The sequence below is a fragment of the Erinaceus europaeus genome, chromosome 2 (genome assembly GCF_950295315.1).
Source record: "Erinaceus europaeus chromosome 2, mEriEur2.1, whole genome shotgun sequence".
NCBI lineage: Eukaryota > Metazoa > Chordata > Mammalia > Eulipotyphla > Erinaceidae > Erinaceus > Erinaceus europaeus.
The window spans coordinates 411,846-551,177 of record NC_080163.1 but is presented as its reverse complement, the minus strand read 5'-3'; the positions used below and the strand labels follow the sequence as shown (position 1 = coordinate 551,177).

Sequence of the window (139,332 nt, the reverse complement as noted above, 5' to 3'; positions counted from 1 at the left end):
AACCAGAGCACTCCAGGGTAGGGTAATAACTCTGTGAGAATGGGTAGGGGAGGAGTGACCAGAGCACTCCAGGGTAGGATAATAACTCTGTGAGAATGGGAAGGGGAGGAGTAACCAGAGCACTCCAGGGTAGGATAATAACTCTGTTGGGTAGTATGCCACCTCCCCCTGGCTTCTGCTTAACCATATGCCTATATAGGGATTTACTGATCCAAAGCTTTGGTCTATTTACATAAATCACTTTTACATAAAGCACTCCAGGGCATTGGTGGTTCAGTGATAGGATTCTCGCCTGTTCTGCCCCCTCCTTGTCACACTCTGATTTTCACCAGTCACTTTTCTCTCCACCCTCTCTATATCACATCCTGTTTCCACCCTACTTGGAGAGTATAAAAACAGCTGGTCTTCTGATTAAAGACACTTGGAAATTGCTTTCCAGCTCCGAGAATTCCAGAAGTGTATCTCCTGAGGAAGTTGGTGCAGCACGAGTTCCTGACCCCTCTCCCACACAGCAGCCTAGATCAGCTCCAGTTGAGTTCTCTCCAACCCAGAGAGCACTAGCTCGGGAAGAAGTACCCTCAGGCTATCCCGGCATAACTCTGTGAGAATGGGAAGGGGAGGAGTGACCAGAGCACTCCAGGGTAGGATAATAACTCTGTGAGAATGGGAAGGGGAGGAGTGACCAGAGCACTCCGGGGTAGGATGATAACTCTCGTGAGAATGGGAAGGGGAGGAGTGACCAGAGCCCTCCAGGGTAGGATAATAACTCTGTGAGAATGGGAAGGGGAGGAGTGACCAGAGCACTCCAGGGTAGGATAATAACTCTGTGAGAATGGGAAGGGGAGGAGTGACCAGAGCACTCCAGGGTAGGGTAATAACTCTGTGAGAATGGGAAGGGGAGGAGTGACCAGAGCACTCCAGGGTAGGATAATAACTCTGTGAGAATGGGAAGGGGAGGAGTGACCAGAGCACTCCAGGGTAGGATAATAACTCTGTGAGAATGGGAAGGGGAGGAGTGACCAGAGCACTCCAGGGTAGGATAATAACTCTGTGAGAATGGGAAGGGGAGGAGTGACCAGAGCACTCCAGGGTAGGGTAATAACTCTGTGAGAATGGGAAGGGGAGGAGTGACCAGAGCACTCCAGGGTAGGGTAATAACTCTGTGAGAATGGGAAGGGGAGGAGTGACCAGAGCACTCCAGGGTAGGGTAATAACTGTGAGAATGGGAAGGGGAGGAGTGACCATAGCACTCCAGGGTAGGATAATAACTCTGTGAGAATGGGAAGGGGAGGAGTGACCAGAGCAGTCCACGGTAGGATAATAACTCTGTGAGAATGGGAAGGGGAGGAGTGACCAGACCACTCCAGGGCAGGGTAATAACTCTGTGAGAATGGGAAGGGGAGGAGTAACCATAGCACTCCAGGGTAGGATAATAACTCTGTGAGAATGGGAAGGGGAGGAGTGACCAGAGCACTCTACGGTAGGATAATAACTCTTGTGAGAATGGGAAGGGGAGGAGTAACCAGAGCACTCCAGGGTAGGATAATAACTCTTGTGAGAATGGGAAGGGGAGGAGTAACCAGAGCACTCCAGGGTAGGATAATAACTCTGTGAGAATGGGAAGGGGAGGAGTGACCAGAGCACTCCAGGGTAGGATAATAACTCTGTGAGAATGGGAAGGGGAGGAGTGACCAGAGCACTCCAGGGTAGGATAATAACTCTTGTGAGAATGGGAAGGGGAGGAGTAACCAGAGCACTCCAGGGTAGGATAATAACTCTTGTGAGAATGGGAAGGGGAGGAGTAACCAGAGCACTCCAGGGTAGGATAATAACTCTGTGAGAATGGGAAGGGGAGGAGTGACCAGAGCACTCCAGGGTAGGGTAATAACTCTGTGAGAATGGGAAGGGGAGGAGTAACCATAGCACTCCAGGGTAGGATAATAACTCTGTGAGAATGGGAAGGGGCGGAGTGACCAGAGCACTCCAGGGTAGGATAATAACTCTGTGAGAATGGGAAGGGGAGGAGTGACCAGAGCACTCCACGGTAGGATAATAACTCTGTGAGAATGGGAAGGGGAGGAGTGACCAGAGCACTCCACGGTAGGATAATAACTCTTGTGAGAATGGGAAGGGGAGGAGTAACCAGAGCACTCCAGGGTAGGATAATAACTCTTGTGAGAATGGGAAGGGGAGGAGTGACCAGAGCACTCCAGGGTAGGATAATAACTCTGTGAGAATGGGAAGGGGAGGAGTGACCAGAGCACTCCAGGGTAGGATAATAACTCTGTGAGAATGGGAAGGGGAGGAGTGACCAGAGCACTCCAGGGTAGGATAATAACTCTTGTGAGAATGGGAAGGGGAGGAGTAACCAGAGCACTCCAGGGTAGGATAATAACTCTTGTGAGAATGGGAAGGGGAGGAGTAACCAGAGCACTCCAGGGTAGGATAATAACTCTGTGAGAATGGGAAGGGGAGGAGTGACCAGAGCAGTCCACGGTAGGATAATAACTCTGTGAGAATGGGAAGGGGAGGAGTGACCAGAGCACTCCAGGGTAGGGTAATAACTCTGTGAGAATGGGAAGGGGAGGAGTGACCAGAGCACTCCAGGGCAGGGTAATAACTCTGTGAGAATGGGAAGGGGAGGAGTGACCAGAGCACTCCAGGGTAGGGTAATAACTCTGTGAGAATGGGAAGGGGAGGAGTGACCAGAGCACTCCAGGGTAGGATAATAACTCTGTGAGAATGGGAAGGGGAGGAGTGACCATAGCACTCCAGGGTAGGGTAATAACTCTGTGAGAATGGGAAGGGGAGGAGTGACCAGAGCACTCCAGGGTAGGGTAATAACTCTGTGAGAATGGGAAGGGGAGGAGTGACCAGAGCACTCCAGGGTAGGATGATAACTCTGTGAGAATGGGAAGGGGAGGAGTAACCAGAGCACTCCAGGGTAGGGTAATAACTCTGTGAGAATGGGAAGGGGAGGAGTAACCAGAGCACTCCAGGGTAGGATGATAACTCTGTGAGAATGGGAAGGGGAGGAGTGACCAGAGCACTCCAGGGTAGGATAATATCTCTGTGAGAATGGGAAGGGGAGGAGTGACCAGAGCACTCCAGGGTAGGATAATAACTCTGTGATAATGGGAAGGGGAGGAGTGACCAGAGCACTCCAGGGTAGGATAATAACTCTGTGAGAATGGGAAGGGGAGGAGTGACCAGACCACTCCAGGGTAGGGTATTAACTCTGTGAGAATGGGAAGGGGAGGAGTAACCGGAGCACTCCAGGGTAGGATAATAACTCTGTGAGAATGGGAAGGGGAGGAGTGACCAGAGCACTCCAGGGTAGGGTAATAACTCTGTGAGAATGGGAAGGGGAGGAGCGACCAGAGCACTCCAGGGTAGGATAATAACTCTTGTGAGAATGGGAAGGGAGAGGAGTATCCAAAGCACTCCAGCTAAGCACTCCCTGAGGGCACAACTTGGCAGATGTGACTGCATCTGCACAATTTCCCAGCACAGCTCACCTTGGCCAGATACTATTCTTGAGGGCCTACCCCACCAAGCCTGCATCACCTGGGATTGGAAAGAATTGGCTAAAGCCGTCCTGCCTGGGTCCACATTTCTTAAATTTCTGTCCTATTTTAATGAAGAGTTCCGAGCCCAGGGAGAAAGAAACCAAAATACCCAACTTCCCATCCCTATCACTGTTGGCATGCTCTCTGGCACCTCTGACCAATTTGCCATGGGTGCCCAATAGGCGGCTATTCCCCCCCCCCCCATCAAGATCAAATTAGAGCCATTGGCCTCATGGCCTGGTGAAAGCTTGATAAGGGACCCACTGAATCCCCCATAGCAGGCATTAATCAAAAGGCCAGTGAGGACCTCTCCTCCTTTATTGATAGGGTCCAGAAGAGCTTGCAAAGAGAATTACCGGCAGGTGAACTTAGGGACCGCTTTGTCAGATCATTGGTTTGGGACGGCATGAACGCTGACCATAAGCTTGCCTGTGCCGGGCTGCGCCAGCAGAGTCTTGATCGTTGGATTTTTGCCGCCAGAGATGTTGGCTCTTCCTCCCACCAGACTAGGGCCTTGGCGGCCGCCCTTAAAAAAACCCATAAAGAAGACATAGCTGTCCTAGTTAATATCCTCCAGAAAACTTCAACTAGTAAAGGACGCACTTGCTTTGGTTGCGGCAGAGAGGGCCACTTTAAGCGAGTGTGCCCTAACCAGGCAAGAAACCCTCCTAACCAATCCACCGGGGGGGGGGGGGGGGGGGGGGAGGGGGGGGGGCTCGCACACCCTGCCCCAAGTGCAGAAAGGGCTTTCATTGGGCCCGAGATTGCAAATCTAAATTCAGTCTCAACGGCCAACCTTTAAACTCCCTCAGGGGCCATCCCCAGCCCCGTTAAACAAGGGGAGGGGTCATGTCAGGGCCCACTGGACTGTCCCCCTGGTTCCCGGACTTAGACCTAAAATGACCCTTACCGTAGGAGAAAAGACCTTCAGGTTCCTCATTGACACTGGAGCCGACCGGGCAGTTATCCAAAAGGAGGAGGTTCCCCCTTCCTGGCAGTTGTCCCTGGGACCCCCTCTATTGGGAGTGGGAGGGCAGTCCATGTCATGGGAAACCTTCACCTGGCTTCCCTGGGCTGATCACGAAGGTAATCATGGAGAGGTGCGCCCCTTGGTGGTCTCTGGCCTTACGTCTAATCTCCTGGGCCAGGACATCCTTGGAGAAGCCGAGGCATTCATTACAACAGACCACAAGAGATTCTATTATGACCCCTTAGATGATGAGGAGTATCAACAGTCCTTTGAACAGGGAAAGAAGATTTTCCCTAACTACAGGGGAGAGCCCCATTTTGAGCTGTTTCACCCCCAATCCTAAGGGCCACTGCTCGCCCCCCGGTACCAAAAATTCAGTGGAAACCAGGAGACCCCATATAGGTTGAGCAGTGGCCTCTTCCAACCCCAAAATTACAACAATTACATCAACTGGTCCAACAACAGCTAGAACTGGGGCATGTGAGGACTTCCACCAGCCCTTGGAATTCCCCCGTCTTTGTGATTAAAAAAGCAAATGGCTCATGGAGGCTTTTACATGATTTAAGAAAGATTAATGAAAGAATGGTCCTCCTTGGGACCCCTCAAAGAGGGCTACCCTGGATGCCAGCAATTCCCAGTTCATATCATTTGACCATAATTGATATTAAAGATGGTTTTTTCTCCATCCCCCTACACCCCGGTGACTGCAGTAAATTTGCCTTCTCTATCCCCTCCACCAACTTTGGGGGACCTGACTCCCGTTTTGAGTGGACTGTCCTGCCCCAGGGCATGGCTAACAGCCCATCGATCTGCCAATATTATATGTGCTCCATTTTTTCTGCCCTCCAAAAAGACTCTGATGTCCTGTTCTACATTTATATGGACGGCATCATCCTGGGAGCCCCTAACCCTGCCACCCTCCATAAGCTCACTGCTCAGTGTCTCTCTATCCTTAAACAAAACCATTTCCAGATAGCCCCTGAAAAGATCCAAAAGATACCCCCTTTTAAGATTCTTGGATCTATACTATGCTTAGATTCGGTCTCCCCGGTCAAACCTCAGCTCCAGATCCAGGGCTCTTATACCCTCCCTCAGCTGCAAAAGCTGTTGGGGGAAATTAATTGGTTGAGATCTTGGATCCCCATCACTACCGAAGAGCTTCTCCCCCTCTTTGACTTCCTAAGAGATGGTGATCTCTCCTCCAATATGCCCCTGGGGCCTGATCACCTAGAGCTGCTTGCCAGGGTCCAGGTCACCATTGATTCAGCGGTTCTTAAACGCTACGACCCCAGCCTGCCCCTCATCCTTTACATTCTCCCTGGAAAAACATTGTCCACCACCCTGCTCAGTCAAAACAATGAACCTGTTCATTGGGTTCGTCTTTCTGTGGGAAGGGTCCCCCGAGTCTATTCCTTGACCGACCAACTAGCTGATTGTATTGTTAAGGGTAGGGACCTTTCTGTCTGACTCTTTGGGGTCGAACCTTCATCTCTTATCACCCCCTTCAAAAATACTGATTTCCGAGTTGCAGGACGACGGACCTTGTGTTTCCAAAATGGTGGCAGCGATGGATGTGGATGCCCCGAGCGGCAGCAACAGCGGCCAGGGAAAGAAACGCTTTGAAGTGAAAAAGTGGAATGCAGTAGCCCTGTGGGCCTGGGATATTGTGGTTGATAACTGTGCCATTTGCAGGAATCACATTGTGGATCTTTGTATAGAATGTCAAGCTAACCAGGCGTCTGCTACTTCTGAAGAGTGTACTGTTGCTTGGGGAGTCTGTAACCATGCTTTTCACTTCCACTGCATTTCTCGCTGGCTCAAAACATGACAAGTGTGTCCACTGGACAACAGAGAGTAGGAATTCCAAAAGTACGGGCACTAGAATAACAGCACTCTGCCATCAAGGTTAACTATTTTGTTATTCATTTAACAGCTTACCCTCCTGTTACTTAATCATAAATTGGCAAGAACAGTGTCCTTTCCACTTTGTGTTTTCAGTTTGCTCCTTCTGCAGCCCATATTGTATTCTGTGTCAAATAAAGTCCAGTTGGAGTCTAAGGGAAAAAAAAACTGATTTCCTCTGGTTACAGACGAACAATGGCCGGATTGCCCTGGCTCTAGAAGGCTTTCTTGGAAATATACTGTCACTATGGGCCTTATAAATGGATGAGCTCCTTTTCTAGACTTGAGTGGAGGCCTCCCCGTCTCTTCCTCTCTCCCAGCTGGATCCTGATTATCTCACCATCTTTACTGGTGGAGGGCGCTCGGGATCCTCCATAGTTATTTTTCCTCCCCCTAGACGAGACAATCCGCCCACACCCATAAAGACAGATGGTCACGCTGTCCAGGGGTCGGCTCAGTTCAAAGAGCTGTACGCAGTCGTCATGGCACTCAATGCCATGCCTGAGCCATTTAACCTATTTTCTGATAGTCTTTATGTTGTCAACCTACTACCCAATCTGGTTGAGACCCATATCAGGCTTGACTCCAATCCCATTACTCCCTTGATGATCCAGACCCAAATCTTGCTTAAGCAAAGAAGAAACCCTCTGTTCATCCAACATCTTCAGGGACACCAAGGCCTTCCAGGACTCCTATTGTGAGGAAACTACATTGCTGACCAATTGGCCTCTACATTACAATTTCACACCGTCTCTGAGGCCACACGGTTTCATTCCTTAACACGTCTCAACTGGAGAGGCCTCTGCCATAGATTCCCGACTATCCCCACAAGAGACCTCAAAAAAATAGTGCGCACCTGCAAGTCCTGTCAGCCCTTTCTACAGGTGCCCCCTCTTCAGACCATGGGAAGTAACCCCCGGGGGCTCCGTCCTAATCATTTGTGGCAAACTGACGTTACCCACTATCCTCCTTTTGGAAAACTCAAATATAACTTTTTGACAATTGATACCTGCTCCCGCGTGTGCTGGGTGTCTGCCCACTCTGGAGAAAAATCTAAACTTGCTATCAGTCACATGCTTCAGTGCTTTGCCATCCTCGGATTTCCATACCAGCTTAAAAGTGATCATGCATGGCCCATGCTTTGTCAGCAAATCCTTGTCACAGTTTCTCCACACATGGGGAATTTCCCACACTACGGGCCTCCTGTACAACCCCAGAGGACAGGCAATTGTCGAAAGACAAAACCAGGCCCTCAGATCTCAATTACAGAAACAAAAGGGGGAATCCCTACCCCCACATCACCAACTAGAAAAGGCATTATTCACCTGAAATATATTAACTTTTTCAAAAGAAAGCCCTCAGCTATCCCCCTCCCAGTAACATTGGACCTCCTCTGTCTCATATAGCTCAATCTGGGTCCGGTAGAAAGACCCACTCACTGGAGCCTGGAGAGGGCCAGACGCACTTCTCACAGCAGGTAGAGGATTCATATGTGTGTTCCCCTAAAATGAAAAAAGACCAATATGGATACCAGCCAGAAATATAAAATATTTGCCCCAACAGGGGGATGATGACAATGATCTTTCCAGGGTAGCTCTTGGCCCTGAGACCCTCCCCTCTGCTTCCTCCACAGAATTCTTCGAAGGAGAAAATGAAGACCCTCCTGTTGATCGTGATGACGACACTCCCCAAGATGTGTGATGGAGGATTTGGTGCCCCAGGACAAGCCTGGAACGCTCTTGGAAAGATTATGGGTAGACCTTGTGATTGTGGGGGAGGCAAATATAAGGCTCTCCCTACTACGGGTATTCCAGCCCAGACCACGGATTGCCCTTCTGAGGTCGCCTACCTTTATAATGAACCACAAAAGATGCCCAAATGGTTATGTCATAAAGCCCAAGGCCATTCCCACTGTCAATGACCGTCCGGGACCATGCCCTTGCTCCTCTTACTATCAAAACATGCATTCCACATGCTATGACCAGGCCCAACAATGCACGTGGGTGTCTGATAATAAGACCTTTTGGACGGGCACCCAGAACTTCCTTAATCCTATGGCCAGATTAGAGGGAGGAAATATAGCCTCTTCCCCTTGCTATGGTGCACCAGGAGATACCCTCTGTTGGGACCTCACAGCACCCATGGGGTTTTCCTATGGAGGAGGGTCCAAGACAGAGTTGGAAAAATAGAAACTGAACAGAGGATTGAGCGGCTCATCAGCTCCATCACCATCTGTTGTTAAAATTCGGCGGCTCTTGCTGGGCGGGCTAGCTTCACGGGCGGGTAACAGAGACGCAGAGACAACGGCTGGGCAGGGAAGCTGTATTTCTTTATTCAGGAACAACGATTCATAAACTAAGACAAACTAATCACCAAACAGAACTCTGCTGTCTCTTTGCGGCAGCACAAGCACTCTCTCTTACTCTGCCCCTCTCCAACTCTGCAACTCTCCGAACTCTGGCGGGGTTCCTTCGGGGCGGGGCCAAGCAGGCCCACGAAACTAACTGGACTGATCCAATTCTCTTGGCGGGGGAGAACTACCCAATGTAAAGCATACAACAATTCCCCCTTTTCTTTTTAACTAAATGACTATAGTATCAAGGGTGTGGGGTGAACAGAAACATATATCATACAGGCATTTTAAAAAAAGAAACTGGCACAAACATGGAGAAACATGCAAACAAGTAACAAGAACCAGTGTGCTGCCAAGGGAAGGCCTGAGGGGGCCATTTCTGCCTCTGTGGGCAAAACTTTATCAGCTTAAAAAAAACATTTCTTGCCTCTGGGGGGCTACTTGCCTCGACGGGCATTTGCATGGGGGTGGGGAATGGCCTAGAGTCCCAAAGGCAGCTGGCTGCAATTTACTTACTATGAAACAAAACTTGTTATCAGCATATTTCTAATAGAGAAGGAATTTGAGACTTTTACATAGCAACAACGTCTTTTTAACCTTTTGTTACACCCATTCAAGATGGAGTCAGGAAAGGAAACCTCAGGCACGAGAATAATTAGCATAGCCATTGTGCGATCTACCATTTCTAATAGAGAAGGTAATGGAGAGTTTTACACATCAACAAATCTATTTAACCTTTTGTTTAGACCAACTTAGTTAAAATATATTGCTTGTTAAACTAATTTTTACCTTAGACTTTAAATGTAAGTTAATTTTATCTTTATGAGAATTACGTTGAAAAGCTTTTTCATTTAACTTTTACTAGCAAGAATTTAGCCTTAAAGTTACTGTTTACCAAACTTTAAACATACACATAAACATGGTCATTAATACACAAGGAGAGAAACCTTTGTTACGAAGACATGTCATTTTAAACACGAATTTAAATCTGTACTGTCTTAGTTGTTGGGGGGGGTTCACCATCCGGAGGTGGCTTCCCGCACAGCTTCACTTCTAGGAATTGCAGGTTGTGATCTCTGCACAAATCTCTGCGTACTCCAGCTTGTCTGTCTTCAGACCGGACCGGCGGCTGGAGATCTCGTGTGCCCAGTTTCGGCAGGGAGCCCTGGGGTCCGGGAGGTCCAGGATCGTTCCAGAATTCATAGCAAGAGGGCAGGTGGGCCAGTTTTGTAGAAGGCGTGGGCCTAGGTGCCCAGGGGTGGCGGCCATGATAGGCCGCCGCAGCCCTGCCCCATGGCCCTGCCATGTCTGCTGCCCTGCTCGCAGTGGCCGAGCAGCGTGGAGGGATCACATGTCCAGTGCCCTGCGCCACGTGGTGGAGAGCCGGCTCCTGTGGGCTGGCCTGCGTGCTGGCATCGGGCTCCTGCATGGTGGAATCGGGCTCCAGCGTGTTGGCATCGGGCTCCAGCGTGCTGGCATCGGGCTCCTGTGTGCTGGCGTCAGCCTCCTGCATGCTGGCGTCGGGCTCTTGGGGTTCTTGTGTGCTGGTGTCGGCCTCCTGCGGGCTGCAGGGCTGCGGGGCTGCGGGAGCGGTGCGCGGGGTTGTCTGGGCGCAGCCGGCTGGCTGGCTGTTTAACCAGGTGGAAACAGCAGCTCCGCGCCTCGCCTCCCGCCCGCTGGCTATTCCCGCTGGCTGTTCTGAGTTCGCCCGAGCGAGTGGAAACCACAGAGTGGTGCAGAGATAAATGTTCCAGAAACAGCAAAACAGTCTCGTGAAGAAAGAGCAGAGGCCTTTGGAGATCTCTTCACGAGCAGAAGAGAAGGCCATAGTGCGTAGGTAGCCAAATTGTCTTTACTTATCTGAGAGATGTGCAGGTCAGGTCCACGTGGGCGCCATTTGTTGTTAAAATTCTTAAGCTCTAGCTGGGTTAGCTTCATGGGCGGGTAACAGAGACGTGGAGACAACGGCTGGGCAGGGAAGCTGTATTTCTTTATTCAGGAACAACGATTCATAAACTAAGACAAACTAATCACCAAACAGAACTCTGCTGTCTCTTTGCGGCAGCACAAGCACTCTCTCTTACTCTGCCCCTCTCCAATTCTGCAACTCTCCGAACTCTGGCGGGGTTCCTTCAGGGTGGGGCCAAGCAGGCCCGTGAAACTAACTGGACTGATCCAATTCTCTTGGCGGGGGAGAACTACCCAATGTAAAACATACAACAACCATCCTTTGGTCCTCCCTGAGGAACGGGGAGAATTGGCCCTTGATCCTCAGACCGAGGGGGTACTTAAGACCACCTTTGCTCTCCTCAACCAAACCTCCCCTAACCTTGCTCAAGACTGTTGGCTCTGTATAAAAACTGTTCACCCACTACCCCTCACCCTCATTTCCAACTATTCGGGGTTCAGCTCATCAATAGATCAGAAGTCCAACCCAGCTAACCCAACCTACCTTCTCCCCCTGACCAACTGCACTCTATTTCCACCCGTGGAGGTACTCCCCCTTGGTAATCCGGGGATTTGCCTTCACATGTCTCCTCAACCCAACATTTCCCGCATAGATGTAGGAGAGATCCACCCCTCTTTATGTCATGACAATATTACCTTAAATCCAGGTGACGGAGGATGCCCTCCAGCAGGAATGGTCTTTACCTGCAGCAATAGACTTTCCCACAGTTTCTTACCGACCAACTGGATGGGTCGTTGTGCTCTGGCCTTTCTCTTGCCAGACGTTGACATCATCCCTGGGGGTGAGCCTATTCCCATCCCCTCATTTGACCTAATTGGAGGGCGACATAAGAGAGCCATTGTCATGGTACCCCTGTTAGTTGGTCTTGGTGTGACAGCTGAGGTGGCCACCGGGACCGCAGGTATTGGGCTGGCATCCCATTTTTATAAAAAGCTCTCACTCCAGCTGGTAAACGACATGCAACTTGTCTCCAGTACCATTCTAGACCTCCAGAGACCACTTGACTCCCTCATCAAAGTGGTCCTACAAAATCATAGGGGATTAGATGTGCTTACAGAAGAAAAGGGAGGCCTTTGTTTGTTCTTACAGGACAGGTGCTGTTTCTATGCCAACCGGTCTGGGATCGTCCAAGACAAGATAAAGAAGCTTCAAGAAGATCTAGAGAAAAGGAGGAGAGAGTTCCAAGACAACCCCCTGTGGACTGGCCTCCATGGCCTGCTACCCTATTTCCTCCCCTTTCTAGGCCCCCTCCTTCTCCTTCTCCTCCTGTTGACCATGGGGCCTTGCTTGCTCAATAAAAGCGCACAGTTTATCCAGCAAAGGCTCGAGGAAATACAGCTTCACCAAGTTGAGGTCCACTACCACAGACTCAGGACTCTGGAGGCTGAAGGCTACGAACCCTCCCCAGCACTCCAGTAGACCAATGACGGGTAAGATCTCAGAGAGACTGGGACAACCTAAGACAGGTCATGGAGCCAATACCCAAAAGCCAGCGCGAGGCATGGTATCCAACGACGGGTAAGATCACTGGCAACCTAAGACAGGAGCTATGCGACCTGGCATTACAAAAACAGAAGGGGGAGATGTTGGGACCAGCTTGGCCTTGATCTAGGCCCAGCAGACACTCCCTAAGCCTACCTCAAGTTTCGCTGACAGTCACTAACTTCCTCAGAGTGACACAACACTTCCTGTGAGCTGTGCCTGAATTCACCTCTGCCCTCCAACTGATGATGTGTAGAGAGCATAGGCCCTAACCCCGGTGACGCCACCTCACACCACCTTTAACGTCATCTCACCCTACCTTCCCATCCCTGCCCCCCCCACCTATAGAGAATGGCCTTTTCCTCAATAAAGCGAGTCACTGCCTTGACAGAACTCCAGACTTGGTGTCTTTTCTTTTCTCAAGTCGCCAACACTCTCCCTCCCGCTCAGCCCCAGAAAGGGGGGTCCGGCTGGTCCAGATCTCCCTCCTCGCAACTAGCTGTCGGGGAGAACCCAACACCATCTCCCCTGCTCTGGGCCATTTTCTGAACTCCTGTGTGTTATTTGACATCATTGTGACTGTGAGTGTGATTCTATGTTAATAAAATTTCCCAAAACGCTGTTTTAAGGCCTCGTGATCTTTCCTGGGCACTGGGGAGGGTTTGTTCCCGTGTTCACCACAGGCCAGGTGGGTGGGCCGGGTGCTGGCTCAGCATCTGCTGGGAGGCTCTGGGTCCCTCGCTGATTAGAACTTGGGAGAAGCTCCTGTCCCCCAGCTCATGTCCTTGTGCCGGGCATCAGGGGCTCTGGGGAGGGGTGAGGAGGGCTGGACCTGGGACTGCCGGGATAGCCTGAGGGTACTTCTTCCCGAGCTAGTGCTCTCTGGGTTGGAGAGAACTCAACTGGAGCTGATCTAGGCTGCTGTGTGGGAGAGGGATCAGGAACTCGTGCTGCACCAACTTCCGCAGGAGATACACTCTGGAACTCTCGGAGCCGGAAAGCAGTTTCCAAGTGTCTTTAATCAGAAGAGCAGCTGTTTTTATACTCTCCAAGTAGGGTGGAAACAGGATGTGATATAGAGAGGGTGGAGAGAAAAGTGACTGGTGAAAATCAGAGTGTGACAAGGAGGGGGCGGAACAGGCGAGAATCCTATAACTGAACCACCAATGCCCTGGAGTGCTTTATGTAAAAGTGATTTATGTAAATAGACCAAACCTTTGGATCAGTAAATCCCTATATAGGCATATGGATAAGAAGAAGCCAGGGGGAGATGGCAACTACCCAACATCTCCCCCTTTCTTTTTAACTTTTTGCCATAGTATCAGGAGTGTGGGGCACTTTGTGAGGCAGGGAGACTGATAAGAGGCACACCTTTTTTGGGGTTCTACTGTCCCTCCTTGCTCAACCTCTCCGTGGAGAGAGAGACTAACAGGATTGACACACCCCTCAGGCTCAAGCCCTTCCAAGCTCAACCATATCCTCACAATTCCCCAACATCTTCCTCTTACTTAATGGCCATATATAACTGGGTCAATGTCTGTAAAAGGCTTCATCTCTGTAAGGGAATAGCAGTGTAGGGGTGAACGGAAACCTGTTGGGAAGAAAGCAGAATGATAGTGTGTAAGTGTCTTCAAAAATAACTAGCACAAGACAGGGAGGGATAAGTAAGAGTAGCAAGAGACAGAGTGAGCCTGATGGGTGGAGGAGTGGGGGCCTGATAAGCCGAGGGGCTAGAGGGGTGATCTGGCATTGCAAAATCCCGAGTCAGCTGGCGGTAAGTTCTATGAACTGCTACAGTCATTCTTCAAGAAGTCCAGGAGTATAAAAGGAGTGTCCAGCAAGTTCTATAGAAGCATCAGTCCAATGTCAACGGCCAGGAAATAAATGCCACACGTCTATCTTGATGGAGGAGGACGGCCACCGGAACTTTTCTTCTCTGTAGAGAGTGACCTGGAACCGCCAAAACATGATGGGTGAAACAGAAGCAGGAAGAGCAGACACCGATGGTTGAAAGAAAGGCAGTAGGAAAGTCTTGTCCTTTGGAGTCTGTGAATCAGGTTCTCCAGATCGTGTCAGGTCACATCATGGGTTTCGGGGGATGGCTGTAATTGTGGGTGATGTCAGAGGTCAGGGGTCCAAGATGGATTTCTGGGGATTCTATATGAGCAGATGCTTCTTTATGCGAAGGCTTGTCACAGCTGTAGTCAATTACTTATGAAAAAACTTTGTAACAAATTAGAAGTTTACTACAATTGATAACTCAATGATTATAACTGGTTTAGGTATCTTTATAATTTTGTGTAAAGGTCATCTTACGTGACCTCATGTAGCAGTCTTTATATAGCAAAGTTTTCATACCGAATTTAAGTTACATATATTGATTCTTAACTATTTTTACATTGGGTTTTTAAGCAAACTCAGGTTACTAGAGTTAACACATTTTAGTGACAATTTTTTTTTTTTTGGTACATTTACAATATCAGATTGATGCCAAATTTGTTGTGGATTAATTTCCACAAGATAGCTTACAGGACATTTTTGGGGGCCCTCCAAAAATGTCCTGTATAGAGAATTTGTATTTTAACTTAGGAGATGATGAATTGTCACATTGAATATTTAGAGTTTTACCTTAAACACTCAGTAACTTAAATGAATTGATTTTACCTCTTCTCATAAAAATGTAACTTCGAAGTTATAATTTAACTGTCAAGTTAATGTTTACCAAACTTGAAACACGCATATTAAACATATAGTTTATAACACACAGGAGGAGAAAAACTTGTAAATAAGATATATCATTTCAAATGTGAATTTAGAACTACTGTCATAGTTGAACCATCTTTACTCACACAGTTTAAGACTAAACATTTCATATTGATATCAAGACTTAAAAAAGAAATCAAAAGGGGGAATGAACAATTTTTGGACTGTTTCTGGACGTCTCCAGAAACCATGGCTGCGTCCAGCCGTTTGATATAAAGTCAGTTAACTTTCAGAGTACTCTGAGCACAATGGGTCATACAAAAATTTTGGTCACTCAACTCACTCAATTTTTTTTTTTTTTTCACTCACTCACAAAACACAACTGGCCAGTCATAGCATAAGACATTCATTCGGGGGGGGGAAGTTCTGTGAATCAGATTTTTTTTTTTTTTGATTCTGCCATGCTGTATTATGGATCCTGGGGTGCATCCTGTAGCCAGTCCTCTTGCAGCCAGTCTTCTTGCAGTGTTTCTTGTTCTTCAGGGATATCAGCGCCATCATGTTGGTATTGCTGGACATGGCGGGCAGGAACCCAAACAGGCTTGGAGTAATTTTGTGGAAAAATACATGCGAAACCCCTCCCCATAGTCAACAGGGGGTCAGGTCCTTTCCAAATTTTATCAAGTGGGTCTTTCCATTTGACTTTAATAGCTGGGAGGGTGGGTGGTGTTTGCCAATGAAGAATTATAGGAGGTTGGTTGGAGTTTTTGTAAATATTAAAGAGATTTAATGTAGTTAAGGCTTTTGCCAGCTGGATATTAGGGGGGTACATTTCCCCTTTTTCTTTATTTAATTGAGCCTTAAGAGTTTGATGGGCCCTCTCAACAATGCCTTGTCCCTGTGGATTATACGGAATGCCTGTAGTATGAGTAATGTTCCAGAGGGAACAAAAATCTTTAAATTGTTTGCTGGTAAAAGCAGGTCCATTATCCGTTTTAAGTTGAAGAGGTAAGCCCATTACAGCAAAACAGGAGAGCATATGGCTTATAAGCTTTTTTGAGTTTTCTCCAGTCTGAGCTGTAGCCCACATAAACTTAGAGAAGGTATCAATTGAGACGAACACATATTTTTGTTTGCCAAAGTTAGGTATGTGGGTAACATCAATTTGCCAAAGAGCGTTGGCTTTTAAACCTCGAGGATTAACCCCTAGAGTCTGAATAGCAGGTGTTTTGATTAGACCTGCACAGGAGGAACATGTAGCAAGAATACGTTTTAACTGTGGCAGAGGAATATCAGGAAATCGAGCTCGAAGACCTTTAAGATTAACATGGGTTAGGGAATGAAAGTCAGCAGGATTAGAGACAGAGGCTAGGAGAATTCCTGTGGAGGCAAGGCGGTCAGCTGCAGCATTCCCTTCGGACAGGGGACCAGGAAGAGGGCTGTGGGAACGTAGGTGCTGAACATACAGTGGATGGGTTCGAGAACAGAGCATAGAGGCAATTTGAATTAAAAGAGGAGAAAGTGGGTTGTCATCAATTCTTACATAAGATCGCGCAAGCCATGGAAGTAAGTTAACAGTATACACACTGTCAGAAAAAAGGTTGAAGGATTCTGGTACAGCTTTTAATGCAAGGAAAACAGCATAAAGTTCTTTGTACTGAGGGGAATTATCAGGAAGTTCAGTAAAGAGAGGTTTGGGGTATTGCTGGTCTGGATAATATATAAGGGCAGCAGCTCCCTTTTTTCCACCATCAGTGAACACTGTAGGAGCAGAGGGGATGGGATCTCGAGAGAAAAGTTTAGGTACTAGTAGAGGCAACAGAGGTAAAGAAGCTATCAAATTATTAGAGGGAAAATGATTATCTAATTGTCCTGGAAAACCCATTAAACTTATGGCAAAACGAGAATGGTGGCGTATGAGCCATTCTGTATCAGTGAGAGAAAAGGGAAGAATGATTGAATCTGGTTCCCTTCCTAAGACCTGAACCGATCTGTTTCTTCCTTGGCGAACCATAAATGCTAAGGCATCAATCTCGGTAAGGAGTCTTGGAGCTCCGCCTACTGGCGTATGAAGCCATTCGAGAACGCCATGTTTCTGCCACAATGCCCCCACTACCGTGGGGGTGGAGTTAAAGATTAGAAGATTTACTGGAGAGGAGGGGGAGAATCGAACGAGGTGCATGTCCTGGAGAGCCTGGTTAACTTTTTCCAGAGCCAAGGATGCTTCGGGGGTTAACATACGCTTTGAGGAGGGCTGTTTGTTTCCTTTTAACAGATCGAACAGTGGTTGCAGGCAGCTCGTAGGCAGATAAAGATACTGCCTAAGCCAATTCAAATTTCCAAGAAAACTTTGTAAAGAAGCAAGAGTGAGATTAGAAGGAAAAGTAACACAAGGTTTTAAAGGACGAATCTGCGTTAGGGAAATCTCTGAGCCTAAGAAAGATATTGGAGGGATTAGCTGTATCTTCTCAGGAGCTACATTAAGTCCACTTCTCTTTAAGGCAGGGATTAGAAAATCACGTAGGGCGGAGAGATCTGTATCTAATTCTCCCCATATTAACACGTCATCCATATAATGAAAAACCTTAAGGCCCTTATGAATATATGGAAAAAGGGCAGATTTAACAACCTCTTGACAAATAGTAGGACTATTAGCCATGCCCTGGGGCAGTACCACCCATTCAAATCTATCGGCAGGGCTGGCATTATTAATAGAAGGAACAGAGAAAGCAAAACGTTTACAATCTTGTGGGTGTAAGGGAATAGAGAAAAAACAATCCTGTATATCAATAGCTATGATTGGAATTCCTGTGGGAATTGCGGAAGCAAGAGGCAAACCCCTTTGGGGGGAGCCCCAAACCTGCATGGTTTTATTAACTGCACGAAGATCTTGGAGGAGGCGCCATTTTCCTGAGCGCTTTTTAATTACAAAGACTGGAGTATTCCATGGGCTCCGAGAATGACGAATGTGTCCCAACGATAACTGCTCTTGGACGAGTTTTTTTAAAATTTCTAGCTTCTCCCTAGGCAAAGGCCACTGTTCCACCCAGACAGGCTCATTAGAAAGCCAATCTAAGCGGGGAGTTCTGTTACGAACAGTGGCAGTTAGTATTGGGGGTGCTGGTTGGGTCTAGCAGTCTCACAGGAGTGAGTGTGGTGTCCTGCAGAGGTGTCTGAGGATATCACTACATCTAAAGATTCCAGCAAGTCTCTTCCCAATAAATTGGTGCTTATATCAGCTATTAAAGGCTGAAAGCGTCCGGTAGTCCCTTCTGGATCTTCCCACACAAGGGAATCTCGTGTGCGGAATGCCTGAGTCAATCCTCCAACACCATGTAAGCGTGGTCCTGGGAGGAGTTCCCAACTCTGGGGAACCTCTGCTTGTCTTAATATTGTCTTATCTGCTCCCGTGTCAATCAAACACTTAAAAGGAATATTACCAATCTTTACTGTCATAGTTGGGTGACCCCTTTCTAAAACAGGGGTGGTCCATAAAATCTCAGGCTCTGAATTCAAGCTGTTCTCTTGCTCCAGCCGGTTATTTCTATGCTGGAAGTTCCCACATACCACGGGTTCCTCCTTCTGCTCACCCTCTGTTATTGTTACTTGGCGTGGTGGGTATAGCGACGGATTGGGTCCCAAGCTGGGCTTCTGTTTGTGGAAGAAGGGCACAGCACCAAGCGGGCGACCTGCTTCCTTCCCTCTTGGGGGCGGGGCTAAGGGAAGCCCCATACCTAGTTTAAATCCCTGTTTACATTTGGCAGAGGCGTGCCGTTCCTATGGAACCTTGACCAACAATCTCTCCTCCAGTGAAATCCTTTCTGGCATCTGGGACAAGGCATTCGTGGTCTCTGATTCCCTGTCTGGAGGCGGGGTTGCCCTGATTGGAGGTGGGGTCGCCCTGACTGGAGGCGCGGTCGCGGTCTATTTTCTGGACATTGGTTACGCCAATGCCCTTGGCGACCGCACTGAAAGCAAGCTCCTTTTTGCTTATGTAAGGTAGCTGCATAGGCCTGTAACATAGGTCCTTGAAAAGAGTTTGATCTGAGATCCTGTGTAGCTAGAATCCAAGTATCTGGGTGTTCGTTTTTAAGAGTGATACAGGCCTGTCGAAAATGCGGAAGCATTCCATCCCAGACTATGGATCGCAGAAGGAGAAAACGAGCGTCAGGATTATAAATCTTCCTTTCCAAACTCGACTGGACCCTGGCAATGAATTTAGCGAGGGATTCATCAGGTTCTTGTTGCAGGGAGAGAATGGGGGCTGAGGCTGCTCCCATGGGTGGTGTTAATCGCTCCCATGCTTTTAATGCACACAGGCGTACTTGATCAAAATACCCCGCTGGAAACTTGGCTTCCGCCTGTTGAATCCCTGTTTCTAATTGGCCTGTTCCAAACAATGCATCAAAATTACCCTCTGGCTGATTTTGAATATTTTTCCGCGATTGTTGTAAACATTCATCGCGAAAGAATGCCTCCCATTGCAGGAAGAGGGGGCCTGGGAGCGTAGCACGAGTCACATCTCTCCAATCTTGAGGGGTATTAAGGTTCTGAAGCAGGCCTTGTAAAATGGACCTGGTCCATGGGGCATGAACACCGTCATCTTTGATAGCCTGGCGTAGTTCCTTCAGGTCTGTGGCGGAATATGGATACCAGGCCTGAGGTTTTTGTCTATTGGGGGCAACATTGACCGGAAATGTGTGGACTTCCTCTGATAAGTGTGTAGTGGTAGGAGGAGTCACTGAAGTGGAAGCTTCTGGACAAGTGGCCGAAGAAGTGGTTTTGGAGGCTACAGGAGAATTCGGACATGTGTCTGTCAAAACAGGGTGGGGTGAAGAAGCAGCCGTGGAGGCAGCAGGAGGTTCCGGACACGTTTCTGCCAAAATGGGGGTGGCCGAAGAAGTGGCTGTGGAGTCCAAAGGAGAATTCGGACACGTGTCTGCCAAAATAGGGGCCTCAGGGCAAGATGCCAAAATAGGGGCCTCAGGGCAAGATGCAGAGGAATTAGGGTGGGTCAAGATCACAACAGGCCTTTGCTTCTTCTTGTTTTTAAGGTGCTGGTTAAGTTCTATGATTACTTCCTTTATCTCTTGGACCTCAGCCTCTAGTTTCTTAAGCCTTTTGAGAGGTTGCCCTATATATCCCTTAAAAGCTGCTATGATGATCAACAGGATATAAGGTGAAGCCCCGAGAAAAATGTCCCAGATATATAAAAATTGTATACTGGAAAAAGAATGCAGGATTTGGAAAAGATTTTCCATGGTAGAAAGATCTCCGGAAAACAATAAAAAAGAAAAAAAAAATCACAGTGCCTTAACACAATATTGCAGATACCCAAAAGGTGTGTACTTATCTAAGATGTCTTCTTGTAAATCTGCTGCTTATGGGTCCCTGTTCCGGGCGCCAGATGCCGGGATAGCCTGAGGGTACTTCTTCCCGAGCTAGTGCTCTCTGGGTTGGAGAGAACTCAACTGGAGCTGATCTAGGCTGCTGTGTGGGAGAGGGATCAGGAACTCGTGCTGCACCAACTTCCGCAGGAGATACACTCTGGAACTCTCGGAGCCGGAAAGCAGTTTCCAAGTGTCTTTAATCAGAAGAGCAGCTGTTTTTATACTCTCCAAGTAGGGTGGAAACAGGATGTGATATAGAGAGGGTGGAGAGAAAAGTGACTGGTGAAAATCAGAGTGTGACAAGGAGGGGGCGGAACAGGCGAGAATCCTATAACTGAACCACCAATGCCCTGGAGTGCTTTATGTAAAAGTGATTTATGTAAATAGACCAAACCTTTGGATCAGTAAATCCCTATATAGGCATATGGATAAGAAGAAGCCAGGGGGAGATGGCAACTACCCAACATGGGACGGGAAGGTGTCTGCAGGCCCAGCCGCCCGCACTGCAGCATCATGAAGAAGGGAGGATGGTGGATGGGCTGCACCCGAACGAAGCATCCCTGGCACGGGGCCTGCAGAGAGGTGGAGGTCGGGTGTGTGCTTGCCAGGCTAGTGTGGGGGAGCCTCTTCCCTGGCTCATAATATCTGGGTTGGAGAGAATGCAAACGATGTGAGGGAGATGACTCAGGAACCAAACACGTGGTGGCGAGGCAATGCAATTCTTTATTGATCAGAGAGCCCAGGCTTTTAAAGGTTGGACCCGGAAGTGGCATGTCAGAAACAAATGGCTAGGAAAGAGGCGGAGAAAGGCAAAAGGGGGCTGGGAAGGTAGGAACTTCCTTAGCAACTGTTGCGAGGGTTTTAACTAGTGAGATGAATAATACCCTGTGGACAGGGAGGGTCTTGAGGATAGAAAGAAGATAGATCAAACAATGGAATGGGTGGGGAACTTTCAGGCAAAACAATCACTATGTGGATAGGCCATAGTATCGGGAATGCAGGGTGCTTTGTGAGGCAGGGAGTCTCATAGGTGAGACAAACCTTTGGGGTTGCTCCTGTCACTTCTTGCTCAACCTCTCGGTAGAGAGAGAGTCTGACAGAATAGACGCATTCCTCAGGTCAAGCCCTGCCAGGCTCTACCACATCCTCACAATTTCCCTACAGGAGCTGGCGTGACACTCACGGGGTTCCTGTCCACAGCCAGCAGCACTGCCCTCTGCCCCTTGACGGGGAGTGAGACTCGCCTGGCTCAGCAGACACCCTCGCCTTGACTTTTCTCGTCATGAAGACATTCTGCACAGAATCAAGAGAAGCAACGACTTTGGGGTAACACTTCAGGGAGGGCACTGAGCCCATGTCCCCAACACCCGTGATGTCTGTCTGTCCAGGGTCCTGGCTTGAAAAGGTGATGGGGAGGCTAGGTCTTGGCTGACCAGGGGCCCTCCAAGGCACAAAAAGTGGAGGAACTAAAGAAACCCACATTTTTAATATTTTCTTCTGTTTTATTTCATTTATTTATTTTAGCTTCTTTATTGGGGAATTAATGTTCTACATTCGACTGTAAATACAGTAGTTTTCACATGCAGAACATTTCCCGGTTTCCACATAACACTCTTGATAATTCTGTTTTCTGCCTCATTTATTCTATTCTCTCTCCCCTCTGATGTTTTCTGGGATTCACCTGTTTTGTTACCCTGTTCTGATATGGCTTTAGCTTGTTCAGCTAGTTGTGTTCTCAGCTCAGCTATTGCAGCTGTCAGCTCTCTAATGACCATGAGATAATAGGTGTTTTCTTTCAGAGACTCATCTGTTGTTTCTGCATTTCTTTTTTTTAAGATTTTATTTATTTATTTATTAATGAGAAACATAGGAAGAGAGAGAAAGAGCCAGACATCACTCTGTTCCATGGGCTGCTGGGGATTGAACTCAGGACCTCATGCTTGATATTCCGATGCTTTATCCACTGTGCCACCTCCCGGACCACTGTTTCCGCATTTCTGACGACAATTCTTCTTAACTCTTTCTTCCCCTGAGACTAATTCCTCAATCAGCGTTTGGATGTTGCCCTCACTCTCCTGTGCTTCTGCCTTTGGGAGCTTTTAGCTGGATTTTAGTGCTGCCTCATGTCTCCAGCGACTCTCCTGTTTAACCATCATCACAGTGTGTCATGGGGTCCTTCTCTCAGCACTGCTCAGCCCACTGACCACTCTTGCCCGGGTTGAGTTTTGTCTAACTAGGAAGGTGCTTAAAGGGATCACAGTTGTGGAAATGAACAGTTGCTTCAATATTATTTCGACCCCTGAGTTGGATCACAGGGGCTGTTCGAGCCTCTTTGTTCATTTTCTTCTCTATAGGCTATGGGAGCCCCAGGGTTTTTTGTTCTAAGTAGGTTTCTTAGCTTAATCACTCATTGGTGAGCAAGAGATCAAGCAGGGTGGGGAGAGATAGCACAGTGGTTAAGCAAAGAGACTCTCACACCCCGAGGATCCAAAGCTCCAAGCTCTATCCAGTGTCTGTGCCAGGTTGGGCAGCACTGCTGGGCCCTGTGAATTTCTGAACAAGCCTTGTTTATAGTCTGTAGGCGGCTCTGAGGCAACTCTTCACCATATGCTCAGCAGGAGAACAACATGGAAGGGTTCTCAGAGCTAAGGGAGAAAGAGGAGAGATAAGGGAAGGTAACAGAGACAGGGAAGAAAGAGGAGAGACTCTCACCCTGGAAGATGCAGACACACAATAGCAGCCACTGGCCATGGAGGCAGAGAATGGCCATTATGCATGGGACTCTGGGGACCCCCAGCTCCCACCTCACAGCCTCTTCCTGGAGACCCATCCCTACACTCCCCCTTTCTGGAACCCCACCCTCCACACCCTCTTTCTAAGCGCATTTCTGGAAATCACTTTACTTCAGTTGGATCCCAACTTTACTGGAACTGGTAGGTTCATTGGGGATGTCAAGCTGGCGTCTCCTGAGTCAAGTGGTCACACCTTGTAACTCAGGTGTCTCCCTCTCAGAGGTGACAGAAGAGTTGAGGTGACTGGAGAGTTGAGGTGACAGGAGAGTTGAGGTGACAGGAGAGCTGAGGTGACAGGAGAGCCTGAGGTGACAGGATAGCTGAGGTGACAGGAGAGCCTGAGGTTACAGGAGAGTTGAGGTGACAGGAGAGCTGAGGTGACCAGAGAGCTGAGGTGACAGGAAAGCGGAGGTGACAGGAGAGCTGAGGTGACAGGAGAGTGAGGTGACAGGAGAGCTGAGGTGACAGGAGAACTGAGGTGACAGGAGAGTTGAGGTTACAGGAGAGCTGAGGTGACAGGAGAGTTGAGGTGACAGGAGAGCTGAGGTGACAGGAGAGTTTAGGTGACCGGAGAGGTGAGGTAACAGGAGAACTGAGGCGACAGGAGAGTTGAGGTGACAGGAGAGCTGAAGTGACAGGTGAGCCCGAGGCTGACCTCTTCTTCAGGGGCGGGATGGAGAGGACTCACTGACTCTTTCTCCCATTACAGGCCGACATTATCCACACCAGGACAGACATGGATCCCAGCAGACTGTCCATGGAAGAGGGCAAAATGTTCCTGTGGCAACTGGGGCCCAGAGAGGAATTGAAGGGGGGGTGCACTTGACTGAGCAGACATCATCCCTGGGCCCCCACCTGCATGGGGAAAGCTTCACGAGTGGTGATCAGGTGTTGTGTGTGTTTTTTTAAATATTTATTTTATTTATTTATTCCCTTTTGTTTGCCCTTGTTGTTTTATTGTTGTAGTTATTATTGTTGTTGTCATTGTTGGATAGGACAGAGAGAAATGGAGAGAGGGAGGGGAAGACAGAGAGGAGGAGAGAAAGATAGACACCTGCAGACCTGCTTCACCGCCTGTGAAGCAACTCCCCTGCAGGTGGGGAGCCGGGGGCTCGAACCGGGATCCTCACGCCGGTCCTTGTGCTTTGCGCCACCTGCGCTTAGCCTGCTGCACTACAGCTCGACTCCCTCAGGTGTTGTTTTATCTGAGCTGGCTTCACGGGCGGGTAACAGAGACGACCAGAGACACACGGCTGGGCTGAGAACACAGTTTAATCTTTATTCAAGAATGGGAAAATCACCACACCATGTGCTTTTCTCCATCATCCTCTCTCCACCGCTGCTGCTGGGACTCTGCCTGTCCTTAGCATAGGGGGCGGGGAGAAAGCAGGGCGCAAAACTAGCAAGGGGAAAACCAATTCTTCTCAGAGGTCGGGGGGAAGGAAACATACCAACAATTCCCCCTTCTGTTTTTAACTAAATGACCACAGTATCAGGGGTGTGGGGTGAACAGAAACCTATATCGTACAGGCATTTTCAAAAAAGAAACTGGCACAAACATGGAGAAACATGTAAGCAAGTAACAAGAACCAGTGTGCTGCCAAGGGAGGGCCTGAGGGGGCCATTTTTTTGCCTCTGTGGGCAAAACTTTATCAGCTTAAAAAAAAACATTTTCTGCCTCTGGGGGACGTACTTGCCTCGATGGGCATTTTCTAGCATGGGGGCGGGGAACGGCCTAGAGTCCCAAAGGCAGCTGTCTGCAGTCAGTGTTTGAGACCAGTGAGTCCAATAGGAGTGTCAGTCGAAAGCAGATGTCCACGGAAGAATGCCAGGGGGTGGAGCGTTGTATGAGGAAGGTCCGCTGCCGGAATTCTGCTTTTCTGTAGAGAACTTGACAGCTGCAATTTACTTACTATGAAACAAACTTGTAGCAGGTTAGAAGTTTATCACAATTGACAACTATTACAATTAGAAGTCTTTTTTAGAATGATTTTAAGGTTGGATAAAGTTTAAACAATAGAATGTGAAAAGGTAAACATGAGAATCAAGGAAAGAAAACCTCAGGCATGAGTATCAATATATCCCCAAAACTAAAATGCAAATTCTCTATACAGGGCGCTTTTGGAGGGCCCCCAAAAGTGCCCTGTAAACTATCTTGTGGAAATTAATCCACAACAGATCTGGCATCTATCTGGCACTGTAAATGTCAAAACCATTGTCGCTAACATGCGTTAGCTCTCTAAGTAACCTGAGTCTGTTTATAGCCCAAAGTAAAAATAGTTAAAAAATCAAAATATATATTTTAACCAAAATTGGTTTGAAGAGCCTGCTGTAGAGACTTCTATGAGAGGTAACATTAGATGACCTTCAAACAAAATCATATAGATATTTAAACCAATTATAATCATCTAGGTATCAATTATAGTAAACCTCTAACTTGTTACAAGTTCTATTTTTTTTACAAGTAAGTGATTACAGCTATCAAGCCTTCATATGAAGAATCATCTGTTCATATGGTAAGGTATTAAACTATAAGAAGTTCCTCCATGGGGGTCCGGCGGTGTGGCGCAGTGGGTTAAGCGCATGTGGCGCAAAGTGCAGGGACCGGCGTAAGGATCCCGGTTCAAGCCCCCCGGCTCCCCACCTGCAGGGGAGTCGCTTCACAGGCGGTGAAGCAGGTCTGCAGGTGTCTATCTTTCTCTCCCCTTCTCTGTCTTCCCCTCCTCTCTCCATTTCTCTCTGTCCTATCCAACAACGAATTGCATCAACAAGGGCAATAATAATAACCACAACGAAGCTACAACAAGGGCAACAAAAGGGGGGAAAATGGCCTCCAGGAGCAGTGGATTCATGGTGCAGGCACCGAGCCCAGCAATAACCCTGGAGGAGGAAAAAAAAAAAGTTCCTCCATATACAACCTATGTGAATTAACAACATTCACATATTCTTGTACACTTAACTGGTGTATCTTGTCTTGCCACCATAGGCCTTTGTCAGTCAACAATTTAAAGATGTTTCCCTTTATAACATCACCCATGCCACAGACATCCTTTACTACCCCCAAAGACAAATGGCTGTTCCCCTGGACATCACATCCACTAACTGCTTCCCTTAGACTTGAAATATGATCCCACCTCTTCATACCAATGGATAAGTTCCCCCTTCCTTACCTGGCTACCCTCAGTTGTGGGTCCCTTGCTTGTTTTACTTCTTCTGCTCACAGTAGGTCCTATAATTCTTAACAAGCTCATGGCCTTTTTGCAACAGATTGATGCCATAAAGATGCAACCTATACAAGCTCACTATCATAGGCTGGACATGGCAGAATATGGAGTTGCGGAGGAGGATTTTTCCCCCCTCCATCAGAACGTCCACCATGTAGAGGGCTGGGTAGCCAATGACAGGTAAAGGGGAAACTAGTGCTATCCAGTCAACCTAAGACAGGGCACCTGGTACTACTGGGCAAAAATGACTAGGTGTTCCAATGACGGGTAAGACGGAAGGCTGATCCCCAACCTAAGACAGGCACAGTCCACCCTGCCACAAAATAAAGTCCGCCAAACATCAAAACATGCATATATATATATATATATATATATGCATATATATGCATATATATATATATGCATATATATATAAAAGGGGGACATGTGGGTAGCCACATGTGCCCTCAAGGTTGCTATTGGCATGGCCATAGAGTCTTTGTTAAAAGATAAGTTCCTGCTTCCCTACACCTTAGAGTCTTTGTTAAAAGATGAGTTTTTTCCCTGTGAATCACCCAGAACCTTCCAGATAATGGCTGATTACCATGACAAATAATATAATAATAATAATAAATAAATAGGAAAGATACATCCCCCAATACTCAGTTGGCTAAGGCACCAAACCTCTTTTTCTATATAAAAAAAATCAAATCAGATGCCCTGCTAACCATGAGAAGCAGATTGTTTATGTTTCTTTCACAGGAATCCCGGAAAAAAAAAAAAAAAAACATCTGGACCCCTGCATACTCTGACATCACCAACTAGATGGCACTACAGTGGCACACCCCCTGAAACCCTAGATGTCACCTGACGTGATCTGAAGAACCTGATTCGCAGACTCCAAGGACAGAACTTTTTTACTGCCTGTCTGCCTTTCCTGCTTCTGCTTTGACCTGTCACATTTTTGTGCTTCCAGCTCACTGTCTACAGTAAAGCAGAATCCCAGCGGCTGACCTTCCTCATGCAGCATTTCATCCCCTGGCATTTCTCCCCCTAGTCGCCTACTTTGGACTGAGACTTCTATTGGACTTGCTGGTATACCCTTTGGACACTTTAGACAATTTTACAGCAGCTTCCTTCCCTTCACGTTGCTGGTTTTTCATAGACTGACCCTGAGTAGTTCATAGACTTTACACACTGTTGCCCTGGGCATTAGATAAAAGGAAAGGGGGAGATGCTGGGAAATTGTGCTGATGCAGTCACATCTGCCATGTTGACCCGTCTATTGCTAGTTCCCGCGAGAGTTGGGACATTCTCGGAGTGCCTGTTCTGCCATGTTGTGCCCTCAGGGCATTGTCTATTCCCCGCGATATTTGGAGTGCTTTGGTTACTCCTCCCCCTTCCCATTCTTGCGAGAGCTACTCCCATAAAAGCCCTTCTTCTTCCGCACCTCTCTCTTGCCGGCCTTTCACTTCGGTATTTAGACGCAGGGAAGGTTGCTGCGTGAGGTGGCCATTGTTACTACCTCCACGTGGCCCAACCTGCTTCTCTCTCACCCAACTCTGAGGTGCCAGTGCAAATAAAGATTTGTGTTCCCTCTTCACTCCGGATCTCCTTTCTCTTCTCCGCGGCGCAGCCCGATAAGAAGCTGTGGGGCCGAGCGCCACCTGTCCTCATGACGGCACTCAGGGTGCCCTGACCCCAAACTGGGCATCATGGTCACCGTGGCCATGGAGCCACCCGTGACTGGTCTCCACCTCCTGCTCCCACCATTCCTCCTGGTGTAGAGCTGACGGTCCTCAGCTCTCTCCTTTCTCTCTCCCCTCTATCTCTCCATTTCTCTCCCTCTCCCTCTATTCATCTCTCCCTCTGTCTCTCCATCTCCATTCATCTCTCTCCCTCTGTCTCTCCATCTCCATTCATCTCTCTCCCTCTGTCTCTCCATCTCTCCCTCTATCTCCATTCATCTCTCTCCCTCTGTCTCTCCATCTCTCCCCTCTGTCTTTCTCCCTCTCTCCCTGCTCCGCTCTGGCTGATGGTGGTGCAGGGATTGACCCTGGGACTCTGGAACCTCAGCATGAGAGGCTCTGTGATAACCACTGCACTCTCCCTGTCTGTCTCCTCTCCGTCCAGGAGAGGCGTCCACACCCCGCACTCCCCCGCCTGTCCCCCACTCGCCTTCTCTCCTGGGACATCGCGGCTCTGTGCTGCTGACCCTGAAGCTGGCATTAAGTCCGGCTGCTGTGAGGCTGGGTGTGCGGCCATTGCTGGCTCTGGACGCAGCCATCTGACCTCCACGGGTCTCAGCACTGAAGACCCAGGTCGTGGCTTTTTCCTCACAGACCTGGAGCTGAGATTGATTTCAGAAGAAGAGCAAATCTTCCTCTTCAGACTGAATTTCACGGCCAGGGCAGACAATCGCTGAGGCTCAGGGCCGGGAGGCGGTTCACTGGTCAGCGCACAGGAGCAAAGGCACTGCCGCTCCCCAGAGACTCGCTCTGGGCACAGACGGGACACATGGACACTTCATGGCTTCAGCACAAATTGGGAGATTTCTCATCAGAGGATGTTGTTGTTTTCTAAATTAATTTCTGAACATTTCATTCATTTAAAAAAATATTTTATTTATTTATTAGTGAGAAATATAGGAGGAGAGAGAAAGAACCAGACATCACTCTGGTACATGTGCTGCCGGGGATTGAAGTCAGGACCTCATGCCTGACAGTCTAGTGCACTAGCCACTGCACCATGTCCCAGACCACAATTCATTCATTTTAAAAAATATTTTTATTCCTTTTTGTTGCCCTTGTTTTACTGTGTAGTTACTGTTGTTACTGATGTCGTTGTTGTTGGATAGGACAGAGAGAAATGGAGAGAGGAGGGGAAGACAGAGGGGGAGAGAAAGACACCTGCAGACCTGCTTCACTGCAGCGCCACCGCCCAGCACGATGGATGAGCTCTGCACTCTCAGCTGCAGGCCCTGTATGATCCTGTACCGTCCCTTTGTTCTGGGCGCAGAATCCTTCAAGAGCACGTGCTCTTCCTGCGGCCTGTTGACAACTAATAAAGTTCATCCTTGTTGACTCTGAGTCTCGAACCCGCAACACTCCTTCAATACATGTGACAGAAACGTCTTCAACGCCCCTTTATTATTTATGCCGGGGAGGGAACCCAGAGCCGTCACACAGACTGCAAACCCTGCCGTCTTCTCCTCGAGGTCCTGGGAAGCCACAGCAAGTAAGTGAAAACTGGTGAGTGCTGTCCTCTGGGGAACACAGATCACGGGACCCCAGAAGAGAACGTCCCGTTAACAGCTGCTGGCGGCATCAGAAAGCACGACCCGGAGCACCTGGCAGCCCCACCTCAGAGGACTGAGGTGACCGTGCGTGCAGTGTCTGCGCCATTTTTACTGGGGCTGCTGACAGGGCAGCGCGGGCTCCTGGACCCCACTGATCATCTCCCTGGGACTGTTCTCTCTGCACATTCTCACCTACAACCTTTAATTCGTGTTTTTAATTTCTAACAGGCCAGAGCAACAGGAGGCAGGTTATTTGGGAACTGAAGGACTGAAGGAAGGGGTCTGGGAGACGGCACAGTGGTTCCGCAGAGACTCTACGACCCCAGGTCCAGTCCCCAGCACCACCTTCAGAGCTCAGCAGGGCTCTGGGCTCTCTCTCCGTACATCTTGAATTCAAGTATAAATAAATAAATAGTTTCTAACAGAGAACTGAAGGAAGGAAAACTCCATCACAGAATTAGTGTGAGGCCCACAGCATACTTGACAGGAGTCTGTTCCTCGAAAGCAGCACCGTGCTCAGGGCCAGGGTGGCGCGCCTGGGAGCACACGCCTTGGAGCAGAGTCAGAACCTGCTTCATGCCAGAGCCAGGGTGGGAGCAGCAGCAGGCGGCTCAGACCCACAGCGCTGCAGGCCGTGAGGCACCGCCCAGCGTGAGGGCAGCAGACTTCACAGGAGAGGCAGTGCCAGCAGTCTGCTGAAGGTCCCCGGCTCTGACAGTGCTCCCCGGTTCCCACGTACGTGTGGGCTAAGGGGAGCGTGGAGTTCAGTGAGATGAGGACGTCCGGGCGACTGAGGGACAACACAGTCCACTCACACCTTCTGGCGCGGGGCGCGGGCGGTGGGGTCAAAGGCGTTCTCAGGCGCACTGCACGCGGGAGGCCTTCTCAGTGGCCATCACCCACTGGGTCACTCAAGAACTTCCCAAAGGGGCCGGGTGGTGGCGCACCTGGTTGAGCCCACGTTAGTTACAACGCGCAAGGACCGGGTTCGAGCCCCTGGTCCCACCTGCAGGGGGGAAAGCTTTGTGAGTGGTGAAGCAGGGCTGCAGGGGTCTCTCTCACTCATCTCTCTTGATTGTTGGCTGTCTCTATCCAGTAAATAAATTGAGAATTTCCTGCACAAGGACCCAGGTTCAAGCCCCCTGTCCCAACTGCAGGGGGGAAGCTTTGCAAGTAGTGACGCAGGGGTACGGGGGTCTCTCGGTCTCTCCCCCTCTCTGTCTCCCTCATCTCTGATTTCTGGCTGTCTGTTTCCAGTAAATAAAGATAATCAGAATTTCCTGCACAAGGACCCGGGTTCGAGCCCCCGGTCCCCACCTGCAGGGGGGAAGCTTTGCGAGTGGTGACGCAGGGCTGCGGGGGTCTCTCGGTCTCTCTGCCCCCCCAATTTCTGGCCGTCTCTCTCCAGTAAATAAATAATAAGAGATGAAAAAGAACTCCCCGATCTCACCACAGGCATGGCCGCGGCTGCGCGAGCACACTGGGCCGTCCTAGAGCAGAGCCGCCGCTGGGACAGGACCCGCCACGTCCGCCGCAGCAGCGTGAGGGCTGCCCTCGGCATGGACACGGCTGTGCTTGACAAGACTGAAGTTCTTGGCGAAGGATCGGCCACACCGGGTGCAGCGGAAGGGCCGCTCTCCGCTGTGCACCCTCTGGTGCTGCAGCAGCCCCGAGCTCTGGCTGAAGGCTTTGCCGCACTCGCCGCACCGGTAGGGCCGCTCCCCCGTGTGCACCCGCCTGTGCAGGATGAAGTTGGAGTTGTCGGCGAAGGCCTTCCCACAGACTCCGCACCGGTAGGGCCGCTCCCCCGTGTGCACCCGCCGGTGCTTCACCAGCCTGGCATTCTCGGCGAACGTCTTCCCGCACTCGGCGCACGCGAAGGGCCGGGCCCCGGTGTGCAGCCGCTGGTGTTGGCGCAGCGCGGAGCTCTGGTTGAAGGTCTTGCCGCACTCGCCGCACGCATAGGGCCGCTCCCCGGTGTGGATGCGGTGGTGTTTGAGCAGCGTGGAGCTCTGGCTGAAGGCCTTCCCGCACTCGCGGCAGGTGTAGGGCCGCTCCCTGGTGTGCACTATCTGGTGGATGTTCAGGTTGGACTTCTGGCTGAAGGCCTTCCCGCACACGGCGCAGGAGTGCGGCTTCTCCCCTGTGTGCACCTTGCGGTGCTCCGCGAGCTCCGACTTGCGCCTGAAGGCCTTCCCGCAGTCCCCGCAGCTGAAAGGCTTCTCGGTGCTGTGGACGCTCCAGTGCTGTGTGAGGCTGGGCTTCTGCCCGAAGCGCTTGCCGCACACCTCGCACTCAAACGGCCGCTCCCCGGTGTGGGCCGCCTGGTGGCGCAGCAGCGAGGCCCGCTGGCAGAAAGCCCGCCCGCACTCCCCGCACCTGAACGGCCGCTCCCCGGTGTGCACGCGCCGGTGCTTGGCCAGCCGGCCGCTCTCGGCGAACGACTTCCCGCACTCGGCGCAGGCGAAGGGCCGGGCCCCAGAGTGGATCCTCCGGTGCTGGCTGAGCGCCGAGAAGCGCGTGAAGGCCTTGCCGCACTCACCGCACGCGTAGGGCCGCTCCCCGGTGTGGACGCGGCGGTGCTGGAGGAGGGTGGAACTCTGGCAGAAGGCCTTCCCGCAGTCGCCGCATGCGTAGGGCCTCTCTTTGGTGTGGACCCTGTGGTGGACGACGAGGTTGGACTTGCGGCTGAAGGACTTTCCGCAGGCCCCGCAGCCGTAAGGCCGCTCCCCGGTGTGCACTCTCTGGTGTGTGACGAGGTTGGAGCTGCGAGTGAAGGACTTCCCGCACACCTCACACTCGTAGGGCCTCGAGGGCCTCGCCCTGCTGCGAACGGGCCTCGGCCGCACGGGGGCCACCTCAGGCTCCGGCTCTGGCTTCGGAAGCGGTGCTCCACAGCCCCCGGGCACCGGCGGCCTCCGATGGGGTCTCTGACTGTGGCCGGAGCCGTCGTCTCTGCTCTGGGAGTTCCCCAGCGTGTTGAACAGAAAGCAGCTTTCTCTCAGGAGGCTGTGGAGCCAAGCGAGTGTTCGTTTGCTGCAGGAGGCTCCAGTGCAGCCTCTCAGACCGTGAAAAGTAGCCCCGCCTGGGGCCGGCCGCTGCCTGGGAGACTCGGCGTCGGACGAGAGGTGCTCTCCCACCGCCCTGAGGCGGGAGGGCTTCTCCCCACACCAGGCCCCATCCGCACCGCTTGCCAAGGGCTCCGTTCCGGGGTGAAGGTCGGGGCAGACTCGCAGCTGGTCCCTGCTCGACCCCAGATTCCTAGGTTCCCGTGGAGAACGTGTTCTTGGGTGGCCGGCCGAGGGCAAGACGTCCTCTGCCACCAGGCCACACACGCCGCAGGGGAGGGCCTTCCGGGAGGGCAGGTGCGTCTGAGGAGGACCGCCCCGGGACACTCCCAGCTGCAGCACAGAGATGCTCCGCTCAGAAGGCCCCTCATCCTCCGCTCCATGGCCGCAGCCTGCAAGCAAGAAACGTCCGTGAGCGGGTGCTGACTCTGGTGGGGGAGAGCAAGTCCGGACACTGGCAGGTGCCTCATGCCCCCAGGACAAGTCCACGTCCAGACCCCGAGGGGCCTAGCCACTCACAGCACAAGGAGCACGTGTGGGGTCAGGCAGGGGCTGCCTGGCTGAGCGCTCACATCACAGTGCTCCAGGACCCCGGTTCGAGCCTCAGTCCCCACCTGCGGGCGGAAAGCTCCACGAGTGGTGGAGCAGGGTGGCAGGCGTCTGTCTGTCTCCTCCTCGCCTCTCAATTTCCCCGTCTCTCTGTGATCAGTAAGTAAAAGCACATGGTGACAGGGCCCGCGGGTGGGTCACGAGGGTGGCGGCCGAGGGGAGAGTGGACTCGCTCCCACGCAGACAGCTGTGCGGGAGAGTGCCGTGCGCACAGGAACCGCAGCCTAGAAGACACAGCTGTCTCACTTCACAGGCGGTGAAGCAGGTCTGCAGGTGTCTGTCTTCCCCTCCTCTCTACATTTCGTTGTCCTATCCAACAACAACGACATCAACAACAATAACTACAACAACAATAAAAACAAGGGCAACAAAAGGGAAAATAAACATTTTAAAAAAAAGAAGACAGCTCTCCCTAACTTCATCTGCTCTGTTCCTGCCTCTGAGCTCTGCTTTATTAAATAATTTGTCCTGCTTCTATATCTCACTGCTTTCCAGCCACCAGGTTCCAGGTGCTGCCATGACACCACCCTGACCTCCCTGGGCAGACGCCCTCACCCTGTGTCCTGGAGCCTCCCCTCCCCAGAGCCCTGCCCCACTAGGGACAGACAGACACAGGCTGGGGGTGTGGATCCACCTGCCAACACCCACATCCAGTGGAGAAGCAATGACAGAAGCCAGGACTCCCACCTTCTGCTCCCCATAGAGAACTTTGGGGGGAGTCGGGTGGTGGCGCAGCTGGTTAAGTGCAGGTGGCGCAAAGCGCAGGGACCGGCGTAAGGATCCCAGTTCGAGCCCCCGGCTCCCCACCTGCAGGGGAGTCACTTCACAGGTGGTGAAGCAGGTCTGCAGGTGTCTGTCTTTCTCTCCCCGTCTGTCTCCCCTCCTCTCTCCATTTCTCTCTGTCCTGTCCAGCAACAGCAGCAGCGTTAGAGAGGGGTCATGTCGTGAAAGGAAAAATACGTGGGTCATGTCAGGGTCCCATCATGCGCAGGTGGCATCTGGAGCAAGGCAGCACATGCTGGGGTGGGCGTAGAGGCCCAGCGAACGTCGCGGGAGGAAGAGGCCACACGCAAGACTGGGGACCGCACCCGTCTGCTGGGGAGACTGAGCGCACAGGCGGGTGAGGGGGTGCCCAGCCCGCGTCCAGCAGCTCGGGTGTGGGGACTGGCGAGGGCCGAGAGGGGGAGAGGAGAGAGCAAGCCGGGGGGGGGGTGTGAGGGCCTCACCCAGGGACAGAAGGAGCCCCAAGTTCTCCAGCATCACCGTGTGGTACAGGAGTCTCTGCGCCTCGCCGAGCAGCTCCCACTCGTCCAGGGAGAAGAATACAGCCACGTCCTCAAAGGCCACGCCGCTCTGCTGCCGGAGATGGGAGAGACCAGAGACAACTCAGCTCTCAGGAGCCACGACGCCCGTCCCCGGCACCAAACCCACCGACCGGCGCCCCCGGTGTCCTTGGAACGTTGGTGGATCCGACCATGGTCGAGGGGAGCGAGAGACATCGGGCACTGCAGCCATGAAGAGCGCGTGATGGGGCCCGGGGAACATGTCCCCTGCTCACGGGTGAGCGCACGGCTACCCGCCACAGGTCTGAATCGTGGTGAACCCCGACAGCCATTTAAACACCAGGTCTATGGGGGAGACCATGGCCAGTGGAGAAGCAGGTCTGCAGGTGTCTGTCTTTCTCTCCCCCTCTCTGTCTTCCCCTCCTCTCTATATTTCTCTCTGTCCTACCCAACAACATCAATAATAACTACAATAATAAAAAACAACAAGGACAACAAAAGGGAATAAATATTTAAAACAAAAGAAAAAGATGTATGGAAAAGATATTCTTGAGGAGAGGGCAGACAGCATGATGGTTCTGCAAACAGACTCTCCTGCCTGAGGCTCCGAGGCCCCAGGTTCAATTCCATGCACCACCAGCAGCCAGGGCTCAGCTGGGCTCTGGGGGAAAAAAAAAATTCTTCATGTATTGTGTTTTTATTTATTTATTATTGGATAGAGACAGAGAGATATGAGAGAGGGAGAGACAGAGAGACACCTGCAGCCCAGGTAGGAAGCTTGAACCTGGGCCCTTGCGTATTGTAACGTGCGAGTCTAACCAGGTCCGCTACTGCCTGGCCCCTTAATAAATCCTAAAAAAAAGACCAAAAAGTACTTTAAAGGCAGGGGGGGACAGGTGGGGGCGCACCTGCCTGAGCACACATTACAGTGCTCAGGGACCTGGGTTCGAGTCCTGGGTCCCCACCTGGGGCCGTGAGGAAGCTCCCATGTTCCCGTGGGGAATGTGTCCACCACAGGAAGGGGGAGGAACAGAAGGCAAACAGCAGGCGGAGAGGAGGGAAGGGGAGGGAAGGGGAGGGGAGGGGAGGAGAGGGGAGAGAGGAGAGGAGAGGGGAGGGGAGGGGAGGGGAGGGGGAGAGGGGAGGGGAGCAGAGGGGAAGAGAGGGGAGGGAGAAGAGAGTTGAGAGCAGGCACCTGGAGAGGAAGTGCTGCCCAGCAGTCTCCCCACACAGCTCTGGGACGCGCCACCACCGGCTTCCTCTCCCCAGTGATTGGTTGTTTATTTTGAATTTCCAGAGCCCTGCTGAGCCCTGGCTGAAGGTGGTGCTGGGGATCGAACCTGGGGCCTGAGAGCCGCAGGCGAGAGAGTCCTGTGCGGACCCCTGTAACGTCTCCTGGCCCACCACAGCTTTGTATGCGTGTGTGACCAGGCTTCCAAACGCAACGGAGACTCAGCACCTCTGGGAAAGGCCGTTTAGCTCAAAGCTGGTACTGAGAGAGAAAGGCAACAAGACACTGACCAAACAGACAACAGAGTCACACGCTCAGGACACGGTCACCCACACAACACACCATCCTGTGGACAGGCCCTGGATGAGCGTCCCGGACGCCTGGACACAGCCAGGCACAGAACTGTCAGGCCTGGAAAGCCGTGCTGGGCCCCCTAGTGCAGGGCGCAGGGCGCAGAGCCCCGAAGCTGAAGGCAGGCCTCCATCCACACCTCTCCAGGGCCCTGCTCTCACCCTCGGGACTCTGCTCCTCACCACACGAGCACATGCGCACACACACACACACACGCACACGGATCCTAACATACACACTGTCACACACACACACACGTACAGTCACACACACGTACACACACTCACACTGTCACAGACACACATGTACAGTCACACACACACACACTCATGCACTCACACTGTCGCACACATACACACTCAGTCACACACATATGCACACACAGTCACACACTCACATGTACAGTCACACACGTACACTCACACACACTCAAATGCATTCAGTGTCACACACATACACAGTCACACACATGCACACTCACACACTCACACTATCACACTCACACTGTCTCACACACACACACACACACACATACATGCTGGAATCACTACTTCCTCCCAGCGGCTGAGAAGCCCAGGTCTGTGGGCTTTGGTACGAGGAGGCAGGAGCTGCTCCTCAGGCTTCCTCTCTGGCTGCTCTGCACATCAGGGAAGCTCCTGGGGCATCTGCTTGTCTGTGTTTTCCAGAGCCCTGCTCAGCTCTGGCTGATAGTGGTACAGGGGACTGAACCTGGGACTCCGGGGCCTCGGGCAGGAGAGTCTGTTTGCAGAACTCTCCTGCTATCTACCCACCCAAATCTATTGCTAAGTCACAATACGAGTCCAAGCTACTTTTTAAAAAACCTGTACTTTTCTAATTTTTTAAAAAATATTTATTCCCTTTTGTTGCCCTTGTTGTTTTATTGCTGTAGTTACTGTTGTTGTTATTGCTGTCATTGTTGGACAGGACAGAGAGAAATGGAGAGAGGAGGGGAAGACAGAGAGGGGGAGAGAAAGACAGACACCTGCAGACCTGCTTCACCGCCTGTGAAGCGACTCCCCTGCAGGTGGGGAGCTGGGGGCTCGAACCAAGATCCTCACGCCGGTCCTTGCACTTGGCGCCACATGTGCTTATTCCGCTGCACCGCCGCCCGACTCCCTCTTCTCCGATTTTCATTTAGTTAATTAATTAGTCACCAGACTGCTCCTCAGCTCTGGTGTGTTGCGGCAGGAGACTGAACCTGGGACTTTGGAGCCTCAGGCAGGAGGGTCTCTTTGCAGAGCCATTATGCTGTCTTCCACGACTCCTCTCTCTCTCTCTCTCTCTCTCTCTCACTCTCTCAAGTGTTGTTTCCTCCTGCAGGTGGAGCAGCAGCTTGAACCCGGGGCCCTGTGCACTGTAGCGTGTGCACTTATCCAGGTACACCGCGGCCTGGCCTGGCCTCCCTCTCAATTTCTAGCTGCCCTGTCAAAGAAAATTTAAAAAAAAGGAAAAATGGCTGTTGGGAGCGGTGGATTCCTGTGCCGGTACTGAGCTCCAGCCCTGACCCTGGTGACAATAAACAGTCAGAAGCAGGAAGGAGGGAAAAGGAGGGAAGAACGGCATGGCTAGTGGAGCGGTGCTCTGTGCCTGTGTCCTGTCACTTGGTGCGGGGTGGCCGGGCTTCGGGGGTTCGGGGATCAGGCGCTGGAGCCGCGGGTTTCCCGCCTGCGCCTCCAGCTCTGGTCCCCGGCGCGTGTCCACACAGGCACCCCGGGTCCCCCGCGAGGCTCTGCGGCGTGGGAAGTAGACCACGCTCTGCAGGTGCTGCCCTCCGAGTGCCCGGCCAGTGGGCACTGTTCCGGCGCTAGAGCTGCCAGGGAGCTGAGTATCCACAGTGCACTGGGCGTCCTCATGCCCGCCCAGGACGCCAAACCAGCTCTAAGATGCACTTTCTGGGTGTGTGGATCCACCTGCCCACACCCATATCCAGCGGGGAAGCAGTTACAGAAGCCAGAACTCCCACCGTCTGTGCCCCATAGAGATCCTGGGTCCCTGCTCCGAGGGAGAAAGAACAGGGAGTCATCGGGGGTCACGGGCGACGGTGCCCACATCACCCACCATGTGCAAGGACCCGGGTGTGAGCCCCGCTCCCCACCTACATGGAGGACACTTCGTGAGCACTGACGCAGGGCTGCAGGTGTCTCTGTGTCTCTCTGTCCCCCACAACTTCTCTCTGTCCTTGACAAAACACAAAACAATATGGAAGCTTCCGGCGGAGGGGGTGGGACACGGGTGGTGGGGACTGTGCCTCTGTGTGTGAGTTTACGATTGTGTGAATCACTAATAAAGAACTGAAGCTTCAAAAAGGAAGACTTTGCATTACTGAAAGCCTTAGTGTGTTTGTCTGACTGACACAGAGGGAGACAGAGAAGCGGACGGCTCCATGCGTGAGAAGCCAGGTGGGACTCCGGGCCTCACACTGCTCACGGCGACTCCTGACCACGTCTCTCCCCTAGAGAGCTCACGGGGTCAGGTTAGATGGACGCGGTCCCACCCAGGTGCACTAAGGTGGAGAAAGACGGCAGCAGACCCTGGGGAACACCCCACTACCACGATGACTGCACCTGCTCACTGGGTCAGTGCTGATCCTCAGTCCCTCCCTCCCTCCCTGTGACCTCCTCACTGGGTCAGTGCTGGACCCTCAGTCCCTCCCTCCCTCACTGTGACCTCCTCACTGGGTCAGTGCTGATCCTCAGTCCCTCCCTCCCTCACTGAGACCTCCTCACTGGGTCAGTGCTGATCCTCAGTCCCTCCCTCCCTCACTGAGACCTCCTCACTGGGTCAGTGCTGATCCTCAGTCCCTCCCTCCCTCACTGAGACCTGCTCACTGGGTCAGTGCTGATCCTCAGTCCCTCCCTCCCTCCCTGTGACCTCCTCACTGGGTCAGTGCTGATCCTCAGTCCCTCCCTCCCTCACTGTGACCTGCTCACTGGGTCAGTGCTGATCCTCAGTCCCTCCCTCCCTCACTGTGACCTCCTCACTGGGTCAGTGCTGATCCTCAGTCCCTCCCTCCCTCCCTGTGACCTCCTCACTGGGTCAGTGCTGATCCTCAGTCCCTCCCTCCCTCACTGTGACCTCCTCACTGGGTCAGTGCTGGACCCTCAGTCCCTCCCTCCCTCACTGTGACTCCTCACTGGGTCAGTGCTGATCCTCAGTCCCTCCCTCCCTCCCTGTGACCTCCTCACTGGGTCAGTGCTGATCCTCAGTCCCTCCCTCCCTCACTGTGACCTCCTCACTGGGTCAGTGCTGGACCCTCAGTCCCTCCCTCCCTCACTGTGACTCCTCACTGGGTCAGTGCTGACACTCAGTCCCTCCCTCCCTCACTGTGACCTCCTCACTGGGTCAGTGCTGACCCTCAGTCCCTCCCTCCCTCACTGTGACCTCCTCATTGGGTCAGTGCTGACCCTCAGTCCCTCCCTCCCTCACTGTGACTCCTCACTGGGTCAGTGCTGACCCTCAGTCCCTCCCTCCCTCACTGTGACCTCCTCATTGGGTCAGTGCTGACACTCAGTCCCTCCCTCCCTCACTGTGACCTGCTCACTGGGTCAGTGCTGATCCTCAGTCCCTCCCTCCCTCCCTGTGACCTCCTCACTGGGTCAGTGCTGATCCTCAGTCCCTCCCTCCCTCACTGTGACCTCCTCACTGGGTCAGTGCTGATCCTCAGTCCCTCCCTCCCTCACTGTGACCTCCTCACTGGGTCAGTGCTGATCCTCAGTCCCTCCCTCCCTCCCTGTGACCTCCTCACTGGGTCAGTGCTGATCCTCAGTCCCTCCCTCCCTCACTGTGACCTCCTCACTGGGTCAGTGCTGGACCCTCAGTCCCTCCCTCCCTCACTGTGACCTCCTCACTGGGTCAGTGCTGATCCTCAGTCCCTCCCTCCCTCACTGTGACTCCTCACTGGGTCAGTGCTGACACTCAGTCCCTCCCTCCCTCACTCTGACCTCCTCACTGGGTCAGTGCTGATCCTCAGTCCCTCCCTCCCTCACTCTGACCTCCTCACTGGCTCAGTGCTGACCCTCAGTCCCTCCCTCCCTCACTGTGACCTCCTCACTGGGTCAGTGCTGACACTCAGTCCCTCCCTCCCTCACTGTGACCTCCTCACTGGGTCAGTGCTGGACCCTCAGTCCCTCCCTTCCTCACTGTGACCTCCTCACTGGGTCAGTGCTGATCCTCAGTCCCTCCCTCCCTCACTGAGACCTCCTCACTGGGTCAGTGCTGATCCTCAGTCCCTCCCTCCCTCACTGAGACCTCCTCACTGGGTCAGTGCTGATCCTCAGTCCCTCCCTCCCTCACGCGACCTCCTCACTGGGTCAGTGCTGATCCTCAGTCCCTCCCTCCCTCACTGTGACCTCCTCACTGGGTCAGTGCTGATCCTCAGTCCCTCCCTCCCTCACTGTGACTCCTCACTGGGTCAGTGCTGACACTCAGTCCCTCCCTCACTGTGACCTCCTCACTGGGTCAGTGCTGACACTCAGTCCCTCCCTCACTGTGACCTCCTCACTGGGTCAGTGCTGATCCTCAGTCCCTCCCTCCCTCACTGTGACCTCCTCACTGGGTCAGTGCTGATCCTCAGTCCCTCCCTCCCTCCCTCCCTGTGACCTCCTCACTGGGTCAGTGCTGATCCTCAGTCCCTCCCTCCCTCACTGTGACCTGCTCACTGGCTCAGTGCTGATCCTCAGTCCCTCCCTCCCTCCCTGTGACCTGCTCACTGGGTCAGTGCTGATCCTCAGTCCCTCCCTCCCTCACTGTGACCTCCTCACTGGGTCAGTGCTGACCCTCAGTCCCTCCCTCCCTCACTGTGACCTCCTCACTGGGTCAGTGCTGACACTCAGTCCCTCCCTCCCTCACTGTGACCTCCTCACTGGGTCAGTGCTGATCCTCAGTCCCTCCCTCCCTCCCTGAGACCTCCTCACTGGGTCAGTGCTGATCCTCAGTCCCTCCCTCCCTCACTGAGACCTCCTCACTGGGTCAGTGCTGATCCTCAGTCCCTCCCTCCCTCACTGAGACCTGCTCACTGGGTCAGTGCTGATCCTCAGTCCCTCCCTCCCTCCCTGTGACCTCCTCACTGGGTCAGTGCTGATCCTCAGTCCCTCCCTCCCTCACTGTGACCTGCTCACTGGGTCAGTGCTGATCCTCAGTCCCTCCCTCCCTCCCTGTGACCTGCTCACTGGGTCAGTGCTGATCCTCAGTCCCTCCCTCCCTCACTGTGACCTCCTCACTGGGTCAGTGCTGACACTCAGTCCCTCCCTCCCTCACTGTGACCTGCTCACTGGGTCAGTGCTGATCCTCAGTCCCTCCCTCCCTCACTGTGACCTCCTCACTGGCTCAGTGCTGATCCTCAGTCCCTCCCTCCCTCACTGTGACCTCCTCACTGGGTCAGTGCTGACACTCAGTCCCTCCCTCCCTCACTGTGACCTCCTCACTGGGTCAGTGCTGACACTCAGTCCCTCCCTCCCTCACTGTGACCTCCTCACTGGGTCAGTGCTGATCCTCAGTCCCTCCCTCCCTCCCTGAGACCTCCTCACTGGGTCAGTGCTGATCCTCAGTCCCTCCCTCCCTCACTGAGACCTCCTCACTGGGTCAGTGCTGATCCTCAGTCCCTCCCTCCCTCACTGAGACCTGCTCACTGGGTCAGTGCTGATCCTCAGTCCCTCCCTCCCTCCCTGTGACCTCCTCACTGGGTCAGTGCTGATCCTCAGTCCCTCCCTCCCTCACTGTGACCTGCTCACTGGGTCAGTGCTGATCCTCAGTCCCTCCCTCCCTCCCTGTGACCTGCTCACTGGGTCAGTGCTGATCCTCAGTCCCTCCCTCCCTCACTGTGACCTCCTCACTGGGTCAGTGCTGACACTCAGTCCCTCCCTCCCTCACTGTGACCTCCTCACTGGCTCAGTGCTGATCCTCAGTCCCTCCCTCCCTCACTGTGACCTCCTCACTGGGTCAGTGCTGACACTCAGTCCCTCCCTCCCTCACTGTGACCTCCTCACTGGGTCAGTGCTGATCCTCAGTCCCTCCCTCCCTCACTGTGACCTCCTCACTGGGTCAGTGCTGATCCTCAGTCCCTCCCTCCCTCATGCGACCTCCTCACTGGGTCAGTGCTGGACCCTAAGTCCCTCCCTCCCTCACTGTGACTCCTCACTGGGACAGTGCTGACCCTCAGTCCCTCCCTCACTGTGACCTCCTCACTGGGTCAGTGCTGATCCTCAGTCCCTCCCTCCCTCACTGTGACCTCCTCACTGGGTCAGTGCTGATCCTCAGTCCCTCCCTCCCTCACTGTGACTCCTCACTGGGTCAGTGCTGACCCTCAGTCCCTCCCTCCCTCACTGTGACCTGCTCACTGGGTCAGTGCTGGACACTCAGTCCCTCCCTCCCTCACTGTGACCTGCTCACTGGGTCAGTGCTGATCCTCAGTCCCTCCCTCCCTCCCTGTGACCTCCTCACTGGGTCAGTGCTGATCCTCAGTCCCTCCCTCCCTCATGCGACCTCCTCACTGGGTCAGTGCTGGACCCTCAGTCCCTCCCTCCCTCACTGTGACTCCTCACTGGGTCAGTGCTGACACTCAGTCCCTCCCTCCCTCACTCTGACCTCCTCACTGGGTCAGTGCTGATCCTCAGTCCCTCCCTCCCTCACTCTGACCTCCTCACTGGCTCAGTGCTGACCCTCAGTCCCTCCCTCCCTCACTGTGACCTCCTCACTGGGTCAGTGCTGACACTCAGTCCCTCCCTCCCTCACTGTGACCTCCTCACTGGGTCAGTGCTGGACCCTCAGTCCCTCCCTTCCTCACTGTGACCTCCTCACTGGGTCAGTGCTGATCCTCAGTCCCTCCCTCCCTCACTGAGACCTCCTCACTGGGTCAGTGCTGATCCTCAGTCCCTCCCTCCCTCACTGAGACCTCCTCACTGGGTCAGTGCTGATCCTCAGTCCCTCCCTCCCTCACGCGACCTCCTCACTGGGTCAGTGCTGATCCTCAGTCCCTCCCTCCCTCACTGTGACCTCCTCACTGGGTCAGTGCTGATCCTCAGTCCCTCCCTCCCTCATGCGACCTCCTCACTGGGTCAGTGCTGGACCCTCAGTCCCTCCCTCCCTCACTGTGACCTGCTCACTGGGTCAGTGCTGATCCTCAGTCCCTCCCTCCCTCACTGAGACCTCCTCACTGGGTCAGTGCTGATCCTCAGTCCCTCCCTCCCTCACTGTGACCTCCTCACTGGGTCAGTGCTGATCCTCAGTCCCTCCCTCCCTCACTGTGACCTCCTCACTGGGTCAGTGCTGATCCTCAGTCCCTCCCTCCCTCACTGTGACCTCCTCACTGGGTCAGTGCTGGACCCTCAGTCCCTCCCTCCCTCACTGTGACCTCCTCACTGGGTCAGTGCTGACCCTCAGTCCCTCCCTCCCTCACTGTGACCTGCTCACTGGGTCAGTGCTGACACTCAGTCCCTCCCTCCCTCACTGTGACCTCCTCACTGGGTCAGTGCTGACCCTCAGTCCCTCCCTCCCTCACTGTGACCTCCTCACTGGGTCAGTGCTGATCCTCAGTCCCTCCCTCCCTCACTGTGACCTCCTCACTGGGTCAGTGCTGATCCTCAGTCCCTCCCTCCCTCATGCGACCTCCTCACTGGGTCAGTGCTGATCCTCAGTCCCTCCCTCCCTCACTGTGACCTCCTCACTGGGTCAGTGCTGGACCCTCAGTCCCTCCCTCCCTCACTGTGACCTCCTCACTGGGTCAGTGCTGACCCTCAGTCCCTCCCTCCCTCACTGTGACCTGCTCACTGGGTCAGTGCTGACACTCAGTCCCTCCCTCCCTCACTGTGACCTCCTCACTGGGTCAGTGCTGACCCTCAGTCCCTCCCTCCCTCACTGTGACCTCCTCACTGGGTCAGTGCTGATCCTCAGTCCCTCCCTCCCTCACTGTGACCTCCTCACTGGGTCAGTGCTGATCCTCAGTCCCTCCCTCCCTCACTGTGACCTCCTCACTGGGTCAGTGCTGATCCTCAGTCCCTCCCTCCCTCACTGTGACCTCCTCACTGGGTCAGTGCTGGACCCTCAGTCCCTCCCTCCCTCACTGTGACCTCCTCACTGGGTCAGTGCTGACCCTCAGTCCCTCCCTCCCTCACTGTGACCTGCTCACTGGGTCAGTTCTGATCCTCAGTCCCTCTCTCCCTCACTGTGACCTCCTCACTGGGTCAGTGCTGACACTCAGTCCCTCCCTCACTGTGACCTCCTCACTGGGTCAGTGCTGATCCTCAGTCCCTCCCTCCCTCACTGTGACCTCCTCACTGGGTCAGTGCTGATCCTCAGTCCCTCCCTCCCTCACTGTGACCTCCTCACTGGGTCAGTGCTGACCCTCAGTCCCTCCCTCCCTCACTGTGACTCCTCACTGGGTCAGTGCTGATCCTCAGTCCCTCCCTCCCTCACTGTGACCTGCTCACTGGGTCAGTGCTGACACTCAGTCCCTCCCTCCCTCACTGTGACCTCCTCACTGGGTCAGTGCTGACCCTCAGTCCCTCCCTCCCTCACTGTGACCTCCTCACTGGGTCAGTTCTGATCCTCAGTCCCTCTCTCCCTCACTGTGACCTCCTCACTGGGTCAGTGCTGACACTCAGTCCCTCCCTCACTGTGACCTCCTCACTGGGTCAGTGCTGATCCTCAGTCCCTCCCTCCCTCACTGTGACCTCCTCACTGGGTCAGTGCTGATCCTCAGTCCCTCCCTCCCTCACTGTGACCTCCTCACTGGGTCAGTGCTGATCCTCAGTCCCTCCCTCCCTCACTGTGACCTCCTCACTGGGTCAGTGCTGACCCTCAGTCCCTCTCTCCCTCATGCGACCTCCTCAGCGGCGCCATGCCGGACCCTCTCCCTCAGGTGACCCCTCGGCTCCGCGGCGTCCCCCTCACCCCCTCTTGGCCTCTCACCTCAGCGAGAGCCGCCATCCCGAAGGCCAGTCGCGTTGGCCACTCCGCGCAGCCGCCTCAGAAACAGCAACGACAGCAGTGACGTCATTCTCTGCCGCCACCGGAAGTCCCTCCTACTGCCTTCTTCTGCCGGAAGCGCCTTTGTCCGGCACCTGCACGGGCTGCTGGGCGCGCTCTTCCCCCGCGGCCTTCTGGGTAATGTAGTTTCCCGGCCGCGGGCCCGGCTCCTGTAGGCGTGTGCAGTGCGAGCTGCCTGGGGCAGAAAACTGACCAGTCAGTGAGGGGACGAGACAGAGATAGTGAGAGGGGGGACAGAGATATCGTGAGGGGAGAGACAGAGATAGGGGGAGAGACAGAGATATCGTGAGGGGAGAGAGATTGTGAGGGGAGAGACAGTGAGGGGACGAGACAGTGAGGGGAGGAGACTGAGATAGTGAGGGGGAGAGACATAGTGAGGGGAGGAGACAGCGAGGGGGAGAGACAGATATTGTGAGGGGAGACAGATATTGTGAGGGGAGAGAGATATTGTGAGGGGACGAAGACAGTGAGGGGAGGAGACATAGGGGGAGAGACATAGCGAGGGGAGGAGACAGTGAGGGGGAGAGACAGAGATATTGAGGTGAGAGACAGGGGACGAGACAGTGAGAGGATGAGACAGAGATAGTGAGGGGGAGAGACAGAGATATTGTGAGGGGACAGTGAGGTGACGAAGACAGTGAGGGGAGGAGACATAGTGAGGGGGACAGACAGAGATATTGTGAGGTGAGAGACAGGGGACGAGACAGTGAGGGGAGGAGACAGAGATAGTGAGGGGGAGAGACAGTGAGGGGGAGAGGCTAAGGGGAGGAGACAGGGAGATAGTGAGGGGAGAGACAGGTAGTGAGGGGAAACAAAAATATTGAGCAGAGAGACAGAGACATAGGGGAGAGTTATAGTGAGGGGAGGAGACAGAGATATTGTGAGGGGAGAGACAGAGATAGTGAATGGAGAGACAGTGAGGGGAGAGACATAGTGAGGGGACAGACATAGTGAGGGGAGGAGACTGAGAGGAGACAGTGAGGGGAGAGACAGAGAGATAGTGAGGGGAGGAGACAGAGATAATCGGGAGGAGACAGTGAGGGGAGGAGACAGTGAGGGAAGAGACAGAGAGATAATGGGGGAGGAGACAGATAGTGAAGGGAGAGACAGATAGTGAGGGGAGGACACCGAAAGATACTGAGGTGGAGGCAGAGGGGAGGAGACAGATACCTGCGGTCTTGCCCACTGCTCCAAAGCTCCCCTGTGGGCTTTGAACCTGGGGCCTCACGCTGTGTCCTCAGGGAGGGAACTTCACGTAGGACTGACCAGACCCCAGAACCATGAGGTAGGTGGGGCCGGGCACCCGTGTTGCGGGTGTCTTCTCTCTCCCTACCGGCTTCATCTCTGTTGATCTCTCCCTGTTCTTATCCAATAAAGAAAATTTTAAAAAAGAAAAAAATGGGGGTGGCAGGCAGTGGGGCCCCTGGCTGAGCTCACATGTCACAGTGCACAAGAACCCGGGTTCGACACCCCCCCCCCCCCCCCCCCCCCCCCCCCCCCCGTCTTCACCTGCAGGGGGAAGCTTCTGGAGTGATGAAGCAGGGCTGTAGTTGTCTCTCTCCCTCCACCACCCCGTCCCTCTTGATTTCTGGCTGTCTCTATCCAACATAAAGATAATAAAAAATTAAACAGAATTCTTAAAAAAAAAAAAAAAGGAAATTTTGAGCAGTATTGGGAAACGCAGGTACCTGGGGAGGTAGGAAGAGGAAGCATAGACACCTGGGAGTCTTTCCCCATCACCTCCTCTGACTGCAAATACTCTCCCAACACCTCTTTCAAACCCCCCACACACACCTCGTTTCCTGCCCAAGCTTTTTGTGCTCCTCTGTCCACTAGGAAATGTGACCTCAGGTCACACATGCCCCAGTGATGTTACTAAACAGCCTGAAACTTTGTGGCACACCTGGGAGCGAACACACATGACCATGCACGAGGGCCCCAGTTCAAGCCCCCATTCCCATCTGCAGGCAGGAGGCTTTACATGCAGTGTAGTGGGGCAGGTGTGTTTCCTTCTACCTGTGAGTGTGTGTGTGTGTGATGGGGTACTTTCAAACACTTCTGGTAAGATACAAGAAGGACGAATCATTTTAGAACATAATCTATTAAGCTTCTTCAATAAGCAACTAGGGAACAGCACTGTAGGTAGCAGAAAACCTTCATGCCTGAGGACCAGACTTCCCAGGTTTAGTCCCCAGCACCACCATAAAGCAGAGCTGAGCAGTGCTGTCACATATAAATCTGGCCAGAGTAGTGGTGCAAGGAATAAAGCGTGAATCCTGAGTGATCACCAGCAACACATGTCAGAGTGATAATCTGGTTCATCCTCTTATTCTCATCAATAAATACACCTAAAAAATAAAACCAGAAAAAAAAAAAAAAAACACCTACCTGGAGACCCAGACACTATCACTGAAAAGGTAAGTATGCATCCAGTGTCCTGGGAGGTGATGTAGGGGGTCAAGTGGTAGACATTCTAGCAGGAGGTCCCAAGCTTGATCCCTGGCACCAGTATGGCAGTGATGCTCTAGTTCTGTTTTCCATTAATAGACACTCAAAACAAAACCCCAATACATTCATATAAATGACACACGTTTGTTTACAGTTTATTTTCAGTCAACCAATCTAGAAATACTCTAAATGTCCAGTAACAGATGAGTAAACAGTAGTGTGTATAAAAAAACATTATCTAGTAAAAAAAAAAAAGTTACTAATACAGGATCATGGTTGAGTTCCCAAGTTCATGATTCCAATTTCAAATTTAAGAAAATACCAAAACAGTATATGTAAGAAGTAGATGGTGGGTGGGGGTAGATAGCATAATGGTTATGCAAAGAGACTTCATGCCTGAGGCTCCAAAGTCCCAGGTTCAATCCTCTGCACCACCATAAACCAGAGCTGAGCAGGGCTCTGGTTAAAAAAAAAAAAAAAAAAAAAAAAAAAAAAAGATGGTGACAGAGAGAGGTAGGAAAAATAAGAATACAGCATACCATAACATACAAGTCCAGGATTATAAGGACAGTTTCAGACGTTTGTACCTATCAGACTTGTCAGATTATACATCTAAACTACATATAATTTAGTAAATTACACCTTAACAAAACTTTGAAACTTAGTTCAGGGTGAAATTTTTCCCACCCTTTTTGGAAAGTAGGTCTGGCAAACCTATACTGGACCTGCCATCCACCCCCATGGCCTCTGGTAGCCAGTCCTCCCTCAGCCAGCAAACACGGGCAACAGTGAAGGAAGATTCCACCCAGGTCAACAGCCATGTTATCTGGTCGAATGCCACAGGCCTGCACTGATAATCCCCCTTTGCGCTACCTTGTTTGAGTCTAAGCCTCAATAGCTTCGAGAGGCCACCTGAATCTACCAAGTCTCTCGATTATTTTCCCATTTTCAGTTTGGCACAGAAGATAAACATGCCTGAGGTCACGAAATCAGCATGTATGCAAACTGACATTTGCAAACTGATCTTGAAGTGACTGCTACAGAACATTTCTGGGAGCACTTTTTAGGAGTGGTACATACCCACTCACAGGCTGCAGCCCCCACTCCCTATCCAGCCAGTATTTCTGTATCGTTACGATTTCCCTTAGACCTGATAACTTTATTTTTTATTAGAGATTTAATATTGATTTACAAAGTTGTAAGGTAATAGAGGTACAACCTATAGCTTTATATCACTGATCCCAACCCAGTGAATTGTGGAACCAAGTAACAGCTGTTTTTTTCTTTTTTCTTTTCCTTCATCTTTTCTTTTTAAAAGAGCCTTGGGATATCCTGTGATAGCTCCTTTTAATAAGGGGAAAAAATTCATGCTGCTCTCCAAAGCACTTAGGGTTCTCATATCCCCTCCTCAGGGTCCTTGCTGAAACTCTAAAAACACGCTCAGCATCCAGGAGTCATACGAGAACCTGAAAGGTCCACATCCCCTGCTGAGCAGCAATATAGACAAATACAGACAGGGAAAAACTAAGTTGTCATCTGTCAGCACACCACTCCTCTTCTGTCATACAGACTCTTACGGACTTTCTCCAGTATGAGTTCTCTGATGATAGTGGAGTTTAGAGCTGGTGAGGAAAGATTTTCCACATTCACTGCACACAAAAGGCCGTTCTCCAGTGTGCAGTCTCTGATGACAAAGCAGCTGGGAGCTGGAGGCAAAGCATTTCCCACATTCACTGCACTCGTAAGGCCTTTCTCCCGTGTGGACTCTCAGGTGACAGCTGAGGTGAGAACTAGAGGTAAAACATTTCCCACACTCACTGCACTCATAAGGCCTTTCTCCTGTGTGGACTCTCTGATGGTAGACAACGCTGGAAATATAAGAAAAAGACTTTCCACACTCACTACAGTCATAAGGTTTTTCTCTGTTGTGAATTCTCTGGTGAGTTGAGAGGTAATATTTTTGGCTGAAGGTTTTCCCACACTCACTGCACTCGTAAGGCCTCTCTCCAGTGTGAACTCGCCGATGGCCTAGCAGTTGTGAGTTAGAGGTAAAAGTCTTCCCACACTCCTCACATCCATAAGGTCGATCTCCTCTATGAATTCTCTGGTGGAGATGGAGGCTGGAACTAGAAGAAAAATGTTTCCCACAGTCCCTGCACTCATAAGGCCTCTCTCCTGTGTGAGCTCTGTGATGGTAACGGAGCCCAGAGTTAGAGGTGAAAGACTTCCCACACTCCTTGCACTTGTAAGGCCTTTCTCCCGTGTGAGCTCTGTGGTGGTAACGGAGGCTGGAATTGGACGTGAAAGATTTCCCGCACTGGCTGCACTCGTAAGGCCTCTCTCCAGTGTGAACTCTCTGATGACCAAGCAGTTGGGAGTTAGAGGTAAAGGACTTCCCGCACTCACTACACTCATAAGGTCGATCTCCTCTGTGGACTCGCTGATGTAGACGGAGGCTGGAACTAGAGGAAAAGGATTTCTCACAGTCCCTGCACTCAAAAGGCCTCTCGCCTACGTGAGCTCTGTGATGGTAACGGAGCCCAGAATTCGAGGTGAAAGACTTCCCACACTCCCTGCACTCGTAAGGCCTTTCTCCCGTGTGAGCTCTGTGGTGGTAACGGAGGCTGGAATTGGAGGTGAAAGACTTCCCGCACTGGCTGCAAATGTAAGGCTTTTCTCCCGTGTGGACTCTCAGGTGCTGAATGAGAGTTGACATCTTGTTGAAGGACTTCCCACACTCACTACACTGATAAGGCCTCTCTCCAGTGTGAACTCTCTGATGGTAAAAGAGAGCAGCACGAGTAATGAAGGACTTCCCACACTCGCTGCACTCGTAAGGCCTGTCTCCCGTGTGAACTTTCAGATGGTAGCGCAGGTTGGAGCTAAAGGTAAAGGACTTCCCACACTCGCTGCACTCATAAGGCCTTTCCCCTGTGTGAACTCTCTGATGGCAGCTGAGGCTATAGATGGAGGTGAAAGACTTCCCACAGTCACACTTGTAAGGTCTTTCTCCAATCTGAACTTCCTTGTGCTGAGTGAGTGTTGAGCTGCAGGCCAGAGATTCTGCACACTCACTGCACTCACAGGTGGCTTCTCCTTCTTGCCATGTCTGGGGATAACCGAGCATGGAATTCTGGCTCAAGCACTTCCCACATCTGCTGCAAATGTCCTGCCTCTGCCCAGTATGAAAATGCTCATGTTCATTCAAGGTCGAGCTTTGCCTACAGGATTTAGCATGCTCGCCAGAGACATCCATGCTTTCTCCAGAACGGACTCCCTGGTGTGTAAGAAGTGAGGACTGGCAGCTGAGTGTCTTATCACATTCATTGCCATCAAGATCCTGTCCTCCGGTGTGGCCACCCTGATTCTGGACAAGTGTGTCCTTGGGGCCAAGTACTTCCTCCCATTCTCCCCAGTTGTAGAGATCTCTGCTGCTTTGCAAAGCTGCTCTGCACTGCGTGGTTTTGTCTGGCCTCTCCCTGAGGTAAGTGGCCTGCTGCTGCAGATGTTCCAAACTGACTACAAAGTCCTTCCCGGTCTCCTCGCGGCTTTTAACGATCCGGGATGTGCCCACATTGTTTCTGAGAGCTTCCTCTTGTTCCTGGGGCTGATTCGAGTTTACACTGACATAAAACTGCTCTGCACATGCACCACATCTCAACCCTTTCTGACTGTCTTCCAGTCCCTGGTGCTCAGGCAAGTGGAAAATGTCTCTCAAGACTGGGCCACAGTGTCGACAGGGGTGAGTCTCCAGGGACGATAAAGCTGGTTGGGAAGTGCTGCTTTGTAACACGTTTAGAGAGAGGCTCTGTTCCAAGGGGATCTCCACATTCTCTACTCCAAAGCAGCAACCTGAACACACACACAAAAAAAAAAATGGTGGTGAGATCCTATCTCGATTGTAAAGGACAGGCCTTTACAGTACACCACAAATGTTTAGCCGCTACATCTAGGAAAGAAGGGCCAGAGATCTGAACTACTGGGGAAGGTACAAGACTTATAGTGCACAGAGAATAGTTTGGAGTCCTAGTACTAACACGGGAAATACTATGGCACTGGAGGAAGCTCTGCTGCTGTGGTGCCTCTCCCTCTTTCTCTGTTCCTCTGCCTCTCTTTGCAGTGAAAAAGTGGCCCGGACTAAAACATGGCTCACCTGGTAGAGTACACACCTTACCGTATGCAATGACCCAGGCTCGAGCTACCTGCCACACATCTGAGTACCATGTTAAGGGGAAGCTTCATAAGTGGTGGAGCAGCACTGTAGTATCTCTCCTTCTCTGTCTCTCATCCTCTGTCTTAAAGAAAAAAAAAAGTTGGGAGTCGGGCTGTAGCGCAGCGGGTTAAGCGCAGGTGGCACAAAGCGTAAGGACCTGCGTAAGGATCCCGGTTCGAGCTCCGGCTCCCCACCTGCAGGGGAGTCGCTTCCCAGGCGGTGAAGCAGGTCTGCAGGTGTCTGTCTTTCTCTCCTCCTCTCTGTCTTCCCCTCCTCTCTCCATTTCTCTCTGTCCTATCCAACAACGACAACAACAATAAGAACTACAACAAGAAAAACAGCAAGGGCAACAAAAGGGAATAAATAAAATAAAATAAATATTAAAAAAAAAAAAAAAAGAACTCATTAAAAAAAAAAAGTTCACTGGAGTGGTAGAACTGTGCAGATGCAAAGTCCCCACACAAATCATTGGCAGGGTGGCCCAAGAAGTGGCTCAGTGGATAAAGCACTAGTGCCTCCAGCAGAATCCCCAGCACCACCTGTACCTCGTTTGCTCTCTATCACATAAATAAACAATTAAGTCTTTAAAAATTATCATGGTCCGGGAGGTAGCACAGTGGACTCTCAAGCGTGAGGTCCTGAGTTCAATCCCCATTAGCACATGGACCAGAGTAACTTCTGGCTCTTTCTTTCCTCCTATCTTTCTCATTAATAAATAAAAATCTCTAAAAAATTTTTTTTTAAAAAACACAAAAACTATTAAAAAGAAAAGCCTTGCTGGAAAAACTAGTGAGAAGGAAGGAGAGGAGGGAAGGAGGCAGTCTAGAGCAGTGGGATCATGCATGTGTGAGTCCCCAGTTATTAAGAAGGAAAGGAAACCTGGCAGGTGGTGCAGTGGATGAGGCTCTGAACTCACAAGTATGGGGTTCTGAGTTCAACTCAGGCATCACCTGTACCAGAGTGATGCTCTGGTTCTTTCTCTCATCAATCAATAAATAATTTTTAAAAGGAAACATTTATCAGAAACTAATCCCAGGATTGGAGAGACAGCATAATGGCTATGCAAAAAGACTTTCATGTATAGGGACCAAAGGTCCCAGGTTCAATCCCCAGCACTAACATACACCAGAGGTGAGCAGGGATCTGGGGAGGAAGAAAATCCAATCCCAAATGGAGTTAAATGAGATAAGCTGCCACATACAAAATTCAAAGTGATTCTCCTGAGTTTGTTGGCATATAAGAAAACATAGACGGGGTCCAGGGTGGTAGCATACACCTTGTTGAGTGCACACATTAGGGTGCAAAAGGACCCAGGTTCAAGCCCCTGGTCCCCAGCTGCAGGTGGAAGCTTCACGATCTGTGAAGCAGGGATGCAGGTGTCTCTCTGTCTCTCTCCCTCTCTATCTCCCCCTTCCTCTCAAGTTCTGGCTGTCTCTATCCAATAAATAAAAATTAAAATTGAAATTAAAAAAAAGACAAATCAACAAAATACAATACACAACAAACAAGTTGTTCAACAAAGACACAGAAATCTTAGTGAAAACACAAGGCATGGAAGAAACAGCTCCACAGATGGGGTGCAGAACCTGCATGTCTAAAGTGCCCATTTCAACTCCAAGAGCATCATGTGCATGTGCTGACTGCTGCTCGGACTTCTCTGTCTCACATGAGAGAGCACTACAGGATAAAGGGGAACGTGCTTAAACAAAAGAGGCCTGCAAGAACCATACGAAAAATGGGCAAGAATATATGTAAATACAGATTTAGTTATAGAAACAGTCAAGTGGTCTGGGAAGTGGCTAGGTGCAGAAAGCACGGGACTCTCAAGCATGAGGTCCTGAGTTCAATCCCTGGCAGCACATGTCTAGTGATGTCTGGCTCTTTCTCTTTCCTCCTCTTTCTTATTAATAAATAAAATCTTAAAAAAGAAAAAAAAAAAGCCAATCCCTAACTGTGACCTTGGGAGAACCACTACAGTCTCCAATACAAAGAATGGGGACACAGAGCTCTCGTGGTGGGAACGGCCGGCTGTTGTGTCACATCTATGACCCAGGTTCCACACCAGCCACTACCACACTGGAAGAAGTTTCAGTGCTATGATGTCTCTCTCTCTCTCTCCGAAAGTCAGTTTGGAGCCGTGAAGCCCCAGTGACAGCAACACACACACACACACACACACACACACACACACACACACACACACACACACACACCTTACCTAAGGGAGCAACAGTGGGTCAGCCTAGCTGGGAGGGTGTCCGCTCTGCCAGGCTCAAGCTTTGTCCCTACTGTTCTGGAGCAAACGTCAGTGCTGCTCAGCTCTGGCTGATGGCGTTGCAGGGAACTGAACCCGGGACCTCAGAGGCTCAGGCAGGAGAGTCTCTTTGCAGAACCACTGTAATGTCTCCCTCGCCCTCTTCATATATATATATATGTATATATGTATGTATGTATATATATCTATGATGTAGATATATATAGATATAGATATACATCTATGATATATACATATAGATAGATATAGATATATGGAAAAGTCAGCTTGGAGCAGTGAAGCCCGAGACACAAACAATAAACATACACAATAGTATAGTGCTATAGTATCTCTCCCCCATCTCTCACTCTCCCTGTCCGTCTCTCTGTGTGAAATTAGAAAAGTCTGCCCAAAGCAGTGCAATTGTGAAGACTCAAAGATCTGGATACCAAAAACAAAATAAAAGGTACAATGGTAAAAACTTTTCAAATTTATAGAATAAAAAACCCCAAGTCTCCATACAAATTCAAACCAGAGATGGCACGGAGATACTGAACAGTGAAGCTGTCAAAAGCAATTACAAAGAAAAATTCAAACTGGGGAGTTGAGCGGTAGTGCAGTGGGTTAAGCACAGGTGGTGCCAAGCGCAAGGACTGGCTTGGGGATCCCGGTTTGAGCCCCCGGCTCCTCACCTGCAGGGGGGGTCGCTTCACAGGCGGTGAAGCAGGTCTGCAGGTGTCTGTCTTTCTTTCCCCGTCTCCCCCTCTTCTCTCCATTTCTCTCTGTCCTATCTAACAACGACATCAATAACAACAATAACTACAACAATAAAACAACAAGGGCAACAAAAGGGAATATAAAAAAATTTTTTAAAGGAATAAATATTTTAAAAAAGAAAAATTAAAAACTGTTCTAATGCAAGAGAACCCAATCCAGGATATCAATGGGTTGCTCAGCAGAAACCTGCAGGAATAGAAAAGAGATTCAAATCACAGGGGGGGGGGGGGAACCTACCAAACCAGAATATTTTAGAGGTCAGGACACAGTTCACCCAGCAGAGCACGCGACTGCCCTACGCAGGACCCTGCGCTCGAGCACCAGCAGCACAGACGGTGAGGTGGTGCTGTGCTGTGTCCACTCTCTGCAAGGCACACAGCTCATCTGGAGAGTTGGCCTACTTTGTGTCCCAGCCCAGCGCCCAGGGCAGTGAACACAGTGCTGGTGCTGTGATCTCTCTCGTCTTGTCTTGTTTTCTTTAAGTTTATTCATTATTGGATAGTGAAAGCCAGAAATTACGAGGGAAGGGGAGACAGAGCAAGAGAGAAGCAGTGCTGCTTTTCCACTTGCAAAGCTTTCCCCTGTACGTGGGGACTGGGGGCGCCAACCAGGGTCCTTGCTCACTGTGACGCGGGCACTCGCCCTCTCATTTTCTTTCTTCTTCCTTCCTTCCTTTCACCTTTTTCTTTTTTTTACCAGAGCACTGGTCATCTCTGGCTGATGGTGGTGTGAGGGATTGAACCTGGGACTTCGGAGCCTCAGGCTTGATAGTTAGTTTGCATAACCATCATGCTATCTGCCCCCGCCCAGGCCCTCTTGATTTCTATATGGGGGAATAAACTCAGCTCTGCATGGTGAGGCCTCAGTAATAACAAAACAAAAAAAAAAAAAGAAAAAAAGAAGGAAGGAAGGAAGGAAGGAAGGAAGGAAGGAGAAAAACTGGAGCAAGGAGGCCTACTCAGCAGTGGTGTCACACACACATGAGGTCCCGGGTTCAGCACCTCCCGCTGCACTAAAAACAAAGCAAGCTGTGAATAGCCACAGTGCCTACAAGGTAATGGGCGTGCCCTGCTCTATGCTGCACGAAGCCCCAGCTTCAGTGCAGATGTTTTGGTGCTGTGTTTTTTTTCCCTTTCTCAGCCCATAAAGTCCTGGAGACAACAGCAAAATGGCACTAGAACCAGGGAGGGAGTCCGTGGTAGCCCAAAGGACTGACATGGGAGGAGGCCCAGGCCTGACCAGTCCCCTGGGCTAAGCAGTGCTCCGGTCCAACTCACACGTATGTAAGGCACGCACAAGTATACAGCCATGGAAATAAAGTCTTTTCCTCTAAGAAACATCCATGGCTCTATATGTTAACTCCTTTTCCAGCCACCAGGCTCCAGATGCTACCATGATGCCAACCGGACTTCCCTGGGCAGACGACCCCACCCGTGTGTCCTGGAGCCCCGCTTCCCCAGAGCCCTGCCCCACTAGGGAAAGAGAGAGGCAGGCTGGGAGTATGGATCCACCTGTCAATGCCCATGTTCAGCGGGGAAGCAATGACAGAAGCCAGACCTTCCACCTTCTGCATCCCACAGTGACCCTGGGTCCATGCTCCCAGAGGGATAGAGAATAGGAGAGCTATCAGGGGAGGGGAGGGGATACGGAGTTCTGGAGGTGGGAACTGTGTGGAGTTGTACCCCTCTCATCCTATGGTCTTCTCAGTGTTTCCATTTTATATAAAAAAAAAGTCGGGGCCTGGCGGTAACACAAGTGGGTTAAGCGCACATGGCGCAAAGCACAAGGACCGGTATAAGGATACCGGTTCGAGCCCCCGGCTCCCCACCTGCAGGGAAGTCGCTTCACAGGCAGTGAAGCAGGTCTGAAGGTGTCTTTCTCTCCACCTATCTTCCCCTCCTCTCTCCATTTCTCTCTGTCCTATCCAACAACAATGGTATCAAAAACAATAATAAAACAATAACAACGATAAACAACAAGGGCAACAAAAAGGGGGAAAAGTCACTACTGACTGTGGGGAGCCACATGTGCCCTCAAGGTTGCTATTGGCACGGCCACAGTCTCTGTTCACAGAAGGCCTTGCTTAAAAGATAATTTCCTGCTTCTCTACTCCTTAGTCTTTGTTCACAGCTGGCCTTGCTCAAAAGATAAGTTTCTGTCTCCCAACTCCACTTCCCCATGAATCACCCAGGACCTTCCAGGTAAGGGCTGATCACCATGGCAACACACCACTTCCATCAACAGTCCCCGACTGCTAACTGCCCCCTTGCCCGGCCTTAAAAACAGCACCTTTGGTGCTGATAAACAGACTTGATCAGAATCCTGACGAGTCTCATTTCTCTGGCGTGTCGTGTCCCCTTCCCTCTCCCTTCTTTCCTTGTCCTCACTCCCTCTCCCAGGTTAACCCACGTTGAAGGTCCCGCGGGACGGGACAACTGACTATTAACATAAGTCAAGATACACAAACAAGGTAAGCGTCAGGAGATGAATGAACTGATAAAACAAAACGTGATGGACACAGGAAGAAATAGTCTGGTGTCCTGGGAAACGGCACAGAGGCTAGAGTGTCGGGCTCGAGAATGTGAGGTACTGGGTTCCGTCCCCGAAGTCACAAGCACTGGAGTGAAGTTCTAGTTCTCGCTCACTCCTTCTCCCTCCCACGTTAAAATAGCGTAATGGTTCTACAGTCCCAGGTCCAGTGCCCTACATCACCAAAGAAACAAGGAAAGAAATTCTGGGCCCAAGGGCTAGCTGAGCACGCAGGGTACAGGCCCTGCCACAAGGGCAGCCCAGATGTGAGTCCTGGCGCCACATGGGAGCTCCTCGAGCCCCAAGGACAGCTCTCGAGTGGCGGCCCCACTCTCTCCCTCCGTAAAGGATCAGCCCAGGGGAGGTAAATCACACGTGCATGAAGCCCTAGTATGTCAAGAAAGAGAAATCAAGAAAAAAAAGAAAAAGAGGGAATGAGAAGAGAAAAATAGCTGTTAAAAAAAGGGGGGGAGTCAGGGATACCACAGCGGGTTAAGCGCAGGTGACGCAAAGCACAAGGACCAGTGGCATGAGGATCCCGGTTTGATTCCCCGGCTCCCCACCTGCAGGGGAGTCGCTTCCCAGGCGGTGAAGCAGGTCTGCTGGTGTCTGTCTTTCTCTCCCCCTCTCTGTCTTCCCCTCCTCTCTCCATTTCTCTCTGTCCTGTCCAACAACAATGACATCAATAACAATAATAGCTACAACAACAATAAAACAACAAGGCAACAAAAGGGAAAATGAATGAATAAATAAATAAATAAAGGAAGGTGACCAGGTTCAATCTCCAGCACCGTCGCAGATCAGATCTGAGCAGCGCTCTGGGAAGAAAGAAAAAAGAAAAACAAGGGCCAGGTGGCGGCACACATGTCACAGTGCACAGGAACCCAGGTTCAAGCCCCCGGTCCCCACCTGCAGGTGGAAAGCTTTGTGAGTGTTGGAGAAGGGATGCAGGCGTCTGTCTGTCTCTCTTCCTCCCCATCTCCCTCTCCCCTCTCGATTCCTGGCCGTCTCTATCCAATAAATTGAAGATAACAAACAAACAAAAAAAAGAGGAAAACTAAAAAAGGGAAAGAGGCTAGAGGCTGTGGCTCACTTGGGCAGTGTGCTGCTTTGACATGCGTGTAAGGGGGCCAGGCGGTGGCGCACCTGGTTAAGCGCTCAGATTACAGGGCACAAGGACCTGGGTTCAAGCCCCTCGTCCCCACCTGCAGGCGGAAAACTTCACAAGTGGTGAAGCAGAGCTGCAGGTGTCTGTCTCTCTCCCCCTTCCCTGGCTGTCTCTATCCAATAATAAATAAATAAATAGAAATATTTTTAAAAGGGAGTCAGGCGGTAGCGCAGCGGGTTAAGCACATGTGGCACGAAACACAAGGACCGGCGTCAGGATCCCGGTTCGAGCCCCCGGCTCCCCACCTGCAGGGAGGTCGCTTCCCAGGCGGTGAAGCAGGTCTGCAGGTGTCTGTCTTTCTCTCCCCCTCTCTGTCTGCCCCTCCTCTCTCCATTTCTCTCTGTCCTAACAATGATGACAATAATAACAATAACTGCAACAACAAAAACAAGGGCAACAAAAAGGAAGTAAATATTAAAAAAAAGAGAGAGAGAGAAAGAGAGAGAGTTAGGCCCCTACTGCACTGAAGGAAGTTTCAGTGCTGTGGTCTCTTGTCTCTATGGGGCGTGGGGGGAGTTATCCTAGACCAGTGAAGCCCTGGAGATGACAAAAAAAGGAGGTGGGTGGGTGCAGACAGCATAATGGTTCTACGAAGAGACTTTCATGCCTGAGGCTACAAGGTCCCAGGTTCAATGCCCCACACCACCATAAGCCAGGGCTGAGCAGGGATCTGGTAAAAAAAAAAAAAAAAAAATACCATGTGTGGTCTTGGGAGTGGGTATAGTGGATAAAACACTGGACTCTCGAGCGTGAGGTCCTGGGTTCAAAACCACCCCCCCAGCACATGTACCAGAGTGATGATCTCTCTGTCTTCTTCATGAATAAACAAAATCTTTTTCAAAGAGATGACGGCGAAGCAGGAACAAGTGTGCTTAAGCAGCCCAGTTCAAGGCCCTGACCACCACCGCAGAGCCGCCTCTGTCCTTCTCTGTCCCCTCTCGACCTCTCTCCCACCTTCTTTTTTATAAGCAGAGTCCTGCTCGGCTCTGGCCTATGATGGTGCAGGGGGAGGGGGGATTGAACCCGGACTTTGGAGCCTCAGGCATGAGAGTCTCTCAGCAGAACCATGATGCTGTCTGCCCCGCCCCTTTTCCTGCCTAAAGTTCTCAGTCTGCTGAGGAGGTGAAAGCAAGCAGATTCGGAGCGCTGGTGACAGCCATGGGGGGGGGGGAGGGAGGAAGGACGGAAGGAAGGACGGACGGAAAGCAGCAAGCTGCCACCCACACCCCGGGAGAAAGGCACATCACGCCAAGGGAGCTGGTCACACGTGGCCGGTACCGGGAGGCGGCGAGACTGAGGAAGGGGCCGTTCCGGTGAATCCGGAGACAAAACAGACGCCGGAAGCCGGAAGCCGGGGTTTGGGGAAACGGCGGTGGCAGCGGCTAAAAAGGGTCAGGGAGGAAGCACAGCGGTTCACGCCACACACGCTCAGGCCTGAGCCCCGGCGGCCCAGACTAAACCCCAGGCAAACGCGAAGAAAGCCGAGAGCACGGGTGCGCTTTCTAAGGGCTCACTTACCTCTCCGCACAAACGGGGAGAGACACAGAGCAAGGGCGTCACTCCGGGGCTTAAACCAGGGGGTCGTCTCCAGAGGCGAATGCCCTTCCCACCAGGCCGCCCTACAGTAACTTGCGCATCTGTATTTAACTACCTGTTATTTTGTTGTTGTTGTTGTTTCAAAGAATTTATTTATTTGTTCATGAGAAAGATAGGAGAGAAAGAACCAGACATCGCTCTGGGACGTGTGCTGCCGGGGATCAAACTCAGGACCTCATGGTTGAGAGTCCAAGGCTTTATCCACTGCGCCACCTCCCGGACCACAGCCACTTGCTTTTCACCTTTGTTTATTTACTTGCCGCCAAGGTTATTGCTGGGCCCGGTGCCCACAGGACTCTACCGCTCCTGGTGGCCATTTTCTTTTGGTTCAGGCTAAGAGACAGACAGACAGGGACAGAGGAGAGACACCTGCGTCACCGTCCCACTGCTGACGGCATAACACCTATTCCCCCCGAGGCTTCTCAGTGTTCACAGAGCGAGAGAGCCAGAGCCTCACTCGGGCACAAGGGAAGCTGGAGGTGAAGCTCCGGGCCGGGAGCGGGGAGACAGCCCAGGGGTCTTTCTGCCCGAGGCTCCCCAGTCCCGAGTCCAGTCGCCAGCACCACCATCAGCCAGAGCCGAGCGGGACTCTGGACTCAGTCTCGCTCGTTTAAACTCAAGTCAGTGAAGGGCTGGGGAGACAGCATGATGGCTGTGAAAAAGACCCTCATGCTTGAGGCTCCGATGTCCCAGGTTCAATCCCCAGCAACACCATCAGCCAGAGCTCAGCGTTGCTCGGGTAAGAGATAAACGGGGGGGGGGGGGGGGGGGGGGGGGGTGGAGACGCACCTGGTTAAATTCACAAGCCCCCGTGTGCAAGGACCCAGGCTCAAGCCTTCAGCCCCCAGCTGCAAAGGGAAAGCTTTCCAAGTGGTGAAGCAGGGCCGCAGGCCTCTCTTGCTCTGCTCCCTCTTCATCCGCCTTTCCCTTCACTTTTCCTCCGCCCTATCAAATTAGGTTTAAAATAAAATCAGTGGGGGCAGGCGGCGGCGCTCCTGGTTAAGTGCTCACATCACAGGGCACAAGGACCGGGGTTCAAGCCCCTGGATCCTACCTGCAAGGAGGAAAGCTTAGCAAGTGGTGAAGCAGGGCCGCAGGTGTCTGTCTGTCTTTCCCGGCCGTGCCCCTTTCCTTCTTGATTTCTCCCTCTCTCTATCCAGTAACAAAAATAGAGAAATGAAGAAAAAAGAAAAAAATCAGTTGTGCAAACAGCCATGTCAAAAAGGACAGCAAACGGCTCTGGAGAGTGTGGAGAGTCTTGTCATGACCGGGTTCAACCCCAGCCACTTGAGAAGTGCAGGAAGCTTTGGTGCTTCCACTTCTCTCCCCCTCCCTCCCCCTCCCTCCTCTCCTCTCCCTCTCTCCCTTCCCCTCTCATCTCTCTCCCCCTCCCTCCCTCTCCTCCCTCCCCCTCCTCCCTCTCTCTCCCCTCCCTCCTCTCCTCTCCCTCTCTCCCTTCCCCTCTCCCTCTCTCTCCCCCTCCCTCCCGCTCCTCCTCTCCCTCTCTCCCTGTAAGTCAGCCTGGAGCTGACTCTCTCACAAACACCCTTGCTCCCCCCCAAGACACTGGGGCCTGCGATGCCCTGATGAGGGCGGCAGCCGAGGGGAGCAGGGCCCGTGTGGCGCCAAGGAGAGTGAGGCCCTCACCCAGGGACGACAGCAGCTCAAAGTTCTCCAGCATCACGTCGCGGTACAGCTTTCTCTGGGACTCATCAAGAAGGCGCCACTCCTCCCACGAGAAGCACACAGCAACGTCGCGGAACAGCACCCCGGCCTGTGGGGACACGGAGACACGAGACTGAAGCTCCCTCAGCCACGGCCTGCAAACCCAGCTGGTGGACACATGGAGCCGGGTGGCGGCAGCCTGGGCTGGTGGAATTACCCATCCACAGGTGTTACATATCCGGCAGGTGTTGCCCCTCCGGCAGTGTTAGACCTCCAGCAGGTGTTAGACCTCCGGCAGGTGTTACCCCTCCAGCAGGTGTTACCCCTCCGGCAGGTGTTACCCCTCCAGCAGGTGTTAGACCTCCAGCAGGTGTTACCCCTCAGCAGGTGCTGCCCCTCTAGAAGGTGTTACCCCTCCAGCAGGTGTTACCCCTCCAACAGGTGTTACATATCCGGCAGGTGTTGCCCCTCCAGCAGGTGTTAGACCTCTGGCAGGTGTTAGACCTCCAGCAGGTGTTACCCCTCCAGCAGGTGTTACCCCTCCGGCAGGTGTTAGACCTCCGGCAGGTGTTAGACCTCCAGCAGGTGTTACCCCTCCAGCAGGTGTTACCCCTCCGGCAGGTGTTAGACCTCCGGCAGGTGTTAGACCTCCAGCAGGTGTTACCCCTCCAGCAGGTGTTACCCCTCCGGCAGGTGTTAGACCTCCAGCAGGTGTTACCCCTCCGGCAGGTGTTAGACCTCCGGCAGGTGTTACCCTTCCGGCAGGTGTTACCCCTCCAGCAGGTGTTACCCCTCCGGCAGGTGTTAGACCTCCGGCAGGTGTTAGACCTCCAGCAGGTGTTACCCCTCCGGCAGGTGTTACCCCTCCAGCAGGTGTTAGACCTCCGGCAGGTGTTACCCCTCCGGCAGGTGTTACCCCTCAGCAGGTGCTGCCCCTCTAGAAGGTGTTACCCCTCCAGCAGGTGTTACCCCTCCAACAGGTGTTACCCTTCAGGCAGGTGTTAGACCTCCAGCAGGTGTTACCCCTCCAGCAGGTGTTAGACCTCCGGCAAGTGTTACCCCTCCAGCAGTTGTTACCCCTCCAGCAGGTGTTACCCCTCTGGCAGGTGTTAGACCTCCGGCAGGTGTTACCCCTCCAGCAGGTGTTACCCCTCCAACAGGTGTTACCCCTCCAGCAGGTGTTACCCCTCCAGCAGGTGTTAGACCTCCAGCAGGTGTTAGACCTCCAGCAGGTGTTACCCCTCCGGCAGGTGTTAGACCTCCGGCAAGTGTTACCCCTCCAGCAGTTGTTACCCCTCCAGCAGGTGTTACCCCTCTGGCAGGTGTTAGACCTCCAGCAGGTGTTACCCCTCCAGCCGGTGTTACCCCTCCAACAGGTGTTACCCCTCCAGCAGGTGTTACCCCTCCAGCAGGTGTTAGACCTCCAGCAGGTGTTAGACCTCTGGCAGGTGTTACCCCTCCGGCAGGTGTTAGACCTCCGGCAGGTGTTAGACCTCCAGCAGGTGTTACCCCTCCAGCAGGTGTTACCCACCGGCAGGTGTTAGACCTCCAGCGGGTGTTAGACCTCCGGCAGGTGTTACCCCTCCGGCAGGTTCTGCCCATGGCCCTGGGCTGAGGCCTCAGAAGGCAGACGGACGCCTGGAAGCTAAGTGGACAGCACAGGAGCCGAGCCACAAGCCCTCAGGTTGCAGTCGAGACAGAGTTGATGCTGCCACACCCAAAGCTGAGCAGTGACATGGCCAACACCCACGAACCACAGTCCTTCCACAGCTGTGAGACAAACCCTGAGTATCTCCCTCCCTCACTGGGTCAGTGCTGGACCCTCAGTCCCTTCCTAGTGTGTCAGTGCTGGACCCTCAGTCCCTCCCTAGTATGTCAGTGCTGGACCCTCAGTCCGTCCCTCCCTAGTGTGTCAGTGCTGGACCCTCAGTCCCTCCCTCCCTAGTGTGTCAGTGCTGGACCCTCAGTCCCTCCCTAGTATGTCAGTGCTGGACCCTCAGTCCGTCCCTCCCTAGTGTGTCAGTGCTGGACCCTCAGTCCCTCCCTAGTGTGTCAGTGCTGGACCCTCAGTCCCTCCCTCCCTAGTGTGTCAGTGCTGGACCCTCAGTCCCTCCCTCCCTAGTGTGTCAGTGCTGGACCCTCAGTCCCTCCCTCCCTAGTGTGTCAGTGCTGGACCCTCAGTCCCTCCCTCCCTAGTGTGTCAGTGCTGGACCCTCAGTGTCTCCCTCCCTAGTGTGTCAGTGCTGGACCCTCAGTCCCTCCCTCCCTAGTGTGTCAGTGCTGGACCCTCAGTCCCTCCCTCCCTAGTGTGTCAGTGCTGGACCCTCAGTCCCTCCCTCCCTAGTGTGTCAGTGCTGGACCCTCAGTCCCTCCCTCCCTAGTGTGTCAGTGCTGGACCCTCAGTCCCTCCCTCCCTAGTGTGTCAGTGCTGGACCCTCAGTCCCTCCATCCCTAGTGTGTCAGTGCTGGACCCTCAGTCCCTCCATCCCTAGTGTGTCAGTGCTGGACCCTCAGTCCCTCCCTCCCTAGTGTGTCAGTGCTGGACCCTCAGTCCCTCCCTCCCTAGTGTGTCAGTGCTGGACCCTCAGTCCCTCCCTCCCTAGTGTGTCAGTGCTGGATCTCGGTCCCCTCCTCACGGGTCAGTGCTGGATCTCAGTCCCCTACTCACGGGTCACTGCTAGATACTCAGTCCCCTCCTCACGGGTCAGTGCTGGATACTCAGTCCCCTCCTCACGGGTCAGTGCTGGATACTCAGTCCCCTCCTCACGGGTCAGTGCTGGGTCTCAGTCCCCTCCTCACGGGTCAGTGCTGGGTACTCAGTCCCCTCCTCACGGGTCAGTGCTGGATACTCAGTCCCCTCCTCACGGGTCAGTGCTGGGTCTCAGTCCCCTCCTCACGGGTCAGTGCTGGATACTCAGTCCCCTCCTCACGGGTCAGTGCTGGGTCTCAGTCCCCTCCTCACGGGTCAGTGCTGGATACTCAGTCCCCTCCTCACGGTCAGTGCTGGGTACTCAGTCCCCTCCTCACGGGTCAGTGCTGGATACTCAGTCCCCTCCTCACGGGTCAGTGCTGGGTACTCAGTCTCTCCTCACGGGTCAGTGCTGGGTACTCAGACCCCTCCTCACGGTCAGTGCTGGATCTCAGTCCCCTCATCACGGGTCAGTGCTGGGTACTCAGTCCCCTCCTCACGGGTCAGTGCTGGGTACTCAGTCCCCCTCCTCACCGGTCAGTGCTGGATCTCAGTCCCCTCCTGACGGGTCAGTGCTGGGCACTCAGTCGCCTCCTCACGGTCAGTGCTGGAGACTCAGTCCCCTCCTCACGGGTCAGTGCTGGGTACTCAGTCCCCTCCTCAGGGGTCAGTGCTGGAGACTCAGTCCCCTCCTCACGTGTCAGTGCTGGGTACTCAGTCCCCTCCTCACGGGTCAGTGCTGGGTACTCAGTCCCCTCCTCACGGGTCAGTGCTGGATCTCAGTCCCCTCCTCACGGGTCAGTGCTGGGTACTCAGTCCCCTCTTCACGGGTCAGTGCTGGATCTCAGTCCCCTCCTCACGGGTCAGTGCTGGATACTCAGTCCCCTCCTCACGGGTCAGTGCTGGGTACTCAGTCCCCTCCTCACGGGTCAGTGCTGGGTACTCTGTCCCCTCCTCACGGTCAGTGCTGGATACTCAGTCCCCTCCTCACGGGTCACTGCTGGATCTCAGTCCCCTCCTCACGGTCAGTGCTGGGTACTCAGTCCCTTCCTCACGGTCAGTGCTGGATCTCAGTCCCCTCCTCACGGGTCAGTGCTGGGTACTCAGTCCCTTCCTCACGGTCAGTGCTGGATCTCAGTCCCCTCCTCACGGGTCAGTGCTGGATCTCAGTCCCCTCCTCACGGGTCAGTGCTGGGTACTCAGTCTCCTCCTCACGGGTCAGTGCTGGGTACTCAGCCCCCTCCTCACGGGTCAGTGCTGGGTACTCAGTCCCCTCCTCACGGGTCAGTGCTGGGTACTCAGTCCCCTCCTCACAGTCAGTGCTGGGTACTCAGTCCCTCCTCACGGGTCAGTGCTGGGTACTCAGTCCCCTCCTCACGGGTCAGTGCTGGGTACTCAGTCCCCTCCTCACGGTCAGTGCTGGGTACTCAGTCCCCTCCTCACGGGTCAGTGCTGGGTACTCAGTCCCCTCCTCACGGGCCAGTGCTGGGTACTCAGTCCCCTCCTCACGGGTCAGTGCTGGATACTCAGTCCCCTCCTCACGGTCAGTGCTGGATCTCAGTCCCCTCCTCACGGGTCAGTGCTGGGTACTCAGTCCCCTCCTCACGGGTCAGTGCTGGGTACTCAGTCCCCTCCTCACGGGTCAGTGCTGGGTACTCAGTCCCCTCCTCACGGTCAGTGCTGGGTACTCAGTCCCTCCTCACGGGTCAGTGCTGGGTCTCAGTCCCCTCCTCACGGGTCAGTGCTGGGTACTCAGTCCCCTCCTCACGGGTCAGTGCTGGGTACTCAGTCCCCTCCTCACAGTCAGTGCTGGGTACTCAGTCCCTCCTCACGGGTCAGTGCTGGGTCTCAGTCCCCTCCTCACGGGTCAGTGCTGGGTACTCAGTCCCCTCCTCACGGGTCAGTGCTGGGTACTCAGTCCCCTCCTCACGGGTCAGTGCTGGGTACTCAGTCCCTCCTCACGAGTCAGTGCTGGGTCTCAGTCCCCTCCTCACGGTCAGTGCTGGGTACTCAGTCCCCTCCTCACGGTCAGTGCTGGGTACTCAGTCCCCTCCTCACGGGTCAGTGCTGGAGACTCAGTCCCCTCCTCACGGGTCAGTGCTGGGTGCTCAGTCCCCTCCTCACGGGTCAATGCCGGATCTTAGTCCCCTCCTCACGGGTCAGTGCTGGGTACTCAGTCCCCTCCTCACGGGTCAGTGCTGGGTACTCAGTCCCCTCCTCACGGGTCAGTGCTGGGTACTCAGTCCCCTCCTCACGGTCAGTGCTGGATCTCAGTCCCCTCCTCACGGGTCAGTGCTGGATACTCAGTCCCCTCCTCACGGTCAGTGCTGGATCTCAGTCCCCTCCTCACGGGTCAGTGCTGGATACTCAGTCCCCTCCTCACGGTCAGTGCTGGATACTCAGTCCCCTCCTCACGGGTCAGTGCTGGGTACTCAGTCCCCTCCTCACGGGTCAGTGCTGGGTACTCAGTCCCCTCCTCACGGGTCAGTGCTGGATACTCAGTCCCTCCTCACGGGTCAGTGCTGGGTACTCAGTCCCCTCCTCACGGGTCAGTGCTGGGTACTCAGTCCCCTCCTCACGGGTCAGTGCTGGATCTCAGTCCCCTCCTCACGGTCAGTGCTGGATACTCAGTCCCCTCCTCACGGGTCAGTGCTGGGTACTCAGTCCCTCCTCACGGGTCAGTGCTGGGTACTCAGTCCCCTCCTCACGGGTCAGTGCTGGATCTCAGTCCCCTCCTCACGGTCAGTGCTGGATACTCAGTCCCCTCCTCACGGGTCAGTGCTGGGTACTCAGTCCCCTCCTCACGGGTCAGTGCTGGATACTCAGTCCCTCCTCACGGGTCAGTGCTGGGTACTCAGTCCCCTCCTCACGGGTCAGTGCTGGGTACTCAGTCCCCTCCTCACGGGTCAGTGCTGGGTACTCAGTCCCCTCCTCACGGGTCAGTGCTGGGTACTCAGTCACTCCTCACGGGTCAGTGCTGGATACTCAGTCACTCCTCACGGGTCAGTGCTGGATCTCAGTCCCCTCCTCACGGTCAGTGCTGGGTACTCAGTCCCCTCCTCACGGGTCAGTGCTGGATACTCAGTCCCCTCCTCACGGGTCAGTGCTGGGTCTCAGTCCCTCCTCACGGGTCAGTGCTGGGTACTCAGTCCCTCCTCACGGGTCAGTGCTGGATCTCAGTCCCCTCCTCACGGGTCAGTGCTGGATACTCAGTCCCCTCCTCACGGGTCAGTGCTGGATACTCAGTCCCCTCCTCACGGGTCAGTGCTGGATACTCAGTCCCCTCCTCACGGGTCAGTGCTGGGTACTCAGTCCCCTCCTCACGGTCAGTGCTGGGTACTCAGTCCCCTCCTCACGGGTCAGTGCTGGGTCTCAGTCCCCTCCTCACGGGTCAGTGCTGGGTACTCAGTCCCCTCCTCATGGGTCAGTGCTGGGTCTCAGTCCCCTCCTCACGGGTCAGTGCTGGGTACTCAGTCCCCTTCTCACGGTCAGTGCCGGGTACTCAGTCTCTCCTCACGGGTCAGTGCTGGGTACTCAGTCTCTCCTCACGGGTCAGTGCTGGATCTCAGTCCCCTCCTCACGGGTCAGTGCTGGGTACTCAGTCCACTCCTCACGGGTCAGTGCTGGATCTCAGTCCCCTCCTCACGGGTCAGTGCTGGATCTCAGTCCCCTCCTCACGGGTCAGTGCTGGGTACTCAGTCCCCTCCTCACGGGTCAGTGCTGGGTACTCAGTCCCCTCCTCACGGGTCAGTGCTGGGTCTCAGTCCCCTCCTCACGGGTCAGTGCTGGGTACTCAGTCCCCTTCTCACGGTCAGTGCTGGATACTCAGTCCTCTTCTCACGGGTCAGTGCTGGGTACTCAGTCCCCTCCTCACGGGTCAGTGCTGGGTACTCAGTCCCCTCCTCACGGGTCAGTGCTGGGTACTCAGTCCCCTTCTCACGGTCAGTGCTGGATACTCAGTCCTCTTCTCACGGGTCAGTGCTGGATACTCAGTCCCCTCCTCACGGGTCAGTGCTGGGTACTCAGTCCCCTCCTCATGGGTCAGTGCTGGGTCTCAGTCCCCTCCTCACGGTCAGTGCTGGGTACTCAGTCCCCTCCTCACGGGTCAGTGCTGGGTCTCAGTCCCCTCCTCACGGGTAAGTGCTGGATACTCAGTCCCCTCCTCACGGGTCAGTGCTGGGTCTCAGTCCCTCCTCACGGGTCAGTGCTGGAGACTCAGTCCCCTCCTCACGGGTCAGTGCTGGGTACTCAGTCCCTCCTCACGGGTCAGTGCTGGAGACTCAGTCCCCTCCTCACGGGTCAGTGCTGGGTACTCAGTCCCCTCCTCACGGTCAGTGCTGGGTACTCAGTCTCTCCTCACGGGTCAGTGCTGGGTCTCAGTCCCCTCCTCACGGGTAAGTGCTGGATACTCAGTCCCCTCCTCACGGGTCAGTGCTGGGTCTCAGTCCCTCCTCACGGGTCAGTGCTGGAGACTCAGTCCCCTCCTCACGGGTCAGTGCTGGGTCTCAGTCCCTCCTCACGGGTCAGTGCTGGAGACTCAGTCCCCTCCTCACGGGTCAGTGCTGGGTACTCAGTCCCCTCCTCACGGTCAGTGCTGGGTCTCAGTCCCCTCCTCACGGGTCAGTGCTGGATACTCAGTCCCCTCCTCACGGGTCAGTGCTGGATCTCAGTCCCCTCCTCACGGTCAGTGCTGGATCTCAGTCCCCTCCTCACGGGTCAGTGCTGGAGACTCAGTCCCCTCCTCACGGGTCAGTGCTGGGTACTCAGTCCCCTCCTCACGGTCAGTGCTGGGTCTCAGTCCCCTCCTCACGGGTCAGTGCTGGATACTCAGTCCCCTCCTCACGGGTCAGTGCTGGGTACTCAGTCCCCTCCTCACGGGTCAGTGCTGGGTACTCAGTCCCCTCCTCACGGTCAGTGCTGGGTACTCAGTCCCCTCCTCACGGGTCAGTGCTGGATACTCAGTCCCCTCCTCACGGGTCAGTGCTGGGTACTCAGTCCCCTCCTCACGGGTCAGTGCTGGGTACTCAGTCCCCTCCTCACGGGTCAGTGCTGGGTACTCAGTCCCCTCCTCACGGTCAGTGCTGGGTACTCAGTCCCCACCTCACGGGTCAGTGCTGGATACTCAGTCCCCTCCTCACGGGTCAGTGCTGGGTCTCAGTCCCCTCCTCACGGGTCAGTGCTGGGTACTCAGTCCCCTCCTCACGGTCAGTGCTGGGTACTCAGTCCCCTCCTCACGGGTCAGTGCTGGATACTCAGTCCCCTCCTCACGGGTCAGTGCTGGATACTCAGTCCCCTCCTCACGGGTCAGTGCTGGATCTCAGTCCCCTCCTCACGGGTCAGTGCTGGATCTCAGTCCCCTCCTCACGGGTCAGTGCTGGGTACTCAGTCCCTCCTCACGGGTCAGTGCTGGAGACTCAGTCCCCTCCTCACGGGTCAGTGCTGGGTACTCAGTCCCCTCCTCACGGTCAGTGCTGGATACTCAGTCCCCTCCTCACGGGTCAGTGCTGGGTCTCAGTCCCCTCCTCACAGGTCAGTGCTGGGTCTCAGTCCCCTCCTCACGGTCAGTGCTGGGTACTCAGTCTCTCCTCACGGGTCAGTGCTGGGTCTCAGTCCCCTCCTCACGGGTAAGTGCTGGATACTCAGTCCCCTCCTCACGGGTCAGTGCTGGGTCTCAGTCCCCTCCTCACGGGTCAGTGCTGGGTACTCAGTCCCCTCCTCACGGGTCAGTGCTGGGTACTCAGTCCCCTCCTCACGGGTCAGTGCTGGGTACTCAGTCCCTCCTCACGGGTCAGTGCTGGGTACTCAGTCCCCTCCTCACGGGTCAGTGCTGGATACTCAGTCCCCTCCTCACGGGTCAGTGCTGGGTACTCAGTCCCTCCTCACAGTCAGTGCTGGGTACTCAGTCCCTCCTCACGGGTCAGTGCTGGGTACTCAGTCCCCTCCTCACGGTCAGTGCTGGGTACTCAGTCCCCTCCTCACGGGTCAGTGCTGGATACTCAGTCCCCTCCTCACGGGTCAGTGCTGGGTACTCAGTCCCCCTCCTCACCGGTCAGTGCTGGATCTCAGTCCCCTCCTGACAGGTCAGTGCTGGGCACTCAGTCGCCTCCTCACGGTCAGTGCTGGATACTCAGTCCCCTCCTCACGGGTCAGTGCTGGGTACTCAGTCCCCTCCTCAGGGGTCAGTGCTGGAGACTCAGTCCCCTCCTCACGGGTCAGTGCTGGGTACTCAGTCCCCTCCTCACGGGTCAGTGCTGGGTACTCAGTCCCCTCCTCACGGGTCAGTGCTGGGTACTCAGTCCCCTCCTCACGGGTCAGTGCTGGGTACTCAGTCCCCTCCTCACGGGTCAGTGCTGGATCTCAGTCCCCTCCTCACGGGTCAGTGCTGGGTACTCAGTCCCCTCTTCACGGGTCAGTGCTGGATCTCAGTCCCCTCCTCACGGGTCAGTGCTGGGTACTCAGTCCCCTCCTCACGGGTCAGTGCTGGATACTCAGTCCCCTCCTCACGGGTCAGTGCTGGGTACTCAGTCCCCTCCTCACGGTCAGTGCTGGGTACTCAGTCTCTCCTCACGGGTCAGTGCTGGGTACTCAGTCCCCTCCTCACAGTCAGTGCTGGGTACTCAGTCCCTCCTCACGGGTCAGTGCTGGGTACTCAGTCCCCTCCTCACGGGTCAGTGCTGGATACTCAGTCCCCTCCTCACGGGTCAGTGCTGGGTACTCAGTCCCTCCTTACAGTCAGTGCTGGGTACTCAGTCCCTCCTCACGGGTCAGTGCTGGGTACTCAGTCCCCTCCTCACGGTCAGTGCTGGGTACTCAGTCCCCTCCTCACGGGTCAGTGCTGGATACTCAGTCCCCTCCTCACGGGTCAGTGCTGGGTACTCAGTCCCCCTCCTCACCGGTCAGTGCTGGATCTCAGTCCCCTCCTGACAGGTCAGTGCTGGGCACTCAGTCGCCTCCTCACGGTCAGTGCTGGATACTCAGTCCCCTCCTCACTGGTCAGTGCTGGGTACTCAGTCCCCTCCTCAGGGGTCAGTGCTGGAGACTCAGTCCCCTCCTCACGTGTCAGTGCTGGGTACTCAGTCCCCTCCTCACGGGTCAGTGCTGGGTACTCAGTCCCCTCCTCACGGGTCAGTGCTGGATCTCAGTCCCCTCCTCACGGGTCAGTGCTGGGTACTCAGTCCCCTCTTCACGGGTCAGTGCTGGATCTCAGTCCCCTCCTCACGGGTCAGTGCTGGGTACTCAGTCCCCTCCTCACGGGTCAGTGCTGGATACTCAGTCCCCTCCTCACGGGTCAGTGCTGGGTACTCAGTCCCCTCCTCACGGTCAGTGCTGGGTACTCAGTCTCTCCTCACGGGTCAGTGCTGGGTCTCAGTCCCCTCCTCACGGTCAGTGCTGGATCTCAGTCCCCTCTTCACGGGTCAGTGCTGGATCTCAGTCCCCTCCTCACGGGTCAGTGCTGGGTACTCAGTCCCCTCCTCACGGGTCAGTGCTGGGTACTCAGTCCCCTCCTCACGGGTCAGTGCTGGATACTCAGTCCCCTCCTCACGGTCAGTGCTGGGTCTCAGTCCCCTCCTCACGGGTCAGTGCTGGGTACTCAGTCCCCTCCTCACGGGTCAGTGCTGGATACTCAGTCCCTCCTCACGGGTCAGTGCTGGGTACTCAGTCCCCTCCTCACGGGTCAGTGCTGGGTCTCAGTCCCCTCCTCACGGGTCAGTGCTGGATACTCAGTCCCCTCCTCACGGGTCAGTGCTGGGTCTCAGTCCCCTCCTCACGGGTCAGTGCTGGATACTCAGTCCCCTCCTCACGGGTCAGTGCTGGGTACTCAGTCCCCTCCTCACGGGTCAGTGCTGGATACTCAGTCCCCTCCTCACGGGTCAGTGCTGGGTACTCAGTCTCTCCTCACGGGTCAGTGCTGGGTCTCAGTCCCCTCCTCAGGGGTCAGTGCTGGATACTCAGTCCCCTCCTCACGGGTCAGTGCTGGGTACTCAGTCCCCTCCTCACGGTCAGTGCTGGGTACTCAGTCCCCTCCTCACGGGTCAGTGCTGGATACTCAGTCCCCTCCTCACGGGTCAGTGCTGGGTACTCAGTCCCCTCCTCACGGGTCAGTGCTGGGTACTCAGTCCCCTCCTCACGGGTCAGTGCTGGGTACTCAGTCCCCTCCTCACGGTCAGTGCTGGATACTCAGTCCCCTCCTCACGGGTCAGTGCTGGGTCTCAGTCCCCTCCTCACGGGTCAGTGCTGGGTCTCAGTCCCCTCCTCAGGGGTCAGTGCTGGGTACTCAGTCCCCTCCTCACGGGTCAGTGCTGGGTACTCAGTCCCCCTCCTCACCGGTCAGTGCTGGATCTCAGTCCCCTCCTGACAGGTCAGTGCTGGGCACTCAGTCGCCTCCTCACGGTCAGTGCTGGATACTCAGTCCCCTCCTCACGGGTCAGTGCTGGGTACTCAGTCCCCTCCTCAGGGGTCAGTGCTGGAGACTCAGTCCCCTCCTCACGGGTCAGTGCTGGGTACTCAGTCCCCTCCTCACGGGTCAGTGCTGGGTACTCAGTCCCCTCCTCACGGGTCAGTGCTGGGTACTCAGTCCCCTCCTCACGGGTCAGTGCTGGGTACTCAGTCCCCTCCTCACGGGTCAGTGCTGGATCTCAGTCCCCTCCTCACGGGTCAGTGCTGGGTACTCAGTCCCCTCTTCACGGGTCAGTGCTGGATCTCAGTCCCCTCCTCACGGGTCAGTGCTGGGTACTCAGTCCCCTCCTCACGGGTCAGTGCTGGATACTCAGTCCCCTCCTCACGGGTCAGTGCTGGGTACTCAGTCCCCTCCTCACGGTCAGTGCTGGGTACTCAGTCTCTCCTCACGGGTCAGTGCTGGGTACTCAGTCCCCTCCTCACAGTCAGTGCTGGGTACTCAGTCCCTCCTCACGGGTCAGTGCTGGGTACTCAGTCCCCTCCTCACGGGTCAGTGCTGGATACTCAGTCCCCTCCTCACGGGTCAGTGCTGGGTACTCAGTCCCTCCTTACAGTCAGTGCTGGGTACTCAGTCCCTCCTCACGGGTCAGTGCTGGGTACTCAGTCCCCTCCTCACGGTCAGTGCTGGGTACTCAGTCCCCTCCTCACGGGTCAGTGCTGGATACTCAGTCCCCTCCTCACCGGTCAGTGCTGGATCTCAGTCCCCTCCTGACAGGTCAGTGCTGGGCACTCAGTCGCCTCCTCACGGTCAGTGCTGGATACTCAGTCCCCTCCTCACTGGTCAGTGCTGGGTACTCAGTCCCCTCCTCAGGGGTCAGTGCTGGAGACTCAGTCCCCTCCTCACGTGTCAGTGCTGGGTACTCAGTCCCCTCCTCACGGGTCAGTGCTGGGTACTCAGTCCCCTCCTCACGGGTCAGTGCTGGATCTCAGTCCCCTCCTCACGGGTCAGTGCTGGGTACTCAGTCCCCTCTTCACGGGTCAGTGCTGGATCTCAGTCCCCTCCTCACGGGTCAGTGCTGGGTACTCAGTCCCCTCCTCACGGGTCAGTGCTGGATACTCAGTCCCCTCCTCACGGGTCAGTGCTGGGTACTCAGTCCCCTCCTCACGGTCAGTGCTGGGTACTCAGTCTCTCCTCACGGGTCAGTGCTGGGTCTCAGTCCCCTCCTCACGGTCAGTGCTGGATCTCAGTCCCCTCTTCACGGGTCAGTGCTGGATCTCAGTCCCCTCCTCACGGGTCAGTGCTGGGTACTCAGTCCCCTCCTCACGGGTCAGTGCTGGGTACTCAGTCCCCTCCTCACGGGTCAGTGCTGGATACTCAGTCCCCTCCTCACGGTCAGTGCTGGGTCTCAGTCCCCTCCTCACGGGTCAGTGCTGGGTACTCAGTCCCCTCCTCACGGGTCAGTGCTGGATACTCAGTCCCTCCTCACGGGTCAGTGCTGGGTACTCAGTCCCCTCCTCACGGGTCAGTGCTGGGTCTCAGTCCCCTCCTCACGGGTCAGTGCTGGATACTCAGTCCCCTCCTCACGGGTCAGTGCTGGGTCTCAGTCCCCTCCTCACGGGTCAGTGCTGGATACTCAGTCCCCTCCTCACGGGTCAGTGCTGGGTACTCAGTCCCCTCCTCACGGGTCAGTGCTGGATACTCAGTCCCCTCCTCACGGGTCAGTGCTGGGTACTCAGTCTCTCCTCACGGGTCAGTGCTGGGTCTCAGTCCCCTCCTCAGGGGTCAGTGCTGGATACTCAGTCCCCTCCTCACGGGTCAGTGCTGGGTACTCAGTCCCCTCCTCACGGTCAGTGCTGGGTACTCAGTCCCCTCCTCACGGGTCAGTGCTGGATACTCAGTCCCCTCCTCACGGGTCAGTGCTGGGTACTCAGTCCCCTCCTCACGGGTCAGTGCTGGGTACTCAGTCCCCTCCTCACGGGTCAGTGCTGGGTACTCAGTCCCCTCCTCACGGTCAGTGCTGGATACTCAGTCCCCTCCTCACGGGTCAGTGCTGGGTCTCAGTCCCCTCCTCACGGGTCAGTGCTGGGTACTCAGTCCCCTCCTCACGGGTCAGTGCTGGGTCTCAGTCCCCTCCTCCCGTCCCCGCCCCGCGCCGCCCCGCTCGCCGCCTCACCCGCGCTGCCCCCGGCGCCGCCATGTCCCGGGTCCCCGCTCGGCCGCGTCTCCTCAGCTGCTGCCCGGCCGGAGCGACGCCGCCACCTGGCGCGCGACCGCGGGGAAGCCCACAGGGGGTCCGGGCGACGCGGCCGGAAGTCCCGCCCGTGGCCTCCCGCTGCCGGAAACCGCCGTCCCGGCTCCTGATTGGCTGCCTGTCGCGCAGCCCTCTGGGTAATGTAGTCCGGGCCGCCGGCGGACGTGGCTGCTGCCGTCCCCGCTGCGCTCACCCTGTGACTGCGGCCCTGGGGTCAGCCGTTTGTCGGCCGTGGATTCCGCTGATTATTGACCATTCCGACGGGACCCTACTGGTCGTTGTGGCCCGAAATAGGTCATCGACTCGTGGTCGCCTGGAGTGTCCTGGCCCGAGTCTGTTCACGCCATTTTTATTTGCCCACTGACTGCAGACCACTGCGCCCAGGATGGCTCCGCGGCCCCCGTGTCCACCTGGTCATCCCAAATTATACTCCTCCATGAGGATCATTTCTGGAACCCTCCGTTCCACCCCGGTCCCATGGCTGCCAGTTCTCAGCCACATCGCCCCGCCAGATATTCGTCGGGATGCGGCATCATCTAAGTTCATTTCCCACGTCTGCGCCCGACCAGACCTGCCAATCTACGCGGAGATCTTCGCCCACCCTGTCCAACGCTTGACGTCTCGTCACCCAATCTGGTCCCCTACGCCTACACTGACCAAACAGGAAGCTCCGCGCCTGAGAGAGGCGGGACTTCCGGTTCGGGGCTCCCTGCAGCGGACCAAGCAAACGGTCGGAGGCGACCATGGGGGACGGTGGCTTCCGTGGACTGGTGAGGAGGTCGCGTGAGGGAGGGACTGAGGGTCAGCACTGACCCAGTGAGGAGGTCACAGTGAGGGAGGGAGGGACTGAGGGTCAGCACTGACCCAGTGAGCAGGTCACAGTGAGGGAGGGAGGGACTGAGGGTCAGCACTGACCCAGTGAGGAGGTCGCATGAGGGAGGGAGGGACTGAGGATCAGCACTGACCCAGTGAGGAGGTCAGAGTGAGGGAGGGAGGGACTGAGTGTCAGCACTGACCCAGTGAGGAGGTCACAGTGAGGGAGGGAGGGACTGAGGATCACCGCTGACCCAGTGAGGAGGTCACAGTGAGGGAGGGACTGAGGGTCAGCACTGACCCAGTGAGCAGGTCACAGTGAGGGAGGGAGGGACTGAGTGTCAGCACTGACCCAGTGAGGAGGTCGCATGAGGGAGGGAGGGACTGAGGATCAGCACTGACCCAGTGAGGAGTCACAGTGAGGGAGGGAGGGACTGAGTGTCAGCACTGACCCAGTGAGGAGTCACAGTGAGGGAGGGAGGGACTGAGGATCAGCACTGACCCAGTGAGGAGGTCACAGTGAGGGAGGGAGGGACTGAGGGTCAGCACTGACCCAGTGAGCAGGTCACAGTGAGGGAGGGAGGGACTGAGTGTCAGCACTGACCCAGTGAGCAGGTCACAGTGAGGGAGGGAGGGACTGAGGGTCAGCACTGACCCAGTGAGCAGGTCACAGTGAGGGAGGGAGGGACTGAGTGTCAGCACTGACCCAGTGAGGAGGTCGCATGAGGGAGGGAGGGACTGAGGATCAGCACTGACCCAGTGAGGAGGTCAGAGTGAGGGAGGGAGGGACTGAGTGTCAGCACTGACCCAGTGAGGAGTCACAGTGAGGGAGGGAGGGACTGAGTGTCAGCACTGACCCAGTGAGGAGGTCGCATGAGGGAGGGAGGGACTGAGGATCAGCACTGACCCAGTGAGGAGTCACAGTGAGGGAGGGAGGGACTGAGTGTCAGCACTGACCCAGTGAGGAGTCACAGTGAGGGAGGGAGGGACTGAGGATCAGCACTGACCCAGTGAGGAGGTCGCGTGAGGGAGGGAGGGACTGAGGATCAGCACTGACCCAGTGAGGAGTCACAGTGAGGGAGGGAGGGACTGAGGGTCAGCACTGACCCAGTGAGGAGGTCACAGTGAGGGAGGGAGGGACTGAGTGTCAGCACTGACCCAGTGAGGAGATCACAGTGAGGGAGGGAGGGACTGAGTGTCAGCACTGACCCAGTGAGGAGGTCACAGTGAGGGAGGGAGGGACTGAGGATCAGCACTGACCCAGTGAGCAGGTCACAGTGAGGGAGGGAGGGACTGAGGATCAGCACTGTCCCAGTGAGGAGGTCACAGTGAGGGAGGGAGGGACTGAGTGTCAGCACTGACCCAGTGAGGAGATCACAGTGAGGGAGGGAGGGACTGAGGATCAGCACTGACCCAGTGAGGAGGTCGCATGAGGGAGGGAGGGACTGAGGATCAGCACTGACCCAGTGAGGAGGTCACAGTGAGGGAGGGAGGGACTGAGTGTCAGCACTGACCCAGTGAGGAGGTCACAGTGAGGGAGGGAGGGACTGAGTATCCAGCACTGACCCAGTGAGGAGGTCACAGTGAGGGAGGGAGGGACTGAGGATCAGCACTGACCCAGTGAGCAGGTCACAGTGAGGGAGGGAGGGACTGAGTGTCAGCACTGACCCAGTGAGGAGGTCACAGTGAGGGAGGGAGGGACTGAGGATCAGCACTGACCCAGTGAGGAGTCCCATGCTGAAGACTTAGCTACTCTGAGGAGAGAGTGTGTGTCTGCAGGACCTGGGATTTCCCCTGAGGCGGGCGCTGTGGGCGAGTGCGGGTGGGGTAGAGAGAGTTCTGACCAGGTGTCACCTGTCCCTGTCGCATCAGGACCCCGTGGCATTTAAGGAGGTCGTTGTGCACTTCTCCTGCGGGGAGTGGAGGCTCCTTGATGAGACCCAGAGACGCTTATACCTCGATGTGATGCTGGACAATTACACGCTCGTCTCTTCACTGGGTAATGTTGTCACAGTCCCGTCACCGCAGCCTCACTCCTCACCTGTTGTCCTCCTGGGTCATGTTGTCACAGTCCCGTCACCTCAGCCTCACTCTCCTCACCTCCTGTCCTCCTCCTGGGTAATGTTGTCACAGTCCCGTCACCGCAGCCTCACTCCTCACCTGTTGTCCTCCTGGGTCATGTTGTCACAGTCCCGTCACCTCAGCCTCACTCTCCTCACCTCCTGTCCTCCTCGCGCGTGGCTTGCACCAGCTGCTTCCTCTCCCGTTTCCTGGGTGTGCGCTGTGCTCTCAGGCTGACTTGCTGCCCTCTGCTCATCCTCTACCCCGTTCCCAAGTGTGGAGAGCCCTTGGAAAAAGGGCTGAGAGCCACCTGTGGCGCAGTGATCCTGGGTCTCCACTGCGCCTGCTTTCTGCCTGAGGTGCTACTCCTGACCTCTGTCATTGCAGGAGGGAATGTTGTGGAGCCGTCACCAACCTGAGGTGACTTTCTGGCAGACAGTCACCAGAGAAGACACCACAGCTCTAAAGCCCATACCTGCGCGCCATCATCAGCCCCTGCGGGGCGGGGCTTCTTCTTCTAGCGTTTGCCCTTCTTCCGCAGCCAGTCACCAGCGTCAGGTTGAGCCTGATGTCAAGTTTCGAGACCTCCTTTGAATCTGGAGAGGTGGCAGTCGTTGACTATGTGGGTCACAGTCTGTCTGTGGCTGCAGGGGCAGTTCGGGTCATCTCTGGTTCCCCAGCGATGGGACATAGCGGCGCACCGGCCATGGCCTGTTCGATAGCGATTGAGGAGGGCCCGATCATAACGTGCTAGGTCAGAGCCGGGTTGACGCTCGCAGGGGTCTGTGATGAGGTGTTTGTTCTTGACCTCAGCTGACTGCCAGCTCTGTTTCCAAGACACTGGAACAGAGAAGTTCAGTGTAGGCGTAGGGGACCAGATTGGGTGACGAGACGCTCTTTCTCTCTGTCTTTCTCTAGATTTCTCTCGACAGTTGTGTGTGTGTGTCTTGTGAGAGAGTTATTGCTTTACAGTGCAGTCATTGACTTAGTGCAGCTTCCTTGTGCACAGGACCCCACAGTTCTCTTCCACCGCTCCAAGTGCTTTGACGCATTACACCATAAAGTGTTTTTTCAGTATTTATTTATTTTCCCTTTTGTTCCCCATTTTTTAATTTTTGTTATAGTTATTTCTGTTGTTGTTGATGTCGTCATTGGATAGGACAGAAAGAAATGGAGAGAGGAAGGGTGGGGGTATAGCATAATGGTTATGCAAAGAGACTTTCATGCCTGAAGCTCTCAAGTCCCAGGTTCAATCCCCCACTCCACCATAAGCCAGAGCTGAGCAGTGCTCTGGTAAAAAAAAGAAATGGAGAGAGGAGGGGAAGACAGAGAGGGGGAGAGAAAGACAGACACTTGCAGACCTGCTTCACCGCCTGGGAAGCGACTCCCCTGCGGGTGGGGAGCCGGGGCTCGAACCGGGATCCTGACGCCGGTCCCTGCGCTTCATGCTATGTGTGCTTCACCGCAGCACTACCGCCTGACTCCCGTATTTTCCATTTTTGTGGTTGTTACCGGCTCATTGCTGGGACGTGGCGCCTGCACAATGAATCCATTTCTCCTACTGGCTCTTTCTGCTTTTTTCCTTTCTTTTCCTCTTCTTCCTTTTTATTTTTCATGTAGGCAGAGCTATGAGAGCGATGAGTGTGTAGACCTCTCCCCTGCAGGCGGGGACCAGCGCCTTGAACCCAGGGCCTCACGTGTGATAACTACACTCTGCTGCGCGCACTACCACCCTCTCGATTTCTCTGCCTCTATCCAATAGTAAATAAAATAAAATAAAATAAAAGAGAGAGCGAGAGCACGCCCGGAGCCTCGCTCAGCCCTGGCTGGTGCTGGGGATTGAACTCAGACGGTAGAACCATCATGCTGTCTTCCCTACCTTTTGTTTGTCTACAGTGGGTTTGTGAGAGAGGACATGAAGCAGGACTCTCTGATCACACTCAGGACCTCATGCTTGGGAGTCCGGTGCTCTGCCCACTGCACCGCTCCCAGGCTCCGAAGCCTGACCCAGCATGACGCTGCTCCTTTTGTGCTTCGTTGTAGCACTGTTTCCGCTCGGATCTTTGCTGCTTTCCTAAAGATTTGTTGATGCGGGTGGGGTGGGTAAGATGAAAGCAGCAGGGCAGCATTCTTACTTAGGTGACCTTGGGGGTTGAGCTCAGCACCTCACATTTGCAGGTCCACTGCTCTGACCACTGCCCTGCTACCCTCAGGCCCTCTCTGTTCTTTGGCTTGTTTTTCCCTTTGTTTTCCCCTCCCCCCCAACCCTGCTTAGCTCTGGATGATGGTGGTGCAGGGGATTGAACCTGAGGCTCTGGAGCCTCTGGCAGAAGAGTCTCTGTGCTGCAGAACCATGATCTTGTCTGCCCCTGCCTGTACCAGGATTTAAAACAATATACTTCACACTTTAAAAAAAAATGTTCATATTTATTTTTATTTTCCCTTTTGTTACCCTTGTTTTTTCTTATTGTTGTTGTAGTTATTGTTGTTATTGATGTCGTCGTTGTTGGATAGGACAGAAAGAAGAAATGGAGAGAGGAGGGGAAGACAGAGAGGGGGAGAGAAAGATAGAAACCTGCAGACCTGCTTCACCGCCTGGGAAGCGACTCCCCTGCAGGTGGGGAGCCGGGGGCTCAAACCAGGATCCTCATGCTGGTCCTTGCGCTTTGTGCCACGTGTGCTTAACCCGCTGCACTACCGCCCGACTCCCACTTTTTTTTTTAAGTAAATATGTCGTATTTTAACAAGTGAGAGAGAGAAAGAGAGAGAGATCAGAGCTCTGCTCAGCTCTGGCTGATGGTGGTACTGGGAATTGAACCTGGGACCTCAGAGCCTCAGGCAGGAGAACCATCATGCTCTCTCCCCAGCCCTCAAGCAGTCTTATGAGATCGTCACATATTCTTACATTGGACCTTGAAAAGCTAGTAGTCTGTTTTGTTTGTTTGTTTCTATGTCATTATGAGGTATTCAGGTTTTCAGACAGGAGGAGATAGTCGTCTGGGAGGCGGCACAGTGGATGGAGTGTCAGACTCTCAGGCATGAGGGCCCAAGCTCAGTCCCCAGCAGCATATATGCCAGTGTGATGTCTTGGTCCCCTTTCTCTGAGAAGGCCCCTCTCATGAGTAAATAAGTAAGTTAAAGGGGGTGGGGGGACCAGGCTGGGGCGCACCTAGTTAAGTGCATGAGGACCCATGTTCAAGCCTCCAGTCCCCACCTGCAGGGGAAAGTGCAGCAAGCAGCTGCGAAACAGGGCTGTAGGTGTCTTTCTGTCTCTCTCCCTCTGTCTCCCCCTCCCCTCTGGATTTCTGGCTGTCACTATCCTATAAAGAAAAATCAAAAAAAAAGATCATGAGAGTCAGATGGTAGCACAGCGGGTTAAGCACACGTGGTGCAAAGCACAAGGACTGGTCCAAGGATCCCGGTTTGAGCCCCCGGCTCCCCACCTGCAGGGGAGTCGCTTCACAGGCGGTGAAGCAGGTCTGCTGGTGTCTGTCTTTCTCTCTCCCTCTCTGTCTTCCCCTCCTCTCTCCATTTCTCTCTGTCCTAACAACAACGACATCAGTAACAACAACAATAATAACTACAACAACAATAAAAAACAAGAGCAATAAAAAAGGAAAAATAAGTAAATATAAGAAGTAAATAAATTTTAAAAATAATAAATAAAAATTTCTACTTAAAAAGAAGTCATTGGCAGGGTGTAGATCTTATCTCTTCTGTTTGTGTCACACACTTACTTGCATCTGTTTATTTTCTAATCTTTTTAATTTGGTTTATTTTAATCACACACACGTACACTATCCCTGCTGAGCTCTGGCTGATGGTGGTGCAGGGGATAGAACCTGGGACTTCAGAGCCTCAGGTAGGAGAGTCATTTGCAGAGCTGTTACGCTGTCTCCCTAGCCCTGTGTCTGTCTTTTTGTCCTTCTTCTGACCGGGTCTCCACCTCGGAGGCCAGGAATGCACAGTGGCCAAGCAGTCCTTCACCCAGTCTCCGCTCCCTTGTCATGAAAAGCAGGCCATGGATGTATCCCCACATCTGACAGGTGCACACCTTGGGGGGCTGCCCCTCCTTGCTGTCTGCATGTGTCTCACCATCATGCTCTGTGTCCAGGTTGCTGCTGTGGAGCAGAGCGTGCAGAGGCCCCCTCTGAACAGAGCCTCCCTGTCAGCACGTTTCAAACCCAGGCTCCCAGGCCATCCGCAACTGCCTCATCTTCCCAGAAGACCCACCCCTGTGAGATGTGTGGTCCAGTCTTAAGAGACATTTTCCACCTGGCAGAGCAACAGGGCGCGCTGCACAGGCAGAAGCTGGTCAGATGTGGAGCGTGTGTGAAGAGGTTTCATCTCAGTGCGAGCCATCAACAGCGCCAGGAGCAGCACGTGGAAGAGAAACCCTTTAGAAGCCGTGTGGACCAGGCCTCGCTGGGGAGAGTCTTCAATGGCCAGGCGTCAGAGGTGCCCTGTGCCCGCGAGGACGACTCCAAGGACTGCATGACCACCTCAGCCCCTCTCCACCCACAGAACGCTCAGGGTGGAGAGACGCTAGACAGAACCACCCAATGCAGGGCAGCTTCACAGAGCAGCAAGAGTCCCTGCACGTGGCAGCAGCACAAGAGAGTTTTTGGTCCCAAGCGCACACTTGTCCCTGATGTGGGTGTCCACGCTGGCAGACAGTGTTTTGTGTGCGGTATGTGCAGGAAAACATTCAGATACAAATCCTCACTTGTGGTGCACCAGAAACTCCACACTGGAAAGAGACCTCGTGAGTGTGGTGATCGTGACAAGCCCTTTAAGCAGAGCTCAGTGCCCATTCGGCATCAGAGAATTCACTCTGGAGCAAAGCAGTTCAAGTGCAGCAAATGTGGGAAAGCCTTCAGCCAGAGGTCTCTGCTTCTCTGTCCCCAGAGGTGGCACTGCGGAGAGAACAGTTCTGTGTGTAGTGAATGTGCTGGACCGTTTAGCTCCGCGTTCGTCCGACATAGGAGAGCACAGGCTGTGGGGAAGGCTTACAAGTGCGGCGACTGTGGGAAATCTCTTACTTCTCTGTCTGCCCTGAGTTACCATCAGAAATCTCACACGGGGGAAAGACCTCACAAGTGCGCCGAGTGTGGGAAGGCTTTTATCTCTAGAGCTGACCTCCGTTATCACCAGAGAGTTCATTCTGGAGACAGACCTTTTGAGTGCAGCGAGTGCAGGAAGTCCTTCATCACTCGGACAGCTCTCCGCTATCATCACAGAGTCCACACTGGAGAGAGGCCTTACGGCTGTGCTGAGTGCGGGAAGTCCTTCACTCGAAGAAATAACCTGATCATACATGTCAGAGTTCACTCGGGAGAAAGGCCCTTCGAGTGCAGTGACTGTGGCAAGTCTTTCACCTTCAGCTCCAGCCTCCGCTACCACCAGAGAGTCCACTCCGGGGAGAAGCCTTACGAGTGCAGCGAGTGCGGGAAGTCTTTCAACAATAGGTGGACGCTCGTTCGGCACCGGAGAATCCACACGGGAGAGAGACCCTACGTGTGCAGCAGCTGTGGCAGGTCGTTCACCTGCAGCTCCACCCTCCAGTATCATCAGCGGGGCCACCTTGGGGAGAGGCCCTACAGGTGCGGCGAGTGCGGGAGGTCCTTCACCACCGGCTCTGCCCTGCGCTACCATCAGAGCGTTCACTCGGGAGACAGGCCCTACGCGTGCAGGGAGTGCGGGAAGTCCTTTATCTCCAGGTCTGACCTCCATTACCACCAGAAGGTTCACACAGGAGAGCGGCCCTTTGAGTGCAGGGAGTGTGGGAAGGCCTTCATTAGAAGAAACAACCTTGTTCTGCACCAGAGAATCCACACAGGAGAAAGGCCTTACGAGTGCAGCGAGTGTAAGAAGTCCTTCAACAACAAGTGGACACTCATCCAGCACCAGAGGGTCCACACGGGAGAAAAGCCCTACAGGTGTGGTGAGTGCGGGAAGTCTTTCACCTGCAGCTCCACCCTCTGTTACCACCAGAGGGCTCACGCGGGGGAGAAGCCCTATGAGTGCAGTGAGTGTGGGAAGGCTTTCACGTCCAGCTCCACACTCCGCTATCACCAGAGAGCTCACACGGGGGAAAGGCCCTACAAGTGCCGGGAGTGTGGGAAGTCGTTCACTTTCAGCGCCAGCCTGCGTTACCACCACCGAGTGCACAGTGGAGAGAGGCCTTATGAGTGCGGCCAGTGTGGGAAGTCCTTCAAGGACAAATCCCAGTTCAACAAGCACCAGAGAGGTCACACTGGAGAACGGCCTCACACGTGTAGTGAGTGCGGGAAGTCCTTTATCCACAAGTCTTCTCTCTCAATTCACCAGAAAATCCACAACAGAGACAGGTCTCACGAGTGCAAGGCCTGTGGGAAATGCTTCACCTCCCTCTCTGGCCTTGCTTACCATCAGAGAGTCCACAGAGGAGAAAAGCCGTACGCGTGTGGTGAGTGTGGAAAGTCCTTCACCAACAGCTCCATCCTGATCCGACACAGGAGAGTCCACACGGGTGAAAGGCCCTACGTGTGCGGCGAGTGCGGGAAGGCTTTCACCAGCAGCGCCACCCTCTCTTACCACCAGAGGGCTCATGCGGGGAGGAGACCCTACGAGTGTGGCGAGTGCGGGAAGTCGTTCACCTCGAGCTCCACTCTGCGCTACCACCAGAGAGTCCACTCTGGAGACAGGCCCTACGAGTGCAGCGAGTGTGGGAAGGCTTTCATCACCAGCTCGAAACTGCGCTACCACCAGAGGGTCCACACCGGCGAGAGGCCCTACGAGTGTGAGGAGTGTGGGAAGTCCTTCCGGGACAGCTCACAGTTCAGTCAGCATCGGCGAGGCCACGCCGGAGTGAAACGTTACGAGTGCACTGAATGCGGGAAGTTTTTTATGCGGAAATCCACCCTCTCTCAGCACCAGCGAGTCCACACAAGAGAAAGACCCTAGATGTGCAGAGAAGCTGTCGTTTCACTGAAGAGGTGCTGGAGGAGGCTCCGAAGGACTGTCCGCCCAACACCATGGGTCTGGGCATTCACTAGAGTTGGTGGTATGGTGGTCTCGAACATGCTCAGGCCTCTCCAGATTGCTGCCGTACTATGTGGGGCAAAAGCAGCCAGGCCTCTGCCACCTGACAACTTCATAGTGTGTCAGTCTCCAACCATATCACATCAGCTCCACAAAACAACAGTCTCCATGCACATCAACTACACACAGCATCACTCACCACACAGCCTTAGTCTCCACACAGCCTCAGCTCCACAAAGCCTCAGTCTCCACACAGCCTGTCTCCTCCACCCAGTCTTAGTCTCCACACAGGCTCAGTCTCCACCCAGCCTCAGTCTCCACCCAGCCTCAGTCTCCACACAACATCAGCTCCACACAGCCTCACTCTCCACGCAGCCTCAGTCTCCACACAGCATCAGCTCCACACAGCCTCAGTCTCCACACAGCCTCGGTCTCCACACAACATCAGCTCCACACAGCCTCAGCTCCACACAGCCTCACTCTCCACACAGCCTCAGCTCCACACAATCTCACTCTCCACACAGTCTCAGCTACACACAGCCTCACTCTCCACACAGCCTCAGCTCCACACAATCTCACTCTCCACACAGTCTCAGCTACACACAGCCTCAGTCTCCACAGAGCATCAGCTCCACATAGCCTCAGTCTCCACACTGCCTCGGTCTCCACACAACCACAGCTCCACACTGCTTCAACTCCACACAGCCTTGGTTGCCACACAGCCTCAGTCTCCACACAGCCTCAGCTCCACACAGCCTCAATCTCCACACAGCGTAAGCTCCACACAACCTGTCTCCACACAGTCTCAGTCTTCACACAGCCACAGTCTCCACACAACATCAGCTCCACAAAGCCTAGGTCTCCACACAGTCTCAGTCTTCACACAGACTCAGCTCCAAACAGCCTCAATCTCCACACAGCATCAGCTCCACACAGCCTCGGTCTCCACACAGCCTCAGTCTCCACACACCATCAGCTCCACAAAGCCTCTGTCTTCACACAGCCTCAGTCTCCACACAGCCTCAGTCTCCACACTGCCTCGGTCTCCACACAACCACAGCTCCACACTGCTTCAACTCCACACAGACTCGGTCTCCAAACAGACTCGGTTGCCACACAGCCTCAGTCTCCACACAGCCTCAATCTCCACACAGCCTCAATCTCCACACAGCCTCAGTTTGCACACAGCCTCAATCTCCACCCAGCCTATCTCCACACAGCGTAAGCTCCACACAACCTGTCTCCACACAGCCTCAGCTCCACACAGCCTCAATCTCCACACAACCACAGTCTCAACACATCCTCAGTCTCCACACTGCCTCAATCTCCACCCAGCCCAAGCTCCACCTAGCCTCAGTCTCCACACAGCATCAACACACAGGCGCAGGTCCACCCAGACTCAGTCTCTACACAACCTCAACCTCCACACAGCCTCAATTCCACACAGCCTAGTTCTCCACACAGCCTTGGTCTCAACACAGTCTCAGCTACATAAAGCCTCAGTCTCCACACAGCCTCCGTCTCCACCCAGCCTCAGTTTCCACCCACCCTCAGTCTCCACACAGCATCAGCTCCACACAGCCTCAGTCTCCACACTGCCTCGGTCTCCACACAAGCACAGCTCAACACTGCTTCAACTCCACACAGACTCAGTCTCCACACAGTCTCCGTTGCCACACAGCCTCACTTTTCACACAGCATCAGTTCCACATAGCCTCGGTCTATACACAGCATCAGCTCCACACAGCCTGTCTCCAAACAGCCTAAGCTCCACACAGCATCAACTCCATACAGGTGCAGCTCCACCCAGCCTCAGTGTCCACACATCAGCCTCCACACAGCTTCACTCTCCACACAGCCTCAGTTCCACACAACCTGTCTCCACAAAGCCTCAGTCTCCACACAGCCTCAGTCTCACAAACCCTCAGCTCCACACAGTCTCGGTCTCCACACAGCATCAGTCTCACAGAGCCTCAGCTCCACACAGCCTAGGATCCACACAACCTCAGTCTCCACACAGCCTCTGTCTCCATACAGCCTCCGTCTCCACACAGCCACAGTATCCACACACTTCAGCTCCACACAGCCTCGGTCTCCACACAGCCTCAGTCACCACACAATTTCAGTCTCCATACAGCCTCACTCTCCACACAGTCTCGATCTCCACACAACCTCAGTCTCCATACAGCCTCACTCTCCACACAGTCTCGGTCTCCCCACAGCCTCAGCTCCACACAGACTCGGTCGCTATACAGCCACGGTCTCTACACAGTCTCAATCTCCACACAGCATCAGTCTCCACGCAGCCTCTGCTCCACACAGTCTCAGTCTCCGCACAGCCAGTCTCCTCGTAGCCTCTGTCTCCACGCAGCCTCAGTCTCCAAACAGCCTCAATCTCCACCCAGCCTCAGTCTCCACACAGCCTCAGCTCCACATAGCCTCACTCTCCACACAGCCTCAGTCTCCACACAGCATCAACTCCACACAGGCACTTCTCCACACAACCTCAGCCTCCACACAGCCTCAGTGTCCACACAACCTCGGCCTCCACACAGCCTAACTCTCTACACAGCCTTGGTATCCACACAGACTCTGTCTCCACACAGTTTCAGCTACACAAAGCTTCAGTCCCCACACTGCCTCGGTCTCCACACAGCCTCAGTCTCCACACAGCCTCGGTCTCCACACAGCATCAACTCCACACAGGCGCATTCACACAACCTCAGCCTCCACACAGCCTCAGTGTCCACACAGCATCAACTCCACACAACCTCAGCCTCCACACAGCCTTGGTCTCAGCTACAAACTGCTTCAATCTCCATACAGTCAGCTACACAAAGCCTCGGTCTCCACACAGCATCAGCTCTACAAAGACTCTGTCTCCACACAGCCTCATTCTCTACACAGCCTCGGTCTCCATACAGTCTCAGTCTCTACACAGCATCAGCTCCACACAGCCTCGGTCTCCACAAAGCCTCAATCTCCACACAGCATCAGTCTCCACATAGCCTCAGCTCCACACAGCCTGTCTCCACACAGCCTCAGCACCACGTAGTCTTAATCTCCACACAGCCTCGGTCTCCACAGAGCCTCAGCTCCACACAGGCTCTGTCTCCACACAGCCTCAGTCTTCACCCATCCTCAGTCTCCACATAGCCTCTGCTCCACACAGTCTCAGTCTCCACACAACCTCAGCTCCACACAGCCTCAGTCTCACAGAGCCTCAGCTTCACACAGCCTAAGATCCACACAACCTCAGTCTCCACACAGCCTCAGTTCCACACAGCCTCAATCTCCACACAGCATCAGTCTCCATAAAGCCTCCATCTCCACACAGTCTCAGTATCCACACAGCGTCCATCTCCACACAGTCTCAGTATCCACACAGCCTCAGTCTCCACACAGCCTCAGTCTCCACACAGCCTCAATCCCCACACAGCCTCAGTCTCCACACAGCCTCAATCCCCACACAGCCTCAGTCTCCACACAGCCTCAATCCCCACACAGCCTCAGTCTCCACACAGCCTCAATCCCCACACAGCCTCGGTCTCCACACAGCCTCAATCCCCACACAGCCTCAATCCCCACACAGCCTCAATCCCCACACAGCCTCAATCCCCACACAGCCTCAGTCTCCACACAGCCTCAATCCCCACACAGCCTCAATCCCCGCACAGCCCCAGTCTCCACACAGCCTCAATCCCCGCACAGCCTCAGTCTCCACACAGCCTCAATCCCTATACAGCCTCAGTCTCCACACAGCCTCAGTCCCCACACAGCCTCAATCCCCACACAGCCTCAATCCCCACACAGCCTCGGTCTCCACACAGCCTCAATCCCCGCACAGCCTCAATCCCTATACAGCCTCAGTCTCCACACAGCCTCAATCCCCGCACAGCCTCAATCCCTATACAGCCTCAGTCTCCACACAGCCTCAGTCTCCACACAGCCTCAGTCTCCACACAGCCTCAGTCTCCACACAGCCTCAATCCCAGCACAGCCTCTGCTTTGACCTTGGGGTGATCATTGAAAGCAAAACACCGAGCACTCATCTACCCAGAACTCCACAGTCTTTTAAATCCCTCTGCTGGGTGAGTGGTTACAGCACAGCTGTGGCCACCCGAGCGCAGCAGCAGCTGTGTTTGTGTTTTGGCAGCCTGGGCTTGTATGTGCCATCCTGAAGGCCCTTGCAGAACTGCCTGGCCTCCCAGCTTCAGGTCCAGTGCCAGGCTCCTGTTTGTGGCGGCGGAGCGCCTCCTCTCCCGAGCCCCCGACAGGCGGCGCCCAGACCCTGGCAGCTGACAGCAGCGTCCTGGGACTTGTTCCCAGAGGGACCGGCCCGGCCGGCGTGTCCTCTGCCAGCATCTCGCCCCTGAGCGCACTGCTCCTCGGACCCCGCGACAGCCTGGGTGGCCCAGGGTAGTGCAGCGAGCGGTGGTGAGTGGCCCAGCGTGAGGGCCGGCAGCTCGGCTCCCAGAGTGCTTTCCGGCTCCCCTCCTCCTCCTCCTCCTCCTCTGGTCTGATGGGGTGTCGCTGCGGGCCGGGCGGCCGGCGGGCGGGCCCCGAGGGCTGCAGAGCTCCAGGAGGCCAGTGGTTTGTTCAGTGAGTCATCTTACAAAAACAAAAGAATTCAGTCTTCAACGCTGGGATGGTGACCGCCTCTGTGTTCTTCAGACACAGCCCCGCGTGGGTGAGAGACACGTGCCCACGGAGGCCGTGCGTGCCCAGGTGCGGATACGAAAGGAGCGCCTCGTCTTCACAGAAGCAGCTGGTCTGCTGTGACGGGAATGAACGCAGCTGCGTGTGGAGTCGTAAAGTCACACCCTGGCGACTGTCCGAGTGGCCAGGAAAAGTCCAGGCGTGTTTTCGTGAATCAGGTGCCAGATGAAGCGGGCTAAGTTCTCGTCAGCAGTGGAAGCGCCCCGAGCTCGTCGGTCTCCTCAGTCCGGGCCTGAGAGGCGGCCCCTCGGCTGGCTCGCTCGCTCGCCGGCTGTGGCCGTGGTTCTCTGGCCGTGAAAGTCCTCCCTGGGGATGACGAGAGTCCCCAAACAGCCGAAACCCACTGTCCCCTCGAAGGCCGCCTCCAGGGAGGTGGTGAAGTTATCACTCACGCTCAGCAGTGAGTCGCTGTCACAAAACTGCTTCTTTGTGGCAGGAAGGGAGAGGGGCAGGGAGACACCCGCAGCCCAGCTCCCCCGGCTGCTGGGGGCCCAGGGCTCAAACCCACGCGCCGCCCCCCGGCCCCACAGTGGAGCAAAGCTCCCCGGGTGGAGAAGCGGCTGTGCGGAGTCTGTCTCCCCTCACTCCCTCGTCCTCTCTGTCCCGCCAACGGACGTGAGAGCCGTGAGCAGCGGCCTTCGGAGCCTCAGACGTGAGGGTAGGAGGTGCCGCAGTGGCGATGCCCCTGGCTCGCTGCTAAGCCAAGAAGCCGAGAGAAGGTGACACAGTGGCCGTGCAGACTCCAGCCGAAGGCCCCAGGCTCAGTTCCCCCAGCAGCCGGCGTGGGCGGTGCGCTGGTTAAGTGAGCAGCACACAGGTTCAAGCCCTCGCTCCCCATCTGCAGGGAGAAAGCGTCACGGGAGGTGAAGCAGTGCGGGAGGTGTCTCCCCGTCAGCTCTTCGTTTGTCCCTGTCTCTGTCCAAAGTAAGTTGAAAGATATAAATGTGGAGTCGGGCGGTGGCGCAGCGGGTTAAGCGCAGGTGGCGCAAAGCGCAGGGACCGGCGTAAGGATCCCGGTTCGAGCCCCTGGCTCCCCACCTGCAGGGGAGTCGCTTCCCAGGCGGTGAAGCAGGTCTGCAGGTGTCTGTCTTTCTCTCCCCCTGTCTGTCTTCCCCTCCTCTCTCCATTTCTCTCTGTCCTAGCCAACAATGACAATAATAATAACTACACTAAAATAACAAGGGCAACAAAAGGGAATAAATAAATTTTTTTTTAAAAAAAGAAACCAAGAGTTAGTTTTGTTTGTTTTAAAATTAGAGCCTTGCTCAGCTCTGGTTGATGGTGGTATGAGGGATTGAACCTGGGGCTTTGTAGCCTCAGGCATGAGAGTCTATTTGCAAGTTTTTACATTTATTTCAATTATTCCATCATTAGAATTTATTATTTTCTCGAGAGCCCTGCTCAGCTGTGGCTGATGGTGGCGTACGGGGTTGAACCTGGGACTTTGGGCCCTCAGACAGGAGAGTCTCTGTGTGTAACCACTGTGCCACCTACCCTGCCCCCTCAAAAGGCTTTTCTTCAGAGTCACCTCTCCAGTGTTGTGTGAGGCCAGAGTGTGTCTCGAGGACTCCCCACAGGCATCCCACCATCATGTCTTGATCCAGTCAGCAGGGACTCGTGTGAGGAAGGTCGGGTTTGCTGGTAAAGAGCGTCCCACAGTGGTTGGGGAGGTCGCGCAGTGGATAAAGCACTGAACTCTCAAGCATGAGGTCCTGAGTTCAGTCCCTGGCAGCGCATGTACCAGTGTGATGTCTGGTTCTTTCTCTCCTCCTGTCTTTCTCATGAATAAATAAATTCTCTCTAAAAAAAAAAAAGGCTGTCCGGCATTCACAGCCTTTTCCCACAGTGATATGTGCACTTAATTGGGTGAGCTATAGCTCAGCCCCCAAAGACTTTAAAACTATTTATTATTTATTGGCTAGAGGCAGAAATTGGGGGGGAGGGTGGGAAGACACATGCGACACTGCCTCATCGTTCATGAAATTTCCCCCCTGCAGGTGGGAATCGGGGGCTTGAATAACAACAAAGGGGAAAAACTCACTACCAGGAGCAGTGGATTCAGTGCAGGCACTGAGCCCCAGTGATAACCCTGGAGGCCAGAAGGAAAGAAGGAAGGAAGAGGGGGTCAGGCTGTAGTGCTACGGGTTAAGCACAAGGCGTAAGGATCCCTGTTTGAACCCCGGCTCCCCACCTGCAGGGGAGTCGCTTCACAGGTGGTGAAGCAGGTCTGCAGGTGTCTGTCTTTCCCCCTTTGTCTTCCCCTCTTCTCTCCATTTCTCTCTGTTCTATCTGGCAACAAACGACAGCAGTAACCACAACAATGATAAAAACAACCAGAGCAACAAAAAGGGAAAATAAATAAAATATTTTTTTTAAAAAAGAAAGAGACATTGGCCCTGCACAGTGGGGCCACTGCTACAAGGCAGGACACAGAATGGGAGCAGGAGGACACCAGCATATCCCATCTGACAGACACACAGCCCACAGCCTGTGCTGCGTCGGGTGCCAGGATAGCCTGAGGGTGCTTCTTCCCGAGAACATGCTCTCTGGGTAGGAGAGAACTCGACTGGAGCCAACCTAGGCTGCTGCGTGGGAGACGAATCAGGCTAGCGTCACAGGAGAGAGAGAGAGACTCTGGGACTCGCAGAACTGGAAGGCAATCCAGTGTGTTTAATCAGAAAAGATTCTTTTTATACTTCTCAAGAAGGAAGTGGTAGGGTGTGACTAGGAGAGGGGGCGGAGTGGAAAAAGAGTGCAAACCAGTGGGGATTAAACCAGCGTGGGTCTCAAACAAAACAATGATTATGTAAATAGACCACAGCACACATCAGAAAAGGTAGCAGCAACAAATACTGGAGATGTTGTGGGGTCAAAGGAACCCTCCTGCAGTGCTGGTGGGAATGTCAATGGGTCCAACCTCTGTGGAGAACAGTCTGGAGAACTCTCAGAAGGCCAGAAATGGACCTGCCCTATGATCCTGCAATTCCTCTCCTGGGTGATGCTGAGGAATTATTCTGATGCAGTCTCTGCCCCCAGGCTTTACCACGCCCCGCGAAATCCTATCAGTGCCCAGTGCCCCCTTCAACCAATCCTGCCCCCACACGTCACCCCCGGTTGTTGCCCAATAAAAGCTCTCTCACTTCCCCCCCCGCCCTCTCTCTGGGCTCTCTCTCTCTCTCTCTCTCTCTCTCGCTCCTGCCCTGTGGTGAGGTAGTGGGGACGGCCATTGTCGGCTGACTCCACGTGGCCTGAGCCACCCCTCCCCCCCGATCCTATAATAAAGATTTGTGTACCCCACTTGCTCCAGACCTCCTCTCTGCGGCGCAGCCCGACACCTGGCCCCGACCGACATCTGGCGCCCATTGTGTCCCGCACTTACGCCCCGCTGGGTGGCCCAGCCTGAGGTCCCCAAAAGCTGCCCAGACACAGGTAAGTGGCATCCGCCTGCCTCTGTGGCCCCGCATTTCCCCCCACCATGGGACTTTTTTCGTTTTATGAGGAGGTGTCCCAGACATTATATCCTTCTCTCCTGGGACAGGTTCTCGATATCAGAGATGCTTTAATTTTCGCTACACCGTGGGTTCTCATGGCTATGTTTGCTACTTACAAGATATGTACAAGGTGTTCTGCCATGAGGTTAAGCGACCTTGAGGCTGAGATACGAGAGTTAAAGCATATGTGTTCAAAACTTAAACGCCTTAAGCGATCAGCAGTTAGCCCCAAACTCCCGTTCCCACAGACAGGCACACATGTTCCGCTGCTCCTCCTTTGACCCCGCCCCCAGCTGACCCTGTTGCCACGGTTCCAGCTTCCCCTTCTCTGACCCCTCCTCCTGTTGCCCCGGTTCTGGCTTCCCCTGAGGCTTCTGTTTCTTCGACTCCTCCCCCTGCTGATACCTCATCATTAAGAGACCTTGTGGCTGAGATACAAGAGTTAAAGGATATCTTCTCAGCATTTAGGGACCTTAATCCATTTGCAGTCTGCCCCGAGAGCTCCATCTCTGTAGATATGTGTTCAGTTTCCCCTGCGGCCACTACAGCAGCTTCTGTGGCTCTCTCCCCCACGTCATCAAACCAAGTCCATACCTTCCCGGTAAATGTGGCCCCCAGCAGACAAAACCCTCAGGTGTGGCATCCATACTCCTCTAAAGGACTCAGAGAAATCAGGCAAGCCATTAAGGAGGACGGGTTCATGCGCCATGGACTAAGTCCATTTTAAAGAGTTTTTACCAGCACCTTAACACCCCCCAGGACTGGAAAGACCTGGCTTGTGCTGCACTCCCAGACCCCCTCTACCTGCAATGGAAGGCATGCTTCCGTGATGAATGCTCTAGACAATCGCAGGAAAATAGTAAAAAACAGGTAGAATGGAATTTTGATGCTTTGTTTGCAGCAGGAGCATTTGAATCTGGAACTCAGCAGGCAGAAGTCAGGTTTCCAACCGGTTATTTTGAACAGGTATGCATCTGCACAACACAAGCATGGGAAAGGGTAACCCCAACCACTGTAGACTCATCGGTCCCCATTAACTCTCTTTGTCAAGGCACTGATGAATCCTTAGCGAACTTTATCTCAAGGGTGAGGGCAACCTTAGAGAGAAAGATTTCTAATCCTGAAGTCCGCTCTCTACTCCTGCGTTCTATTGTCTGGGATGGCATGATACCACAATTCCGTCATGCATACCTTAGTCTTAAACACCTACACCGAGATAATTGGATTTTAGCGACACAGGAACTTAGATCAGGCTCTTATGGGGCACCTGCTACGACACAGGTTTATGCAGTTACCCCGCGTAATCAAAACAGGGCCTGCTTTCAGTGCATTCGCCAAGGGTATTGGTGTAACCAATGTCCAGATAAGCTGCGACCACGCCTCCAGTCAGGGAAAACCCGCCTCCAGTCAGGGTAACCCCGCCTCCAGTCAGGACAACCCCGCCTTCAGTCAGGGAGCCAGAAGCCACGGACAATTTGTCCCAGATGTTGTAGAGGGTTTCATTGGAAGAGAGATTGTTGGTCCAAATTTCATAAAGATGGCACGCCCCTGAATGTTACAAATTCGGGGCCTGAGATTTTGTGGACCACTCCTGTTTTAGAACGAGGTCACCCTACTATGACAGTAAAGATTGACAATATTCTTTTTAAATTTTTGATTGACATGGGGGCAGAAAAGATTATTTTAAGGCAAGAAGAGGTTCCCCAAAATTGGGAACTCCTCCCCAGACCCAGTATACAAGGAATAGGAGGGGTGGCCCCATCATTTTGCACAGGAGATTCGCTCATGTGGGAAGACCCGGAAGGTTCTACCGGACACTTCTGCCCTTTGGTAGCTGATATTAGCACCAAACTACTGGGCAGGGATATTCACAGATGCCTCTGCAGAGCGTAACACCCGCTCCTATGAGATCAGATCTAATCAGCACCCCCAATACTAACTGCCACTGTTCGTAAGCAAACTCCCTGCTTAGACTGGCTTTCTAATGAGCCTGTCTGGGTGGAACAGTGGCCTTTACCTAGGGATAAACTAGAAATGTTAAAGGAGCTCGTCCGAGAGCAGTTATCCTTGGGAAACATTCGTCATTCTTTTTTTTTTTTTAATTTTTTTATTATCTTTATTTATTGGATAGAGACAGTCAGAAATCAAGAGGGAAGGGAGGGATAGAGAGGGTGAGAGATAGAGAGACACCTGCAGGCCTGCTTCACCACTTGTGAAGCTTTCCCCCTGCAGGTGGGGACCGGGGGCTCGAACCTGCGTCCTTGCGCATTGTAACGTGTGCGCTCAACCTGGTGCGCCACCACCCAGCCCCACATTCGTCATTCTTGAAGCCCATGGAATACTCCTGTCTTTGTGATTAAAAAATGCTCAGGAAAATGGTGCCTCCTCCAAGATCTCTGTGCGGAAAGTAAAACCATGCAGGTCTGGGGCTCCCCTCAAAGGGGTTTGCCTCTTGCTTCTGCAATTCCCATGGGAATTCCAATCATAGCTATTGATATACAGGATTGTTTTTTCTCTATTCCCTTGCATCCGCAAGATTGTAAACATTTTTGCCTTCTCTGTTCCTTCTATTAATAACGCCAGCCCTGCTGATAGATTTGAATGGGTGGTGCTGCCCCAGGGCATGGCCAGTAGTCCTACTATTTGTCAAGAGGCTGTTAAATCTGCCCTTGTCCCATATATTCATAAGGGCCTTAATGTTTTTTATTACATAGATGATATATCAATATGGGGAAAATCAGATACAGATCTCTGTGCCTTACGTGATTTTCTCATTCCTGCATTAAAGAAAATCGGCCTTAATGTAGCTCCTGAGAAGATACAACTAATTCCTCCAATATCTTTCTTAGGTTCAGAGATTTCTCTAACGCAAATTCATCCCTTAAAACCTAATGTCACCTTTCTTTCTAACCTTACTCTTGCTTCTTTACAAAGTTTTCTTGGAAATTTAAATTGGCTTAGGCAGTATCTCTATCTGCCTACAAGCTGTCTCCAGCCAGTGTTTGACCTGTTGAAAGGAAACAAACAGCCCTCCTCAAAACGTAAGTTAACTCCCGAGGCCTGGAAAGGGTTAACCAGGCCCTCCAGGACATGCACCGTGTTCGACTCTCCCCCTCCTCTCTGGTAAACCTTCTAATCTTCAACTCCACCCCCACAGTAGTAGGGGCATTGTGACAAGACCATGGGGTTCTCGAGTGGCTTCACACGCCAGTAGGAGGAGCTCCAAGACTCCCCACTGAGATAGACGCGTTAGCATTCATGGTTCGCCAAGGGAGAAATAGGTCTGTGCAGGTCTTAGGGAAAGAACCGGATTTAATTAGTCTGCCCTTTTCTCTCACAGATACAGAGTGGCTCATACGCATCATTCCCGCTTTTCCATAAGCTTCATGGGGTTTCCAGGACAAATAGATAAAACCATTTTCCTTCTAATAAATTGATAGTTTCTTTACCTCTTTTGCCTCTATTAGCACCTAAACTTTTCTCTCGGGATCCCATTCCCTCTGCTCCTACAGTCTACACTGATGGTGGAAAAAGGGAGCTGCTTCCCTTATATATTACCCAGACAAACAATCTCCTAAACCTCTCTTTACTGAGCTTCCTGAGAATTCCCCTCAGTACAAAGAACTTTATGCTGTTTTCCTTGCATTAAAAGCTGTACCAGAATCCTTCAACCTTTTTTCTGACAGTGTGTATATTGTTAACTTACTTCCATGGCTTGCTCGTTCCTATGTGAAAATTGATGACAACCCACTTTCCCCTCTCTTGATTCAAATCACCTCTATGCTCTGTTCTCAAACCCAACCACTGTATATTCAGCACCTTCGTTCCCACAGCCCTCTTCCTGGTTCCCTGTCTGAAGGGAATGCTGCAGCTGACCGCCTTGCCTCCACAGGAACTTTCCCAGTCTCTGTCTCTGATCCTGCTGATTTCCATTCTCTAACCCATGTTAATTTTAAAGGCCTTCGAGCTCGATTTCCTGATGTTCCGTTACCACAGTTAAAACATATCCTAGCTACATGCTCCTCCTGTGCAAGTCTCATAAAAACACCTGTTATTCAGACTCTTGGAGTTAACCCCCGAGGCTTAAAAGCTAATGCTATTTGGCAAATTGATGTCACCCACATACCAAACTTTGGCAAACAAAAATATGTGTTTGTCTCAATTGATACCTTTTCTAAATTTATGTGGGCAACAGCTCAGACGGGAGAAAGCTCTAAAAAGCTTGTAAGCCATATGCTCTCTTCTTTTGCCGTTATGGGTTTGCCATTTTTTCTGGAAACAGACAACGTGACTATGTTTACCAGCAAACAATTTAAAGATTTTTGTTCCCTCTGGAATATTACTCATACCACGGGCATTCCCTACAATCCACAGGGATAAGGCATTGTCGAGAGGGCCCATCACTTAAGGCTCAATTAAATAAAGATAAAGGAGGAACATATCCCCCCAATATCCAGCTAGCAAAAGCCTTAACTACATTAAATCTCTTTAATATTTACAATAATTCGGACCTACCTCCTATTATTCTTCACTGGCAAACACCATCTACCCTCCCATCTATTAAGGTCAAATGGAAAGACCCACTCGATAAAATTTGGAAAGGGCCTGACCCCCTATTGACCATGGGAAGGGGTTTTGCATGCGTTTTCCCTCAAAACTACTCTAAACCTGTCTGGGTTCCTGCCCGCCATGTCCAACAATACTTGCAGAATGGCGCTGTTATCCCTGAAGAACAAGAAATACTACAAGAGGACTAGATGCAGGATACATCCCAGGACCCATAATACGACATGGCAGAACCTACAAAATCTGGCTCACAAAGACCTCTCTCCTACCCTTTCCCTGAATGTCTTATGTTATAACTGGCCAGTTGTGTTTTGTGAGTGAGTGTGTTGAATGACCAAAAATTTTTTTGCATGACCATCTGCTCAGAGTACTCTAAAAGGTAATTGACTTTATATAAAAATGCTGGATGCAGCCAAAGTTTCTGGAGACATCCAGAAACATTCCAAAATTTTTGTTTTTCTCCCTCTTTTGATTTTTATATATAGTTTTGGTATATATGTAAGTGTTAAGTCTTAAACTGTGTGGCTAATGATGGATATAAATTTGTTTTTAAAATGATATGTTTTTATAACAAAAGTTTTTTCCTCCTTTATAACAAAAGTTTTTTCCTCCAGTGTGTTATAACTAAATGTTTATGGGTATGTCTCAAGTTTGGTAACACTAACTTAACAGTCAAAAGTGTAACCTTACAGCTACATTATTACCAGGCGAGGTAAAAATTAATTTGCTAAAGGTAACTAACTATTTAAGGTAAAAGTCTAAATGTTTAACGTGACAATACATTCCCAAAAATAAAATATAAATTCTCTATACAGGACACTTTTGGAGCGCCCCCAAAAGTGCCCTGTAAACTATCATGTGGAAATTAATCCACAACAGATCTGGTCTGGCATCAATCTGGCACTGTAAATGTTAAAATCATTGTCACGAAAATGCATTAAGTAATTTGAGTCTGTTTATAGTCCAAAGTATAAATAGTTAAAATTCAAAATACATATTTTAACTAAAATTGGTCTCAAGATCCTGCTGTAGAGACTGCTACAGAAGGTCACATTAGATGACCTTTAAATAAAATTATAAAGATATTTAAACCAATTATAATCATCGAGGTATCAACTATAGTAAACCTCTAACTTGTTACAAGTTCAAATTAACCACGAGAAGCAGATTGTTTGTGTTTCTTTCACAGGAATCCCGGGTAAAACCATCTGAACCCCTGCACACCCTGACGTCACCCACTAGACGGCACGACTACAGTGGCACACTCCCCGAAACCCTAGATGTCAGTTGACACAATCTGAAGATCATGATACACAGACTCCAAGGACAGAACTTTCTTCATGCCTGGTTACCGTTCCTGCTTCTGCTTTGTTTGTCACGTTTTGGCAGTTCCAGCTGGCTATCTACAGAAAAGCAGAATTCCAGCGGCTGACCTTCCTCATGCAGCATTTCATCCCCTGCTATTTCTTCCCCTAGCCATCTACTTTGGACTGAGACATCTATCGGACTTGCTGGCATACCCTATAGACACTTTACACAATTTTAAAGCAGCTTATTTCCCTTCACGCTGTTGGTTTTTCATAGACTGATCCTGAGTAGTTCATAGACTTTACACACTGTTGCCTTGAGGATTATGCAATGCCAAATAGCCCCTCTGTTTGGTGGGTCATGCCCTCCTGCCTCCCCCTCATTATGTACCCTTGCCCCTCCCCCCCAAACAGGGAACATTCCTTTACACACCAACCCTTCCCTTGACATCACACTGGCTTTTACTACTCCCCTACTTGTCCCTTCCTGTTTTGTTATATCATTTAGGTTTATGCCCAGAAGGTTTCTGCTCACCCCTACACCACTATTCCTCTGTCACAGATAGTCTTTTACAGACTTTGAACCATCTTATGCTATGACTAGATAGAAAGATAGAAAAAAATGTAGAGATATTGTGAGGAGATGGTTGAGCAGGCTGCGCTTAACCTATGAGATGAGTCCCTCCAGGTAGGTCTCTCTCTCTAAAGAGGGGTAGAGCACAGGAGAACGCATAAATCTCACAAGGTTGGCAGCCATTTAAGCCTTCCCTCCTCCACAGAAAGTCCTACATCTTCCCACCTGAGCACAGCATTCCTTAAAAATATTTAAACCTGCTCCATTCCATATTTCTTTACTGTGTCCATTTAGATATAAAGGGAAAGGAGGAGATGATGCTGAGGAATTATTCTGATGCAGTCTCTGCCCCCAGGTTTTACCACACTCTGCGAAATCCTAGCAGTGCCCCCCTTCAACCAATCCTGCCCCCACACGTCACCCCTGGTTATTGCCCAATAAAAGCTCTCTTACCCCCCCCTCTCTGGGCACTCTCTCTCTCTCTTTCTTGCTCGCTCGCTCCTGCCCTGTGGTGAGGTAGTGGGGACGGTCATTGTCGGCTGACTCCACGTGGCCTGAGCCAACCCCCTCCTGATCCAATAATAAAGATTTGTGTACCCCACTTGCTTCAGACCTCCTCTCTCTTCTCTGCAGTGCAGCCTGACACCTGGCCCCGACCGACACCTGGGGATAGATCCTAAGTAACCCAAAACACCCATCCAAAAAGATCTGTGTACACATATGTTCTTAGCAGCACAATGTGTAATAGCCAAAACCTGGAAGCAAACCAGGTGTCCAACAACAAATGAGTGGCTGAGCAAGCTGTGGTCTAGATACACAGTGGAATACTACTCAGCTATTAAAAATGGTGACTTCACCATTTTCAGCCCATCTTGGATAGACCTTGAAGAAATCATGTTAAGTAAATGAGTCAGAAACAGAAGGATGAGTATGGATGATCTCACTCTAAGGCAGAAGTTGAAAAACAAGATCATGGGCTGGGTGCTGGTGTACCTGGTTGAGCACACACATTACAGTGCACAATGACCTGGGTTCAAGCCCCCAGTCCCCACCTGCAAGGGGAAAGCTCCACGAGTGGAGAAGCAGTGTTGCAGGTATCTGTCTCTCTCCCTCTCTATAACCCCTTTCCCTCTCAATTTCTGGCTTTCTCTATCCAATATATAAAGACAATTTAAAAAATGTTTTAAAATAAAAGAAAAGAAAAACAATATCAAAAGAGAAAACGCAAGTAGAACCTGAACTGGAGTTGGCATATTGCACCAGATAAAAGACTCTGGGGGGGATACAGATCCAAAAAGGATGACAGAGGACCTAGTGGGTGTTGTATTGTTATGTGGAAAATTGGGAAATGTTATGCATGTGCAAACTTGTATTTACTGTACTCAGGCATAGCATGCCTGCTCTCTGCCCACTAAGTTCCCCCATTTGACTCCTGTTCTATGCCCACCCACTTTCTGAACTGCACTGTTGTGGGCGTTGTCCACTTACCTGTCCGTGCTCCAGAATAACTGGTCCCAGGTGAAGCTGAACGGTCCCCAAGAGGAGGGCAGAGTGATGACGGCACAGAAGGACCAGACGGGTCAGCTGGTGTCTTACTCTTAGCAGAGCTCAGCTTAGAAGCGAGACAATAACAATGGATATATTTTTACTGCTGTTTTTTATTATCTTTATTTATTTATTGGATAGAGGCAGCCAGAAATCGAGAAAGGGGAGATAGAATGGGAGATAGACACCTGCAGCCCTGCTTCACCACTCACAAAGCTTTCCTCCTGCAGGTGGGGACCAGGGACCCGAACCTGGTCCTTGCACACCGTAACATGTAAACTCAAACAAGTGCGCCACCTCCCGGCCCCATTAATTAATTAATGGCTTAATTAATTCCCTTTTGTTGCCCTTGTTTTATTGTTGTAGTTATTGTTGTTGTTATTGATGTCATCATTGTTGACTAGGACAGAGAGAAATGGAGAGAGGAGGGGAAGACAGAGAGGGGGAGAGAAAGACAGACACCTGAAGACCTGCTTCACCGCCTGTGAAGCAACTCCCCTGCTGGTGGGGAGCTGGGGGCTCGAACTGGGATCCATAAGCCGGTCCTTGTGCTCTGCACCACATGCGCTTAACCCGCTGCACCGCCCCCCCCCCCCCAGTGGCCTTACTTTTTAGCTGAGGCAGCTGTGTCGTGCTGTGACACGGAGGAGACAGAGAGGAGATCCAGAGTGGAGAGGGAACACAATTCTTTATTTGCGCGGGCACCTCAGAGTTGGGTGAGAGCACAGTGGTTCGGGCCACGTGGAGCTAGCCAAAATGGTCACCTCGCGCAGCAACCATCCCTGCATCTAATCACCGAAGTGAAAAGCGGCAGGAGGAGAGGGGCGGAAGAAGAAGGTTTTATAGGACAAAAACCGGGAGTGACGAGCCAGGACAGGTTTGGTTGGGAAGGGCACTTCGAGAATATCGTATTAACTCTCGCAGGAACTGGCATTAGCCTGAGGGGAAAACATGGCAGAACAGGTGCTCCGAGAATGTCCCAACTCTCATGGGAACTGGCACTAGCCTGAAGGGACATCTGCACTGCACAGCAGAGCTTGCTGGCACAGTGTCCAGAGTCTGACTCACTGAAGCAGTGAAGACACAACAAGAACTTCTTGACTTCCCCTTCGCCCAGCTGCAGCCGGCACTCAGGGGTCAGAGCAGCCTTGTCTCTGCCGATGATTTCTGTGTAACCTGAGTGACTGAGGCCATGGGGAAAATCCTTGGACTTTGTGCACAAGAACTGTAAGGCCTTCTCGTGTCCACCGTGAAAAAGGAGTGGTTTCCACGGGGAAGGGAAGGCGAAAGTTCATGTCTGCAGAGAGAGGCCAAACTAAGTCTCCACAGTCCTGCTTCCTCGGGGCCTTCTGCCTCTGCTGCCTTTTCTTGACACACCACCCGTCCCCAGCCTCAGACCCAGGGGACTGCAGATCCTCGGCTACGTAGGGTCCCTGCTGCCTGAGTCGCCCACCTGCTAAGACTCCACCGACGACAGACTTGTCTCTGGACAGGGGCCTGAGGAGGACTGAGTGCACCACTGCATTCAGAGTTGCTGGGCGTCTGCTGTGAACTCTGAGGCCTGTGTGTCTGAGGTGTCTGGGCGTCCACTTAGGTTTTCTGAATAGCGAGGAGAGATGTTTCGGTGAGGCAGAAAGGATGTCAGAGATGGAAAGGCCATCGTGCAGGTCTGGCATGTGAATTGCTGGACTCAGCAAGCCTGGGCAAGTGCAAGCATGTGTAGCTCAGGGACAGAGGGGGCATTGTCTTGATTTGTCTCAGGTGAGCCTCGTTGCCATTCACAGTTGAAAGATGAGAGCAAAACACAGGGGATGCTATTCCTTAGCCACACCTCTGGAAGTCATTTTTTTAAATACAATTTTTATTTATAGAAAGGAAACACTGGCAAAAACAATAGGATAAGAGGGGTACAACTCCACACAGTTCCCACCATCAGAACTCCATATCCCATCCCCTCCACTGATAGCTTTCCTATTCTTTTAAAAAATTATTTCATTTATTTTCTCTTTTTTGGCCTTTTTAAAAAATTGTTGTTGTACTTATCAATGTCATCATTGTTGGATAGGACAGAGCGAAATGGAGAGAGGAGGGGAAGACAAAGAGGGGGAGAGAAAGACAGACACCTGCAGACCTGCTTCACCGCCTGGGAAGCGACTCCCCTGCAGGTGGGGAGCCGGTGGCTTGAACCGGGATCCTTATGCTGGTCCTTGTGCTTTGTGCCACCTGTGCTTAAGCTGCTATGCTACCGCCCAACTCCCAGCTTTCCTATTCTCTATCCCTCTGGGAGCATGGACCCAGGGTCATTGTGGGATGCAGAAGGTGGGAGGTCTGGCTTCTGTAACTGCTTCCCGCTGAAAATGGGTGTTGACAGGTGGATCCATACTCCCAGCCTCTCTCTCTCTTTCCCTAGTGGGGAAGGGCTCTGGGGAAGCGGGGCTCCAGGACACATTGGTGGGATTGTCTGTCCAGGGAAGTCTGGTTGGCATCATGGTGGCATCTGGAACATGGTGGCTGAAAAGAGAGTTAACATACAAAGCCAAACACGGCGTTGACCACTATATTATCTGTCCATTTGAGAGAGTGGGGTGTCGGCGTCTCCCACAATCACTGTGCTGCTATTGAATTTCTGCTGAAGCTCGTCCAGTGACTGCTGAGCGTCGGCGACGTTCCCTTAAAGAGTCTGACTGTTGTTGACACTCAGCCCCAGGGTGGTGAGTCTCAGCCTGAAAACTCCGGGCGGGGGGGGGGTGCCAGTAGCCACTGTTGGGCCCCCAGAGTCCTCTCTGCTCCTTCCTGCCACGGACCCACGGGCACTTTGTGCTCACCTGTGCCCCCAGGTGTCCTGCGGAGAAGAGCCAGAGGAAAGCCTGGATGCTGAGTTTTGCGACTTGAAGCCAGAGGGTTTGACCCTGTGCAGGACCTGGACAGCCTCCCGGGACTGGCAGACGTGGCTGTGCCCAGACCTGCCCTCCACGAAGCAGATCCTGGGCCGGTGGTGCTGCCCAGCTCTTCATCTCCATCACCCGAGCCGCGAGATGCACGCCCAGGTCTGCAGAGGAGCCGGAGACCCGTGCCCAGCAATGCTTCTGCCGAGACACCTGGAGGAAGCCCAGGAGCAAGAAGACCGTGCCCGCCACCAGCGGGTGAGGAGGGGCAGGAGCTATGGGGCTGATGGAGGCAACCGGGTCAGTGCAGAACGTCGCCGTCCAGGAGAGAATATTGGCATGGGGGCGGCTGGGGCTCCAGAACCTTCCAGAACATGGATGCCAAGGCAGCGTTTCCACGGGGGATGCTGTCGTTGGTACGTGGGCCTGGACCAGAGTGGACAGCCCCACGGACCGAGGCTGGGACAGGACACCCGGAGGGTGCTGGGCAGTGAGGGGCTGGGGGCGCTTCCTGCAGGGCCTGTGGGCGCGAGCGTCCCCCACTCCTGGCGACTCAGCGACCCTTTGCTCTGTCTCTGCAGAGTTCCTCCACCTCCTCTCTTCCTCACCTCCCACTCCTCCTCCTCCTTACCCTCCTCCTCCTCTTCCTCCTTGTCCTTCTTCTCTTCCTCCCCTCTCCCTTCTCTTCCTACTTCACCTCCTCATTCTCTTTTTCCCTCCTTCTCACCCCTTTCTTCCTCCTCCTACACCACCTGTCTCCTCTTTCTCTTCACCTTTATATTCCTTTTTCTACCCTTTCTTCCCCCCTCTTATATTATGTAAAAATAATTTTATTATCTTTATTGTATATATGTTGGAGGATGGGCCCACTGTCCCAGAAAGTCCAGGCCATTGTTTCCATGAGATCCGAGTGGGTTGACCTCAACTCTCCCTTCAGGTCGAGAGAAAGGCTGGTTCCTCTGGTCTCTGGAATTTAAGATGGCTGGACCCTCAGATGTGGGTGCCTTTCTACACGTGCCACCTCCCCCCTTTCCTTCTTTAATTAAAAGCCATGGGTTACTGTGTTAACTTTAAAACTCCAGCAAACATTGCTCAGCTTTCCCCCTCTCTCTTACTGCTCTAAAGTGCCTGCAATTTATCTCCGGAAAAATGTACATTGTAAAGCTTATGGCCAAACAGTCTGTTGGTAAAAATGTAACTGTGCATTGTGTTGCTCTGTGCTTGGGTTAATGGATACCCCAAACCTTCCCCCCCAAGTTCTGGCCTGTATCTATCTACTTTTCTTTTCAATAAATGAACTGCCCTCCAAGGATTTTCCCAGGGCTGACTGTTTGTCTCCCTGTGCACATCACCCTCAACATGCTAAACTGCCCCAGGACCCACAGGGGCCGCTTTTGACCTCAGTCTCTCAATGGCTGGGGAGATGGGTGGATTCAAAGAGCGAGCCTCATCCTTCAGCCTGTGGGCAGGGCCCTCCTGTCAGGTGTCCTTCACCCTGTGAGCAGGGGGCCCATCTGTCAGGGTGAACTGGAGATGATCTTCTTAAATATACCAATGCTGCTAAATCTTTCAATCATGTGCTGCATTTTGGTGACCATGATCGAATGCAAAGGGGAGAAAAACTCTATGAATACAAGGAATGCCATCAAATCTTCAACCCACAATTGAGTGAAGATCCAAGACTTCATAATGGAGAAAATCAGTATGATTGCAAAGAATATGAGAATATATTTTATTTCTCTTCCTTTACAGAACATCAAAAAATTGGAACTGTAGAGAAAACACGTAAGTACAACGAATGGGAGAAAGTCTTTGGGTACGACTCATTCCTTGCTCAGCATACAAGCGCTTATGCTGCACAAACAACCCTATGGATATAATGAATGTGGAACGTCTTTCATCTGGAGCTCTTACCTTATCCAGCACAAGAAAACTAATGGTGGAGAGAAGCCTTAAATGTGATCAGTGTGGAAAAGTGTTTAGGAATCGTTCAGCTCTTACTAAGCATGAGCGGACTCACACTGGAATAAAACCCTATGAGTGTAATAAGTGTGGGAAAACCTTCAGCTGGAATTCTCATCTAATTGTATACAAGAGAATTCACACAGGAGAGAAACATTACTTGTGTAATGAATGTGGCAAATCTTTCAACTGGAACTCCCATCTTATTGGACATCAAAGAACTCATACTGGAGAGAAACCTTCTGAATGTACAGAATGTGGCAATTTGTCTTTGACCCTCACATCTCCAGAGCTCTGGTCCACAAGGGAAAGATAAAAACAGGCTGGGACTTTGGATCAAACAGTTGATGCTGATGTTCATCAGAGAAGGAATTACGGAAGCCAGAACTCCCACCTTCTGCACACCAAAACAACTTTGATCCATACACCCAATGGGGAGAAGTGATAGGATGAAGATAAGAGGACTCTACACTCCAGCTCCATCAGCATCTAGATAGAGAAAGAAAAAGGAGAGGGACATATGGAGGTAGTTAGGTTGTCATGAGTGGCTTGAAAGGCAGAGAGGATTGAATCAGGAAAAAAGGGGGCAATTATGTATAAATGTGGACAGATAGTTGTAGAGATGATGGTTGGCCCATGTCCACAACCTTAGGAGAACTGTGGTGGATTGCAGTGGGGAGAGTGAAAATTCAGAACTCTGGTGGTGGAAGTGGTGTGGATTCAAACCCCTGTTGACATGTAATTCTGTAATATATAATAATAATAATAATGAGGATGTGGGAAGTCCTTCAGCTGGAGCTCCCACCTCATTGCCCACCAGAGAACCCACATGGGAGAAAAGCCCTATGACTGTCAGGAATGTGGCAAAGCCTTCAGAGAACGCTCAGCCCTCACTAAACATGAGATCATTCATTCTGGAATTAAACCCTATGAATGCAACAAGTGTGGGAAATCGTGCAGCCAGATGGCCCACCTTGTTAGACATCAGAGAACACACACGGGAGAAAAGCCCTATGAGTGCAACAAGTGTGGGAAATCTTTCAGCCAGAGCTGCCACCTTGTTGCTCATCGAAGGATTCACACTGGCGAGAAGCCTTACAAGTGTGGTCAGTGCGACAGGTTCTTTAACTGTAGTTCTCACCTCATTGCACACCGGAGAACTCATACTGGAGAGAAGCCCTATAGATGCAGCGACTGTGGGAAAGCCTTTAACGAGAGCTCCTCCCTTATTGTGCATCTGAGAAACCACACTGGAGAAAAGCCCTACAAATGCACGCACTGTGAGAAGGCTTTCTGTAAGAATTCTTCTCTTCTTATCCACCAGAGAATGCACAGTGGAGAAAGACACTTCATTTGCAGTGACTGTGGAAAAGCCTTCAGCGGCCACTCAGCCCTTCTTCAGCACCAGAAAATTCACAGTGGAGAGCACGTCTCTGAATTGAGTTGAGAAAGGATTTTTATGTTACTGTACATCCACTAACACTGAAAGCCCCTACAGATGTTAACTGACAGGGGAACTGTGTTAGGTAACATTTCTTCACTGATTACTATTATTATTTAAATTTTTATATTTATTTATTTTCCTTTTTATTGCTCTTGTTTTTTATTGTTGTTGTAGTTATTATTGTTGTTGTTATTGATATTGTCGTTGAATAGGACAGAGAGAAATGGAAAGAAGAAGGGAAGACAGAGGAGGGAGAGAAAGACAGACACCTGCAGACCTGCTTCACTGTCTGTGAAGCGACTCCCCTGCAAGTGGGGAGCCGGGGGCTCGAACCAGGATCCTTCTTATTTATTTTTTATTTTTTCGTTATTATTTATTTTCCCTTTTGTTGCCCTTGTTGTTTTGTTGTTGTAGTTATTGTTGATGTCATCTTTCTTGGATAGGACAGAGAGAAATGGAGAGAGGAGGGAAGACAGAGGGGGGAGAGAAAGACAGACACTTGCAGACCTGCTTCACCACCTGTGAAGTGACTCCCCTGCAGGTGGGAGCCGGGGGCTCAAACCAGGATCCTTATGCCAATCCTTGTGCTTTGTGCACTACAGCTGGACTCCCCAACCAACCGGGATCCTGATGCCGGCCCTTGCACTTCACACCACGTGTGCTTAACATGCTGCACTAACACCCAACTCCCCTTCCCTGATTATTAAGGCCAGGTGTGGGATTCCAGGGCCCTGGTGAGACACCCACCCTGTGAGAACCACTGTAAGAATCCCCAAATGAGACTCCCAGTGAGAGCCCCCAGATGAGACCTCCAGAAGAGAACTCCAGTGACATCTCCCCAGATGAGAAATTAAGAAATAATAAGTATTGAAAAGAAAGCAAGGTAGATGTGCTCTTGCAGAAGGAGAATGCTCATTGGCCAGGGCCTACTGCTGAGCCACCTGGGATCTGTCATGATCTGAAACCAGAGGCTCTGCCTGGAAGAAGGATGCCTGTCCCCTGGGTGCCTAATGCCGCAGCTGGCCCCTGTGATCACCAGAAAGCCATGGCACCAAGGCCCGGGTCCCTGTCAGTCAGAGAGCTCAGGAGGAGGGCAGGCAGGGCATGGTGCAGGGCCCTCAACAGAGGTGTTCTTTACAGTGGCCCCTTTCTTCATCCTGACAGGATAGCATGGCCTTGGAGGATGTGACTGTGACTCCCAGGAGGACTGGGTGCTCCTGGATGAGGCCCAGAGGTGCCTGTCCCTGGACATGATGCTGGAGAACCTAGCACTGGTGAGCTCCCTGGAGAGATGCTCGAGTCCCTGCTCTGCACTGCGCTGCCTTCCTCTCCCTGGGAGCTGGTCTGTTGTCGTATGCTTTACATTGGTTTGTTCTAGCCCTCCCCCACCAAGAGAATTAGATCAGTCCAGTTAATTTCGCGGGCCTGCTTGGCCCCGCCCCAAGGAACCCCGAGAGAGGGTTCCTGAGTCCGAGAGTTCCTGAGTTCGAGAGTCTCAGGGTTACAGAGTAAGAGAGAGTTCCAGTGTGCCAGACTTTCAGAGGGTTCCCCAGTACAAGAGTTCCAGAGTGAGAGAGTAAGAGAGTCCCTGAGTTCGAGAGTAAGGGAGAGGGTTCCAGAGTTCGAGAGTAAAAGAAAGAGTGCTTGCGCCGCCGCAAAGAGACAGCAGAGTTCTGTTTGGTGATTAGTTTGTCTTAGTTTGTGAATCGTTGTTCCTGAATAAAGAAATACAGCTGCCCTGCCCAGCCGTTGTCTCTGCGTCTCTGTTACCCACTGTGAAGCAAGCCAGCCTGGCCAGAGCCTTCCAAAATATTAACAAATGGCGCCCACGTGGACCTGACCTGCGCATCTCTCAGATAAGTAAAGACAACTTGGCTACCTATGCACTATGGCCTTCTCTTCTGCTTGTGAAGAGATCTCCAAAGGCCTCTGCTCTTTCTTCACAAGACTGTTTTGCTGTTTCTGGAACATTTATCTCTGCACCACTCTGTGGTTTCCACTCGCTCGGGCACACTCAGAACAGGCAGCGAGAATAGCCAGCGGGCAGGAGGCGAGGTGCGGAGCTGCTGTTTCCACCTGGTTAAACAGCCAGCCAGCCGGCTGCGCCCAGACAACCCCGCGCACCGCGCCCACAGCCCCGCAGCCCTGCAGCCCGCAGGAGGCCGAAGCCAGCACACAAGAGCCCGAGGCCAACACGCAAGAGCCCGAGGACAGCCCACAGGAGCCGGCTCTCCACCGTGTGGCGCAGGGCACTGGACGCGTGATCCCTCCATGCTGCTTGGCCACTGCGAACAGGGCAGCAGACATGGCAGGGCCATGAGGCAGGGCCGCGGCGGCCTATCATGGCCGCCACCCCTGGGCACCTAGGCCCACGCCTTCTACAAAACTGGCCTGCCTGCCCTCTTGCTATGAATTCTGGAACCATCCCGGGCCTCCCGGACCCCCGGGCTCCCTGCCGAAACTGGGCACACGAGATCTCCAGCCGCCGGTCCGGTCTGAAGGCAGACAAGCTGGAGTACACAGAGATTTGTGCAGAGATCGCAACCTGCAATTCCTAAAAGTGAAGCTGTGCGGGAAGCCACCTCCGGATGGTGAACACCCCCCAACAACTAAGACAGTACAGATTTAAATTCGTGTTTAAAATGACATGTCTTCGTAACAAAGGTTTCTCTCCTTGTGTATTAATGACCATGTTTATGTGTATGTTTAAAGTTTAGTAAACAGTAACTTTAAGGCTAAATTCTTACTAGTGAAAGTTAAATGAAAAAGGTTTTCAACATAATTCTCATAAAGATAAAATTAACATACATTTAAAGTCTAAGGTAAAAATTAGTTAACAATCAATATATTTTAACTAAGTTGGTCTAAACAAAAGGTTAAATAGACTTGTTGATATATAAAACTCTCCATTACCTTCTCTATTAGAAATGGTAGATCACACAATGGCTATGCTAATTATTCTCATGCCTGAGGTTTCCTCTCCGGCCCACAACTAGGGTGTGTCTCCATCTTGAATGGGTGTAACAAAAGGTTAAAAGACGTTGTTGATATGTAAAAGTCTCAAATTCCTTCTCTATTAGAAAGTTGGATCGTGCAGTAGATATGCTAATAACAAGTTTTGTTTCATAGTAAGTAAGTTGCAGCCAGCTGCCTGTGGGACTCTAGGCCGTTCCCCACCCCCATGCAAATGCCCGTCGAAGATAGTACGCCCCCCAGAGGCAAGAAAATTTTTTTTTTTCAGATATGGCCCCCTCAGGCCTTCCCTTGGCAACATGCTGGTTTTTGTTATATATGTTTCTGTTCACCCCACACCCTTGATACTATAGTCATTTAGTTAAAAAGAAAAGGGGGAATTGTCGTATGCTTTACATTGGTTTGTTCTAGCCCTCCCCCACCAAGAGAATTAGATCAGTCCAGTTAATTTCGCGGGCCTGCTTGGCCCCGCCCCAAGGAACCCTGAGAGAGGATTCCTGAGTCCGAGAGTTCCTGAGTTCCTGAGTTCGAGAGTTTCAGGGTTACAGAGTAAGAGAGAGTTCCAGTGTGCCAGACTTTCAGAGGGTTCCCCAGTACAAGAGTTCCAGAGTGAGAGAGTAAGAGAGTCCCTGAGTTCGAGAGTAAGGGAGAGGGTTCCAGAGTTCGAGAGTAAAAGAAAGAGTGCTTGCGCCGCCACAAAGAGACAGCAGAGTTCTGTTTGGTGATTGGTTTGTCTTAGTTTGTGAATCGTTGTTCCTGAATAAAGAAATACAGCTGCCCTGCCCAGCCATTGTCTCCACATCTCTGTTACCCGCTGTGAAGCTACTCGGCCGGCAAGAGCCTCCGATGTTGTTGCGGCGGTCTGGTGTCGGGCTGCACCACGGAGAAGAGAGCGGACATCCAGAGCAAAGGGGTACACAATTCTTTATTATAGGATGGGGGGGGGAGGTTTGGTTCAGACCACGTGGAGCCAGCCGGCAATGGCCGACCACGGGGGGAGAGCAGGGAGCGAGACCTCAGAGAGGGAGAGCCGAGAGCCCAGAGAGAGAGGGGGGGTGAGGGGGCTTTTTATTGGGCGACAACCAGGGGTGACGTGTAGGGCCAGGATTGGTTAAAAGGGGGCACTCTAGGATTTAGCGGGGCATAGAAAAACCTGGGGGCGGAGACTGCATCAGAATAAGTCCTCAGCAACATCTCCTCCTATCCCTTTATATCTAAATGGACACAGTAAAGAAAAATGGAATGGAGCAGGCTTAAATGTTTTAGAGGAATGCCATGCTCAGGTGGGAAGATGTAGGACTTTCTGTGGAGGAGGGAAGGCTTAAATGGCTGCCAACCTTGTGAGATTTATGCGTCCTCCTGTGCTCAACCCCTCTTTAGAGAGAGAGACTTACCTGGAGAGACCCATCTCATAGGTTTAAGCGCAGCCTGCTCAACCATCTCTTCACAGTATCTCTACATCTTTTCTATCTTTCTATCTAGTAATTGCATAAGATGTACAAAGTCTATAAAAGACTATCATGGGGCAGAAACCTTTTGGGCATAACAAAATAGGAAGGGACAAGTAGGGGAGAAGTAAAAGCCAGTGTGGTGTGAAGGGAAGGATTGGTGTGTAAAGGAACGTTCCCTGCTTGGGGGGGGCAAGGGTACATAATGAAGGGGAGGCAGGAAGCATGACCCACCAAACAGAGGGGCTATTTGGCATTGTATAGTCCTCAAGGCAACAGTCTGTAAAGTCTATGAATTACTCAGGATCAGTCTACGAAAAACCAGCAGCGTGAAGGGAAATAAGCTGCTTCAAAATTGTGTAAAATGTATATAGGGTATGTCAGAAAGTCCGATACAAGTCTCAGTCCGAAGTAGATGGCTAGGGGGAGAATTGGCAGGGGATGCAACGCTGCATGAGGGAGGTCAGCCGCTGGAATGTTGCTCTTTTGTAGATAGCTAGCTGGAACTGCCAACACGTAACAAGCAGGTCAGAAGCAGGAACGGTAACCAGGCATGAAGAAAGTTCTGTCCTTGGAGTTCGTGTATCAGGTTCTTCAGATCGCGTTGAGTGACATCTAGGGTTTCGGGGGGTGTGCCACGGTAGTCGTGCCATCTACTGAGTGACGTCAGGGTGTGCAGGGGTTCAGATGGTTTTTCTGGGATTCCTGTGAAAGAAACACAAACAATCTGCTTCTCATGGTTAATTTGAACTTGTAACAAGTTATAGGTTTGTTATAGTTGATACCTCGATGATTATAATTGGTTTAGAATCTCTTTATGATTTTATTTAAAGGTCATCTAATGTGACCTCCTGTAGCAGCCTCTACCGCAGGATCTTGAGATCAATTTTGGCTAAAATACGTATTTTAAACAGACTCAAATTGCTTAGAGAGTTAACGCATATTCGTGACAATGATTTTAACGTTTACAGTGCCAGATTGATGCCAGATCTGTTGTGGATTAATTTCCACAAGATAGTTTACAGGGCACCTTTGGGGGCCCTTCAAAGGTGTCCTGTATATAAAATTTATATAGTTTAGTTTTGGGAATGAATAGTCACGTTGAACATTTAGACTTTTACCTAAATAGTAAGTTACCTTAACAATTAATTTTTACCTTGTCTGGTAAAAGTGTAGCTGTAGGGTTACACTTCTGACCGTTAAGTTAGTGTTACCAAACTTGAGACATACCCATAAACATTTAGTTATAACAAACTGGAGGAAAAAGAACTTTTGTTATAAAAACACATTATTTAAAAACAAATTTAAATCTGTCATTAGTCACACAGTTTAAGACTAAACACTTACATATATACCAAAACTATATATAAAATTCAAAAGAGGGAGAAAAAAAATTTTGGAATGTTTCTGGACGTCTCCAGAAACTTTGGCTGCGTCCAGCATTTTTATATAAAGCCAATTACCAGCTGGTCTGTCCTGGGTGTGTCCTCATGTCCTGCACTGTGCTGCCTTCCTCACCCTGAAAGCTGGTCTGTCTTGGCCCCAGATGGAGGCATTTGTCCCCCCCAAGACATCTGGAATGTCTGTAGGCACCTGAGGCTCCCAGCGGGTAGAGGGTGCTGTGCACAAGAACTGGGGGTGGGCTTGCTGCTACCTGAGACAGACCCCAGCGGGCTGCTGTGCTGTGCCAGGGGCTGATGATCCTCTACCTGATCACAGGGTGAAGGATGCCTGACAGGTGGGCTCTGCTCACAGGGTGAAGGATGCCTGACAGGTGGGCCCAGGAAACAGGGTGAAGGACACCTGACAGGTGGGCCCTGCTAACAGGGTGAAGGATGCTGGACATGTGGGCCCTGCTCACAGGGTAAAGGACGCCTGACAGGTGGACCCTGCTCACAGGGTAAAGGACGCCTGACAGGTGGGCCCTGCTCACAGGGTAAAGGACGCCTGACAGGTGGGCCCTGCTCACAGGATGAAGGACACCTGACAGGTGGGACCTGCTCATAGGGTGAAGGATGCCTGACAGGTGGGCCTTGCTCACAGGGTGAAGGACACCTGACAGGTGGGCCCAGGACACAAGGTGAAGGACACCTGACAGGTGGGCCCTGCTCACAGGGTGAAGGAACCTGACAGGTGGGCCCAGGGCACAGGGTGAAGGACACCTGACAGGTGGTCCCTGTTCACAGGGTGAAGGACACCTGACAGGTGGGCCCAGGACACAAGGTGAAGGACGCCTGACAGGTGGGCCCTGCTCACAGGGTGAAGGAACCTGACAGGTGGGCCCTGTTCACAGGGTGAAGGACGCCTGACAGGTGGACCCTGCTCACAGGGTGAAGGATGCCTGACAGGTGGGCCCTGCTCACAGGGTGAAGGAACCTGACAGGTGGGCCCAGGGCACAGGGTGAAGGACACCTGACAGGTGGGCCCTGTTCACAGGGTGAAGGACACCTGACAGGTGGTCCCTGTTCACAGGGTGAAGGACACCTGACAGGTGGGCCCAGGACACAAGGTGAAGGACGCCTGACAGGTGGGCCCTGCTCACAGGGTGAAGGATGCCTGACAGGTGGTCCCTGTTCACAGGGTGAAGGACGCCTGACAGGTGGGACCTGCTCACAGGGTGAAGGATGCCTGACAGGTGGGCCCTGCTCACAGGGTGAAGGACGCCTGACAGGTGGGCCCTGCTCACAGTGTGAAGGACGCCTGACAGGTGGGCCCTGCTCACAGTGTGAAGGAACCTGACAGGTGGGCCCTGCTCACAGTGTGAAGGAACCTGACAGGTGGGCCCAGGGCACAGGGTGAAGGACACCTGACAGGTGGTCCCTGTTCACAGGGTGAAGGACACCTGACAAGTGGGCCCAGGACACAAGGTGAAGGATGCCTGACAGGTGGTCCCTGTTCACAGGGTGAAGGACGCCTGACAGGTGGGACCTGCTCACAGGGTGAAGGACGCCTGACAGGTGGGCCTCACTCAGCCGCCCCCAGGGCACGGAGAGAGCTGGCTCTGCTCATAATGGGGGAGGAGCCCCGAGGTCCCCCAGGCCCCTAGTCGTGAGGGACCCTCTGAAGCCCCCTGCCCAGGCCCTTCCCATGCTCTGTACGCAGCTGATCCTTAAAGGCGGAGTGGAGCCGGGCCCTGCACCTGCCACCCCAGGGGCCTGAGAAACAGCTCCCAGGTGCTGCCCCGTGCCCGGAACTCCCAGGACTCCTGAGCCCACAGATGCTGAGCATGACCAAGTGGGTTTATCCCAGGGATGAAAGGTTGCTTTAATATGTGTAAATCAATCAACATGATCAACATCAACAAAAGCAAGACCAAAAATCACATGGTCATATCAATAGATGCAGAGAACGCCTTTGACAAAATACAACATCCCTTTATGATCAAAACTCTATTTTTATTTGACAGGACAGAGAGAAATTGAGAGAGGAGGAGACAGACTGGGGGAGAGCAAGACCACCCGGCAGGTGGGGAGCCAGGGGCTTGAGTTGGGATCCTTGTGCTTTGTGCTATGCCACCATCTGGCCCCCAGCTTTTTTGTTTTAATTATCTTTATTTATTGGAGAGAGACAGCTAGAGATTGAGGGGGAGAGGGAGGGAGAGAGACAGAGACGCCTGCAGCCCTGAGTCACCACTTGTGAAGCTTCCCTCCTGAGGGTGGGGACCAGGGGCTTGAACCCAGGTCCTTATGCACTGTGATGTGTATGTTCAACCAGGTGCACCACCACCTGATGCCCCCACCCTGAGTTTTCTATTTTCCAAATAACCACATTAAGCAGGCAGAACTGTATATAGTGGTAGATCAATACTGTGACCTGTAATCACGCTTCTGTTTTGTTTTGTTTGTTTTTTACTTATTTACTCCTTTTTGTTGCCCTTGTTTACTTATTGTTGTAGTTATTATTTCTGTTGTTGTTACTGATGTCGTTGTTGTTGAATAGGACAGAGATAAATGGAGAGAGGAGGGGAAGTCAGAGAGGGGGAGAGACAGACACCTGCAGACCTGCTTCACCGCCTGTGAAGTGACTCCCCTGCAGGTGGGGAGCTGGGGGCTCGAACCAGGATCCTTAGCCAGTCCTTGTGCTTTGTGCCATGTGCACTTAACCCGCCGCGCTACCACCTGACTCCCTACTCTTTTTTCCCCAGATCCCTGCTCATCTCTGGCTGCTGGTGGTGTAGGGATCGAACCTGGAGCCCTAGAGCCTCAGGCAGGAGAGTCTCTGTGCATGACCACTGTGCTGTCCACCCCACCTCGCTGCGGTTATTATTATTACCATTGTTAATGTTGTTCGTTGTTGGATAGGGCAGAGAGAAATGGAGAGAGGAGGGGAAGACAGAGAGGGGGAGAGAAAGACAGACACCTGCAGACCTGCTTCACCGCCTGGGAAGCAACTCTCCTGCAGGTGGGGAGCCGGGGGCTCGAACTGGGATCCTTACACTGGTCCTTGCGCTTTGCACCATGTATGCTTAACCCACTGCGCCACCGCCCGACCCCCCACCCGCCTCTTTCTATGGACATGATGCTGGAAGTCCAGATGAAATAGGATGGTGAAGGGGCAAGGACTGTCTAATGTGCATTTATTTCCCATCCACAGAGCTTGCCTTCCTTTCTCGAGCCCCCACACAGGGTTAGGGCCAGGGCTTCCAGAGTCCCAGTGTCCATGTCCACACCCCTCGCTCCAACACAGTCCATCCCACTGGCTGTGTGCGACACTGGTCAGCTAGCCCAGGCTTCTGCGCTGGGCTGGACTCCGTCTGTGGGTGGCTCTTGTGTCAGCAGTGCTTTCCTCTTTATCCTCTTGCTGTCCATGTGCTTTCTTCTTTTGGATCTAATAACTGACATGTAGACATAGGTCATTGCTGGTGCTGTCGCTTATTTAATAGAAACAGAAGTTGAGGGAGCCAGGGGAGAGAGGAGAGATGCCTGCAGCCCTGCTCCACTGTAGGGGACACTCCCCCACTCTGCAGGTGGGGACGGGGCCCAGCCCCGGGTTTGTGTGCACTGCGACCTGCGCACCTAGTCAGGAGAACCACTGCCCTCTCCGTCCACACTGCTCTTAAAGGCATCATCATCATCACCATCATCACCATCACGATCACCATCATCATCATCACCATCACCATCACCATCATCATCATCCTCACCATCACCATCCTCACCATCACCATCCTCACCATCATCATCATCACCATCATCACCATCATCATTATCACCATCATCATTATCATCATCATTACCATCACCATCTTCACTTCTTCTTCTTCTTCTAGCGTTTGCCCTTCTTCCGTAGCCAGTCAACAGCGTCAGGTTGAGCCTGATGTCAAGTTTCGAGACCTCCTTTGAATCTGGAGAGGTGGCAGTCGTTGACTATGTGGGTCACAGTCTGTCTGGAGCTGCAGGGGCAGTTCGGGTCGTCTCTGGCTCCCCAGCGATGGAACATAGCGGCGCACCGGTCATGGCCTGTTCGATAGCGATGGAGGAGGGCCCAATCATAACGTGCTAGGTCAGAGCCGGGTTGACGCTCGCAGGGGTCTGTGATGAGGTGTTTGTTCTTGACCTCAGCTGACTGCCAACTCTGTTTCCAAGAGACTGGAGCAGAGAAGTTCAGTGTAGGCGTAGGGGACCAGATTGGGTGACGAGACGTCAAGCGTTGGACAGGGTGGGCGGAGATATCCGCGTATATTGGCAGGTCCGGTCGAGCGTAGACGTGGGAAATGAACTTAGATGATGCTGCATCCCGACGAATATCTGGCGGGGCGATGTTGCTAAGAACTGGCAGCCATGGAACCGGGGTGGAACGGATGGTTCCAGAAATTATCCTCATGGAGGAATATAATTTGGAATCGACCAAGTGGACATGGGGGCTAAGGAACCATACTGGGGCACAGTATTCTGCAGTGGAATAGCAGAATGCCAGAGATGATGATCGTAGTGTGGAAGCGCTCGCGCCCCATGAGGAGCTGGCCAGTCTTGCAATGATGTGATTCCTCGTGCCCATCTTCACCATCACCATCACCATCACCATCATCATCACCATCACCATCATCACCATCATCACCATCATCATCATCATCACCATCATCACCATCACCATCATCATCACCATCACCATCCTCACCATCATCATCACCATCATCACCATCATCACCATCATCATCATCATCATCATCACCATCACCATCACCATCACCATCATCATCACCATCATCACCATCACCATCACCACCATCATCATCATCACCATCGCCATCCTCACCATCATCATCATCACCATCACCATCACCATCATTACCATCACCACCATCCTCACCATCATCATCATCATCACCATCATCATCATCATCCTCACCATCATTATTTTGGGAGTCCAGGATAGTACTCTTGCATGTGCAATGCATCATCATCATCATTATTATCATCATTATTATTATTATGGGAGTCCAGGATAGTACTCCTGCATGTGCAATGCCAGGGTTGAACTATTTTTCCCCTTTTGTTGCCCTTGTTGTTTATCGTTGTTGTTACTATTATTGTTGTTGTTATTGCTATCATCGCTATTGGATAGGACAGAGTGAAATGGAGGGGAAGACAGAGAGGGGGAGAGAAAGACAGACACCTGCAGACCTGCTTCACCGCCTGTGAAGCGACTCCCCTGCATGTGGGGAGCCGGGGGTTCCAACCAGGATCCTTACGCTGGTCCTTGCGCTTCGCGCCACGTGCGTTTAACCTGCTGTGCTACTGCCCCCCCCCCGTTTATATTTTTACACCTGCAGGGGGGAAGCTTCACGAGTGGTGAGCAGGGCTGCAGGGGTCTCTGTCTCCCTCCCTCCCATTGTCTCTCTTACCAAGTGAAGTAGAGAGACCTGAAGCCCACGCCAGCGACCGCCTCCGAGCCCCACCTGAATGGATGAACTTCTCCAGCTCCTTCTCGTTCTCGGGAAGCAGGTAGGTGGACTCCCGGCTCCCGTCGTCGGAGGCCTCGTCCTCATCCTCAAACGGCGGGATCTTGATGTTTCTGTAGAGCAAAGCCAGCTGCCGCCTCTCCTCGCGCTGGACCAGTCGGCTGTGGAAAGAGCGTGGGCAGCGGCTTGCAGGAGTCACACACCAGGACCCTGCTGCCTGCCGGGCAGAGCCGGGCAGAGGCGCGACCCCCGGGGTGTGAGGCCGGGCGGGCCGACACTACCGTTCTCACAGGGCAGACGCCAGGTTTCCTACCTCACCTGCCCGGGCACTCACAGCACAGAGCGCAGGGACCTGGGTTCAAGTCCCTGCCCGGCAAACTGGAGAGATGGACGCCAGCAGCGGCGGGTCTGGAAGCAGGAGGGGCTGACCAAGCAGCCGCAAAGCTCTCAGGGCTCAGCCCAGCTTACCGTGGCAGAAGGGAACCCAGCCAGCCGTGCGCTCCTGCTGCCTGTCTGCCTGCCTGTCTGTCTGTCTGTCTGTCTGTCTGACTGGCTATCTGTCTGGCTGGCTGTCTGCTGGCTGGCTGTTTGGCTGTCTGTCTGTCTGCTGGCTGTTTGGCTGTCTGTCTGTCTATCTGCTGGCTGTTTGGCTGTCTGATTGTCTGTCTGCTGGCTGTCTTGTCTGTCTGATTGTCTGTCTGCTGGCTGTTTGGCTGGCTGTCTGTTTGTCTGATTGTCTGTCTATCTGTCTGGCTGGCTGTCAGTCTCCCTCACTGTGCTCCCGGCTCAGTCTGTACACCAGGCACTAAGAGGTGGCTCACCTGGTGGCAGAGCAGCCCACCTGGGCAGTGTGCCTGCTGCGTGTGACCCAGGCTCCAGCCTCCCCATGTGGGAGGAAGATGCAGGACGGTGCTGTCCCCACCCCGAACACCCATGTCTCTGTCTCTCTGTCTCTCTCTCTCAGTTTATTTTTAGACTGAAAGAAATTGAGAGGGAGGGGGAGCCAGGGAGAAAGAGAGAGGGCCGAGCCGCCGCTCCCCAGCTGCGGGGGAAGCTTCAGGAGTGGTGGACCAGGGCCGCGGGCGTCTCCCCCTCTGTCTCCCTCCCTCTCAGCTTCTCTGTCTGCCAGTAACAGACAAATCAGGGCAAAACCGGGAGCTCACAAGCACCACACCCCCGGGTGCCGTCACGGCCAGGGCCCGGTGCCCCCGGGTTGGGAGGGAAGCAGGGGCCCTTGTCCGGGGCTGCGGCCCCTCCGCGTGGCGCACCTGGTTAAGCGCTCACGTCACAGCGCACAAGGGCCCGGGTTCAAGTCCCCGCTCCCCACCTGCAGGGGGGAAGCTTCACGAGTGGTGAAGCAGGGCTGCAGGGGTCTCTCTTCCTCTCCCTCTCTGTCTCCCCTCCCCTCTCAGTTTCTCTCTGTCCTAATAAAAAAGGGAGGGAAGAAGGAGAGAAGGGAGGGAGGGAGGTGGCCACCAGGAGCAGTGGATTCTCTGTGCAGGCACTGAGCCCCAGTGATAGAAAGAAAAGAAAGAAAGAAAAGAAAAAGTTGGGAATATGCTGGACTTACGTGCATGAGGTCTTGAGTCTAGTTCCTGGCATCAAATATATGAGAATAAAATACTCGGATTCATTCTTTTCTCTCTGTCTCTCTGTCTGTCTCTGTCTCTCTGTGTCTCTATATCTCTGTGTCTCTGTTTCTCTCTCTCTCTCAAAAAAAAAAAAAAGAACCAAACTGTCTCTCTTTAAAATGGTGAAACAGTAAATGACAGCAAAACCAACAGTAACATTTCAAAACCTGCTTCTGGGAAAACAAGCTTCCCAAGAGCAAAGCCGCAGCGGAGCCCATGCTCTGGACCGCAGGGGCGAGAGGGGGCGTCTGGGCATCAGACGACACCGTCAGCTTCACCTCTGTCCCCACGGACCGAACGCCCCAAACCGCCAACTGGACTCAGGACGGACGGACCGCCACACCGACAACCCAAATGCTGCCCCTGGCCTGGGCAGAGCTGGGGTCCCCACCGGGTGCCCGTAGGCAGGCCTGACGTCTGCCCGCCCGGCCACCCTGCCACGCCGCGGTAGGCTTCCTTTGAAAACTTCAGGACGGTCCCAGAATGTCTGCCTTAAACCCCCCCAAAGGGGCCGGTGGGAGCACTCCTGGCTAAGCACTCAGATCACAGCGCACAAGGACCTGGGTTCAAGTCCCCCGTCCCCACCTGCCGGGGGAGAGCTTCACGAGTGGTGAGCAGGGCTGCAGGGGTCTCTATGTCTCTCTCCCTCTGTCTCTCTCCCTTTTAAAATATTTATTAAAAAATAAATATTTTTTGGGAGTCGGGCTGTAGCGCAGCGGGTTAAGCGCAGGTGGCGCAAAGCACAAGGACCGGCACGGCGTCAGGATCCCGGTTCGAACCCCGGCTCCCCACCTGCAGGGGAGTCGCTTCACAGGCGGTGAAGCAGGTCTGCAGGTGTCTGTCTTTCTCTCCCCCTCTCTGTCTTCCCTTCCTCTCTCCATTTCTCTCTGTCCTATCCAACGACATCGATAATAACTACAACAATAAAACAACAAGGGCAACAAAAGGGAATAAATAAATAAAATAAATATTAAAAAATAAATAAATAAATAAATATTTTTTAAAAAACTACCAGCTTGGCCAGAGGCTTCTTTGTGTGAGAGAACAGGGTAGCCCACCCCCAAAGCCAATTTTTAAAATCTTTTATTTGTTCCTGGAGAGAGAGACAGGAATTAGTGAGGGGGAGATAGGGAGGAAGAGAGACAGAGAGACAGAGAGACGCCTGCAGCCCCGCTTCACCATTCGTGAGGCTTGCCCCCCACCCACAGGTGGGGACTGGGGGCTTAAACCTGGGGCCTTGAGTGTGTGATGTGTGTGCACTCAGCCAGGTGCGCTCCCACCTGGCCCCCAAACGTCATGTTTAGCCCAACCTGCCTAAGTAGTAGCAAGTCCCCGGGTGCCTTCCACTGACAAGATTCCTGCTCAGGTTCCAAGTTGACTTTCACCTTCTGAAATAGGTATGTGTATTAAGATGTCGCTTACCCATCAGTGAGAAAGATCCGAGGAGAGAGAACCGGACACACTCTGGGCCACACACAGCCAGGCCCTGAACTCAGGACCTCACGCTCAAGAGTCCGGTGCTCTAGCCACTGACCCGCCTCCCCGACAGCAGAACGTGTGTATTTATTAACAGGACAGACGGAGGGAGACCGAGAGCCCAGAGCAGCACATGGCCAGGACGTCAGGGTCAGTCAGGGTCACAGTGACACACAGGTGCTTCTGGTCACCAGCCACAGTAAGAAACAGGGATGACTGGGTGGGGGTGTCACATCTGGCTGAGTGCACACGTCACAATGCACAAGGACCCGGGTTCAAGCCCCCGGCCCCCACATGTAGGGGGAAAGTTTCACGAGTGGTGGAGCAGGGCTGCAGGCGGCTCTGTATCTCTCCCTTTCCCTCTCTCTCTCTCATTTTTAAAATATTTTTTTATTTATTTTCCCTTTCATTGCCCTAGTTTTTTTTTTGTTGTTGTTGTTGTAGTTATTACTTTTCTTGTTATTGATGTCGTTGTTGGATAGGACAGAGAGAAATGGAGAGAGGAGGGGAAGACAGAGGGGGAGAGAAAGACAGACACCTGCAGATCTGCTTCAACGCCTGTGAAGTGACTCCCCTGCAGTGGGGAGCGGGGGCTTGAACCCGGGGCCTTGCGGCTGCTGATACACCTGCCTCACCGGGTGTGGCCCTGGCGGCCCCGTCCCTCCTCGGCCAGTCGGCCTCTCAGCCCCAGAAGACCGTGCAGGGAGCAGGGGCCAGAAGACATCAGGCCCAGAACACATTCTAGAGACAGAATGAAAGTGTCATTTCTCAAGGCCTTCTGACCACAAAATGGCAAAGCAACGTCAGACTTAATAAGCTAAAATCTGATTTTAATGGGATGGCTTCTCTTAAGAATATTTATCGAAGGCCCAGGCAGTGGCGCACCTGGTCACATGCGCGTCACAGTACTCAAGGACCCGGGTTCGAGCCCCCGGTGCCCATGTGCAGGGTGAAGCAGGGCTGAGGTGTCTCTCCCTCCCCTCTCGGTTCCTGGCTGGTTCTAGCCACAATCAGTAAGGATAACAACGAAATTTAAAAGACAGACAGACAGACTGACTGATTCTGCTCGGGGTGGTGAGCAGGGCTCAAAGGCAAGAGCCCCGCAGATGCCTGGTGGCAGAGAGACGAAGTCAGGACCCACGAAACTGAACTATGTCCTTGTGATTCCTGTCAGCAGAGTGAGTGCAGGACCAGACCAAGAGCAGTGACCCCCATGCCCTCCTCCTCCCTGAGGCCTGCAGTGACCCCCATGTCCTCCTCCTCCCTGAGACCTGCAGTGACCCCACTGTCCTCCTCCTCCCTGAGGTCTGCAGTGACCCCCATGCCCTCCTCCTCCCTGAGGTCTGCAGTGACCCCCATGCCCTCCTCCTCCCTGAGGCCTGCAGTGACCCCCATGCCCTCCTCCTCCCTGAGGCCTGCAGTGACCCCCATGCCCTCCTCCTCCCTGAGGCCTGCAGTGACCCCCATGCCCTCCTCCTCCCTGAGGCCTGCAGTGACCCCCATGCCCTCCTCCTCCCTGAGGCCTGCAGTGACCCCCATGTCCTCCTCCTCCCTGAGGCCTGCAGTGACCCCCATGTCCTCCTCCTCCCTGAGACCTGCAGTGACCCCACTGTCCTCCTCCTCCCTGAGACCAGCAGTGACCCCCATGTCCTCCTCCTCCCTGAGACCTGCAGTGACCCCCATGCCCTCCTCCTCCCTGAGACCTGCAGTGACCCCCATGTCCTCCTCCTCCCTGAGACCTGCAGTGACCCCACTGTCCTCCTCCTCCCTGAGACCAGCAGTGACCCCCATGTCCTCCTCCTCCCTGAGACCTGCAGTGACCCCCATGCCCTCCTCCTCCCTGAGACCTGCAGTGACCCCCATGTCCTCCTCCTCCCTGAGACCTGCAGTGACACCCATGCCCTCCTCCTCCCTGAGGCCCGCAGTGACCCCACTGTCCTCCTCCTCCCTGAGACCTGCAGTGACCCCCATGTCCTCCTCCTCCCTGAGGCCTGCAGTGACCCCCATGCCCTCCTCCTCCCTGAGGCCTGCAGTGACCCCCATGCCCTCCTCCTCCCTGAGGCCTGCAGTGACCCCCATGTCCTCCTCCTCCCTGAGGCCTGCAGTGACCCCCATGCCCTCCTCCTCCCTGAGGCCTGCAGTGACCCCCATCCCCTCCTCCTCCCTGAGGCCTGCAGTGACCCCCATGTCCTCCTCCTCCCTGAGACCTGCAGTGACCCCTATGTCCTCCTCCTCCCTGAGACCTGCAGTGACCCCCATGTCCTCCTCCTCCCTGAGGCCTGCAGTGACCCCACTGTCCTCCTCCTCCCTGAGGCCTGCAGTGACCCCCATGTCCTCCTCCTCCCTGAGGCCTGCAGTGACCCCACTGTCCTCCTCCTCCCTGAGACCTGCAGTGACCCCCATGCCCTCCTCCTCCCTGAGGCCTGCAGTGACCCCCATCCCCTCCTCCTCCCTGAGGCCTGCAGTGACCCCCATGTCCTCCTCCTCCCTGAGACCTGCAGTGACCCCACTGTCCTCCTCCTCCCTGAGGCCTGCAGTGACCCCCATGCCCTCCTCCTCCCTGAGGCCTGCAGTGACCCCCATCCCCTCCTCCTCCCTGAGGCCTGCAGTGACCCCCATCCCCTCCTCCTCCCTGAGACCTGCAGTGACCCCCATGTCCTCCTCCTCCCTGAGACCTGCAGTGACCCCCATGCCCTCCTCCTCCCTGAGACCTGCAGTGACCCCACTGTCCTCCTCCTCCCTGAGGCCTGCAGTGACCCCCATGTCCTCCTCCTCCCTGAGGCCTGCAGTGACCCCCATGTCCTCCTCCTCCCTGAGGCCTGCAGTGACCCCCATGTCCTCCTCCTCCCTGAGACCTGCAGTGACCCCACTGTCCTCCTCCTCCCTGAGACCTGCAGTGACCCCCATGTCCTCCTCCTCCCTGAGGCCTGCAGTGACACCACTGTCCTCCTCCTCCCTGAGGCCTGCAGTGACCCCCATGTCCTCCTCCTCCCTGAGGCCTGCAGTGACCCCACTGTCCTCCTCCTCCCTGAGGCCTGCAGTGACCCCCATGCCCTCCTCCTCCCTGAGACCTGCAGTGACCCCACTGTCCTCCTCCTCCCTGAGGCCTGCAGTGACCCCCATGTCCTCCTCCTCCCTGAGACCTGCAGTGACCCCCACGTCCTCCTCCTCCCTGAGGCCTGCAGTGACCCCCATGTCCTCCTCCTCCCTGAGGCCTGCAGTGACCCCCATGTCCTCCTCCTCCCTGAGACCTGCAGTGACCCCCATGCCCTCCTCCTCCCTGTGACCTGCAGTGACCCCCATGTCCTCCTCCTCCCTGAGGCCTGCAGTGACCCCCATGTCCTCCTCCTCCCTGAGACCTGCAGTGACCCCCATGTCCTCCTCCTCCCTGAGACCTGCAGTGACCCCCATGCCCTCCTCCTCCCTGAGGCCTGCAGTGACCCCCATGCCCTCCTCCTCCCTGAGGCCTGCAGTGACTCCCATCCCCTCCTCCTCCCTGAGGCCTGCAGTGACCCCCATGTCCTCCTCCTCCCTGAGACCTGCAGTGACCCCCATGTCCTCCTCCTCCCTGAGACCTGCAGTGACCCCCATGTCCTCCTCCTCCCTGAGGCCTGCAGTGACCCCACTGTCCTCCTCCTCCCTGAGGCCTGCAGTGACCCCCATGCCCTCCTCCTCCCTGAGACCTGCAGTGACCCCCATGTCCTCCTCCTCCCTGAGACCTGCAGTGACCCCCATGTCCTCCTCCTCCCTGAGGCCTGCAGTGACCCCACTGTCCTCCTCCTCCCTGAGGCCTGCAGTGACCCCACTGTCCTCCTCCTCCCTGAGGCCTGCAGTGACCCCCATGTCCTCCTCCTCCCTGAGGCCTGCAGTGACCCCCATGCCCTCCTCCTCCCTGAGGCCTGCAGTGACCCCACTGTCCTCCTCCTCCCTGAGACCTGCAGTGACCCCCATGTCCTCCTCCTCCCTGAGACCTGCAGTGACCCCCATGCCCTCCTCCTCCCTGAGACCTGCAGTGACCCCACTGTCCTCCTCCTCCTTGAGGCCTGCAGTGACCCCCATGTCCTCCTCCTCCCTGAGGCCTGCAGTGACCCCCATGTCCTCCTCCTCCCTGAGGCCTGCAGTGACCCCCATGTCCTCCTCCTCCCTGAGACCTGCAGTGACCCCACTGTCCTCCTCCTCCCTGAGACCTGCAGTGACCCCCATGTCCTCCTCCTCCCTGAGGCCTGCAGTGACCCCCATGTCCTCCTCCTCCCTGAGGTCTGCAGTGACCCCACTGTCCTCCTCCTCCCTGAGGCCTGCAGTGACCCCCATGTCCTCCTCCTCCCTGAGACCTGCAGTGACCCCCATGTCCTCCTCCTCCCTGAGGCCTGCAGTGACCCCCATGTCCTCCTCCTCCCTGAGGCCTGCAGTGACCCCACTGTCCTCCTCCTCCCTGAGACCTGCAGTGACCCCCATGCCCTCCTCCTCCCTGAGGCCTGCAGTGACCCCCATGCCCTCCTCCTCCCTGAGGCCTGCAGTGACCCCCATGTCCTCCTCCTCCCTGAGGCCTGCAGTGACCCCCATGTCCTCCTCCTCCCTGAAACCTGCAGTGACCCCCATGCCCTCCTCCTCCCTGAGACCTGTAGTGACCCCCATGTCCTCCTCCTCCCTGAGGCCTGCAGTGACCCCCATGTCCTCCTCCTCCCTGAGACCTGCAGTGACCCCACTGTCCTCCTCCTCCCTGAGGCCTGCAGTGACCCCCATGTCCTCCTCCTCCCTGAGACCTGCAGTGACCCCCATGTCCTCCTCCTCCCTGAGGCCTGCAGTGACCCCCATCCCCTCCTCCTCCCTGAGGCCTGCAGTGACCCCCATCCCCTCCTCCTCCCTGAGACCTGCAGTGACCCCCATGTCCTCCTCCTCCCTGAGGCCTGCAGTGACCCCCATGTCCTCCTCCTCCCTGAGGCCTGCAGTGACCCCCATGCCCTCCTCCTCCCTGAGGCCTGCAGTGACCCCCATCCCCTCCTCCTCCCTGAGGCCTGCAGTGACCCCACTGTCCTCCTCCTCCCTGAGACCTGCAGTGACCCCCATGTCCTCCTCCTCCCTGAGGCCTGCAGTGACCCCCATCCCCTCCTCCTCCCTGAGGCCTGCAGTGACCCCACTGTCCTCCTCCTCCCTGAGACCTGCAGTGACCCCCATGTCCTCCTCCTCCCTGAGGCCTGCAGTGACCCCCATGTCCTCCTCCTCCCTGAGGCCTGCAGTGACCCCCATCCCCTCCTCCTCCCTGAGGCCTGCAGTGACCCCCATGTCCTCCTCCTCCCTGAGACCTGCAGTGACCCCCATCCCCTCCTCCTCCCTGAGGCCTGCAGTGACCCCACTGTCCTCCTCCTCCCTGAGGCCTGCAGTGACCCCCATGTCCTCCTCCTCCCTGAGGCCTGCAGTGACCCCCATCCCCTCCTCCTCCCTGAGACCTGCAGTAACCGCTACTCACTAGATCCCGCAGGAAACCGCCATCCCACAACCCAGCGCCACGCCGAGGGCCACGCAGGCCACCAGAATGACTTGTGTGAGAGCCGGTCTGTGCGGGATCATCTCTGGATGGAAAGAAAAGAAATCGTGATTCCCTGCCTGTCTGCGGTGTGTCAGACCGTCGTGTCTCGTGATTGCGTATTTGCTCTGGTGGGGCCAGGAGTGGAGAGGGAGGGGAGACAGGAGACAGATAGACTGACAGACAGCTGCGGCCCTGCTCCACCACTCTCAAAGCTTCCCCTGCAGGTGGGGAGCGGCGGCTTGAACCCAGGGCCTTGTGCTCTGTAGTGTGTGTTCAGGCAGGTGGCTGCCACCCAGACTTGCAGTCTCTCTCTCTCTTTATCTATCTGTCTGTCTATCTCGCCATCTCTTCTTCTCTCCCTCTCTCTCTCTCCATCTCCCTCCTTCCCTCTCCTTCTCCCTCTCCCTCTCTCCCTGCCTCTCTCTCTCTCTCTCTCCCTCACCCTCTCCCTCTCTCTCCATCTCCCTCTCCTTTTTCTCTCTCCTTCTTTCTCTCCATTTCTCTCTCTCTCTCTGTATCCTTATTCCTTAAAATAAATAAAATACTAGGGGTGGTGCACCCAGTAAAGCCCACATGTCACCATGCTCAAGGATCTGGGTTCGAGCCCCCGGTTCCACCGGCAGGGGCAAGCCCAGGAGTGGTGGAGCAGGGCTGCAGGTGTCTCCGTCTCCATCGACAACAAATGTCACGGTGTTGAGAGAGGAGGTTCAGAAGCCAGCTGCCTGTGTGGGAGAATGTGACAGGCTCCGCCTGCGTCCTGCCCGCTGCCTCCACGTGCCCGTCCCTGGGCAGAGCCCTCTGAGCCGCACCCTCCTGCCCGTCTGCACAGCCAGCAGCCAGGGCCACGGTGGCATGGACGCCGAGCACAGACCTTGCTCCAGGTGGGCGCGTGTGGGCACGTGGCCAGCGCCACCAGGCTGCGGGCATCCTTCCCGGGCTTGGGGCTGCCTCCTCCTATCTGCAGTCACTGGGACGGGTGGCCAGAGCCACTCTCTACACACCTGCACGGGCATGGGGACGGGGATGAGGTGGCACAGGGATGGGCACGGGGAGAGTACAGGGACAGCCACGGGCATGGGGACAGGCACAGGGATGGGCACAAGGATGGGCATAGGGACGGCAGGGGATGGGCTTGGGTATGGGCACAGACAAGGACACAGGGATGGACACAGGGACAGATATGGGGATGGAGACAGGCACGGTGAAGACTCAGGCCGTTGCCTCAGGGTGGGCCATGGACCCCCAGTGCAGATGGACCCTCCTGCCTGAGGCCCTGAGGCTCCGGGTTCAACCGCCGGCACCACCATCAGCCGGGGCTCAGCAGGGCTCTGGCCGTCTCTCTGTCTCTGTCTGTGTCTCTGTCTCTTTCCGGGTGTGTATCTTCCTTTTCGTATCTCTTTCATTAAACTGAATGAAATATAACGAATGAGTGTTTTTATGAAGCAGACTCCCCGAGGGCACCCCAGCTTTCAGTGTCTGCCGTCCTGGGCAGAGGTGGCTGAGCAGGCTCAGTCCCGGTCTGGACAGTACCCACTGTGCACAGTCTTCCCGCAGGCTGTGTGTGGTGGGTGGGCGCCCACTGCGTGTCCTCTGAGCTGTGTCTGAGTGCAGATGGGCAGGGGGCTGCGGGGCGGCCTGGGCGCCAGTGAGCTCTGCCTCCCCACTCCCTTCCTCTGGTGTTTTGCTGACTGCATTATGCACATCTCACTAAGGAGACAGACAGACAGACAGAGAGACAGAGCGGTGCTCACTCGGCTTAGGGTCGTGTGAGGGTGCTTCAGCTCTCCATTCAGAGAATACGGTCCCCACCGCCAGGCTCTGTGACCACGGCGGGTCTCCCAAGCTCACAGACTTGGGCTGACTGCGACTTCTACGACCGCATGTCTCTGTCTCTGTCAGTCTGATCTGATTTTTTAAATATTTATTTATTTATTCCCTTTTGTTGCCCTTGTTGTTTTACTGTTGTGGTTATTGTTGTTATTGATGTCATAGTTGTTGGATAGGACAGAGAGAAATGGAGAGAGGAGGGGAAGACAGAGAGGGGGAGAGAAAGACAGACACCTGCAGACCTGCTTCACCGCCTGTGTAGCGACTCCCCTGCAGGTGGGGAGCCGGGGGCTCGAACCTGGAGCCTTACACCGGTCCTTGCGCTTTGCGCCACGTGTGCTTAACCCGCTGCGCTACAGCCCGACTCCCTCTATCTGATTTTTAACCAGCGCCCTGCTTAGCTCTGGCTGATGGTGGCACAGGGGATTGAACCTGGGACTTGGGAGCCTCAGGCATGAGGGTGTCTTGACATAACCATTATGCTGCCTACGTATCCATTTTTGCCCGTTCTTATCTACCTATGTGGTCCTCTGTTCAGCTTTCTCTCTGTTTTATTTCTATTCGTGATTCAATATCACTCTGCGACTTCATAAGCCAGTGGAGACCTGCTTCCACAAGTCTCTGTCACCAGGTTCTCCGTCTCTACCCAGCCCCCTTTTGACATCGACTCCAGGGTTGCCCACCATCTTTTTCTACTTTATCTGACAGAACAGAAAAATCAAGAAGGGAGACAGAGAGGACAACAGACAGAGACCCCTGCGGTCCTGCCTCGCCACTCGTGAAGCTTTTCCCCTGCAGGTGGGGACTGGGGGCTCGAACCCGGGTCCTTCTGCGCTTAACCAGGTGAGCCGTCATCTGGCCCTTGCTTTCTGGTTTTGCTATTTTCTTTCTTTTTTTTTTTTTTTTGCTTTTTTAAATTGTTTTTCCCAGAGCCCTGCTCAGTTCTGGCTGATGGAGGTGCAGGGGATTGAACCTGGGACTTTGGAGCCTCAGGCGTGAGAGTCTCTTTGCTGAATCATGATGCTTCAGGTTTTACTATTTTCTTTTTTATTAGTTGGATAGAGACAGAGAAACTGAGAGGAAGGAGAGATGGAGGGGGAGAGAGACACCTGCAGCCTATTTATTTTATTTTTATCTGTTTATTTGTTCATTCACTTACTTGCTTTTGCCTCCAGGGTTATTTCTGGGGCTTGGCACCTGCACTGGGAATCCACTGCTCCTGGAGGCCAATTTTGGTAGGACAGAGAGGAATGGAGAGAGAAGGGAAGACAGAGAGGGGGAGAGACAGACAGACACCTGCAGACCTGCTTCACCGCCTGGGAAGCGACCTCCCTGCAGGCGGGGAGCTGGGGCTCGAACCAGGATCCTTACGCCGGTCCTTGTGCTTTGTGCCACGTGCGCTTAACCCGCTGCACTACCACCTGGCGCCTATTTTATTGTGATTTTTTAAACTTTATTTTGCTACCAGATTATCACATAGTGACCTAGGGCCGCTCAGCTAAACCCCTCCCCAGATACAGCTTAAGGGGCTAAGAAAGTGATTCGATCCCCAATGGATGCTCAGAGCCGTTCTTTCTGAGGTAAAGGAACAAATGACAGAAATAAGGGAGATATTCCGATCTGATGCAAACTCAACTAGGAAAACCCAGAGCAAGTGAGAGGGTGATTCAGTGCATAAGACAGAACTTACGAGTTCTTTTCTTGTCTTTTTTTTGCCCCCAGGGTTATTGCTGGGCTCGGCGCCTGCACCACAAATCCACCGCTCCTGGAGGCCATTTTTCCCCTTTTGTTGTCTTTGTTGTTTTTATTGTTGTAGTAGTTATTATTGTTGTAGTTATTGATGTCATCGTTGTCGGATAGGACAGAGAGAAATGGAGAGAGGAGGGGAAGACAGAGAGGGGGAGAGAAAGACAGACACCTGCAGACCTGCTTCTCCACTTGTGAAGATTTTTTCTTTTTTCAACATTTTTTATATTTATTTATTTATTCCCTTTGTTGCCCTTGTTGTTTTATTGTTGTAATTATTATTGTTGTTGTCATTGTTGGATAGGACAGAGAGAAATGGAGAGAGGAGGGGAAGACAGAGGGGGAGAGAAAGACAGACACCTGCAGACCTGCTTCACCGCCTGTGTAGCGACTCCCCTGCAGGTGGGGAGCCGGGGGCTCGAACCGGGATCCTCACAACGGTCCTTGTGCTTTGCGCCACCTGGGCTTAACCCGCTGCACCACTGCCCGGCCCCCCCAACTTAAGTCCTTATCTACTACAGACCAAGGTGATGGGTGGGGCCGGCTGAGCACTCACACTCCAGTGCACGAGGACCCGGGTTCAAGCCCCCGTCCCCATCTGCAGAGTGATGGGGCAGCTGCCGGTCCCTCTCCCTCCCTGTGGCCCCTCTCCATTTCCGGCTGCCTCTAACAAAACAAGAACCAGTGAAGGCCGTCGCCCCCGTGCTGGCTGTCCCCACCCCGTTGACTTTTCGCTTCTCCGTTGCCTTTCCTCCCTGCTCCAGGAAGCACCCAGCCTCACCCCTGCCACGGGACCCGCTGCAGGACGCCCCCCGCCCCAGGCCCCTGCCCCCCCGGACGCACCGTGCAGCCTGTGGTGTGGTGAGGGCTCCGCAGCAGCTGGAGCTGGAAGAACGAGAGAAGGGCTCAGAGAAGTCGGAGGAACAGCAGCACTCTGGGCTGGTGCATCCGCAGGGCTCAGAGCCCCAAGCTGCGAGCCCACCTGCCCACCTGCCACCTGCCCACCTGCCCACCTGTCCACCTGTCCACCTGCACACCTGCCCACCTACACACCTGCCCACCTGCACACCTGTCCACCTGCACACCTGCCCACCTGTCCACCTGCACACCTGTCCACCTGCACACCTGTCCACCTGCACACCTGCCCACCTACACACCTGCCCACCTGCACACCTGCACACCTGCCACCTGCCCACCTGCCACCTGCCCACCAGCCACCTGCCCACCTGCCCACCTGCCACCTGCCCACCAGCCACCTGCCCACCTGTCCACCTGTCCACCTGCACACCTACACACCTGCCCACCTGCCCACCTGCCACCTGCCCACCAGCCACCTGCACACCTGTCCACCTGTCCACCTGCACACCTACACACCTGCCCACCTGCCCACCTGCCACCTGCCCACCTTCCACCTGTCCACCTGCCACCTGCCCACCTGCCCACCTGTCCACCTATCCACCTGCACACCTGCCCACCTACACACCTGCCCACCTGCCACCTGCCCACCGTCCACCTGCACACCTGCCCACCTGTCCACCTGCCCTCCTGCCCACCTGCCCACCTGTCCACCTGCCCACCTGCACACCTGCCCTCCTGCCCACCTGCACACCTGCACACCGCCCACCTGCACACCTGCACACCTGCCCACCTGCTGGGGGGCCAGCCTAGCTCACCTGGCCCGTCTTCCCAGAGAGGTGGCAAGGGATAGGGGAGCTTTGCTACAGGGTGTCTCTCCCTCTGTGTCTTTAAACAGTTTTATTATTATTTATTTATTCCCTTTTGTTGTCCTTGTTATTTTACTATTGCAGTTATTACTGTTGTTGTTATTGTTGTTGTTCATTGTTGGACAGGACGGAGAGAAATGGAGAGAGGAGGGGAAGACAGAGAGGGGGATAGAAAGACAGACACCTGCAGACCTGCTTCACCGCCTGGGAAGCGACTCCCCTGCAGGTGGGGAGCCGGGGCTCAAACCGGGATCCTTAAGCCGGTCCTTGCGCTTTGCGCCACGTGCGCTTAACCCGCTGTGCTACCGCCCGACTCATCTCTGCTTATTGGACAGAGACAGAGAGAGATTGAGAAGGGGGAGACAGAGAGGGAGAGACAGAGAGACCCCTGCAGCCCTGCTCCACTGCTCACAAAGCTTCCCCCTGCAGGTGGGGAGCGGGGCCTTGAACCCGGGGCCGATCAGCCCAGCCCCTCCCTCCGTCTCTGCTCCCGCGTGAGGGCTCCACCTGCCCGCCAGCCCGGCAGCCCACAGCAGCTTCCTCCTGTCCAGGCAGAGGGGCAACACAGATGGGAGGCCCGTCAGAGACCCCAGCTGAGCGCAAGGCCCCGGGTTCGAGCCCCCGTCCCCACCTGCGCAGAAGCTTCACGCGTGGTGGGGCAGGGCCGCTCGTGTCTCTCTGTCTCCCTCCTCTCAATTTCTGGGGTCTCTCCAACAATAAACAAAGAGGACAAACAGTGGGGTCCGGGAGGTGGCGCAGTGGGCAGAGCACTGGACTCTGCAGCGGGGCCCCGAGTTCAGGCACGGCAGCACGTGGGCCAGAGGGACACCTGGCTCTCTCTCTCCCCCCTCCCTCTCTCCCTCCCTCCCTCCCTCCCTCCCTCCCTTCTTTCCTTTCTTTCTTTCTCATGAATAAAGAAATAAAATCTTTAAGAAAATTAAAAATGGGGGGTCGGGTACTAGCGCAGTGGGTTAAGCGCACATGACACAAAGCACAAGGACCAGCATGAGGACGGGTCCCCCTGCACTCAGCACCCCAGACACGGACCCTCCAGGACGGGTCACCCTGCACCCAGCACCCCAGACACGGACCCTCCAGGACGGGTCCCCCTGCACTCAGCACCCCAGACACGGACCCTCCAGGACGGGTCACCCTGCACCCAGCACCCAGCACTCCAGACACAGACCCTACAGGACAGGTCCCCAGCACCCAGCTCCTGGAGACGGTCCTGCAGGCTGGCTGGATAGCTGTCAGTCTGTCCTGTGGCTCCGGGTGGGGCACGTCACCAGGTGCGCAGCGGCCCGGCCCCACGCCCTTTTCCTGCTCGGCCCTTTAACTCCAAAGAGCGAGCCAGGCTCTGCCTAGTCCGGTGTCCGCAGGGAAGGAAAGCACAGGAGACGGCTGGCTCACCTGGTAGAGCGGACCTGGTCGGCACCACACGGAAGCCGCGTGCAAAGCGGGAGCCCCAGGGCAGGGAGCCCTGCCGGTGGCGCCGGGGACTGAACCCGGGGCCTCAGAGCTCAGGCAGGAGGGCCTTGCACAGAACCCCTGCGCTGTCTCCCCGCCCCTCGTGTCTCTCTCCATCTCTGTCTCTGACACCTGAAAGCATGAGCTGCGTGCGGGTCATGGCAGGGGCAGAGGAAGCCCGTGGTCAAGTTCAGCCAGCCTCCTCGCGGGCCTCCTCGCGGGATCCCACAGCTCAGGGCCACGTGTTCATTCAGAGAGAAAGAAAACAAACCAGAACAAAAACAGGGGAGAGAGACCCCGGCGTGGTGCTTCCTGGGCCGGCCGGAGCCTCCTCCAGTGACTGGGCACCCTCCCATGTGGTGCTGGGGTTCAAACCGGGGACACACCCTCAGGGTGAGCTCTGCATCCAGCTCTCCGCAGCCTCTCGCTTTCTTTCTAATTATCACCTTTGCTTAACGGGCAGGGACAGCCGGGTATCAAGAGGAAGCGGGAGGCAGGGAGAAAGAGGGACAGACAGACACCTGCCTGCGGGGGCCGGGCGGCAACGCCCATGGCTAAGCCACATGGCGCCAAGCACAAGGAACCCGGGTTCGAGCCCCCGGCTCCCCACCTGCAGGGGAAGCTTCACAGGCGGTGAGCAGGGCTGCGGCTGTCTGTCGGCCCCTCTCCCTCCTCTTTCAACCTCTCTCTGTCCTGTCCAATAAAATGGGGACAATGTCTGCCAGGAACCCTGAATGCCTAGTGCCGGCGATGAGTCCTTGGAGGCAAAAAAAAAAAAAAAAAAAGGGCAGATGGGAAGAAGGCAGGAAAGAAAGAAAGGAGGGAGGAAGGGAGGGAGGGAGGGAGGGAGGGAGGAAAAAGAAAAGAGACACCTTGGGAGTCGGGCGGTGGCGCAGTGGGGTAAGCGCAGGTGGCGCAAAGCACAAGGACGGGCGTGAGGATCCTGGTTCGAGCCCCCGGCTCCCACCTGCAGGGGAGTCACTTCACAGACGGTGAAGCAGGTCTGCAGGTGTCTGTCTTTCTCTCCCCCTCTCTGTCTTCCCCTCCTCTCTCCATGTCTCTCTGTCCTGTCCAACAACAAAGCAACGTCAACAATGGCAATAATAACCGCAACGAGGCTGCAACAACTAGGGCAACAAAAAGGGGGAAAAATGGCCTCCAGGAGCGGTGGATTCATGGTGCAGGCACCAAGCCCAGCAATAACCCTGGAGGAAAAAAAAAAAAAGAAGAGAGACACCTGCAGCCCTGCTCGATCACTGACACTCCCTCTGCAGGTGGGGGTGACCCAGGGGCTTGAACCCGGGCCCGGCGCTCCGCACCAGGTGTGCTGAGCCAGGCGCTACGCCGCCCCCAGGCTGCGGCCTCCCACCTCCCCGCACGTGCCAGGTGGTCGCTGGCCAGGCGCCGTGGACTCACCTGGGACGGGGAGGCAGGAGCGAGGTGGACACCCCCCCACAAGCAGAAGCAGAAAGGCTGCGGCCTGCGGGGCCCCGCCCGCCATCCCCTGACCCGCGGCCGCCCGTCCTGGGGGAGCCATGGCTACGGCCCAGCTCCCGCCCCGGTTGCTCGGGACGCGGCCCCCACGGAATGTGCCGGTTCCGACCCGCAACGGGCAGTGTGAGGTCAGCTCGCCCCCACGCCGGGTTCTCTCCCAGAACCAGGGGCCGGAGGCATGGAGACAGGTGGGCCGGGCCCCGGGAGAGAAGGACCACACGCTGCCGGGCACGAGGACCTGGGTTCGAGGCCCTGGGCCCCAGCAGCAGGGACCTTCACGAGCGGTGGAGCAGGCCTGCAGGTGTGTGTCTCCCTCTCCTCCCCGATCGTTTTCTCTCTGTTCTGCCAGGCGAATGGTTCTAATTCCTTGTGGCTCATGGCACGACAGACACAGCAGTGCGGGCTCAGGGCTGCGGCGGCAGAGTGCAGCCGCTGCGTGTTGGGCAGGCCCCGCTCTGAGCATCCGCCACTCACCCGCCTGCAGAACAGGAGGAAGAGACGGGGCCTGTCAGCAAATCTCGGCCCCGGGAATCAATGTTAAACCAACACTGACGCGTCTTCTTGCACTAGAAATCGAGGGGGACAGAGACGCAGAGAGGCCTGCGAACCTGCTTCACCGCTCATGAAGCTTCCCCTGCAGGTGGGGACGGGGACTCGGACCCGGGACCCCGCGCACTGCAGTGTGGGTTCACCCATCGCATGCCGGGCCACCCAGAGCCCTCAGAGGCCAGACTCCCTGGCACTCACTCGGGGCCTTGCCCTGGGTTGGGAGCCTGCCGGCTAATTGCAGCCGCTTGGGCCGGGCCGGTGGCTTGTCTGGTCAGGGGAGGCCGGCAGCCCAGTGTGAGGAGGTGGGGACACCTGCCGTCCTGATTTCAGCACCTGGGCCACCCCGGACCCCACCTTCTGCCTCCCCGGCTGGCGGGGACGCACCTGGCTGAGCGCACGTCACGGCGCCCAAAGCCCCGGGTTCAACGACCGGCAGTCGGCCTGCAGCAGGGCGGCTGGATGGATGCCAGAGATGGCGGGAAGGAAGGGACAGAACAGAGGAGGCTGTCTGGTTTCTTCCTTTTTAAAAAAATTGTTGTTGTAGTTATTATTATTGATGTCGTCATTGTAGGACAGAGAGAAATGGAGAGAGGAGGGGAAGACAGAGAAGGGGAGAGAAAGACAGACACCTGCAGACCTGCTTCACCGCCTGGGAAGCGACTCCCCTGCAGGTGGGGAGCCGGGGGCTCGAACCGGGATCCTTACGTCGGTCCTTGCGCTTGGCGCCACCTGCGCTTAACCCGCTGCGCCACCGCCCGACTCCCCTGTTTGGTTTCTAAGTGAAGACAAGATGCAGGAGTAAAGAGGAAGTGAGGGCCGGGGAGACACAGGGGCTCTGCACAGAAACTCAAAGTCCCAGGTTCAGTCCCCCACACCACCACCAGCCAGAGCTGAGCAGGGCTCTGTAAATAATAACAATAATTTAACAAAATGAATTAATAAAATTGGGCTGGGGAGACCGCATAGTGGTTGTACAAGACTCTCTTGCCTGAGGCTCCAAGGACCCAGGTTCAATTCCCCCACACCACCATAGCCAGAACTCAGCAGAGCTCTGCAGAAAAATAGTAAGTAAATAAACTTGGGCTGGGGAGACAGCACGATATTCTGCACAGACTCTCCTGTCTGAGGCCACGAGGACCCAGGTTCCACCCCCAGCACCACCATCTGCCAGAGCTGAGCAGGGCTCTGGAGTAAATAATTCTTCCTTCCTCTCTCTCTCTCTCTTTCCTTCTTTCTTTCTTCCTTTCACCAGAACACTGTTCAACTGTTCAGCTCTGGCTTATGACGGTGCAGGGGATTGAACCTGGGGCTTTGGAGCCTTGGGCATGAGAGTCTTGTACATTATGCCGGAGACAGCATGATGGTTGGAGACGGCATAAAGAGCTGAGCAGGGCTCTGGTGCCTCTCCCTCTCTCTCTCATTGAAGTAAAATAAAACAATAAAACAAAAGAGGGGTATGATATCAAGACATTTATTAAAGCACGTTTGCTTGATGAAGGGCACGATCCAGTTTAGAAAGGAAAGCTGGTGGGGAAAGAGTTAGGGAGACGTACTAGCCGGAGGGCAGGTTCTGACGCCAACCCAGTGGCCCACAGCCACACCGGCTTGGGCGGCACTGCCCAGAGGCAGGACCTGGCGGCTCACAGCCACTCTGGCAGGACAGCACTGCCCGGAAGTGGGAGAGGTGAGACAGAGATGAGTTAGAGGCTCTGGCTTCCATCACCTCAGGGAAATGGCAGCCGGGCTGGTCCTGAGCACAGGGATGGTTCCGTCAGACAGCTGGAAGCCAAGCACTGAACTGTCAACTGGCTTAAGAAGCCCTGCCTGAAATCTGGTGTCGCTTCCAGTCTCTGGCCATGGAGAGGCCCCGGGGGGCTAGGCGGTGGTGCACCCTGGGAACCGCACATGGCACTCAGCGCAAGGACCTGCATAATGACCTGGGTTCGAGCCCCCACCTGCAGAGGGGAAGCTTCACAAGCAGTGAAGCAGGCCTGCAGGTGTCTGTCTCTTTCCCTCTACCACCCTTCCTCTGTCAATTTCTGTGTCTCTCCAACTATGAGCAGATGCCAAAGAAAGGAACAGAAGTGTGTCGGCACAGAGTAGTTCCCGGCAATACTTGTGGAATCTGTGAACCAGCTGAGGTCCTTACACAACATCTGCATTCATCAGACTGTAACCAACTGACGTCCAGTGTCAGAATATCACGTGAAACGAACGATATGTCACGTTGATTCCTCCAGCAAAGGTCACTTGGTTGACACTGTTCACGTCAAGTGTCTTTACACAAGTCACCTGTGACGTCTATTCAACTTGGTCTCCTCCTGAAGCATTTGCTGGGTGAGCACGATGCAATGAACCCTGAGATTTGGGCCAGGCGGGGTGCACCCGGTAGAGTGCACATGCACCAATGTACAAACAAGGACATGGATTCAAGCCCCCAACCCTCCCCTGCACAGGGAAAGCTTCAAGAGCAGCCCATCCATGCAGTAGGGGTCTCTGTCTCTCTGTCTTCCCTCCTCTGTTTCTGTCTCTATCCTGTAAACAAATGGGTGATAAGCCCTGAGAGGTCGATTCGGACATCACACACCTGCATCAGCTTCAGCTACCAGGTTCAAGGCAGCAAGCGCGGCCTCCTCACAACACCAGGGAGTCATTGACGTTCAGCGGCTGCAGCCACGCCTCCCTCGAGAACCAGGTAAGAGCAGGAGTGTGGTCAGACACAGAGCACTGGATATGCATGTGTGAGTCCTGAGTCTGATTCCCAGCACATATTCCAAAGTGGCACTGTTTTTTACCTCTCATTAAATACATCTTTTATTTTTTTAAAGAAAACTGAATGAAATACATGTGCTCTGGAGAGTATCCAGGAAGGACTATTGGCCCTAACAGCCTGCTTCAGGAAATGCATCTTTTAAGCTGGAAAGAGGCCATCCAAGTCCTCCAATCCACCCTGGCCCTCACCTGTAATCACTTAGAAACACTTCATTCACCACGTTAAACGCACACGTTGCAGTG

The 139,332-nt window shown here is 53.9% G+C and overlaps 7 protein-coding genes across 11 annotated transcripts; 4 read left to right on the top strand and 3 right to left on the bottom strand.

Annotated features, from left to right (window-relative positions):
• The first annotated feature begins 6,068 nt into the window (after positions 1-6,068).
• On the top strand, positions 6,069-6,495 carry LOC103127022 (E3 ubiquitin-protein ligase RBX1-like). The gene has a single exon (XM_060186372.1). It carries the CDS (start codon positions 6,095-6,097, stop codon positions 6,365-6,367), a length of 273 nt encoding a protein of 90 aa, XP_060042355.1. The 5' UTR covers positions 6,069-6,094; the 3' UTR covers positions 6,368-6,495.
• A 22,966-nt stretch (positions 6,496-29,461) lies between these two features.
• On the bottom strand, positions 29,462-45,288 carry LOC103127031 (zinc finger protein 345-like). 2 transcript variants are annotated; one of them, XR_009544935.1, is made up of 4 exons: positions 45,099-45,288; positions 34,535-34,664; positions 30,949-33,091; positions 29,462-30,782 (listed from the first exon to the last, which is right to left on the bottom strand). XR_009544935.1 is itself a non-coding variant. In XM_060172484.1 (4 exons), the coding sequence occupies exons 1-3, from the start codon at positions 45,114-45,116 to the stop codon at positions 31,122-31,124; spliced, it is 2,118 nt and encodes a 705-aa protein (XP_060028467.1). In that variant the 5' UTR covers positions 45,117-45,288; the 3' UTR covers positions 29,462-30,637; positions 31,082-31,121. The 2 variants fall into 2 exon arrangements, 1 of the variants encoding a protein (XP_060028467.1); XM_060172484.1 differs by having other exon boundaries at positions 29,462-30,637; positions 31,082-33,091.
• A 3,512-nt stretch (positions 45,289-48,800) lies between these two features.
• LOC103127030 (zinc finger protein 345-like) lies at positions 48,801-75,193 on the bottom strand. The gene is made up of 3 exons (XM_060172471.1): positions 75,087-75,193; positions 61,809-61,935; positions 48,801-51,476 (listed from the first exon to the last, which is right to left on the bottom strand). Exons 1-3 carry the CDS (start codon positions 75,108-75,110, stop codon positions 49,198-49,200), a joined length of 2,430 nt encoding a protein of 809 aa, XP_060028454.1. The 5' UTR covers positions 75,111-75,193; the 3' UTR covers positions 48,801-49,197.
• A 714-nt stretch (positions 75,194-75,907) lies between these two features.
• LOC103127029 (zinc finger protein 585A-like) lies at positions 75,908-84,987 on the top strand. The gene is made up of 3 exons (XM_060186500.1): positions 75,908-75,947; positions 77,737-77,976; positions 82,153-84,987. Exons 1-3 carry the CDS (start codon positions 75,908-75,910, stop codon positions 84,981-84,983), a joined length of 3,111 nt encoding a protein of 1,036 aa, XP_060042483.1. The 3' UTR covers positions 84,984-84,987.
• A 98-nt stretch (positions 84,988-85,085) lies between these two features.
• LOC132533061 (mucin-6-like) lies at positions 85,086-90,970 on the top strand. Of its 4 annotated transcripts, none has more exons than XM_060172566.1 (4): positions 85,086-85,387; positions 86,083-86,647; positions 87,239-87,271; positions 88,983-90,970. In XM_060172566.1, the coding sequence occupies exons 1-4, from the start codon at positions 85,086-85,088 to the stop codon at positions 89,082-89,084; spliced, it is 1,002 nt and encodes a 333-aa protein (XP_060028549.1). In that variant the 3' UTR covers positions 89,085-90,970. The 4 variants fall into 4 exon arrangements, with proteins under 4 accessions (XP_060028549.1, XP_060028532.1, XP_060028560.1 ...); XM_060172549.1 differs by lacking the exon at positions 88,983-90,970 and having other exon boundaries at positions 86,083-86,237; positions 86,319-87,120; positions 87,171-87,655; XM_060172577.1 differs by lacking the exon at positions 87,239-87,271 and having other exon boundaries at positions 86,083-86,664.
• Positions 90,971-104,298: 13,328 nt separating this feature from the next.
• On the top strand, positions 104,299-107,623 carry LOC132537065 (zinc finger protein 606-like). The gene is given in 5 exon segments (XM_060186499.1): positions 104,299-104,406; positions 105,678-106,010; positions 106,012-106,100; positions 106,102-106,370; positions 106,884-107,623. Coding segments are annotated over 5 exon segments (1,473 nt in total). The 3' UTR covers positions 107,558-107,623.
• An 8,911-nt stretch (positions 107,624-116,534) lies between these two features.
• On the bottom strand, positions 116,535-136,088 carry C2H19orf18 (chromosome 2 C19orf18 homolog). Its single transcript, XM_016194717.2, has 5 exons — positions 135,691-136,088; positions 131,927-131,968; positions 127,451-127,553; positions 118,874-119,037; positions 116,535-116,809 (listed from the first exon to the last, which is right to left on the bottom strand). The coding sequence occupies exons 1-5, from the start codon at positions 135,809-135,811 to the stop codon at positions 116,691-116,693; spliced, it is 549 nt and encodes a 182-aa protein (XP_016050203.2). The 5' UTR covers positions 135,812-136,088; the 3' UTR covers positions 116,535-116,690.
• Between the last annotated feature and the right edge of the window lie 3,244 nt (positions 136,089-139,332).

Bases quoted from the DNA above. Each gene is read 5' to 3' on its own strand.
- LOC103127022 (XM_060186372.1), top strand. From the start codon at position 6,095: ATGGTGGCAGCGATGGATGTGGATGCCCCGAGCGGCAGCAACAGCGGC.
- LOC103127031 (XM_060172484.1), bottom strand. The intron at 33,092-34,534 runs GTGAGGCCCTCA...TCTTGCTTGCAG, and splicing joins GGGGCTCCTTCTGTCCCTGG to GCTGCGGCCATGGAGCGGAG.
- LOC103127030 (XM_060172471.1), bottom strand. From the start codon at position 75,110: ATGGCGGCGCCGGGGGCAGCGCGG. The intron at 61,936-75,086 runs GTGAGGCGGCGA...GTGTCCCCACAG, and splicing joins CGGCGCCGGGGGCAGCGCGG to GCCGGGGTGCTGTTCCGCGA. The intron at 51,477-61,808 runs GTGAGGGCCTCA...GTGTGTGTTCAG, and splicing joins TGAGCTGCTGTCGTCCCTGG to GTTGCTGCTTTGGAGTAGAG.
- LOC103127029 (XM_060186500.1), top strand. From the start codon at position 75,908: ATGGGGGACGGTGGCTTCCGTGGACTGGTGAGGAGGTCGC. The intron at 75,948-77,736 runs GTGAGGGAGGGA...AGCTACTCTGAG, and splicing joins TGGACTGGTGAGGAGGTCGC to GAGAGAGTGTGTGTCTGCAG. The intron at 77,977-82,152 runs GTAATGTTGTCA...CTCTGTGTCCAG, and splicing joins CACGCTCGTCTCTTCACTGG to GTTGCTGCTGTGGAGCAGAG.
- LOC132533061 (XM_060172549.1), top strand. From the start codon at position 85,086: ATGGTGGTCTCGAACATGCTCAGGCCTCTCCAGATTGCTGCCGTACTA. The intron at 85,388-86,082 runs CTCAGTCTCCAC...TCTCCACACAGC, and splicing joins AGCCTCAGTCTCCACCCAGC to CTCAGTCTCCACACTGCCTC. The intron at 87,121-87,170 runs GTATCCACACAC...ACACAGCCTCAG, and splicing joins TCCGTCTCCACACAGCCACA to TCACCACACAATTTCAGTCT.
- C2H19orf18 (XM_016194717.2), bottom strand. From the start codon at position 135,811: ATGGCTCCCCCAGGACGGGCGGCCGCGGGTCAGGGGATGGCGGGCGGG. The intron at 127,554-131,926 runs GTGCGTCCGGGG...CTTTCCATCCAG, and splicing joins ACCACACCACAGGCTGCACG to AGATGATCCCGCACAGACCG. The intron at 116,810-118,873 runs GTGGGGCTCGGA...TCTACATGTCAG, and splicing joins GGAGAAGTTCATCCATTCAG to TTATTAGATCCAAAAGAAGA.